General features: G+C 39.5%; 1 protein-coding gene across 2 annotated transcripts; it reads right to left on the bottom strand.

Moving 5' to 3' along the window:
* Nucleotides 1–21,644: 21,644 nt before the first annotated feature.
* Nucleotides 21,645–81,773, bottom strand: SYNE3 (spectrin repeat containing nuclear envelope family member 3). Of its 2 annotated transcripts, none has more exons than XM_060756016.2 (19): nucleotides 81,755–81,773; nucleotides 80,626–80,694; nucleotides 75,844–76,001; nucleotides 70,225–70,397; nucleotides 67,404–67,713; nucleotides 63,212–63,373; nucleotides 61,648–61,992; nucleotides 60,470–60,606; nucleotides 55,620–55,794; nucleotides 54,794–54,976; nucleotides 53,710–53,853; nucleotides 51,237–51,371; nucleotides 50,057–50,218; nucleotides 49,291–49,454; nucleotides 45,978–46,101; nucleotides 42,309–42,458; nucleotides 40,259–40,399; nucleotides 39,255–39,293; nucleotides 21,645–24,232 (listed from the first exon to the last, which is right to left on the bottom strand). In XM_060756016.2, exons 3-19 carry the CDS (start codon nucleotides 75,985–75,987, stop codon nucleotides 24,035–24,037), a joined length of 2,886 nt encoding a protein of 961 aa, XP_060611999.2. In that variant the 5' UTR covers nucleotides 75,988–76,001; nucleotides 80,626–80,694; nucleotides 81,755–81,773; the 3' UTR covers nucleotides 21,645–24,034. The 2 variants fall into 2 exon arrangements, with proteins under 2 accessions (XP_060611999.2, XP_060611983.2); XM_060756000.2 differs by having other exon boundaries at nucleotides 42,309–42,461.
* Between the last annotated feature and the right edge of the window lie 62,406 nt (nucleotides 81,774–144,179).

A 144,179-nucleotide genomic window follows, 5' to 3' on the forward strand; every position in this document is an offset into this window, starting at 1 on the left:
CTGACGATATCAGCAACTTATCAAGTTGAGCATCACCACTATTGCACTTCTTTGTATTTGCATGCTGGCATAGAAATGAATTGGCTTCACCGCATGAGATAAGTGACTAGACATTGGCATGACTTGGGGTTATCAACTGGTTTCCCCATCAATAACAGGGATCAGATTTATTACAGGGGAAGCAGCAAAGTGGGAATGGGTCATGCACAACATTGTGTGATAGGAATCATTACCGGCTTCAATGCCAGTTTGCATGTTCGTGCAATGAGACCTTTTAAAAACACAACAGCAATGATCCAAACCTTTCTTTTTGTCTTACTTCTTTTTCACAAGGTCATAAACTTTCATGCTTATTTTCAGTTTAAAGACTGAAGCCAAGAGTCTGGTGTTTACTTGGCCAGAAGTTCCGTCTAGTCTAATGCAAATCAGGTCCTCACTGGTTCTGGCACTGCAGGGAACTATTGAGGAAGAAAAGTAATCATGACCCATCACCAGAAGTGCTTTTTTGGGTATGAAGAGGAACTTCCTCTTACTTATCCAAGTTATCTCCAGGAACATTTCCTCCAACAATTTCAGAGAAACTGGAACGCCTGCTTAATTTCACTCATAGACAGTTCCCCAACATCCACCCCCCCCCCTTGCAGCTCATTCCCATGTATCAAAGTTAAATGTTTCAAAATGTATTTATCTAGTTGCTATGGCTTTCTCTCTTACCCATCAGACACATGATCCATCAAAAAGAACAGTTGGATAATATATAGATTTTTAATTTTTAGACATGGGGTCACAAATTCTTCTCATCATAGTATTTCATTCTTTCCCCTTCCCCAATTTCCCTTCATCTCTGAATGTGTTACGGGGGGGGGGGGGGGGATCTACTCTGTAAAACAGCAGCGAAGTGAACTACTGTTACAGATGGCCTCCAGAGATTTCATACATGCTGCAGTTCATTTGTACAGTAATAACAATAAAAATAATAAAAATTTATAGGGCGGATAGCTCATAACACTCCTCTTGTGTAGATGTATCAGTGACAGTGGATCAGTCAGTATTGGGTTCCCTTTCATTCTACCCTCTGCTGCTTTATATTACTTACCATTTTACATTCTTGAACTTTCCAAAGTAGCACATTAAGCATTTAAGCTAAGAATTTGACTTTATGCTACGATCCCCTTCTCATATCCATGCTGTGAACTGATTGCATTTTGAGAAAGATTCCTAATTTTGTCAACTCTTTGTTTCGGTGTCAAAACATCTTTGGCTTTATGTCACTGTTAAGAGCACAGAAGCAGAATATAGAAAAGACGGCAGCCCTGAAACCCCTATCCTGCTTTGGTCAGATCTCACCTGGAATATTGGAGACCACAATTCAACAAGGATGTTGACAAGCTAGAACATGTCCAGAGAAGACCAAACTGGTCAAAGGTCTAGAAGCCAAGCCCTATGAGAGCAACTAGGCAGCTGAGTATTTTAAGCTGAAGAAGAGGTTGAGAGCCATGTTTACATATTTGAAAGCAAAGTACAACGTGTTGATTTTGACTTTAAAGCCCTACATGGTTTGGGTCCAGGTTACCTACAGGATTGTCCTCTCCCGTACAATCCACCTTGGACACTCAGGTCTTCTGGGGGCATTTACTCATCCAGATGGAATCTGGTTGGCAATCATTTCCCAGAGGACCTTTTCATCGACTGCCCCAAGACTATGGAGTGACTTGCCAGAAGAGATCTGACTGCTAAATGTAAAACACAACTGAAGACATATCTTCTGGCAGGCCTACTTAGGACTTCATCACACTAGAGAATGAATCCACTTTAAATCCTGTTGCTGCCTCCTGCAAAATTCTAGGGTTTATAGTTTAGGGAGGAGCCTTTAACAGTTTCACTAAATTACAAACCCCAGAATTCTGCAGGAGGCAGAGATTGGATTTAAAGTGGATTATTCTCTAGGGTGATTAAACCTTGGCCAGTCAGTTTTAGCAATGAATTTTAAAATCACATTCTATGTTTATTGTGTTTTAACTTTTGTTTCATGTATTTTAATATGCATGTTTTAATATGTGCTTTTATGGATGTATTTTAACTGTGTTGCGCCCTGCCTTTAGCCATAAGGAGAGGTGGGTAATAAATTAAAAATATATTATTATATATTGAAGATGGAGCAGGCTTGTTTTCTGCTGCTCCAGAGACTAAGACATGGTGAAACAGATTCAAACTACAGGAAAAGTGATTCTGTTGACACATTACGAAAAACTTTCTGATGGTCATTGCTGTTTGATAGTGGAATATGCTGTCTTGGAGTGTGGTGGAGTTTCCTTCTGTGGAGGTTTTTCAATAGAGCCTGGATGGCTATCGGTTGGGAGTGCCTTAATCATGAATCTTACATGGCAAGCAATTGGACTGCATGGCCCTTGTGGTCACTTCCAACTTGAAGAGCCTAAGAATTTGTAGCACCGGATGTTATTAATTAGGCAGTTACTCTTGGCATTTCTCACCACTGGCTAACATATAAAAGACCACATTCTCCTCAGTTTTATGTCATGGTGATTTTAGGATGGAATGGAAAACTTTTTGTCTTCCAAATGTTAAATGGCAATGCTCATTTTCCTCTCATCACTTTCAAGGCTGGCTCTTATACTCTTTCAGATTTGAGATGTTGTGAAAAGGCAATGGTCTTACATAAGTATTCCTCCAGAGCCTCTTGGTTATTTGTTTTTATTGCAAGATAGAGTTGTCTTGCACCCTCTAAACTAGCCTGCTGTCCCAGGAGTGCTCAAGGACATTGTTCCATTGCCAGTGGTGACATAAAAGCCAACTGCTTGTCTCTTTTGCTTTTGTTCATAGAATTTTGTCTCAGGCAGCCAAATATGTTGTCCAGTCCTGGGCTTATGGAAGTTGCTGTACAACAATATCTGGAGGGTCATGAATTCCTCATACCTGCCACAATCCTTCACATCAAATATGACAGCAGAGAGAGAGAAAAAAAGATTCTACTTTTACTTCTAAAACACCTCTCTAGTACATGGTGAGTTAATGTGAGTCAAGAGTATGCACATATATTTTAATGCAATGCTGAAAGATGCATGATTCTGATTGCATATGCACTATGTGCACTCTTTGGTCATATCAAGTGGAATAATTGTATGTATACTTCTTGAACCTAAATGGAACTGTGAAAAAGCATAATGTTGTGAAACCTTTTGGGACATGTAGAGCAGACAATTATGTAGGTGGGTTGTACAGCACACACTCTGAAGTCTGGCATTGGGACAGGGAAGGCTTCAGACATGTACTTTCACATTCATTCTATAAGTCCCATCAGTCCATCATCCACAAAAGACCTTCTTTGCTTAATCAGAGGTCCATACAGTCACTCATGTGTTATGGAGGATTATCAATATATCATCATAAATAAGTCATAGTAGCTTCTTCCATTGTAGAACACCTCTTAATGTCATGAAGTTCTTTCTAATGTTTAGGTGGAATTATTTTTCCTGTAGTTTAAATCCAGCTCCCTCCTCAATGTGAACCCAAAATCTGGTAGAAAACAAAGATGTCCACTCTTTGAAGAGAAATACAGAAGTCTCAGATAGGAGTGGGAAATGGCATCAGCAAATGTCAGAGTATTTGGGGAATAGATTACATCAAGAATAGATTAATGCAATGTGCTCTATGTGGGGTTGCCTTTGAAGACAGTTCGAAAGCTTCAAATGGTCCAAAAGGTGGCAGCCAGGTTTCTCACCAGAGTGGCATATAGGGGGAAGCACACAACTTCTCTGTTACGCCAGCTCCACTGGCTGCCAGTCTGCTACCAAGCACAATTCAGAGTGCTGGCTTTAGACTATAGAGCCCTATATGGTTCCGGTCCAGCTTACCTGTCTGAACATATCTCCCTCTACAAACCATCAAGGAGGTTAAGATCTTCTGGGGAGGCCCTGCTCCTGGTCCCACCTGCTTTGCAAGTGTGGTTGGTGGGAATGAGAGACAGGGCCTTCTCAGTGGTGGCTCCTTGGCTCTGGAACTGTTTCCCCAGTGAGATTAGATCAGTGTCCTCCCTCCTGGCCTTTAGAAAGAGAACAAAGACTTGGTTATGGAACCAAGCTTTTGACTAGTAAAGTAACGCATTACAAGAAGCAAATACTGAATACGTGTAATCGACATTTGGAATGGCCCAGTCTACGTGCTTGGATCATGGGATTTTAATGTTTTTATTAGGTGTTTTAATTCTTATATTTCATGTTTTAAATGTCCTTTTATCTTATCTTATGGCGAATTGTCCTAATGATTTTATGCTTAGTTATATGGTGTTGATTTGTGATTTGGTTTACGTATGTAAGACATTGAATTCTGCCTTTATTTATATGTAACCCATTTTAAGTACACCAGGGTGAGAAAAATGATATATAAATACTGAAAATAAATAAATAAATAAATAAATAGGTCTAGAACAGTGGTTCTCAACTGTGGGTCCCCATGTGTTTTGGCTTACAACTCCCAGAAATCCCAGCAAGTTTACCACATGTTAGGATTTCTGGGAGTTGAAGGCCAAAACATCTGGGGACCCACAGGTTGAGAACCACTGGTCTAGACTTTGCAGAGAAGGTCAGCACTGGTTACAGCAGGTAAAAGACAGTCTAGGAAACCTGAGAAAAGAGAGTAACAATAAAGTACATCGTCTTCCTCTTCTTCATCCTCCTCTTCAATCACAATGGGCTGCTAATTTGGAAGAAATAACACCATTAGTTAGCTCCCAGGTCCTCTGAATGGTTCCCGGCAGGCAGCCAGTCATGTTCTGCTCCCTGTCTCCATTTTCACTTCATTGCGTTATCTCTTTGGAAGTCAGGGAGCCCCAGAGATTGAACAGACCATCCATCATTCCCAGTTCCTTAGTATGATTTTGATTTTGATTATTCTTATCATCCACAGTTGAAGAGGGGAAAGGGGCACGTCACATTAAAAGTTCATGGAGGCTTTCTATGGTTCAGCTGACAGCCTTAAGGGGAAATTCACAGAAACAAAAAAGACAGGCAGCAGCTAAACGGTTTTTGAAAAATATTATTTATACAGTCAAACGATCAATCAGGAAACATTCAGGGAAAAGATTATCTCTCCGTTTACTTGCTTGTACATTAAAAAAGGGGGGAAAATGAGGCATGAAATCCTCAGAGTATTCATAATGTACAGCAGATGGGAATAATACATATTTATGGACACTGTTAACCACATCTCTCCCACATTACTCTGATGGAGTGCATGCGTACATTTGGAGAAAAAAAATTAAACAGCCCATTAGGACAATTTATGAACAAGGCTGCCACTGAGGGAGCTGTAACAAGAGGTCTGAAGCCTGTATAGTGCAGTCCTTCTGATACCATCTGTTTGGTGTATTCATTGAAGAAGATTATATTACAATCCTTGGTAATGCCACAAACGCTACAGCAAAACTGGATGAGACTTCAGTTTCATTCTGCTTCAGCAATACAGGTTTACTGTGAGTGCTTTTCCACAGCTAGAAATGGAGAATTGCATTTCCGAAATCATCTATGACAATAAAAGAGAGTCACTGGCCATAATAATAGTCTCTGTAACAGTAGCCATAACATATTGGCATAGCATGGTAGATATGGAGTGTTTTTGGTTGTCACCCACATGGCAGTGCCATGTTTCAACTCCAAACAGGGTAGTTGCTAGAAGCAAAAAGGTGGTAAATAAAGGTAAAGGTTTCTCCTTGTCATTAAGTCTAGTCGTGTCCAACTCTGGGGGTTGGTGCTCATCTCCTTTTCTAAGCTGAAGAGCTGGTGTTGTCCATAGACACCTCCAAGATCATGTGGCCAGCATGAGTGCATGGAGTGCCATTACCTTCCCACAGAAGCGGTACCTATTGATCTACTCACATTTGCATGTTTTTGAATGCTAGGTTGGCAGAAGCTGGGGCTGACAGTGAGACCTTATTCTGCTCCCCAGATTCAAACCGCTGACCTTTTGGTCAGCAAGTTCAGCAGATTAGTGGTTTAACCCGCTGCACCACAATTTAATATAGTTGCAGTAGATGGAAGCACATTCTCTGAGGTTCCTCAAGTCAGAAGTGGTGATGGGGTATAGTCAGTCCCATGTCTCAAATTTCTGATGCAGAGAGGAAAATAAATCAGGAGAGAAGACGTTTATGGCATTACTACTAAGATGTCTGTGGTTTAAAAAGTCAGGGGAAGAATAAGAGAGAGTGCTTGGAGGTACACTGTAACTCCAATATCCATGGAACTGATATCTGCAGTTTCATTTATCTAGGCATTATCTATTTTCTCGAGCATGACACAATGGTTTTCTTGCACCAGAAGCTCTTCGTTTCCATAGGGTTCACTATTATCTGTGGCATTGTGTATCCAGGAATGGATCCTTTGCAGGTGAAGGAATTGTAGTGTAAATAACTTTCCTGAGGTTAGAAAAGGGCAAAAGACTTATTCCAACACTCGAGTAGAGTGGAAAACATTAATGGAAACCCTGCAAAAGAAAGAGAAGAAAAGTTTCACTGCTCAGAAAAGAAGAGCAGTGAGGGTTTCTAAAAGCAAGGTTACATTTGCTAAGGGCCATGAATAGAATGGTACCAGCGAGATATTCACTGTCGACCAAGTCATCCAAAAAGGAGATAGACTTTAATAAAATTAATTTAAAATATGGTAAATAAATAAAAGCAGATAGACCTGTTGTTCTGCTGAGGGCAAAGCCCTTTTAGCACCTATTATCCTGAAGAATTAGAGAAGATTAATATCAACAAGGACCGGATGTACAGGAATGAATAACATCTACCCACACAAGGGCTGGGTAGGAGGATGTATTTCCCAGTGAAATGGCTATGCTAACTTAGCAAGTTCAACAGTTGGGTTCTTGCTTCTGAAGTTGGTGAACCTGTATAGTAATATGGGAAAATAAGCAAAAATGAGTGATGCTGATTTTTATGTTACACACCTAAGCAACGCCTGTGAAGCAGTTTTTCCAGAGAACATAACCTCAAGCTTTATTATCTCTTTAGCAAGGTATCTCAACCTTTCTGGGGCATGGTAAGTTGAAAAATTTGAGATACAGTTGCACAAGTGAACTGCTGATGCACAGTGTGAAACTGAAAAAGGGAAATGACATTGCCCTACCTTCTGCAATGCAGCTATTATTCAAGTATCCTCAAATTTCTGGAACACATTAATGTCCTTAGAACAGCATGCAGTAACCCCCTTGAAGTGGTTTAGTTGTATGACCAGAAAGATATGGAAGATATTGATATAATCCACATCATTCATTGCAATGAAAAATCTATTGATGCAGATTCTGTAAGAGCAGTTAACTAGGCTGCCTCAATATACCAGCCTGTTGATATTGGTTTGAGTAAATCCAATAAGTTTTACTGCACTCTTCAAATGCTTAAGGGGATAAAAGCAATGATGTTGGTTGAAACGATATCACACTTATCAGAGTGCCTCTTTCTTACAACTCTCAGCTGAATTTTCTTTGATTTAAGACTTTTTTTTCAAGGAGGCAGGGTAGGACGGGGACGGACCTCACCTGTGCTACTTTACTTTTTGAATCCTTCCTCCCTTTAATCTACACCAGACCTGATCCTTCTTTGTTATTTGTAGGGTTTACTCTGTTGACTGACATGCCTAGCTATGTCTTTGGCAATATTACAAATGTCTGTTTCTATTTCATGATGCCCATGCTTCTTCTCAAAAGCAAAAGGAGTTTTTGGGGAAGGCTTCAAAAAATCCAACTGACTGTATGTTTGGGAAACACCCTGATACCAAGAAAGGCCATTTCCATCTTGGGATCTATAATAATTCCTATAAAGGGTTAGATCCTCCTATGGTTTCAAGGTCCCACAGTATTTTTGCATGTTCATTTTCCACGATGTTTGCGGGTTTATGATCCCAACAATTCTTTACTGCTGGCAGGTGGTACTTGTGACTGGGCTATTATTATTATTATTATTATTATTATTATTATTGACATTTTTGGTATTGTGCCCTTCCACAGCCACATAGTGTAACAAAGACATGTAGAAGTCTTGATTATCTAATGCTGAACAATATCATAGACTCATAGAGTTGGAAGAGACCACATGGGCCATCCAGTCCAACCCCCTGCCAAGAAGCAGGAAAATTGCATTCAAAGCACCCTATATAAACATACAAGGTGTTGATGTCCGCTGTGCAAGGCAGAACTTTGTCATGGTGGCTGGGTAACAGTTCTAATATATAGGTTAATTCTTCACCACTAGCAGTGTATATAGGCCATCTGCTTCAAACCTGTTCTTTCTGGCACTTGCCTCATAGCAAAAAACCACTTCAGGGAGAACATTGCAGGTTGTTACAAGGCCATTCATGTATTACAATAGTTCAGCAATATTTGATTAATAGCCAGGTTGAAAAAGGCCATGTCTTTTTTCCATTTGCAGTTTCAAGTTGCACACCAGCATTTGCAATGTGCCTGCTGTATCTCAACGGCCTACCACCAGTGGTCTAGGAAGTCTGAGAGGCCTTGCTAAAGAGAGAGTAAAGCTTATGGTTGTGGAAAAACTGCTGTACATGCATTATTGGGAGATGTAACATACAAACCACCATCATACATTTTTTTCTTCTTTTTCTACAATACTATACAGGTCCACCAACTCAGAAGAAGGAACCCAACAGTTGAACTTTCTAGGCCACCTTAGTCATTTCATTAAGTAATTTTTCCTTTCTACTACCCTGTCCTTTTGTGGCTAGATTTTGCTTCAATCTGGTTAACCCAGTCTGTTATTAATTTTTTGTAATTCTTGTTGATAAAAGGTGCCAACAACAGCTTTACCCTCAACAGAAGTATTGGCATATCTTCTCTCCTAAAGTCATGTAGAAGTCCTTTTCATAGGTCTACTATAAAAAGACCACTGGTCAAAATTCTTTTCAAAGCCCTGAGCAAACATATTCTTGAGTTTAGAAACCTCACGCGATCTCCTTTCCTGAGTAGCAGAACCTCTTATGATCTTTCGACAGGGGTCCCACAAACTGCTTCAACACTGCTAGAGCATTGAAATCATAGAATCATAGGGTTGGAAAGACCACAAGGGCCATCCAGTCCAATGCTCTGCCAATTAATATTAGTGGACCTTGTGCTGATAGTATGATGAAAAATATTATCATGACATTTTCGGAATCATGATAGTAAATCAAGGTAGGTAGTTGTTTTTAGTTGTGAAATACCTCCAACCCTGGCTTTAACTTCATTATTGATGACAAAGTGATGCACTTCATGTTGTTTTAGCAAGCTACTTGGAGACTTCTTTAGGAACATATGTCCACCATCTGTATTTTTTTCAGGCTTTATTCTACCTTGCCTAGAAACAGTATTAAAAGTTTTGGACACTTCCCTACCTGATTTAGGGCATTTCTACACTGTTCATATAATGTGGTTTGAAGCTAACTCGAGACTGTAGTGGCCACAGAATGCTGGAATGTGCATCAAAGTGCTCTTAAAAAGTCCCAGGAAAGTCTGAGTTCAGTCAAATAAATTCACTGCGGCAGGTGATAGTGCATCTCAGATCCAGGGCAAAACTGTCTCTGCAAAACGTATTGCGCATTGTAGACACCCACCTTGCTTGCAGTGAAGTAACGAATCTTGAAAAATGAAATTACTGAGTATACTTGAGTATAATCCAACCCAAATATAAGCCAAAGTATCTAATTTTACCACAAAAAAATTGGAAGATGTATTGACTCGAGTATAAGCCGAGGGTGGGAAATGCAGCAGCTACTGGTAAATTTCAAAATAAAAATAAATACCAATAAAATTACATAAATTGAGGCATCAATAGGTTAAATATTTTTGAATTACATAAAATTGTAATTTAGGATAAGACTGTCCAACTCTGATTAAAGCATTATTCTAATCTTTCTTCAATGTAAATGTGCTTATGTATCCTTCCAATCATCATCATAGTGTATTTTAACTATACATTTTGGGAAAAATGCTGTGTGTATATGAATAAGAAAAAGTGGGAAAGACTGGTGCTGAGAGAGGAGAAAAGAAAGGTGCATGCTGCACTGAGAGAGGAGGAGAGAAAGGTGAGCACTGCACAAGAGAAGAGGAGAGGAAGGAGAGCTGGGGTGCTGTGTAGAGAGGTGAGGGTCCTGGCAGGAAGGCATGGCGCTGAAAGAAGCCTGTATAAGCTGAGGGAGGCTTGTTCAGCCTAAAAACAGGCTGGAAAACTAGGCTTATACTCAAGTATATACAGTACTCTATGAGTGATTGAAACACCTATCAACTGTTATTTTAAGGAAACTATTACCAATATTTCAATAGTCCATATTATGGACTTGTATGTTGCATTTTTCTATTCTCATAATAATATTTTATCATTGTAATACAATTAACATTTTCCTCAATGTTTGCACACAAAACAACCTTTTCTCCAATGTTAGAATTGATTCCAGATTCCAGGGGTTTGTGTCTTAAATTACAAGGTGGTATTAGCAACAAGAACAACAACAAGAATTTACAAATTGCCAAACATTTATTAGAATAAAAATATATATGCATTTTTTTAAAAAAATCTCAACATGAAGCAAGTAGTCATTTACAAAATAACTCACACAGGTACATTAAGGGTAAGCACAGAAAGATCTTCTTTATTTTTTTATTATTATTTTAAGTGCAACACTTAAAAGACCAGAGTTAGGATGGTCGACATTTCTCTCTATCAAGCTGGAAAGGTGAAAGAAAGGTCTGCTACACCAAATCTGTTTCAGAGCAGATATAAACTGTGATAGCTTACACATGTATAGAGAGACAGTTCTTTGGCTACACTACTGTTTACCTTAAATGAGCCTAATTCACTACAAATGCTTTTTCAAAATTACATGCCATGTGACAGAGAAAAGGAAATGGTCCCTGAAGTATGAGTATTTGTGTATAGGTACATCGAGGGCTAATACCCGAAGTAGAGGGGGTTTGCTGAGTTTTTGTTCTGGTAGCCTATGGTTACGGAGACCAGGATTGCTATAGGAAAGCGAAAGAATATGCACAATTGCTTCAGCCATCTGGATTGTTTTACTAAGCTGTTCCTTGAACCACGCAAGTTCCCCTAAGCTCCAGCAGCTTGTTTTCTCCAGCTGTCTGCTTGCATTGTGCAAAAGGGTTTGTCTATACTCCAGACCAAAACCAGATTAAAGTGACAGAGGTTGCTCCAATCAAGGGCTCTTCGGAACAGTTATTCCATTTGAATGGACTTATGGAATCCCTTTGTGCAGAGTTTGCAGCTTTCTCTCCCAACAAGTGACACAAGACCCAGAACTGTTGGGAGAAAGCTGGAACAGTTAAAGCAGTTTCACAGTGGCTTATACTGGTCATGAATATTTATGTGTCCTTTAAAGTGAGATGATGTAGAATTACAGGGGAACTTGGAAAGTAGGATTTTAGCTCTTGTGTGTGTGCATAATGTCCCTGCTCCAATCTACAGCATCTCCAATTCGAGAGCGCATCCGATTGAAAAAGACATCCACCTGAGGATAACACATCTTATTCCTTATAGGAGTTGTAATGCAGGAAATGTGTTTTCATATGTGGAAGATACACAAAAAATAGTCTGATAGCAAGTTAGACTTTTGGTCTACCCATTATAACACGGGGTCAAAGGGAGAAATGTGCCAAGAGGAAGGCACATCAAGCCAACCCTTGTCAGGGCTGCTTTCTATTTGGAAATTGATGTCCTCCTCCTTGTGCTAGACCATGCAGATCCAGAATAGGTCTCTACTTCTGGAAGACAATCATACTCAGCCATGAGGGATCATATATGATGAAAACACTGGAGTTGGGAACCTATGGATCTCCTGACCTTGTTGGACTACATTTTCCATTACTCCCAGCAGAGCCCTCAGAGGTGAGTGATAATGACTGCAGTGGTTCCTGAGCATCTGTTACAAGGTCCATCCCTAATGTATGCTAACTGCTGCTCTCCAGGATTTCAGAACTTTGCATCCCAATCCCCCACCAATGCCAAGGACTGAAGAAGAAACAGCAAAATTAGCACATTCACATGGCTTGCAGTTGACACTACAAGACAGAGCATATTATTTCTTGTCTGCTTGCAATAATTGCAGTTCTGAAAATGATTTTAAGTTGTACTACAGCACCATCATGTTACTTTGCAATGAGTTGTGCTCACATTCAATACCATATTTTCTATAGAATTTATTACAATAACATTGGTTGCAATCTCACAAAAGATGTGGGTTTGACAGTTTGTTGGATTCATACCACACTGTACATTATAAACTTCCAGCTTTTGGTAACCACAATCCAGTTCTCAAGAGAGATTTGTGCAGTTCATGGGATCTACATTTTTAAGTACCAAAACAAACAGTGCTTTTGAATGGATGGCTTTTATTATTATCATCACTATTTCATATTTCCTTTTTGCTTTATTTTTAATGGTAGGAAAAGAGACAACAAAAATGGTGGAGAAACAAAGGAGGATTACTAATGGAAAACAGTGGGGTAAAATTAATAACTTAAAGTATAATTAAATATATGTATGGAATGAACTTCAATGGCCCAGAGCTAATTCTTTTGGGAAATCATCAGCATCATCTCAGAATACAATTTACTTGCTAATCTTTAAAGCACTATAGGATTCTAGCTTCTTTTGATTTCAGAATACTATTTCAAGGGACCATCACAGTTTATGTAGTTAACTGTACACAGGACCAGGGTTAACACAAAATAAATGAATTGATAAAAGGTGGTTTACATATTTGGATACTGAGATATTTCTGTTGGGATGTTTTTGGCTAATATATGATAGAATACAAATGCTGAGTGAAATAAGATGTAACAAGAATGCCAAAGCAAAAACATTGGAAACTTCTGTCCATAATATTTTTTCTATGGTTTTTTTTGTAATGAGCAGTGCTAACACACTCAATGTTTAGAATAATAGATTCTTAGAGTTGGAAGGGATCATAAAAGCCATCTAATCAAGCCCACTGTCATTTAATAAGATATAATTAAAGAATTCCTGAAAGATGCCTCGTATATTTAAAGACCTCCAGAGACAAAGAGCAAACATCCTCCAAGACAATCTATTTCACTGTTAAACAGTTTATTGTCGAAGGCTTTCATGGCCAGAATCACTGGGCTGTTGTAGGTTTTTCGAACTGTATGACCATGTTCTAGAAGCATTCTCTCCTGACGTTTCACCTGAATCTATGGCAGGCATCCTCAGAGGTTGTGAGGTCTGACCTCACAACCTCTGGGGATGACCTCACAACCTCTGAGGATGCCTGCCATAGATGCAGGTGAAACATTGGGAGCGAACGCTTCTAGAACATGGCCATATAGCCTGAAAAACCTACAACAACCCTGTTAAAAGAGTTCTTACAGTACAGAGGTTATTTCTATATATTTTGGAGGAAATCATTTTCTTGTAATTTGAATCTATCTCAGTCGAGTCTCTAGAGCAGTGGTTCTCTACCCTTTTTTGACCTGGGACCACTTGACCAGGGACCACTTTGAAAAGGGACCACTCTCCAACATTAGTATCAAAAGGCTTACAAATCGGTTTTTGGCCAACTTTAGATTTGGTTTGGTTATTTAGGGTGCTAATTCAGAAAATTGCATTGAATAGACCACATCAACTCTAGTTTCTGATACAGAACATATGCCATTCAATAGTCACCATCTGCTCGCCCACAGAAAACCATATTTACGAAGCCTCGGCACTATAAGAGCGTTTCACAAGCCCAGTTGCTCTTGTTGCAACAGTATAGTAACGGTGAGGCCATGGACCATATTTTAGTTCTTGCAGACTACTGGTGGTTTACAGACCACAGGCTCGAAACCACTGCTCTGGAGAAACAGAAAACAAGTGGCTTCATCTTCTGCATAAGGGCTAGAATTCTAAGTACCATTTTTGAAGTACTGTTCTGAAAATTAATTCTGGGGGGAGGGGGTGCAATAGTTAAACTGGTATGAAAAAAGGAACTGGCCATAGCAATCTGCCTCCACATTAGATACAGAGAAATACTTTAGATTAATGCACATCAATAACTATATTAAAATGACTATCATATCACCTTTCTAGTCTTCCCTTCTCCAAGTTATAGACTTCTGCTTTCTATTTATACATCAAAGTTGAAGACCCTGATGATTTTTCTGTTGTCTGACTCCAATCTTAGAATTGGATTTTCGAAAAGTACTTTTTGGAGTATGACTACTCTAGCCATGCTTGATGGAGGATTCTGGGAGTACAACCCCAAGCTTTGACATACTTAGAATTCCATTTCCCTTCCTTGTTTTTTTCTTCTCTAAAATGTTTTACAGGGGTTGCTGCTGTCTGCCTTCAAATTGTTTCTGACTTCCAGCAACTGGAGACAAACCTATCATGGTGTTTTCTTGGCAAGATTTGCCCAGAAAAAGGTTTCCCATTGTCTCCCTCTAAAGATGAGAGATTCAAAGATTGAAAACTTGTTCTCCCAAGTCCTAGACATCTTTTAACTCACTACACCATGTTGACTCTCTTATTTAAAGGAGGTAGTGGTTGGTTAGTATTTACAGTTACCAAAGCGAAGAGAATAACAATGGGCTGCTTGTGAATCCCATGTGCAATTACGATGGTGCCATTTAGACTGCAGGCCAGGTTCTGCATTTCTAAAGATAAGCCTTTTCCTTTAGGGACTACTGATAATGCCTTAGTAAACACAAGCTCAGATGTTAAATTAAACAGAACTAAAGCTGATTTATTTTATTTTATTATTTTTTAAAAACGTCTGAATACTATGCCTCATCCTGCATAAAGACTGATGGTAATTTTTTTGCATACACCAATGGAGAAAAGGAGTGGGTCTGTATATGCCTGTCTGCATTAAAATGTTTGACTATATTGACCTTAAAAGCACAATTATTTAATTCCACATAGTCAATCTCTCTCTGTATAGCTAGATGTAATATAAGATGGCTAGTGGAATATTTGAAAACCACCACATCCGTGGAGAGGATTAAAGGCTAGAACAGCTGCTAAAATGATCACCATCTCAGCAAACAAACCATCCTTTGGTTCTGGGAGACAAAATGAGAGAGAAGCTGAGCAGCAGTAGCAACAGCTGCTGGATTAATGCAATGAAGTGAAATATCTCAGAGCCAGCTGATATATGGAACACTAAGCTGGACTTGTCTGTTGGCCTCAGGTGACCCTCCCCTCATAGTTCACTGGGCTAATAGGTCTATTTTTCAGTCTCAGATTGTTGGCTGGAGTAACCCACAAGCCGGCTTCCAATGTACACTCATTCTAATCAACAGCAAAAGCACACTGACTTTAAACTGCAATTTTGTCTGCACTTTAGCATCATCTTTTTTCGCAGAGGGAAAAGATCCCCAAAAGCAGTTATGTTAGAAGAAGTGTTTTGCTGCAGCAATTAAATATGGAAGAGAAAATAGTTCATAGGGGAGTTGATACTTCTCTCAGAGGAAAAACACTGGGATATGGGGTTTGCGAAAATCAAATCCACTGTGACACATCTGTCAGGTGTGCTTAGATTGTGTGTTTCTGCATGACAGGGGGTTGGACTGGATGCCCCTTGTGGTTTCTTCCAACTCTGTGATTCTATATAGATATTTTAAAAATGCATTTAAAAAAACAAAAGGAAAATATTTTCACATCCTTAAAAAAATAAAACAGTGGATTTGAGTGCTTGATTCTGAAACACCTATTCTGAAAACATGTATTTTTTTAACCATGTTTGTGGCCCCTTGTTTTTAACAGCTAACAGTAAGTACAGACAGTACAATTTTGGAAAGCATAATAAATCTGTAGTTTTTGAAATAGGGCCATGTAGATTGCTAATGAGAATTTTTTTGGTTCATTTTTATATGAATTTACCAAAATCAGATTAAAAAAAATAGATGGGATGTTGACCAATTTTGTTTACTGCTAGTTGCCTGGGGGCAATGGACATTGTAGTCCAACATGCCAAGAGGAATCCAAGTTGGAGAAAGTTCCAAATTCTTCCAACATGTGGGCTCTACTGTCATGTAAGGAGAGGTCATGGGTTTCAGAGTTTTTTTCACACAAGTAAATGCATTTTATCCACTGCAAATCCTGTTTTCAATAGACTTTAATTTAATCAACATGCTGGCTAGAACTATAGTAATTCCTATAAATGGCTATGGAGGACAATAATGATTTTCTACTTCATTGTGCCATGGTCAGTTACAACTCATGTATTAGATCAAGGTCTTTCAAAGACTGGGGCTGCTTTTTCCTTGGACTGCTCACAAAATATGTTCATTTCACCTAGCAGGCTTCTCAGTGGAGAACTTAGGCCCCTTCCACACAGCAGAATAAAATCCCACATTATCTGCTTTGAACTGGAATATATGGCAGTGTAGACTCAAGGGAACCCAGTCCAATGCAGATATTGTGGGATTTTCTGCCGTGATGTTCTGGGACATAGGGCTTTGTGGAAGGGCCCTTACTCATCCAAGATGAGATTTTTTTTTTTAAAAAAAGTGCAGAACGAAAAAAAAATCCACAAAAGTTGCCTTTCAAATTTCACTTTTTTTGTATTCTTAAGTGCCCTGAGCAGTGCAATTTACATGCATAATCATTCTGAATTGCAGAGAGAAGACATATTTGCATAAAAATGACAGAGAAAATCCATCTTCTCTGAATGCTTTGTCCATTGAGGTCTATCCCATTTGTGCACAGGTGACAGCAACCCAGCAAGAAAATAGATTCTAGATAAAGTGTGCAGTGAAGAGTAGCTGCAAACATCAATATGTGGCTTCTGTCTATTTCCATGCACTTGACATGCATAATCAAACCTGCCCTTCTTTTGTGCTTCAGTGTTCAATCTGTATTTGAAGTGAAAGCTTAAACTGCTGGAGGGATCTTGTGACAGTAGACCAACTTTTAGACTGTGAACTATTTGGATAGAAGTCTCTTTTGAAGTACTGTGTTCCATTAAATATTATAAATGCTTAGCTAGTTAACCGCTACCACAACAAATAATAACAGGAGATACCGTGGATTTCCCTGCAAGCATGCCTGTAGCAAAGTGGAAGTGGGCAACCATAAAAGTTGTATCTCTCCTTGAATTTTTGCAGCAGTTCGACTAACTTCCACCAATATAAAATATTGGTTTTGTTAGGTAAAACATGGGATATCACACTCCTAGGAGCAATTCTTCTGTAAAATGAGGTGCAGGTACTCATTCTTTTGAAGAAATACTATTTTCAAGCCCCTCTCCCAAACCTGTGGATTCTTTCATGTCATGCAATTATAGCATTATTTATAACTGCAATAGCAACATTTTATGAAATCCTGGGATTTGTAGTTTAGGGAGGAGTATATGGAATGCTTAGCCAGTAGGCTCTATTGCTTTACCAGACTATAAACACCAGGAATCCACAGCATTTGGTAGCTGGAATAGAATCATAGTGCTGTTAGTGTGTGGTGTGAAAGAACCCTAAATGCCAACTTTTTCACTCTTTTGGTTTGAAACACACACATTTTGAGGGGACATGTGGTACACAGTAGGTCAGGAGGGATTATTATCAAAGTTGTCTATCCCTAAGATAAAGAGGTCTATACAAAATTTTCCTTATCCTTTAGTAGCTCTTAAAGCATTACTTATAGATCACATCCATTACTTTTAGCAGGAATCTCATGTCAGTAGGGTTGTCCGAATGAAAACTGTCATTTTAATGGCTGTGTAGAAGAAGACGTTTCTTGTCATGAAGCCAAATAACAAGCAACATCTGCTGAAATTCCCTCTTCTATACAGTCATGAAAGAGACAGGAGATGTCTCGAGGTTTCACTCTGACATCCCTACATGGCAGCCTCTGTCCTTGCCAGACTTTCTCTTTTTCAGACTTCGACAAAAGAGATATACATACTCTGTGTTTATGGTAGTCTTCTAACTGGCCCTTGACCAATCTCGCCATGCTGCAGGGTGATGCTGGGGGTGGAGGAAATTATTTAGGACTATCCTAGCCCTAACCTAATTTATCCCACCATGGGGTCTGTGTCTTAGGACTGGATGAGGCTTGGATCTGCCATAACTCAACTCCTTCCTTGTTCTACCTTTTTCCTGCCCTCTTTTTGGCTGTTCAACTGGATGATTTCATCCAGCATGGAGGAGGCAGTTGGCTGTTCAGAGTAAAGAATATGGAGGTAGTTTGTGGAAGGGAATAGATAGGCTAAGGAGTATGAATGGGTGCTTTGAATGAGATTTTGTTTGGTTCAACCAATAATTAGAAGTGTGAATGAATACTTCATCCTTGTTGTGGGGTTGGAAGTTGAGTTGGGTGGCAGGACAGAATAACTTCCCTTTCCCTCATTTTCATTCTTTTCCCTGGCTGAGGTGGCTCCATTCAATCTTCTTATTTATTACAACTAATGAAGGTTCACATTCTCCATTTCTTGATTTCAGTGGGCTTCTAGGATAACACTGGATACTCTAGGTTCACCATAACATCCAGGAGAATAATTTCCATTGGAACCAGAGAAGGGGAAATGTGTTTCAAATTTAGCTTCTCTTCCTTTTTTATTTTCCTTTTTGAAGAAATTATTAGCACAACACTGAAATGTTCACATGATGTTGCATTTATTTTGTTCTGACCTCTGTGCGTGGAAAGAATGTCTGTTATGCCTCCTGCCATCGACCTACAACCCAACTGTCTCCTTTAGACACATTTCTCATACAGGATTCTGTACAAACATTTGCTGCTTGTAAGAAGTGAAGCAGTCAAGAGACACTTGAAAGTCACCATTTGAAAAAGGGGGATGAAAATTTGGGAGAAGGGCTAGCCCTACCATTAGGTAAAGTGGGGTAAGTGCCTCAGTTAACAGATGGTGCCCAAGTAGCAGATGAAATAACGCTGCTTCCATTGTATTGTCGAAGGTTTTCATGGCTGGAATCACTGAGTTGTTGTAGGTTTGTATTGTCGAATGCTTCTAGAACATGTCCATACAGCCCAAAAAACCGACAACAACCCACTGCTTCCATTTTCATTCTGCTTGAGCCTTTGGGGGCTTCAATTTTGAGAGAATTTCCTATCTTTCTCAATCTCTGAAAGAAGTTTCAGTTTATTGGACTGGAAAAGTGGGTAGCAAAACCATCTTGTCCTGTTCTTCAAGGAGGAAAATGTCAGTCCCAAAATATAGACAGCAAGATTCAGAAGCTTGACATTTGATATTTTCACATTAAATAGCAAAAGGACTGAGTATTCTAGAAGCTTTAGTCATTGTTTGCAAACCACAAATTATATAGGCAGGTGCTTCTATGTCCATAAACAACATTTTTGTGGCACCTTATAACAAGATTTATTTGGTTTTGTCAACTGCATTCCACTAATAGGTTACTAAGTTGCTAGACTCTTTAATGTCTTTGCTATAATAGACAAATATGGGTAATGTTTGAGAGAATAATGATAATCTCTTCCTACCCTTTATTTAAAATGGATTTAAACCTGGCCCACTCCTTTGTCTTGGGTGGTTAGAAACCAGCAGATGAAGCTTTTCAGTACATGGAGATACAAAATTAACATCTGCAGAAATCCGTGTCATACATTCAGCTGTTCTTGATGCCAAAGCTAACTTGATCTATGGAAAAAATAGCAACTCTATTGTCACTGAAGTAGTTTTTATAGCCACAAACAAATAATAGCTTTCTGTCTTTCTGTGTGTTTTTCTGTATTTTCTTTCCTTTTATCTCCATTCCCCCTCAATTGTCTTTTATTATCCTTTTTTATATATTGTAGTTATATTAGAATGTACTTCATGTATTCAAAATTTGTTTGGGATGTATGAAGAAAAGTCTAATATGTTGCAATGTTGAAATCTTCTGCAGGAGGTCATCAATTGTGCTGTACAGCAGCTGAAAGAAGAGGTAGACCACATGGCTACAGAAAGAGGAGCTGGACTGAATTTGGGGCCCTTTCATGCTACACAATTATAGACCCTCCAAAATTTCACATTTGAAAATATATGGCCAAGCAACAACAGAGTGTAGAAAAGATGGTAAAATTAATGATTAACTTGTTTTCTATGCTCTAAAGACACCAGACTCTATCTGATCTTATGAGGTAAGCAGCCCTGGTTAGTACTTAGATGGGAGATCAATCACCAGGATCAGGTGCAGAGGGAGGAATTCATGGGGGTGGCATAAATCAATGACTTGATGACTTGAAAGCACACGTTACTGATTTAGGTTTACATTGTTTTGCTTCTAATTTTTGATCTCACTGTGAATTCCATCTGATTTTTTTGAGAGGAAGATATAAATCTATATAGATCATATTTAATACTATATTATTGGCTGCACTTTTGAGACCAATAAAGTAGCTCTAGCCCTTCTTTCTTCCTTGCTTTTTTATGTTTAAATTGTTAGATTCAACCAAGGAAGCCATGGCCCCAAGTCTGCAAGACCTGGACAGGGACATTAATGATAGGGTGATTTGGAGGTCTCTCATTTTGAGGGTTGCTGTAAGTCAAAGTTGATTTGACAACAATTAACAACAGCCACTACAAACCCCTCACAAGAGTTGGAAAAATCAACATAGAGGTAATACCAATCAACAAAACTCAGAAAAACCCAAGAAACTCTATTGTGAAAAATCACAACGTTAGACCAATTTGGAAAAGCCCAAGATTTATTCTGAGATAAAGTGCCTGGCTTGAAATCACTCCCTGAGTTTCCTGGCTTAGTGGGGAGCTGAGTCTGAGTCATCCACAACCCATCTTAACTATCTAGATATCTGTCTTTTCCCCTCCTATCTCAACTACATTAAAACCAATAATCAGTGTCTAAAGTAACATTTAAAATTCTTTAAATTGCATCTTTGTGCTTAATAAAGGACCCTATTCTCAGTTATGGTTTTTCATACAAATGCACCTGCATAACCTGGCAGGACTCCCCTTTCCTTTTGTGTAATTAAATGGCATTCTATATTTCATTCCCCAAATAATGGCAGTAGCATGGTAGTTTCCCATTGAGAGTACTACACGCATTCCAGGTTGACAACTGCTCTGAATCACTCTATAAAAGAGAGTGGTGAAGCAAGAAAAATGATGAGGTGTTCTAGGTCATGAAGTTCTAAGTTAGTTCAAAAGTGGAATAGTTGTAGGATACAGCAACCAAAATGATCAAAGAGGTGAAGTAACTCAACCATAAGGAAAGGGACCTTTTTAGGATTAGGACAGCAGTATATGTAAAATGAGGTAAGATATAAAGCAAGGGTTGGCAACTCAAAGTCTCATTAGCCCTAGCCAACATAGCTAATGATGCTGGATCATAGGAGTTTGGGGTGAAGAGACATTTTTATCCTCTCAATAGAATCTATAGATTCAGAGTAGATGAAATGGAAATGTTTCTTCAAAGAACATGCAATTAAACAGTGGAATTTATGCACTGAAGGTTAAGTGATAGTCACTTACTCTATTGGATTTGAAAGAAATGCCATTTGGCATACAGCTTGAGTAACCCCTATCCAAAATCCTGAAATCGAAAATATTCCATAATTATTCACATGGGTGGCTGAGATTGTAGCATCCTTGTTTTCTGATTATTCAGTGTACACCAACTTTGTTTCATGCACAAAACTTTTAAAAATATTTTACAAAATTAACTTGAGAGTAAGTGTACGAGGTTTATATAAAAATACACAAATTTTGTGTTTATTGTATTATGCAAGTACAAATATTCCAAAATCTGAGATCTAAAATACTTCTGGTCCCAGCTCTTTCTGGATATTGGATACTCAACTTATATTAATAGGAAAGCTATGGGGTAGATGCTAGTTCCAGTATGAATACCAGTTGCTGAGGAACCCGAGGGAGAAGGCACTATTGTGCTGATGGGGTTTCCATGGGCAACTGACTGGTCACTGTGCGACAGAATGCTGGGTCAGGTAGGTCTGTGGTCTGGTCCCATAAGATCATCTTTATGTTCCCATAAGGTGAAAATAACAAATGGCTACACATTTCTGCAGATTTAGTCCCTTCTCCATAATGAACTGAGAGGCTAGACAAGTCTGTTTTTTATGTTCTATTCAAACTTGTGCTGAAGGATATATGATCAAGAAACAGTTACATGATACTATGTGCCTGCTTAGAAACTGAGATGAGACAAATGAAGATGTAGCTGCCAACACAATTTTTACAGCTCTGCATAAAAAAGTATACTTTCCCATACATAGGTGTATTTCTGGAGGCTTTGGATCTCTGCTCTTTACCAGGCTCCAAATTCTGCATATACACTTCTCTTTGAAGCACCTACTGAGAATTTTGTTGGTTTCCTAATTGGACCACACAAAGGAAATAAAATAATGAGAAACACCCACACTTTTAAAAGTAGCTCTTGCCTTAAATATATGAGTAACCTTTCCTCACGGCATTCTGTAAGGCATTCCCTGGATAATCTCTTATCATACTTTGGTGGAACAAGGTGCAATGAGAACCTTATGGGTGTTACCCAAAATAGCAACCTTTCTTTATTCATAATATGTAAACATGCAAACATTAAAAGATGTGATTTTGTGGGTTCATAGTAGCCAATAAAATAAAGAATGTTTTCTTTACAGTTACAATGTTTAAATAATTAATTGCTTAGATGAATTGATCAAAATTGAAAAAAAAAATCCTCTGGAAAATATGTGAGATTTAAAAATGCACATACTGCTTTAATACTTATAGATAGTGTCTGTAATGAATGCAGAGTATGTCCCATAAAATGTATAATACCTTTAAATGCTATGGCAGCTATTGGGATTATTTGAAGATTACATAAATACATTTATATTGAAGAATAAATGTTATAACACCTGAAATCACAGTCTTATGGAAGATGTTCAAATTGTTGTCCCTGCATAGCAATGCACTGCAGCAAACCTCACTTAAATGTATTGTCGAAGGCTTTCATGTCCGGAATCACTGGGTTGTTGTGAGTTTTCCAGGCTGTATGGCTATGATCCAGAAGCATTCCCTCCTGATGTTTCACCTGCATCTATGGCAGGCATCCTCAGAGGTTGTGAGGTCTGTTGGAAACTAGGAAAATGGGGTTTATGTATCTGTGGTATGTTCAGGGTGGGAGAAAGAACTCTTGTCTGTTTGAGGTAGGTGTGGATGTTTCAATTGGGCAACTTGATTAGCATTTAATGGCTCAGCAGTTTCAAGGTCTGGTTTCTTACTGCCTGGGGGAATCCTTTGTTGGGAGGTAATTAAAATTTACCATGGAATTTTCTGACACCTCTACTACTGTGGTTTTTAATCTTGTAGAAGTTGTATTAATTTTGGGAGGAGAGGGAATTTTCACTCCCTCCTCCTCGCTCTTATAAACTTTTAAGTATTTATACATTTTGGGAGGGGAACACACACTCTGTATAGTATTTTTTTTTTGCAAGATTTGTTCAGAAGGCATTTGTCACTGCTCTCCTTCAAAATTTAGAGAATGTGACTTTCCCAATAACAGTCAGTGAGTTTGGGGGGAGTTTATGCAGATTCCAGAGATTAATTAATCAACAAAGATGTTTTCAATCAGTCGAACTGAAAGAGAAGGAATTTAATGCAAGGCTGCCATTTTGGGAAACCAAGTTCAACATTTGTCATCACACCTTGTGACATCCTTTTTTAACTTTTGTGCTCAGCAAGACTTAGTTAAAACTATGTATTGCTACTCAGCAAAAACAGAGGCAATAAAAAAACTGGCAGGAGTAGACTGAAAATACTGATTTCGGGACATCTTTCATTGAGATATACATATGTATAAAATCATATATACAGTATAAATATAGCCATATATTTTAAAAATATTTCAGCTCTAAATATGATTACTTCTTTTCTATAGCCTGAGCATACAATGGGTAATATAGGTATTTCTAGCAAGTTTCCAGTTAGCATAAGTCTCTTACTAGTTGTCTTGGACCCTAAGGGTACCCGAAGAAGAAGACACTCTTGAGGAGAAAGTAACTTGGCTAGTCCAAGCTGTCTTCTCAAAGGCACCTGAGGAGGGTGTGGAGAACTTAAGTTGGTGGTGGCCCCTCATATCTAAGCATCAGGTTGAAGGAACGTGCAAAGTTGTTGGCCAGTTTGCAACTGTGTGTTTCCTCTGCTAGAGGGAGCAGGAAGGCAAGGAGAAGCAGAAACAATAAGAGCAGCTGAAGAGGCAAAGCTGCACAGCAGACGCGACGTAGAAAAGAGCATGCTCCAGTTGGTTTTCCCTGAAAGACACAAGCCAGAGATGAATTAATAAAGGCCAACCATATGGAAATCTAGATTCAGCAGGGTCTACAAGAACTGTGGAAAACATGGAGCCAAGCTGTTGAAGGCTAATCTGAAGCTGTGCTGCTGAACAACAGTTGGTCCTCCATATTAGTACATTTGACTTTTGTGGATCAAATTATTCACAGGTTTGATTGAAATTTTATTTATTTATTTTATTTGTGGTATTTGTATATCACCCTTCTCAACCCCGAAAGGGACTCGGGGTGGTTCACAGTGTCAGCAACAATTAAATGCCATTGATAAAAAACAGTATAAAACATCAAAATTGACCTTCCTCTAATAAAACATTACACATTATTAAACACATCACATATCACAGAAAGATGTTGTCCATAATCAGTCTTGGGTCATTGCACTTTCAACTTTAACTTTAAATATTTCTATGATGGGCTGAAAACTTGGTTCCACAGCCAGGTCTTTCTATGTTCTCTCTAAAAATCTCTATGTTTTATGTTCTCTCTAGGAATCTCTGTGTCCTCCATTGTAAAACTATGGTCTTTTTTTCTGGAAGTTGACCATTGAGTTGTGTCAGAGGAGCAAGAGATTCTGCTGTCCTGGGAACAGACATGTTTCCTGGGGCCAAATAGCATGGGTAGTTCTAGGATAACACAGTCAGCCATGGAGATGTACATTACAATTTGGAAAACCCTGATTTGGGGAGTGGGAATAAAGAATCCTTGTACATGCTGGGAGTTCCCTGAGAATACAATAAGACTCTCATATTCGTGGGAGATACGTCCTGGCCCAACTGTGGTTTTGTGAAACTGTAGATATGATTGAACACCATTACATTCCCTCATTTCCAGTGTCAGAGTATAACAGAGTTGAGTTGGAGGAGAGATTCCTAAATAGGTATTTCTCTAGGAATTTTCTATATCCTCCAGAACAGTGTTTCTCAATACTGTGACCCCTTAATACAGTTCCTCATGTTGTGATAACCCCCAACCATAAAAGTATTTGAGTTGCTACTGCTATTAATCATAATGTAAATATCTGATATGTAGGATGTATTTTCATCCACTGGACCAAATTTGGCACAAATACCCAATATGACCAAATATGAATGCTAGTGGGGTTGGGGGAAGGATTGATTTTGTCATTTGGGAGTTGTTGTTGCTGGGATTGATAGTTAACCTATAATCAAAGAGCATTCTGAACTCCACCAACGATGGAATTGGACCAAATTTGGCACACAAAACTCCCATGGCCAACAGAAAATAGTGGAAAGTTTTGGTGGGCTTTGACCTTGAGTTTTGGAGTTGTAGTTCATCTACCTACAGAGAGCACTGGACTCAAACAATGACCTTTTGGAGTTGTAGTTCTCCTAACTCCAGAGAGCACTGAATTCAAACACTGTTGGAGTTTGGGGGAAATAGACCTTAACATTTGAGAGTTATATTTGCTGGGATTTATAGTTAATCTACAATCAAAGAGCACTTTGAACCTATTCCACCACCAAACTTGGCACACTACCTACATGACCAACATTAAATACTGGTGGGGTTGGGGTTGTTTTTGAATTCTGGTAGTTGTAGGTCACCAACACTAAGAAGAAAGTGAAGGACAGGTGGAGAGATCTTCCATCTTCTCCACCAAAGGGATTCCTAAGACCATTTGAAATATGTGTTTTCTGATAGTCTTTGGCGACCCCTTTGAACCCCCCCCCCCTTGCGACCCCCCATGAATCTCAACCCCCCAGGTGGAGAAACATTGCTCCAGAGCAACTATAGCAACTTTTGGGGCAGGTACACAAAAAATCACCAAAGGACCCAGAAAAATGGTTACAGAGATTAATTTCACCCATGTTCAAGGAGGTAAAATTGCAGGCTTGGGTTCTGCAATTACAAGGGGTCTTACTTCAGGATGAGGAAAATGTCATGAAGATCTCCCTTGTTCTCATGTTTAAGTGGGGAATAAGGTTGATATGAATAGGATCTGGGAAACAGTGTACATATATGTGATTTGAGCTTTTCTTTCTAAAAATTCTTTTTGGAGACAATTACTCTACTGACATCAATGGAAGATTTACTCCCAATTTAAATTCCAGCTTTTCGCACATTGTGTGTAACTTTTTTCTGAGCAATCATTACTTAGAGGTGATTTGGTTATTAGCATCTTTCCAATATAATATAACTTTTTACATTTTATAAGGCAAGTGCCCTTTTTATGATCAAAAAGTACTTCCTTGGAGGCTTGGTCCACACTCTTAGAGGAAAGAGGTTATGACCCAAACGTGTTGACATTTCTGGGTATCATAAAAGAAGGCTTCCAAGAGCCATGAGACGGGAATCAATTTAGGTGTGAAAATTTACCAGACATTAAATCTTTTAGAAAGCACCCTGGGTTGTAAAGGATTTTTTCAGACAATTTCTCAGCCTCAATCGACTCAAGGGAGAATGCAATTGCTTTTAGTCTTAATTTAGTGATTTTCAAGTTCTGGTTACATTTCCCTGCAAATTGCTCTAATGCCAGACAGGAACTTAGTGGTTGTTTGGCAGAAATCGATTACTGCTTTTGATGGGTATTCCCTTACAGAAAAGTGTGAGTTTCCTCACTCTTCCTTCATGATAGAAGCCTCAAATTCTCCTAGTTTGCAATATATTTGCTAAATACACCTACTGTTTTGGTTTCCTCAACTTCCGAAGCAAGCCCTGAGCTTTCTCTATTCAATTGCCGAGGGACAGGAGGGTAGCCGAATGTTTCCCAATTCCATTCAAGCTGGCTTCTTTTCATTATTTCCTGTAGAAGTCTCACATTTTACAAGATGCCAGAGAATAAAAGGGAAGTGGAACAGATGGTGAAATTTGAGTTCACCACACAGTACCCTTTACAACTATGTCTGCTGCTCAGCAATGGCTTGTTATAATAAGAGCAAGGGAAGAACTATAATGGCCTTACAGAAAGGCATGGTCTCTCTCTGAGAACACCAGTACAACAAAGAACAAGACCAGTTAGGTGTCACAGAACAGCAACCCTTTCTGTCCTCATTCCCATGTTAACTGGGGATGATGGGTATTACATTGTGACTCATTGAAAGAGCATGGGGTTGGATAAAACCGCACCATAATTTTCCCACTGGACACAAGAGGAGCTTGGGTGAACCAGATGAGATACAGAGTGGTTGGATTCTTTCTCTCAGTCCTTGTAAAGAATGTTTTAAAATCCAGACACTGCCTTCAGGAGAAAGATCTGGCAACCTGTCATGAATGTTGGTTCATGACAGGTGGTTCATGACAGGTTGCCAGATCTTTCTCCTGAAGGCAGTGTCTGGATTTTAAAACATTCTTTACAAGGACTGAGAGAAAGAATCCAACCACTCTGTATCTCATCTGGTTCACCCAAGCTCCTCTTGTGTCCAGTGGGAAAATTATGGTGCGGTTTTATCCAACCCCATGCTCTTTCAATGAGTCACAATGTAATACCCATCATCCCCAGTTAACATGGGAATTGTAATTCAATGGCACATGGATTTCCACTCCAGGAAAAGGAAGGCTGTTCTGGAGTTTGGCTTGTACCATCAGGTGGGAGGATGAAGTGGCCAGCAAGAGACAATGGACAACACATTTATGCTTAGTAAGTCAAGATATGTCCAACTCTATGCTAGGCAGCCCCTCTGTGTGTTCAAATAAGCCATTATGTTTCCCCATTTCAACTGAACCAGGAAACTACAGTTACTGGCTTTAGAACCAGGTGGGACATTAAGTCAACCTCAACCCATAGCTTTATATCCTGACCTGTTCTGAAGCCATTAACCAGAGCAGATCTCAGAAGCCATGTGTTAGTTGCACTTAGTGGGCGAACCACAGAGCAGTGGAACAAGTTCCTTTTCTGTAGCAAGACTTTCAGCTCTGCAAAATAGTTCCCCAATTCAAATGAAACAGGACACTCTACTGTAGTTAATAAAAAAACTTATTGGATTGCTCATTCACTTGTGCAAAGGGAGTAGCAAAAGGGGAGGGTGGAATTGCATGCAGCACATGGGAGAAAGGCTAATTCCAATTTTGATACATAAATGTGACCTACCATTGAGTTATGGTCCCTTCTGTCCCCTCTTTTAAAGAAGAGATGGAATCAGTGTTCACACAGATCTAGCTTTTGTTGCTGCACGCTTTGAAGTCTTTTCCGACTTACGGTGAACCAAGGTGAACTTATCAGAGTTTTCTAGGAGTCAGAATGTATGACTCATCCACAGTTGAGATTCTATGATCTAAACAGTGATTCTAAGGGTATGAAATGCTTCTCATATGAGGAACTCTCTGCTTGATCTCTGTTATAGGGATATCGGTGTTGCCTTGTCCTTTAATCCAGGCAGCAAAATGCTTTGTTCTGGCACTCGGTGTTTTGCTAACAAGCGACACAATGCAGCTCTCATTTCCCACTTCAGCTGATCTCCAGCACCCTTGGAGGCTAACAGCTACAGAAGTTGGACAAATTTAGCATCCCTGCCACAGTCTGCCTCCCACCCTCTCCCCTTGGCATTGCCTGATTGTGCAGCAGAGGCTGCTCTCCTGTGTTAGTGATTCAGCTGGTTGCCATGGAAATGCCCAGGCTGTCACAATCCCGGTATTGTGATGTCGCTGCAGGATCAAGGAGTGGGAAGCACAAAGTCATATGACCGGGGATACAATGGAAACGTTATGCTCTTAAGGTCTAGCGAGCAGTGGTTTTCAACCTTTGGCCTTTGAGATGCCTTGACTACAACCCCCAGAATCCCTAACCTTGGGCTAGGGAGATATAAGAGTTAAAATTCAAATTATTACTATTACTATTATTTGTATATTTCTTTGTGTTCCATTTTTATCTCTGTGATTGAGATATATCTCAGAGACCAAAGGTTGGGATATCGATTTGCTTTCACTTGAGCCAAGAAAATCACCATTGCCAACAATGAAGACCGAAGATTGTAGCTCTGAGGGAGGCAGAGGGATGATGAGGGCAAAAAACGTAACTGCCCCCTAAAAAAATACCACCCCCAATTATATTTTCTTTATTTCCCCAATTTCCTTTAGTTCCCCAATTTCCTTTAGTTCCCCAATTTCTAACATTGCAGAAAATGAAATACTGGGCATCACTCATATCTATTTGCATTGGCTTGCCTGCCCCCTTTCTATGGATAAATAAACTATATTTCTTTATGCTCAATTGAAGTTTTAAGTTATTACACTGCTAGAAATTTGGGTACTGAAGGAAAATTAAAAGTGTGGGGGGCTTTATTTAGGGAAGGAATGGCATCATTTTGTGCCTTTCCCCATATCTTAATCCCTGGGCAACCACTGATATTGAGCACCATGAAGAGGTATAATGTGAGGCACAAGAAGGAATTACAGTTTAGAAAAGTTATTTTTGGACTACAAATCCCACTAACCCTCAGATAGCAGGGATAGTAACTTCTGGAAACTGGCAGGAATATAAAAGAATATCAAGTTAGGCCACTGATCCATGAGCCAGGCTGGGCTGTAGCACAGCTGGTTAATCGCCAGCAGCAATAGATCACTGCTGACCAGAAGGTGGAAATTTCAAAGCCTGAGTCGGATTGAGCACCGAACTGTTAAGCCTAGCTTACTGTTCACCTAAGCAATTCGAAAACAGCTGAGCTGTGAGTAGAGAAATTAGGGACTGCTTAAAGCGGGGAGGTATTTTACGACACTATAAAAATGCTGGCAATCAAAGAACAAGGAGGAAATATGATCAAAATGACTTGGTGTCTTAGTGGATGAAGCGACAGCACCCTCCTGTGGCCAGAATCAAACATAACTTCCAGATGCCGAAGTTGGAAATGCCAACATAGCTCTATCTATCTGCCTGCCTTGTATGTCTAAAAACGGCCTCAGGATATTGTGTCCCTTGTAAACTTATGGCAATTTTAACCCATGAATTTCATAAGATTTTCTTAGGCATAGAATACTCTGAGGTGGTTTTGCAGGTTCTCTCCTCTAAAACCAAACCTATAGCACCTGGCATCCATTGATGGGCTCCCATCCTAGTACTAACCAGAACTAACTTTGCTTAACATCCAAGATCAGACAGGATCTGGTGCCTTTAAGGTATTTAGGCCAAGTGCTCCTTACTGAAGATTTTAAAGCAGAAGTTGGATGGCTAATTATCAATAGTGCATTGCTACACTGCCAAACAGTTGGGCTAAATGACCCTTGGGATGCCTTCAGATATGAGTTCACAGGATTGTTAAAGTCATTTAAACATCCAGCCAAGCCTAGCATGCTTATGGGTAGAAAATTACCATTTCTTTGAAAAGTTGCCATTAGGATCAAACACAATCCAGACTGGCAGCCTAACTTTGCCCATTCATGTTTGCTCTATGTTCATTTTCCTTGCCCGTGGCATTTTGACTAAGTGGGTAAGTGTGGTGCCCTTTACACATACTACATCTGGTGGTCATTAATAACTCTTTCCAAAATGTATCATAAAAAATGGCTCTGTGAGCAGGCAGGAGGGGGAAAATGACAACAGGCTGGAATACAGTGTGCCTGTGAGTGCTGCCAACATATTTCTCTGCAGTTACTGATTTCCCAGCCATACCTCCACTGGGAATATTAAAGTTTATGTTGAACGGGGAGAAAGAAACCACGGCACCTCTATAAGGCAGTGGCAATTTTAAGGCCCATTCACACTATACAAATATAGCACTATGATTCTGTTTTTACTGTGATGGCTATATCTTATGAAATCTTGAAGTCTGTAGTTCCATGAAACACCACAGCTGGTTGGCAAGGAATTATAAGTATTTTCTTCCGAAATCACAGAATAGAACCATGGCAATTCAAAGGAATCATAGTGTTATAATTGTGTAGCGCAAAACGGATCCTGGTTGGAAAAAAAACCCCAATGCTTTTTCATGGGCCTGAAATAATTCAAGGCCCCAGAAAATATAGGGAGGGCTTTTTAGTGGCTGCCATGCAAAGAATAAAAAACCTAAGGGTTGTGCCCCTTCTCTTCCTATAATGAGCCAATATAAACCACTCCCAGTAGTTGACAATATCCAATACTGATATATACTGCTGCCCAGTATATATGAGACCCATATATACGGATACCCAGAATATATGACAAGGCAAGCTACTCTTGTACATTTGGTGTGAATTAATTACAATCTACTGGCAGATTTCTGGGTGGTTTGTAATATATCATGTCAATATTTTGTTATTCCTAAAAGGTCAAAAATATCTCTGCATCATTAGGTTGCTGAATTGAAGAAAGCTGTGGGGGAATGGGAAGTTGATTTTTGAATATAGTGTGATTTTATTTCTGGCTAAAATAGGAAAAATCATAAAAAGGCAATCCTCGATTTACAAGCATCCAACTTACAAATGATTTATAGTTAAGACCAGAGGTGAGACAACAGGAAGTGAGAGAAATAATAAACTTTATTTGTATCCCGACCACTGTCCCTGAAATAATTATCATGGGGAAAATTTGTCTCCACTGAACCTTTCTCGCCAATTTTTTCAAAATCCAATTATTGCAGGGTCAGAAAATAAGATGAAGTCTTCTGAAGAGGGGCACAGACAGCCAAAACTTAAAAAAGAACATACACAACCTATTTTGTTTGTAATTTGGGGACTGCCTGTATAAACATGTATAAGTTGACCTCACATATTAGTTGGAGGCTAGATTGTGGCCTGATATTATGGATTTCGATGTGACCAGTGGATAAGTCACTCTGTGGAAAAGGAAGGGAAAAAGGCCAGTGCCACCATAGCTGGCCGGTTACACCTGTCCAAAGTCATCATTTTATTATCCGGGGTTTCAGAAAGATATAGAGGACTGGTGCTTCTTTTAGGTTCTTCAGGGTGGATTAAGCCATCATCTTTCTCCACTCTATGGCCTTGCAGTTTCAAGGTTTGGCTTCTTACTGCCTGAGGGAATCTTTTGTTGGTAGGTGATTAGCTGGACCTGATTGTCTTTTGCCAGACCTTGAAACTGCAAGGCCTGACGTTTCGCCTGCATCTATGGCAGACCTCACAATCTCTGAGGAGAGAATATTTCTAGAACATGGCTAAACAATCCGAAAAACTTACAACAACCCAGACAAGAGTTCTTTCTCCCACCCTGGACGTTACACAGATATATAACCCCATTTTTCTAGCTTCCAACTGACATAACAACTTCTGATGATGCCTGCCATAGAGGCAGGTGAAACATCAGGAGAGAATGCTTCTGGAACATGGCCATACAGCACGGAAAACTCACAGCAACCCAATGTCTGCCACTCTTTCAAACTATTGTAATGCACTCGGCATTTTTTCCCTTTTTTATTTTTAAATTTACATCTTTATCAAAAACAGCAACAATAAAAATCTAAACCTGTGTATATGTACATGAACCAATGTAATATTTCCTAACATTCATACAGTGATTGTACTTGACTGTGCCATTCCCTCCTCATAACGTTCCTGTTGTAGTGACTTCCCGTTCTTAAATTAGAGTTCTGTTCTTCCTTCCTATGACAATAGTTTTCCATTCTTCCTTTTAACATGATAATTATTATGTACCGATTTCATGCAAAGATTCTGGCAGATTGCAGATTAAATTATGAAGCCTTTTATGAAAAACTTTTCCCTCTTTCTTTTTTCTACAAAATTTAGACATGCTTCTCATTTTTAATAAAAATATTTTTTTGCATTTTTCTTTGTTCATGTTGTGCAGTACTTTGTAGTTTAGTGATTTTGTTTGGGTTTTTTTTTTGGCATTCCCAACAAAAATAATTCAGGTTCTAACTGTATCTTTGATTGAACAATATTGAATAGTTACCTATATGGAAGCCACCTTGAGTCCCCTTCGGGTTAAAGAAAAGCGAGGTATATAAATAGTAAATTTATTAATTTATTTCCTGCAATGTTTTTTGTAGGACTGGGCTTTAGCACGGCAGGTTAGTCACCAAGCTTTAATAAATCTTGCTAAGTGGAAGGTTAACTGTTCGAAGCCCCTGTCAGGGTGAGCGCCTGACCTTTAGCCCAGCTTCTGCCTACCTAGCAGTTCAAAAAAAATGTGGGTAGATAAATACGACCTGCACTAAAGCAGGGAGATATTTTAGGCACGATGTTTCAATCAGAAAAAGAAGGACGTTTATGAACAAAGGAAACTCTTGGTAAGGAAACTAAGCACAGGCACACCCCCCCCCCCCCCATGGTGAGAACCAAGCACAGCCTCCAAAGATGATGAAAGGTGGGAAAGCCTATATATACCTTTATCTGTTGTCTGCCTTGTCATTTGTATAATCGACATTGAATGCTTGCCATATATGTGTTTTGTGATCCACCCTGAGAGTCCTCTTCGGGGTGAGAAGGGTGAAATATAAATAGTGCAAATAAATAAATAAATAAATACCTTGCCCCATTGCACTTGATTTCTTTTACATTCTAAAAAAAAAATACCACCGGCAGTACAAAATAGATCCTACAAACCTGGATTATACCCAGCCCCGTCCTAAAATCACATGGGATGGGAAATGGGTGCCTTCCAAAATAAATCAGAGACAGGAATCTTTGGCCTTACAAATGTTTTGTACTATATATTCCATAACCACCCCTCCCCCCCCCCCCACATGCTATGCTGGTAAAAACCAAAACATTTGTAGGGCCAAGCATTTTCTTCCTTAGCTTTGAATGACTAGCATTGCTCTCGTGTGGCTATTTGTTCTATAGATGAATGGTGACTTCTAAATAAGATGAAATTGCATATCCTTTCTGTCCATCTGGTCTACAAGATTACATCCTGCTGCATTTCAAAGGGAACCAATTACAGCCCTTGTGAATTTAATAAATCCTAATTATTTTGTTTGTACAAACAATGGGACCTGAATCATTTGGCGCAGCTCAGAGCTTTAATTAGGTTTGAGCCCTGCAGAAAATAAATCAAACACAGCTACTGAACCTCATAAACAACCTTTCATTTGACACTAAGTATACTCCTGGAATACTTTCAACAACTTGGAAGTCAACCTTTGAAGAAACATTTATCATCATTATTTTTTAATATTTGTTTTTACAATGCTCTGAAGTATTTAAGAAGCCAGTAGGATATTTTATCACTGTCAACCTATTTTGGGGAGGGGAAGGGGGGTCACTAGGCCCTGTGCATTAATTTTCTCATTTCAATATTCTTGTCTCCCATTTATGGCTAAAATCATAGCAGTGGATATTCCTAATACATTTTCAGTTTGATTCCCCCAGCCTTCAATTTGATCTAGTCAAATGACATTTTAATGGCCAGGGTGAGCAGCTGACTTTTCCCCCAAGTGTTACAACTGATACAAATATGCCTGTGAATAAATCCTACTTTTAAATCAGTATTTCTCAAACTGGGGGTTGCGACCCCTGGGGGATTTGCAAGGGGGTGTCAGATGGGTTGCCAAAGACCATCAGAAACACAGTATTTTCTGTTGGTCATGGGGGTCCTGTGTGGGAAGTTTGGCACAATTCTATTGTTGGTGGGGTTCAGAATGCTCTTTGATTGTAAGTGAACTATAAATCCCAGCAACTACAACTCCCAAATATCACATCTATTTTCCCCAAACTCCACCAGTTGTTCACATTTGGGCATATTGAGGATTTGTGCCAAGTTTTGTCCAGATCCATGATTGTTTGAATCCACAGTGCTCTCTGGATGTAGGTGAACTACAACTCCAAAACTCAAGGTCAACGCTCACCAAACCCTTCCAGTACTTTTTGTTGGTTGTGGGAGTTCTGTGTGCCAAGTTTGGTTCAATTCCATTGTTGGTGGAGTTCAGAAGGCTCTTTGATTGTAGGTGAACTATAAATCCCAGCAACTACAACTCCCAAATGACAAAATCAATCCCTCCCAACCCCACCAGTATTCAAATTTGGGCGTATTGGGTATTTGTGCCAAATTTGATCCAGTGAATGAAAATATATCCTGCATATCAGATATTTACATTACGATTCATAACAAAATTACAGTTATGAAGTAGCAATGAAAATAATTTTGTGATTGGGGGTCACCACAACCTGAGGAACTGTATTAATGGGTCGTGGCATTAGGAAGGTTGAGAACCAGCAGTTGAGAAACAGGCATTTGATTACTCTGCATATAGTCAATATTTTTTAAAAATATTTTGATTATTTTTAGTAGCCATTTCCTTTGAGCCAGGAGGGACAGAGTGCACTAAAAATCCCAAAATAAAGCATAGAAGTATGAAAACATTTTCTTATTTTTTTAAAAGATAACTTGTAACCATTCTCTAGAGGCAAACAGTATTTTAAATCCATGCGTGCAGTTTCTACTCAAAGATTAAATAAAGCATATCCTTTTCCTAGGGGTATAACAGACGTGCAAGGAAACGTTTCTATCATGTGAGCAACTTATTCTGGCTGGGTTGGAGGAGATCCATCCATTTTCATAGGGCACTGACCATAACAACGGTTTTATCATTTCATCTTATACATGACCAAAGTCCAAAGTACTAAGTGGCCAGTATACAGGAAACTATGAGGGATAGATTTAATGATATGTGAAAAATTAATTCTCCTTTTCATAGGATCATTCTAGAATGGAAATACTATTTGAAAATATTTTAATAATATTTTGTTTTTATAAAACAGGCTTCTGAGCCTGTCAAGCAAAGTCTTAGGGTGTATCAGTATCTACATTGTAGAATGAACACAGTTTGACACCATGTTAATTGCCATGTCTCCATGCTATGGAATTCTGGGATTTGTAACTTGGAGAGGCACCAGCACTCTTTGGCAGAGAAGCCTACAGGCTCTTTTGTTTCCCCCGGTGGCGCAATGGGTTAAACCTTTGTGCCGGTAGGACTGAGGACCAACAGAACAGAGGTTTGAATCTGGAGAAAATGTAGAGGAGCTCCCTCTGTCAGCTCCAGCTCCCCAAGAGAGGACATGCGAGAAGCCTCCCACAAGGATGGTAAAACGTCAAAACATCCGGGCATCCTCTGGGCAACGTTCTTGCAGATGGCCAATCCTTTCACACCAGAAGCGACTTGTAGTTTCTCAAGTCGCTCATGACATGAAAAGAAAGAAAAAAAGCATTGAGCCATGGCAGTTACAGTAGTGTCAAACTGTATTCATTCTGCAGTGGAGATGTACTCAGGTGAGAATCTTTGAAGTTCTTGATATATAATGCACAAGAAAAAATGCCTATGGCTTATCATTACAGAAAATGGAATTCTCTGTACAGAAAATAATATGTCTGTACAAAAAAATGCTGCTTTTTGTGCAGAATTGTTATTTTATGTGCAAAGTGGAATTTTTTTAATAGTTCCCAAGCACTGTACAAACTAAATGGAAACCGTCCAGTTTGAAAGACTTTTTCTGAGCAAAGAGACAAATGATAAAAGTTGTGTTGTCAAAGGTTTTCATGGCTGGAAACATGGGTTGTTGTGCGTTTTCCGGGCTGTGTGACCATGTTCCAGAAGCATTCTCTCCTGATGTTTCACCCACAAAATCTGGCTACCAGTATTAAAAAACTCTAGAATCAGGACAGTAAATAAAGAGCAACACTCGGAAAACAGGGGAATTTCAAACAGGAAACAATCAGGGCCAGCTAGCACCTCCCAAAAAAGGATTCCCCCAGGCAGGAAGCAGCTAGACTTTGAAGCTGCAAGGCTATTCAATGGTAATCAAGGTATCCAATTGCGACATTCACACTTGCCTCAAACAGACATGAGTTCTTTCTCCCATCCTGGACATTCCACAGATATATAAACCCTACTTGCCTAGTTTCTATGAGACCTCACAACCTCTGAGAATGCCTGCCATAGATGTGGGTGAAATATCAGGAAAGAATGCTTCTGATCACATATGTCCTGGTTTTCATCTGTGAAATTTTGGAAGGCATAAATTTCATTGAGTACTTGCGGGATATTCCACTGAGTGTTTTAGGAAGCACAGTGAAGCTGGAAAGCTGCACACAAATAGCCTTGTGCTGTCGTGTCTAAGCAATAAAACCCTTTTTGGTGCACCTTATAAAGTTATGTAAGGTAAGCATATAGTCCTACCTCCTCTAAATGTTCCCACAGTTCACAAGAAAACTGGAGAGGGTTCCTGTACCTTTAAATGTTATGTAGAAGAGGGACTTTGAGTTGTTTAAGGGGAGGGAATTGAAAATTAATTAAATTTATCTATTTTAGGATCTTAGGATAGTCGGGAAGTGTATCCCTGTAGACTTGAACTTCATTTTTGAAAGTTTTATTAGCAAGCAGGCAGAAACAACAAGTTATATAAAGTGTGTTTGTATGCATATACTCTCTCACACACATATACACATACATACATATGGGAGAGAGAGAATGCAGATTCCTTCTTTATTAAATAAATGCTTTAAAATGGCAGCCTTTCCTCCATTACGATAGAATTTATTTATTCAAGATGTGTATTTCTGAGAACAGTTACAGGATGGGCTGATTCCATTTCTCAGAACAAGACTACGGTTTGAGAATTTCATGGTTGAATTACATCAGCTATTTTAACCCATGACACTAGTTCCCAAGACAGTTCTCCGGAAGTAGAAGGAACTAAAATAACTTGATAAAATGGTTTTAGAAGACCATTATCCAGCATAAGGAAAGAATAACCCAAGTGGCAAATGAAGGTAGGAAATTTGAAGACATGAACAAAGTGTGAAAAGAATTGAACTCAAAATAATTTGGTTGTATTCCAGGAGCATCCCAAGCCATAGACCAAATAATGATGGCACCAGAGGAGCACAATGTGCTTATTTGCAAAATGTCTTGGGATGAGTCAGTAAATATCAGGAGTCCCAGTAGAATATGTTAAATAGTTAAAATAGGTTTAGATGGCCACCTGGTCTTTCTCTGTCATAAACCGACATTATACCTCCTGTAATTATAGTGTTTGGTGCTCACCAAGTTTCCAATCAGGCAGTTATGAGCAGTATAGTCACCCTTTCATATTAAGCTGAATGGCTGGAAACTAAAGACAAAACAAATCTCTGCCCAACTTATGAGAGGAGGTATTCAGATTAAACATCAATGGGTTAGGTGGATTCAACATAAGAATATTCCATAGTTTCAAGCCATCTCCTTATGGGTTACTGATGTTAGGATGGAAATTCCTCAGATGACCAGGAATTAATCTGATATTTATCATAAAAGTGGAAAGGGCATGCCCCTCAGCCTTGTATCTAAATTCAAACTCCACTATCACAATTAAAAAGTACAAACTGCAGCCTTCCAGATGTTACTGTATCACAACTCTCATCAGTTCTAGTCATGATGTCTAATGAGGAGGAAAGCAGTAGTTACAGGCCAGCATCTGGAGGGCCACATATAATGATATGGTGGGCAGGATTTGGCCCGTGGGCCTTGAGTTTCACATATGTGACTGTTCTTGCACTATGGAGTCCCTTCCCTTGGTATACTTTATTCCCTGCCAGAATCCTATTTACTTGTTTTGATCTTAGCTCTCTTGCCCAAGCACTGTGGATAGTCCTTATCTATTTTGCCTTTCTTTGATTTGGGATGAGATAACCTCCTAACTAAGACAGGCATATTCAAAGCAGACCCAGAAATGAGCAAGGCTCCTTGCTCTACAGAAAATAGAGCAGAAAAAACAAGGCAATGGTCACATACTTGCCCTGGTTTGATAAAATAGTAGACATGGCTTCCTTATTAAAGTTTTCTTCAGGGTAGGGCATCAATGTCTCTATTTTAGAATCCCAAGAATATCTCTGTCTATGGAGTATGTGTGTGTCAGTGAGGTGCAGTGATTTCAGCATTTGACTATGGCTTTGGGGTCAATTCCTCACTTGGCCATGGAAATCTATGGGTGACCTTCGGTGACTCATCACGCTCTGCCCAAGGAAACCTCATGTCAGGATTGCCTTAGGATCCCCAGAACTCAGAAGCAAACTGAAGACATATAATAATTATTATGTTATGGATGTGTTTGCACACACACATAGTTACACACCTGTTTTGAAGGAATAAAAATACGCTCTTACCTTTCTGAATGTTATTGGCTCTTCTAAGGAACTTGTCATCTGTTGATATAGAAAAAAAAGTCTTTTAGAAAACATGTACCATGGAATCCCAGTGGAACCTCTAAGGCAATATTTATTTCACAGGAGAATTGTTACTTTAAAGTTTCTTGTCATCTGGGCAGGCTAAAGCAGCAGGTGAATGTTACTTAATGACCTTTATGGCACACACATCCACTGTAAATGCCAAACAGACCCCCCCCCCCCCCACACACACACACACACAATTTCAGGAAAATTCAACCATGCTGATAACAGAAATAACTATGATTTTACTGACACCTACTGATGAAATGTAGTTTTGCAGGAGGTACCTGCCTAAAGTTATATCACAAATAACATATATGTATATGTATGAATATATACATACACACATACACACACACACACATTTTCTATTAGAGCCTGGTTATAGGTGAGTGAACTCCATTTTTCCTCTGTAAGTTTTATTTATTTATTTATTTTATTTACTTACTTTATTTGTAAACCGCTCTTCTCAGCCCTTAGGCGACTCAGAACGGTTTACAACAGTTTCGGTATACACAATACAAAATCATTAGGCATTTAAAAGAAAGCAATTTCTTTCTTTCTTTTCCTCTAAGAAAACCTCAGTGGGGACTGGATATACTGGATATGTGACTAGCCCCCTTTCCCCAAAGACAGAAGTGGGCTGCAGACAAGGAAACATTTTGGCTTTTGGAAGATTTCAGATAAGGGAGACTTAACCTGTATCATTTTATAACTATGGGTGGGTCTATATTTTTGAAATGTTTGAAACTGGCTCCTGACTGATACTTGGTGACTCCGTTTTCTTACCCAAAATAGCCCTGCATTTTATTATTTATAGTCCTCCTTAATATGTTTCTGCTGGGTGGTATGCAAACAACATCCACGTGCAGCCAGAGAGATTCCACTGAAAAGTTCAGGAATCCCTTTGTTACTAGCCTTTTTCAGATCACGAGACCTACCAATGAGTCATGCAGTTTAGACTTGTAGAGCATCCATCGGTATCGCAAGTCTTCCAGTTCCTCAGAGCTCCGGACAATGGGCTGAAGACGCAAGAGATCTTCAAAGTGATGCTGTCCCTCAGGAACTCGAGACTGAAGTTCCTGCACAAAATGGTAGAAACTAATTACTCTTCTGTCATAGAAAGACGGGATGTGGAAGGCAGAACATATTCTCTTTATGAACTACTTCCAACATTAATATTTGATCAATACATATTACAGAGACATGTAGAGCATCCATCACTACCACAGTAAGAATAACAGTTTATTAAGTCCTCCAGTTCCCCAGAGCTCTGGATTGCTGCCTCTGTTTAGCAGCAAACTGTCAACTGCACAATAGTCAATAATCAATTACACTCTGAGCAAAGCAATGGTTAATAAAATAATCAATTCAATTACATTTAGTAAACTATCAGTGGTTTCTGTTATCAGGCACATCACATTAATTACAGTCAATTTATATATAGATTCATTTGTATGCAATATTAAATTAATAATAGTCAAAAGTGTTTGAGGATATTATTGATGAATGGGGGGATTTAATTTAATTTAATGCAATTGTTCAGTTATTTTAAAACCCATCTTATTTATTTATTATTTATCAACTGTATGTATACACCACTTTTCTCACCCCTGGGGGGACTCAAAGTAGTTTCCAAACATTGAATACCCAACATACATGTGAAAAACCAAAACTATGAATTATACTATAAAAACTATATTATACCATAAGCAACATTTAGACATTAAAACATAGAATTAAACATTAAAATCACATAATCCAAAAACCATAATCCGAGGCCATTCCAAATGTCAATTTCACATAATCCCTGTTTATTTCTTGCATTGCTAACTAACCAAAGGCTTAGTCCCACAGCCATGTCTTTATTTTTTTTCCTGAATGCCAAGAGGGAGGGGCACTGATCTAATTTCACTAGGGAGGGAGTTTCACAGCTGAGGGGACACTACTGAGAAGGCCCTGTCTCTTGTGTCCACCAAGCGCACCTGCGAAGGAGTAGGGATCGAGAGCAGGGTCTCCCCAGAAGATCTTAATCCCCTAGATGGTTCATAGAAGGAGATGTCTTCGGACCGGTAAGCTGGGCCAGAAGCGCTTAGGGCTTTATAGGCTAAAGCTAGCACTTTGAATTGTGCTCAATAGCAAATTGGCAGCTAGTAGAACTGACATAACAGGACGGGTTGCATGTTCCCTGTATGCCGCTCCAGTAAGGAATCTGGCTGCTGCCCAATGGACCACTTGAAGCTTCCAAACAGTTTTCAAAGGCTATCCCACGTACAGTGCATTGCCGTAGTCTACTTGGGATGTAACAAGAGTGTGGACCACCATTTACATATAGGTACTTAATCTTTACGACTTTTAAAAAAATCAGAGAGGAATATTGTATAAAAGTAAGTATGCTGCAGTTAGAGAAGAGCAGGAAGACAATTTTAAAGGATGGGAAGGATTTACTCTGTCTTTTCTATATTTTTCTTCAAATGTATTATTTGTCCATTGTTTCTTGTAATTTAAATATTAAGTGTGATATTAAAATGAATCTATGTCTATATCTACATACAGATGATATTTTAGAAAAAACAAAATAACACAAAAAATCCCAACCAAAAACCAGTGCAACCTTAAACATTTGGCATTCCAAAAAGTCCTGATACATTAGCTTCTTGCATTTCTGTTTTATAATAAATAATAATATAATGAAACTTTATTTATACCCTGCCACCATCTCCCCAAAGGGATGCGGGGCGGTTGACATGAGGCCATGCCCAAATGAATTACAGTGGAGGAAATACATATAAAGAAGACAATAACATCAAATAAAATACTTAGTAATAACATAGTAAAATAAAAATAACAAAATCATAATAAAACAAATGATAAAATGGTAATAGAATTAGAATTTTATCACAACAGAATGGGACAGGACAGAACAGAGTGTCTTGAGCAGATCCCTTCATTACACAGTAGTTAATTAATTAATGGTGGAATGGAACAAACCTTTAGGTTGCCATGCCTTGCTTTCAGTTCTTCACTGCTGGATGGTTTCGTAGCAAGAATTTTGGACAATCTGGCATTTTCCCCTTGCAACCACTGTTCAAAATTTTTAATGAGTTGGAGGCCGTTAGACTCTTCATCTTGGGCTGAGTCCTTCTGGATTAAGGAGAATAAAAAAAGGGGACAAAATTACATAAATGAGGAAGAAAATATGAACATGTACTTTCCCCGCTCCACTTAACATTCAACTTACTCTGCATGTACCAGAGTAACTTACTCTGTGCCAACTTATTCTGCATGTGCCATATTTTATTTTCAGATATTTTATTTTTGGATGCAGAGGAGAAAGGTTTCAGAGATTTAAAGGACCATGATCAAATATTATTTTTGCTATTTTATTTTATTTGTTACCTGCCTCTTCAAACAGCTTGAGGTAGGGTACAAGATAATGAAAATATACAGAAAAAACACAATACTATTACAATAATACACTGAATAAATAGGACAAAGATTCCAATACTAATGAAATATAGAGTTAAAATTCATTCTTTCAAATCAACTGGGTAGGCCTGTCAGAGCTAAGTTTTAAACTGTGTCTTAGATCATGACCGCTCATTATACACAAGATGATATTTTTCAAATACCATATCACACAAAATGTTAGTTTTACTTTTAGGGCTTCACAGGTTAATTGGTTAGATCAATCAGTTAAAAAGATTGAGAGACTAACATCTTAATTAATTTCGTAGTAGAATTTTTTCAAAAAATCCCTGGGTAGCTCTGATAGAATATTAGGAAATTAAACATTCAGCATGATAAAATGTTCAGTGATGGCATTCCACGTAGCTTTATAATTGTAGCCACCACACTGTTGTCTCCAAAATGTCTATCCCCCCCCCCCCCCCCACACACACACACACTTTTTTAGCTTCACAACCATAAAAAAGATCATCTGGTAACCTTTGAGTCTGAGAAAAAAATTCAGCACTATTCACTGACTACTACTAGAAATATTAAAAGTAACGAGACTTCTAGAAAAAGGGGTTGTCAATGTTAATTTAACCCCAACAAGAAAGTGATTTTTCAAAAGAACTATGATGCCAGGATAGATGAATCTGCCAAGTTTTGTTTCTGTCACATTCCTATTTTGTTACTTTCAAATTTTCTGTGAGCTAAATATGAAGAATTTTGCAATGTTTGGACAAATTCTTACCAAAAATGAACTGAAACTTTTTTTTTCACTTATCTCTTGTTGTTGGAGGAACTTAAGTTATGGGCTTAAGTGATAAATGGATGCCAAAAGGGTATCGAAATCAGAATCCAATAGTGTCTTTGTGATTATTCATGAATTTGTTTCAAAATATATGAAAATTGTACTAAGTGAGTTCATTTGGTAAAATTCTTATTTGTCCTGAAAAGAATGACTCGCTAACCCAGTTCTTTTTAGGAGAGATGCTAGGAAGTGCTTGAAGAATCTTGAATGGACAGAATGTTCAGAGTTTAAAAAAAATTCAGAGCTGAAAGCAGGCTTTACTTCCAAGACATTTGCTGTTTGGTCAAATTTCAGCATTACAACCCACACTTGCTGTGAATATGGCCCTGTGTTTCCTATTAAAATTTTTGATAGTCAAATGAAGAGTTGTAAACCGCGGAAAACGCACTCGGAATTAAAAAGGGGCCCCGGCACAAGCAGTGTGGCCTTTATGAAGAAAGAAGGGGGGAAAGATCTGCTACAAAATCAGGATTTAATTTATGTCAGGGCGCACCAAGGTTGAAACCCAGCATCTCAATGTCAAGGGTCAATTCTACAACTTGCATAGTAATAGTAATAAAATGGAATGTGTCTATTACTGTCTGCAGAGTATAACCTCACTCCTATTGAGCAGACGTTGCTTTTCCCAGTATGTCTGGGAAAGGAGGGCAAAACTTCCTATCAGACAAAGTTGTTTCAAAATAGGTGTCAGCTCCTACACTTGCTTTTTGTAGAACGACTTCGCTGTATACAAGTAAAGTAGGGATAAAATTTTCAACTACAATGCCCAGAATCTTTTAATCAGCATGGCCACAACAACTCTCCAAAATTCATTGCTGGGGGAGGGATTCTGGGATCTATAGTGCAAAAGGAGTTAGCAACTTCAAGTTCTGGAGGAGATTGCCTCCAATGAGGAAAAGTAAAAGACAGCCTAGATAATAAAGTTACAGTCAGAGTTACAGGCCTTGGAGCCAGAGGAGACTGGTCATCCTGACTTGAAAATAGACCCTGGATTCTGAATGACAGAGTCTAATCCAATAGCAACAAAACAGCAGAACTTGCCTTGATGTGCTTTACAAAGAAAATGCCAAAAAAGCTAGGCTGTGTTGATATCCAGCTAGCTAAAAAAGCACATCTAAAGTTGTCTCTTTGCTACAAGACAACAGGTCCACTATCACTATTAGGCATTGTGTTGCATTTCCTGACCTTTGGCTTGCTACCTGGGCTGTCTCCTTTTGGATTTTTTTGCTTGGATTTGCATTTTTCTTTTGTTACTTCTCATGGTCAGACCCTGAACTGCACTGCCCACTTTTTTTTGGCTTCTCTGTGCAGTCCCTCCCCCATCGGCAGATTTAACTTTTGCAGATTTGATAAATATATTATCTCTAAGGATCTTTACGTCCTCCAGTACCACTCTATGATTTACTTCTGTTGGATGCTGACCATAGAGTTTTGCCGGAGGGGTTAGAGAAAATGCATTACACATAGCCAGCTCCCCACATCTGCAGGTTTAAAATGACCTTTTTAGGATTCCCTAGCTTCTCTGGTGGAACTCTATGGTTAACTTCCAGCAGAAGTCCCTGAAAGAGCTAAAGATTGTAACGTAAGGACCCCCCTCCCCTAAAAATGAGTTCTGGGATCACTTCCTGTTGTAAAAAAAATACCAACAACTCCTAGGGGAGGCTCAAAGCATGTTTAAAATATCCTACATGCTCCAGAGAATTTGGTTGGGTTGGTACAAAAATGATTTTTTTTCTCTACATGAAAGGTCCAGCCTAACAAGGTCTTTGGTGGGCAGGGGAATAATGCAGTAGCATAGTCCCCAACAGCAACCGACTCAGTCATAGAAGAAGGGTGAGAAAATAGTGGTGATCCAAATGGAACTATAAATCTCATCGCCCTAAGCCAAGTGGGAAAGTGCACTGCAAAATCTAGAGAGCTTCAAGTTGTTTCCCTATCCCATTGAACAAATATTGCTTTTTTTCCTTTATGACGGATGATACATTCTAGAAGGAATAAAAATATTTTCTGTTCCCATATACCTTTCAGGGATGCTTCTTGGCAGTGGATTGGACTGGATGGCCCACAAGGTCTCTTCCACTCTATGATTCTATGATGCCAGAGTGATGTGGTGGTTTGAGCACTGGACTATGACTCTGCAGACTAGGGTTCCAATCCCCACTTGTCTATGAAAAACACTGGGCAAATCACAGCCTTTCAGCCTCAGATGAAGGCAATGGCAAACCTCTTTTAAATATATCATGCCAATTAAACACTGTGATAGGATCACCTTAGGTTGGAAACGACTTGAAGGCATGCCTCCATAACCATCACAACATCTTTTAGATCTCAAGTTCTTCACTAGGAGTAAGTTACAAGTGTAAGTTACAGCAAAAGCATGACTCAAATGCTTTTCTCACCCAGTACTGGTTGGGACCATCTGTAGAGTGAATGAAAAAGCCTTGAGCTGGTGTGTTGTTGGAGAATGTTGTCTTCTTATGCACATCTGTTGCTGTCCTGTTTGGATGGATTTTCTGTGTTAACCTAAGATGACCAAAATTAGAGGATAAGATAAATTTTAGGTTGGTTAAGTTAGAGTGTACAACATTTGTAAATACTGCACATTGGTGCTATCTTTTTATTCTTTGGTAAGAACAGATATTAACAAAACAAAACAAAAACCTACAGTAAGGATAGAACCAAAACGAATGGAAGAAAAACATTTCCAATGAAGGAACCCACTTAAGATCGATGGAAACACATCCTGATAACCAAAATGATGACTATATCATTTTGAATTCAATATTCTAGAAGCTGGTATTATTTCTCCTTATGATCCTCCTCAACTCCTATTATTACAGATGGTACACACCTAACAAGCACTGTACAAACCAATTTAGGATCCTGTTGCCACTTTGGAGTTTCAAACATAAGTGAAACCAGGAGAGACAAATTCTATTGCTCTTCCAGGATTACTAACTAAGCTGTGTTGTACCCAACGAGCCTCCTTTGCAAGCCACTGAAGTACCATATTTTAAGTCATACTCTGTAATGCCAGTTCAGCAGTATCAGGGGACAGATATGGCTGTAAAAGATACTGTGACAAGTTCCTGCCAGTAGATTTTCCCTGGGGATGGTCTCGCCATTTAAGAACCTTTTTAATAGATTGTTACTTTCAGTGGGATTGTTCTAACAGAGAGTTTGTAGCAGTGATTAGGAAATGGCTGCAACTCACAGCTGGTTTTTCCACTGATGAGGAAACCTGACAAGCTCAGAAAGTGGGGATCTCTCTCGCACTTCACCCTTTCACTTGTGAAAAAACTAGTTAGTTCAGAAAAGGAAAAGTCTGGGCAAGAAGCACATTTCCAGGAAAGTTACAAACAGAGGAAAGAAGGCAAACTGTCTAATTTTCAGAGCCCTACAGGGATTAGATATTATTCAACTTCTTTTGCCCCAGTGGCAGATGCAGCAAAAAAGGATCAGAAAATACCATATGGAAAAAAAACTTGAAGGTGAAGTGGGGAAAAACAAGGAAGGGTTGTCCCTGGTCTGTGAGGATGAAAATCAATCTCTGATCAGGAAAAAATGAAGGACAAAGACAGTTTGCCACACTGAAAATGCAAAATGTCTAATTGTATAGTTCACTTGGAGCAATTATTTTTAATAGGAACTTGCAATTGCTGCTCTTTATACTCAAGATATATCACCAAGTGAAAGTACACAGTAGGAGTGTCAAGCCATACATTGGAAAAACTACCATATACCTTCCAAGATTTTGGGGGAATAAGAAGAAAGGGAGCATGGGAAGTTCCTTTTTGGAGAATAATTTGTTTCTATCATTCATTATGATGTTTTGTCTTTATATCACAAAATAAAAATGTATATGTAAATATTAGTAGGATTATTAAGCAATTCTAATTATTTAAAAACGGATTTTATTTCTTTCTGTCCGGTTGGTGGGCAGAAGAGTTGATTGATCTTGATAGTTCATGATGTATCCAATTTTGCCTCAAAGATTGGGAACCTCTGTTTTAGATGGCATAATTTTTTTTAAAAACCTGTTTAAAATAACCTGAAAAAGCAACTTTTAATATAAAATAGAAAACAATCACTTATTACACCAATAAAGCCATGTTGTTTCCATTTATGAGGTTATTTTGAAAGTGCCTGTCATAGTCTTATTGCAAAAAGTATTCATACCTGTTATTTGTAACTCACTTTATTACTTGTTACTATAATATCTCCTACATGGTTTGTTATTTGCAATTTATCATATTTATATCTGCTTATTTCTCAATTCAGCAAGCACTACTAAAAATAGCAACATACAAAAGTGTAATAATGTAATTAAATTGTCAAGGAATTAAAATCTGTTGAAAACGTAAATCATTAAGAATAAAACAAAACATAGAAAATTCAGACCTATTCTTCTTGAGAAATCCATCTTGCAAGGCATCCCAGAAAGCTTTCACATAAAGAGAGGTTGAATGGTGGTCTGGTATGTTTTTCTTTATTTTTAAGACTTTTTTTGAGGGGAGGGGGTGATCTGATGCCATCCCAATTTTTTCAGGATGGCATGAGGACATACCTGGGAAAGCTCAGCTTTTGGGCAGTCACCAAGTTATGAAATAGATAGTTAGATAGATAGACAGATAAGATAGAGCTTTAGATAACATAGGGAAGGGTTAACACCCCTCTGGTGTTTGTTTTGCTGCCTGTGCTCCTGTTCAGAAGATTTCACCACACTTTCTGTCCATGTGAGAACTGGATTTTGAAAAATTTGATTTGTGGAAACAAGGACCGGTAATAAAGTTTTAGTGGACACACCCTTTCCTCATGATAATTTTCCCAGGAGTGAAATTTCCTTCCAAGGAGTAGATTTCCCTCACTTCCTGATGTCTCACCCCCATTCTTAACTATAAGTCATTTGTAAGTTAGATGTTTGTAACTCGAGGACTGCCTGAATATGATGGAATGATATTAAATTACCTGACTTTTGGTCCCAGAATATCATAGAGTTACTTTGAAGGACCTCTAGATTTCTAGGGAAGTATCCTATCTTGGAATTAGCTACATCCTCCAGCATGATTCAATGGTACCTTTCAAGTAAGCATGCCATAGAATTGCCTGGAGAACATAGCAAATTCCTAAAGAGACCATGTCCTAAAGAGACCATGGCTAAATGAAACCATGAATATGTATCTTGTAGTTGTGGGATACTTACAGTATGTTACTAGTAATTATACTGCTTATTATTTTGTAAACTCATTCCGAATAGAATAGGCTGCTGGCTCCAGTGTCGGTTCAACAATGGATGTGCTCCAGGTTTCAAATCTAAACTTTAAATAAACGACCCAAGGCTACATCTACACTGCCATATAATGCAGTTTGGAACGGCATTTTATCATCAGTACAGACTCATATAATGCAGTTCAATGCAGTTAACCTGAATTATGTAAGTCTATACTATTATATGCCAGTGTAGATGGGGCCTCTGATAGTGAATGCAAAAGAGTGATTTGGGTACACATCTTGGATAGTTCCTTTAAAGTTAAGGCTAAAATTTGGAAATAAATCAAGAACCAATTGATATAGCTATCTCCAGCTGTTGCTGTTTCCAAATCCTTGGTGACAGCAATGCAGAAAGTTATTCTGAACAAGTTTCTCCTCTTCTCCTTAATCTGCCTTCTGATGCAGATTAAAAATGGGATATGAGGCTATGTGACCTCTTACCTTGTCATCATGTCTTCAAGAGACTCAAAGGATTCCAATAGTTTCTTCAATTCTTTTTCGACATTTTCAGCCCCCTCTGAAGAAGAGTTTGCTGCAACCAGTTCTCCTTTGGCCTCAATAAATTGCAGTTGGTTCTCTCTATCTGGAAACTCCATTTGAAGTCTCTTTAAAGGAGAGGATGAACAAATATGAGGCCGTTACGATTTCTGCAAATTGTGCACAGATTCATGACTGTTTCCATTCAGAATCACTATCTGAAGTGGGTGATCTACAGAAACCAGTAGTGGATCTATGCTGTAGAATTAATGCAGTTTGACACTATTTTAATTGCTATGGCTCAACACAATGGGAACCTGGGATTTATAGTTTGGTAAGGTACAAGCACTCTTCAGCAGAGAAGGCTAATTACTTTGTAAAAATACAAGGCCCATGCTGTCACCACTGAATCTACAAGAAGAATTGAGTGACTTGAAAGCTTCTGACTTTACAAAGTCCAAAGCCAATGGGAAATGCTTTTTCAGGCTATTTCCTTTGTATGTGTATTTGTAATGTGTGTTCAGTCTATTTCTCTGTGATTCAAGGAGAGTTTTACAACCACTGAAATATATTAACCTTACAATAGTTGTCACACAATAATTTTGGAGCTTCTCTGCATCTGTTCTCATTCTCTCTCTGTGTGTGTATGTGTGTCAACTTAAGGCAAGCTAATGACTTTCAAGGATCTATTCATTGTCATTGACATCCCAAGAGAAGCAATCTTCCTCACCTCCAAATCCCAAACTCGGCTATTAGTTTTCCACCCATCATTAGCACCCCAAAAAGACTCCAGTTTTTGTTTGGTTACTGTGAGCCACTGCCAGAGATCAGTCGATTTATTATTGAAGGTCCAGTGGTCTTGGACATGCTGCTTACTCTGTGCTGTGATGGTCTGAAAATAGAATCAGGGAAAGATGTACATCATTGACAGAAGTAAACAATAAAGGAAACTTCCTGAGGGCTAAAAGATCCATAAATAGAGCATCTGCAACTTCCTTTGGAAGATGTCCAGAAAAAGAGATCCCACAACCTCTCAAGGGCAGCTGGTTTCATTGCCAAACCACTCTCTCTGTCAATAACTTCTAACATTCAATTGAAATCAACTTTCCTGTAACTTCAAACCATTAGACCTAGGGTGCATCTACACTGCAGAATTAATGCCCTTTGACATTTTAATTGCTATGGCTCAGTACTATAGAACCATGGAAACTGTTGTTTCATAAGGCAGTAGCACTTTTTGGCAGAGAAGGCCAAATACCTTGTAATAATACAACTCCCATGGTTGCTTGTATTGAGTCATTGCATTTAAAGTGGTGTCAAACTGTATTGATTCTATAGTGTGGATGCACTCTTAGTTTTACCCTCTGAGGCAGCATAGAACACGCCTACATCCTCCTCTTTTTGGCATCCCTTGAGCTATTTACAGAGTTCACATGTCCCTTCTCAATCTTCTCTTTAAAGTACTTCTCTTCTTGAAAAAAACTGTATTTGAAAAATAGCCCAAACTAACATTTTAATGAATAAACATTTAACAGTAACCCAGAATCTTCTTAAAGAGTTTAGTAACACAAAATTTCTCAAAAGCTTGTGTACCAAAGTCTGTCCACATGGTGGTGCTCTATAAATGGAACTACTCTATGCAAGTGTGAGGTTCTCTTTTCTAGTGAAACTGGATGCAGCCCAGAAAAGACAAAAAGAAAACATTGTTGTGATGAATAATAATTCCTTCTGTTTTATTCCTGTAAACAGATCCATTACTGTCCAAGTACTAACCAGAGCTGACTCTGCTCAGCTTCCAAAATCAGATGTAATCTGGTACCCTTAGGACATTTAGGTCCAAAATAAGTGCTTAAACAAATAAATAGGAAAACATCATGCCTTTCAGACATCTTAAACTAAATCTGAGTTACCTCCAGAGATCTCTTCAGAAGGTGATGTTCAGAAGAAAGAAGCTTAATTTTATGCTTCTGTGTTGGGTCTAGCTGAACAAGTTTCTCCAGTTCATCCATTTGAGCACCACACTCTGCCACATCTCCATGGAGAATCTGAAGAAGGAAGTCCATTTATTTTCCTTATATATTTATTTTACTTAATGTATATATTATCATATTAATAAAAAAATACTGCAATACCATAACAGATGTTATGTTCTCCCTTTCTATTAAAGAATGGTATCCAAACCAGCCTAAACAAAATCAAGATAAATATATAAAATTTAAGCAAACATTTATTTTATTTATTGTGTCAGAAGCAAATTGAGGGTACAGTTATAATGTATTCTTCTGCTCCCCCCCCCCAAAAAAAATGTATACACTGTTATATAACAGGATTAAAGATTCTAATAATATAAAAGCCTCCCAAAATTCTAAGAGAAACTTTAAGTGAGCTTTGCAACTAAGCTTCAATAATGTGATCAGTGCTTGATAACAAGTTGTTCCCAAGTTATACTGACCTTAAGAAGTGCCTACTGTTGTATTACTTAGGATATTGATTTATTTATCATGTCAGAAGTGAACTGAGGATACAGTTGTAATGTAGTTAAAGACACAAAGTTAAAAGACTTGGCATTATACTAAATGCCCTTTGTTCAGTAGCTGGCCACTTAGAGTGCCTCGGGTGTTGGAAGTCCTCCATTGTGCATGTGGCAGGGTTCAGACTGCATTGTAATAGGTGGTCTGTGGTTTGCTTTTTTCCACACTCGCATGTCATGGACTCCACTTTGTGGCCCCATTTCTTAAGGTTGACTCTGCATCTCATGGTGCCAGAATGCAGTTTGTTCAGCACCTTCCAATTCACCCAGTTTTCTGTGTGCCCAGGGGGGAATCTCTCATTTGGTATTAGCCATGGATTGAGGTGTTGGATTTTAGCCTGTCACTTGTGGACTCTGACTTGCTGAGGTGTTCCTGTGAGTATCTCTGTAGATCTTAAAAAACTATTTCTTTATTTAAGGCACTGGCATGCTGGCTGATATCCGAACAGAGAATGGGCCGCAGATGTCACTTCCTTTGTCCTTTCATTATTGGCTGCTACTTCCCGATGGATGTCAGGTGGGGCAATACCGGCTAAACGGTATAATTTTCTCCAGTGGTGTGGGGAGTAGATATCCTGTGATAATGTGGCATGTCTCACTGTTTTAAGATGGTGAAATGTGTTCCACATTGGGCATGTGTACTCAGCAGCAGAATAGCAAAGCAGAAGGGGGGATGCCTTCACTGTGCCTGGCTATGATCCCCAGGTTGTGCCAGTCAGCTTTCGTGTGATATTATTTCTAGCACTCACTTTTAAGCAAATAGAACCTAATTAATACATAGGATGCAATTAAAACTAACATGTATAAGAATGAATTCCAGTCAAATGCCTCATAAGTCCCCCTTCCACATTTATTTAGTGGAAAATTCTAAGTAGTTCATGAAACTACAAATCCCAAGATCCAATAGGATGGAGACAAGGAAGTTAGAGTGGTATCAAAGTGGTATAGTTAAAGAGAGCTGATACACCACAGGTCAGACTATTTGTCTATGTAGTCTAGCACTGTCTACTCCTAATAACAGTAGTTCTCCCATAGAAGTCTTTGCAGTTCTCTACTAGCTGATCCTTAGATGAAGTCTGTATTCTTTCATATCGAGATAGAGAATAGTACACCCAATCTCACTCCTCTAGGTCCCACACAGAGTTCGAAAAATTATTTGTTTTATTATAGCACTGATAATCTCTTGGCAACAGTCATGTTGTCTGGAAAATTCTGGGGATCACAGTAAATCAACTAAGTTTTCAGTCATTACACTGCCATGGGTTTCTCAGCCATGTCACTCTCAAAACCACCAAACACTGCAATGAATGGCATCAGTGACACATGAATAACAGTAACCCTTTGTATAGGTATGATTATCATTTATCTTGTGTAGACTAGGGTGTAAATCTTTACTTATTCCTCTCTTGTATGCCAGAACAAATAATTTCAAAGATTTTCACTTGCTTAATGTGGTAAGAGCTTTGTGTATTTTAAAATATTTTCCACATTGTAGAATTATTATCCTGAAAAATGTGTTTTGTATAAAAACCTGTATTAGGTTCTTGTGGGTTTTTTCGGGCTATATAGCCATGTTCTAGAGGCATTTCTCCAATGCCTCTAGAACATGGCCATATAGCCCGAAAAAACCAACAAGAACCTAGTGATTCCAGCCATGAAAGCCTTCAACAATACATAAAACCTGTATTGTTTGCACAATTTTTAAAATTTTGAATTATTTAAAAAGAACCTCTGTGTTTGGCCAATTTCAAAGCACACATCCTATATCTTTGAAGGTAAGAAAATTTGCAAGTCTTTTTACTGAAGATACAGCTGAAATGGAATTCTGCTACATGTGGATGGCAGCCACTTACCTGTAGCCTTTGTAGTCGAGCTTCTTTGGCTGTCAGATCAGTCAAAGGTTCCTTCTCTGCATCTAATTTGGCTCTGAGAGCTGACAACCTCTTTTGCAACTGCTCAAAGATTGCCCCAAAGTCTTTATGCTGAGATACTAAAGCCTACCAAAAAGAAAAAGGGAGACATTGCATGCAAAAGAGAAGTACTACAAAGAGAAACTACATTCCATGACAATCCCATTTATATCATTTTGTTTCTCTGCTAAACTCGCAACCTAGCACTCTACGTCCTTTCAAAATTTTAGGCACAATTAAAGACCTATATTTTCTGATAGGCCTATCCAATCAATTTTAAACTACAATTTTTAAATTTAAATTTTATTAGTATTGACATTGTCCTCTTTATTCTGTGGATTTCAATGGTTTTGTGTTTTATCTATGCATTTTAACTATGTTGTATCCCACCTAAGGAGGTGAGAAGAAGCAGATAACAAATAAAAATTATTAGTAATAATGGTAATAACAAAAACAATAAGTTAGTATCCAAGGAGGAAAACACAGAAAGGTCATGTCTACATGACTAAACAATGTGGCTTCACTACTCAGTTGTAGTAGTGAATCCATATGGTACACAGGCTGGATTTGTATCAGCCTAATGCATCCAGCCATTACTCCATGCTTTAGAGTTTTCTGAAATCTTCAGAGTGAAGGCGTAGAGATCCGGATAGGGCTGAATCTGGCCTGATGTTACATTCCCACCATTAATGGACCCACTGCTGCCTCACCACCAGCAAGCAACTCTCTCCAAGATCTTTGTGAGTGACGTTACATTTCTGATGATGTCATGTTGGGCACCAAGCCATGAGACCAGAAATGTGATGTCACTAGTCAACTTTCTAAGAGAGAACTGCTTGCTGGTGGTGAAGCAGCCCATTGACAAGGCCGCAGTAGTGGTTCCAATATCCCCTTAGTCTGGCTTCCCATGTGAATGGCCAAAGGCCTCCAACGGATGCATCAGAACAGCTCCCTTACAACAGTTTTTTTTGTAAGTATAAACTTACCAGCCTAAGACTCTTAATGGTTAGTTTAAGAAACTACACACCTGCAATCTGCTTTTTCTCTGAAGGAGCTCTTTGTGCAGGTGTTCTGCTTCCTTCATGGCATTAGTTGCCTCCACCAAGAGTGACTTTGCTCTCTCCTCCTCAAAAATGCTGCTCAGGAAATCTTTTTTCAACTGCAACATCAGGAGTTTCTCCTTAAAGTGGGAACATTCAGCCAGATATTGCTACAGGGGCAAACACACATTTTTTAGTTTAGTAATTTTTAATTACAACTTAATAATAACAACAACAACAACAACAACAACAACAAAAATCTATTTATATCCTGCCACCATTTCCCCAAAGGGACTCGGGAAGCTTACAAAGCACTCCAGGCTGCACATACAACAGGTAAAAATGGTACAAAAGTACAAAACAAGTCACATAAAGTCATAACAACAACCCCCATCAACACATGTAGCATGAAATCAAAACAATACACTTTTAAAACAACAGTAGATAAAACTAACTTATTCAACTATTTCTGCCCATTCTCCATGGCTCACAAACCAAGAATAGCCACTGTTAACAGTTAATCATATCTGAAAATCCACAATAGAATGGTATGTGCAATGAAATATAGAACCAGCATAGAAGAAAGAAAAACCCTATACTCAGATAATGGGATTGTTCCTTTTTTAAAGAAGAGCTAAGGTTTGGTACTTACAATGACCAATGCATGGATCATCACAGATTTCTGGGTTTACTTTTGACTAAAATTTCTCGATGGGTATTATACAGTGCTTCTAAATTGAATCTGGTTGAGGTATGCTCCTACATATATGTAACTTTTAGGCTTCCCAGCATTTCCATAGAATCCATTATCACCTCAATCTGATGCAAGAATGGCTCTGTCATGGAAGGATCTGAAATATTTGCAGTGGTGTCCAGTAGTCTTTGTACTGATGGTTTCCATAGCTGGAACTCCCTCAGGGGATTTTGGAAGCGTTGCCTCAACTCTGTTTCAATCTCAGAACTCATTTTGTATGTTTTCCCCTTCAGGCTGCAAAAGCAAAAACAGGAAAAAATCACAACTACATTTGAATTCTATGAAGTGGGGTAAGTCTTGCTTCTCCACTTCACTCAAAGGACAAATGGTCTGCTTGTGTTTTAACACAAATACAGTTCTGAATCACATATATTCTCATTTTCATTCTTCCTGCAACTGCTGTCTCTGTCAGTCAAAGGACTGACTAAACCTTTAAAAAAGAACCACATTCCTTTCCATTGCACCTGCTGTGGAGACTTACCAAAATCTGCCCTTATCACTAAAAATATAATAAAATAATATACTTTATTTATATTCTGCTCTATCTCCCCGAGGGGACTCAGGGCAGATTACAGAACACATTTCTGGCAAACATTCAGTGCCGTTATATGATTGACAAGTACTGACAATACATAAACAATACTTAAACAGAGGTATAGGCTTTTCTCATCTTTTTTCCATCTCCAGCAGGTGGAGGCGGTGTTTGACTCCAGCTATGGGGAGGTGCTGTTGCTCCATCTTCCATGCTGAGGAGCTTCTGTTGTCTGTACACAACCGCCTGATCAAATCATCACTCACTTAAAGTGGTACCTACTTATCTACTCACATTACCATTTTCAATATGCTAGGTGAGCAGAAGCTGGGCTGATGGCCGGGAGCTCACCCCAACCCAGACTTGAACTGTCAAACTTTCTGCAGCTGGCGGTTAACCCACTGTGCTAAAAACCAGCATATACACTGCAGAATTGATGCAGATTGATACTACTTTAAATTTCATGCCACAATGCTATGGAATCCTGGAAGTTATAGTTTCATGAGACACCAGCACTCTTTGGCAAGAAAAGCTAAAGATCTTGTGAAACTTCTACTCCCATGATTCCATAGCATCAAGCCATGGCAGTTAAAGTGGTGTCAAACTGCATGAACTCTACAGTGTAGATGCACCCTGAGATTCCCAACAACTTCATATACTATAAGCATCAGCTATAAGATCAATAGACAGAGGAAGTTGGCCCCATGGCAAAATTTTATGATAGTTAAGTTGCATGGAATGGGAAGGTGTTTCCTAGTCATGTGAACCTTTACTTGCACCAACAGAAATTCCCCATCCCAAGTTTAAACATAATGCTTTTTATGAACTCTAAAACAGGCATGGAAATCAAGTTTCTAGAAACTTCAATCCCAAATCTGCTTATATGTAGTTATAATATATGACTTTCCAGGTAACATAAGAATCAGGCTTCCTTTCCTTTTAACAGTTATATAGGAGAGAGATCAATGTCTAGTGTGTGTCTCTTTGAGTGAAACTAAGCCAGCTTACCAGCTGAGAGCTGAAGTCCAAAACACATGGAGGGCCAAAGTTTGTCCAGGCCTGGGTTACAAGAAGCTGCCAAAATTAATGAACTTTTGAAGAAATAGCTTCCTGGGTTTTTTTTTGTTGTTTTTGTCAAACACAGAATACTTATTCATTTATTGTATACTATACTGCTTGCCATATTCCATATGCTCAAACTATAAGTATTTAACAGGGACAGTTAATCCAATTAATACTCTGTCAACCCATTTTTTCAACTGCTTTTAAAATGTCCCGGTTTCAGTTATCCTGTCTATTCTCATCTTACATCAATTGGTGCCAATTTCATTCAAAACACAAAATAGCTTGCACTGGTAGGACAGAATCTTGCATTTCCCAGTAAATTGAAAAGCAAAAGGAAACTGCTGCAGCTTCTCCTAAATGGTGCATTTTTCCTCATATATTACTTATGCTATCTTGATCACACTCTGATGCTACCCAGCCACATATGTCCTCATTTTAAACTGCAAATTAATGGAAAGTATGGTATCTAGTCATTTCTAGATAGACAGAAAAGATACTAGAGAAAATATATTCTTACTCAACAAGACTCATAGAATCATAGAATTGGAAGAGACCTCATGGGCCACCCAGTCCAACCCCCTGCCAAGAAACAGGAAAATTGCATTCAAAGCACCCCTGACAGATTGCCATCCAGCCTCTGCTTAAAAGCCTCCAAAGAAAGAGCCTTCACCACATTCTTGGGCAGAGAGTTCCACTGCTGAATGGCTCTCACCGTTAGGAAGTTCTTCCTAATGTTTAGATGGACTCTCCTTTCCTGCAATTTGAAGCCATTGTCCGTGTCCTAGTCTCCATGGCAGCAGAAAACAAGCCTGCTCCCTACGCCCTATGACATCCTCTCACATATTTATACAGGGCTATCATGTCTCCTTTCAGCCTTCTCTGACAGAAATGATAGAATTCTCATTTTGACAGTTATAAAATCAGGAAAATTTGTGATAAAAGCATTTTGGGTAGAATGAAGGCCCCAAGTTTCCTATTTTTGCTGTTTCTTCTGTTGCCATGAAGTGCCACATGCTTATCACCCTTTCCTATAAACAAACAAGGCTTCTGGGGAAAACAATTTGGCAACAATTTGTCACATTTACTCCAGCACATGTTCAATATTTCCATTAGTTGCTACTCTGCATTGGAAAGGATCCCAGACTTGCTTCTGAAAATCTGAACAGCTGGTCCTGCTATAAATGATACATTTTAGCAACACAAACCTCTTTCAGCTTGCCACCGGGTTCTGCGCTTGACACAAGAAAACCAACTTTTCGGATGAAGTCAACATGTGACAAGCCTTTCCCTAAGTCTGGAAATGTTCTTTCTTTGTTCTCCTCACTTCCTGATTCCAGTTAGCCTGGAAGTGGAATTCTTTTGCCAAACCTCACCAGGGGAAGGGAGGGGAGAAAGATTGGTAGGCTGCAACTCCTGTCTATCTTGGCTGCATATAAGCAGGAAACAGGAGGAAGGGAGGGCAGACCTAACAGGAAAACTGTGAAGGGAATGTAACTAGCCAAAACAACTCAAAAACAAATCATGTACAGGCAAGTAGTAATTCATTATTATATGCCTAAGACATTGCTCTATGGGTAAAAATAAAACCTAGCAACAAGTAACAGAATGTTTTTAGAAAGGCAAACATAAAAGGTCAGCGCTGTCCAAGAAAAGCACAGCAACTGGCACGAGATGGCACAGCACAAATGTAGTACGGCAAACTGCAGCCAAATGGGTGCTGGGAAATCTTCCAGGAGTCTCTGTCTGGCTTCCTGAGATTTCTCCAAAGTGTCATGCCAATTCCCCAGGACATCATCATTGGGAGCTTTCCCATCTTTTTGTACAGGATGCTTCCCTTCTTAAAAAGCTGAAAGTCCCATCCCTCAAATCTTAATGATGGGCATTAACAACTTTAAGATAAAATATTTGGTGATCCAACCCAGTTGGTGCTTGACAAGATTCCTTATTGATGGGTCAGTTATTCTGCTCTGGAATGCAATCTGAATGCTAAAGGAGCTATCCAAAGTACTGAAGCCTATTGTCCATTAGGTGCTACTCAGACTAAAACCAAAAGCAGATTCTCCACCATATTAGCATGGGGGGGGGGGGAGTGGGGTGTCACCAAATGCCACTGTTCCTATCTTTTATCTTTGGCCCTGCCCATCTCTGTAATTGAATACCTTGAGCTCTTTAAGGTGCTGCACCATTGGATCAGAACACTAATTTAGAACTGTGGAGATCCTAATGGCCATTCAGCCATGAATCGCATTGACTCGATCAGTATCTTTTGGCCACTAATTTTTGTGAGCATGTGTGTAACATTTGAGTAAGTGAAAATTTGGGAGGGGAGAAAGGAAACCATACTAAATTATTTTGAACTCTATGTGGAAAAGGCAGGGTATGAATACAATTAATCAGTATATAAAGAATTACTATATCCCAGCTCTTCTATTATGTCACTTAAGGCAGAGTGGGAAATCTTTGCTCTTCCAAATACATTATTCAATTGGTCCTCCATATCTGTGAGTTGAAATTTTGTGAATTTGATTATTTTTCTCTCTCTAGGAATCTCTAGGGACCCTTTGACACAGCCATATAACCCAGAATATCAAGGCAGAAAATCCCACAATATCTGCTTTGAACTGGGATGTCTGAATCCACACTGCCATATATTCCACTTCAAAGCAGAAAATGTAGGATTTTATTCAGCTGTGTGGAAAGGGCCTAGGTTGCTGCAGAATCACACTAAATGACCTAGGGCCCTTCCAAACAGGCTCTACATCCCAGGATTATCCCAGATTACTCAGCAGTGCTGACTCATATAATCCAGTTTAAAGCAGAAAACCTGGGATCAGATCTGGAAAGGCTCCTAGAGATTCCTAGAGAAGCTTGCTCTCGTAACTGCCAAGTCCTCCAGGAAGATTTTATGACCAGTTTTTGGCAGCTGACATAGGCTTGTGCTTGAGAATCTAGGTATTTTTCAAGAATTATGTTTTTTTCTACTTTTGCAAGGGCCTACTCCCCTAAAGTGGAGGTTCTACTGTGTTTCATCTCCCAGAAGCACAAATATGGAAAGCAACAAGGAATGGCGGGAGCTGTAGTCAAAGCATTTGAAGGGCCAAACATCCCCTGTCCTTGTTTTAAGGGACCCTTTACAGCTGCAAGATGTTAATCATCTTAAAACATTTATTTCTACTTCATGGACCTGTTGTTTTTCAGGCTAGCAGCTTGGTCTCAATCAGTCTGCTCAGTGCATTGTTTCCATATTACCAGAGCCATCTAATCCCCTGACAGTTTATTTTGAACTGCTGCCCCTCCCTAACAGTGAAATACCTTTGATATTCACATATTGCACGAATCACACTGTCAGAAAGAGGTTGCAGGTCTTGTGAAAACTTGAACAACTCCTTAAGCTGTGTCTTCAGTCTTTCTGCCTTTGCTTCCTCTGCTGTAAGGGCTCCCCTTGTTGCCTTAAACATAAAAAGAGTATCATTAAATATATATGCATATATTTATTTAAACAGTTATCCTGTTATGTCTGCATATATGTCTGCCTATACCTCTGTTTGCTCACCTATTTTTCTCTCTGGATTTCATGCTACAATTGAGAAAGGCAATTTACTTCTTGCAAATTACTGTACAATAGGACCTGCTAATTCAAATTATATGACCAGTATATGATATGAACTTTATTCAATCAAATGTATGTGTTTTTGCATAGTACTATTATGAGCTCTCCCAATTCCTTGAGCAGTGAGGAATTCTAGTTTTAAATTTTGACATTTTTTATCATAGCTAGTCAGTTATAGCCCATTCTTCTATGATAAAAGTCAAATTAAAGGTGGCTTATAAATAAAAGTACAAAAAGCAACAAACATAAAAACACATCAAAAAGGAGAAAAAACTGTACTAAAAATGTAAGGGCAACAGAAAACTAAAAACATATCAAAGACTCATTTAAAACACAGACACATAGATAATATAGCAGAAAGAATCAACTGAAAAGCAAGCCAATAAATGATCTGATCGAGCTCAAATATCTAAGAAAAAACCCAAAGGAACTGAAAAAGCACAAGCCCAGCCTATTGAGAAAAGCACAAAACCAGTCAATTTTAAGTGGCCACAAAATGACATGTGTGTGTGTGTGTGTGTGTGTGTGAAGGTACGGCAGTAGTTCTCAACCCATGGGTCCCCAGGTGTTTTGGCCTACAACTCCCAGAAATCCCAGCCAGTTTACCAGCTGTTAGGATTTCGGGGAGTTGAAGGCCAAAACATCAGGGGACCCACAGGTTGAGAATCACTGAGGTTAAAGGGATGGAGCAGCATAGGAAAGGGCAAATCGGACTGGGATCTTGATTTCAATAACTTCACCCTGTTATATTTTGATACCTATAAAACATCAGAGGACCAGATGATTTAAATGTCTAGTAATCACAGCAAATCATTACTGATTGTCCGCATCTAACCACCTTTCTTTGCTCTCCATCTGTTACTGTCCCAGAAACACTTACCATATATTTTCTCCAGAGAGCAATTAAGTCATCTTCACTTCTTGTGCCATCATTTGGCTCAAAGGTGTTTCCCAGCCTCTGCAGGCTTTTACGAAACTCCTGAACTTCAGCTTCCAGTAACCTGGCTTGTGCGTGATAGGCATTTTCCGACTTAAGGCTTTTCAGCAACCTCTCCTCTTCTTCAGCACCCACCACTTTCAGCTTTTCGAGGGCTTTTTTCAGATCTTCCAGCTCAATCTTCATCTTCTCTGCTCCCAGTGGGGAGGTGTTTTGCATCACACCAACAGACTGAGCTTCAAGACACCTCAGTTTCTTTTCCCCACTCTTCACATCTTTGGCGATATCCTACAAGAGGAAGAGATCCACCGTGAATGGTTTCTAGTCCTGCAGAATCTCCTAGAACCTTTTCTTAGGGATGTAACTCTTTGTTCGTTATTGTTTTCAAGGTAAGCAATGACTAACATTTTTACTGCTGCTAGAAAATATTCACGACTAATACAATTTTCAAGACCACTTCTTTTGGTGTGTCAGAAGTGACTTGAGAAACTGCAAGTCGTTTCCGGTGTGAGAGAATTGGCTGTCTGAAAGGATTTTGCCCAGGGGATGCCCAGATGTTTTACCATCCTGTGGGAGGCTTCTCTCATGTCCCCACAGAAGAAGCTGGAGCTGACAGTTGGGAGCTTGTCCCATCTCATGGATTCAAACTGCTGACCTTCAGTTTGAATCCACAAGAACTGCCACTACAACTCCTTAAAAAAAAAAGACCACAATGTGAGCATCCACAGACTTAGTATCCATAGGGGAACTTGGTGCATTGAACTCATAATTTGGAACTTATTCCATGCAAATTTGCATGCTGTATTTATTAACAGAAATGTGCATTTTTTCTGCACAGGTAACAGCATTTTCTACAGAAAATAATATTTCTGTGCAGTGCTGGACATAGCGGGATAAGAAAAAAGATGTTTCTGAAGGCAAACAGAGAAACCATGTGCCTTCTTCTACCCAACTTTCTCTCTGACAGTGGAGCACATCTATGTTCAAATAGAATATATATCAGGCATGGGCAAACTTTTGGTCATTCAAGTGTTTTGCACTTCAACTTCCATAATAACAACTGGTAGGCTGTTAGTAATTATGGGAGTTGGAGTCCAAAATACCCGGAGGGCCGAAGTTTGTCCATACCTGGTATATTTGGATGAAACTCAATGCACAATGCACACTTCCTTTTAGAAAATTCCAGGAACCACTTATGTAAGATATGCATGCATGGCACATGAACTGAGCATTTTGCATTACAGACAGGGAAAATCTGGCGCATGCATGATAGGAGAGGAAGGTCATCTTTGTATGGAGGCAGGAATCATCCTATCTGTCCAATGGTCTATTCGCAAATGTCCCAACTCTTGGATATTCATGTACAGCACACAGCTTGTGGCTTTCATATTATACCTATTTGCTCTTTTAGAGCATACACAGATGTGCCTTTGTGTGGAATGCGAAAGATAAGCAAAGCTTTTTCAACAAAGTCTCCTGCTCTCAGTAACAAATAACAAGCAAGTACCTGCAAAGCCTTAATTCTATTTTCTGCTGGCAATTTTGCTTCTTGGCCAAGGCAGCCGTTTAATCTTTCTGTCACCTGGGTCAGCCACAAATGAAACTGGTCGATGTTGCTCTTATATCGCTCGTGTTCTTTTGTTATCTTTTCCAGCAGTCCCACTCTTCTCTGTGACAAAAGAGACATCAGAAACAGAGAGAGGAAGAGTTATCTTTTGGCTCATAATTCACTTTAAAAAACACTCAGAATCTGTTCTATTCTTTTTCCTACTGCCTCCTCAGTTACTCGGCTCTTTTCAAGAATTCAAAACAATTTTTCTTCAGTTGGAGAAAAAGAAATACATCCCAGCCATGCTTGTGCTGTAATTATTTAGGTTTTTTATTAAACAAATATACTATTTCAAGGGTGTATATAGTCACAGCCTTTTGATTTTTTAAAAAGAGAGAGAAAAAATAATGATATACCCACATCTTTGCAAATTATTGATACTAAAATTATAATTGTATGCCAAAGAAACCAAAATATATGTGTGTTTTTGTTGTCACTGTGTGCCTTCAAATTGTTTCTGGTGTATGGCAACCATAAGGTGAACCTATCACTGGGTTTTCTTGACAGTATTTGTTCAGAGTGGGTTTGCCTTTGTTTTCTTCTGAGGGTGACCATGGCTGAAGCCCCATCTACACTGTCATATAATGCTGTGGTTTCAACCCAGCTCACATCACTCAGCCATGGTGATAGTATAGAAAACAGGATGTTCTTAAATATTCTGCAGTTTGCCTCTGCAGGGTCATACTTTCATCAGGGGGCCTGTATTGGCCTTCCATGTTTCTACCACACTACACAGTTATAAGAGGTAAGAACACTTTGTCTGCCAGTCTGCTGTGGAGTAATAATGGATAAATACATACATAGTTCCAGTGGCAGTTAACTCTACAACTAACCACAGCTAGAGATGATGGAATCACAGGGAAGGGAGGCAGACTGGCAGTGGGATGCACATAGCATTGCCCAATATGGACACTCACCAAACATTGTAGTCTAGCTCCAAGGCTTGTTTGCCTATCTTCATGACTGCATCTCTTTCTATAAACCAGTGCGGGTTCTGAGATTCACAGGGGAGGCTCTTCTCTCGTCCCAAGCACAGTTAGTGAGGACAAGTGAGAGGGCCTTCTCTGTGATGGCCCCCTGGCTCTGGAATAGCCTCCAAAAAGAGATTATATTAGTCCCTTCCCTTCAATCCTTGCGTTCCAACCCGAAAACATGGATGTTTAGACAGGTCTTTGGCCCTGAGTAGGCAAAATGGACCCATATGAAGCTGATACTTGGCACCTTGTGAATTGACGATAATTCGTTTTATCTACTGTTGTTTTAAAATTATATTATTTTGATTTTATGCTATCTGTGTTGACAGGGGTTGTTATTATAATTTTATGTGACTTTTTTATTCTTTTGTACAATTTTTATGTGTTGGTCAGTGTTTTTTTTTTTTTTTTTGGGAAGCACAATGTTTGTGCAACTAGATCGTCTTTCAAGGCAGAGGTTGATGTATCCCAAATTGGCCAATTGCATATCCAGAAGCTTCCAGAGACACTCCTTGCCATTTTGAATTGAAAAGAGAAAAGGAGGTTGTAAAGTTTGGAGGATATGAATGCTTCAAAAGCAGCCTTGTTGAGTGTAATTTAATTGCTCTTGTCAAACACCCAAATTCCTTAACACTGCATGATCAGGCACAGCTTTTACCCATTCACATTTTGTTCTTTGTTGATTATTCATTTGGCCTCAGTTAAGGTTATATGAACTAAAATCATTTTGACACAATCAACAGCAAACAGCAGTCATTCTCTCCCTCTAATCAAAACTGAACAAGTATTAAACTGCCACAGCTCTTCCTGCTCAAGCCAAAAAGACAGGATGTCCCTGGTGATTATTTATATTACTTGAAGGGTTGCTTGCCAATAAACCTTTTAGACTGGGTTCGGCTCAAGACAGAGAATGGAAAATAAATGGAAAGCAAATCAGTGACAAAAATGTTTTGTAGATCTATTCTGAAAAAAAGGTTAGAGAAAGAAGTTATATATGTATGGGTTCCTGTCTTTACCTCCGTGGTGACATCGTGGCTAAGTAAAAACCAAGGCACTTACTTAAGAAGACAGAGATAGAGAAACTGGTGGTCATGAAGTGTATGTGACTCCATACTCTCCAATTGACTGTTGGCAACTCTAAGAATTTCATTGGGTTTCCTCAGGAAGGAATATCAGAGGTTTGGCTGTTTCCTTCTCCTGCAGCACAAGACAGGCCTTAGCCATCTCCCAGCCAAGTACCAACCAGGGATGACCCAGCTTAGCTTTCAATATCAGACAGGATCTGGCTTCTTTAGCACAGGGTTGTCAAGCTCATTTTCATTAAGGGCCACATCAGCCTTATGGTTGCCTTCAAATAATTGTTTGTAATTTAAAGACAAATTACTAATTAAAGACAAGCACTAGCTACATTTTCTGTCTGCTGCATTTGAAATGCAAAGTGTTGGAGATGAGTGAAATGGCAACGCAGCAGCACTGCTACTCTGGAGACTAGGTCACAGATTCAAATTGCAAGAAAAAATATTCCACCTGAACATTAGGAACAACTTTCTGACAGTGGAATACACTGCCTCAGATTCTGCTGGAGCCTTCCCTCTCAAGTGAAATCAGATCCTCTCCTTCCCTCATGACCTTCAAGAAAAAGGTGAAATCCTGGCTGTGGGATCAGGTCTTTGTGGACTAGACTGACATGATGGTAGAGCTATGGTTTAATTGGACTCTGATGGACTTGAATGGACTGTGTGTAGGATGACGATTTAATTCTGGTGATTGTTCTAATGTTTTACTGTTTTTATGATGTTTTTATAATGTTTTATACTATTTTTACCTAAGATGTATATTTATGCTTTTGTTGTCAGCTGCCCTGAGTCTCTGCAAAGGTCAAGATAGGATAGGATATAAACGTCTGAAATAAATAAATAAATTCTCTGGAGGCCTTTAAGCAGAGAATAGATGGCCATCTGTTAGGAGAGATTGGATTGTGCCTTCCTGCCTGGCAGAAGGTGGTTGGACTGGGTAGCCCTTGGGGTCTCATCCACCTCTAGGATTCTATATGTCTCTGAAGGTGGGAAAAGGCTAAAGGGCATTTTAAGTCAGCCATCAAATCCACAACCCTTGTATCTAAATCCAAACCTCCTGACTAAATAGAACAAATGGCTGCCTCCCAAATGCAAATGTATCACAAATCCCATCAGCTCTATTTGTGGTTCAATGATGTAGTAGTAGTCCAGCATCTTGAGGGTTAATCTTTACCTACTGTTAGAATAAAGCTAATTCATGAGCAGTTAACCTCTTTGGACATTTTGTGATTCCAGCTCCTATTGACATGAACAATAGGAGGTGATAGGACCATAGAGAGAGGGATGCAATTTGCCCAAATCTGCAAATTACCCCAACTAGGAGAGATCACTGTGGAGCACACAGTCCCTGTGTGCTGTACCGCATCCAGCCACTAGAGAGGGTGACAAGCACATATTCTAGTATGCATGTGTACCTTTTCCTGTTTTTAACTTGGCAGTTTGTTTACATGTGCCTGGACTTCATGGCCAAATAAATGAAAGTGGCGGGTTAGATTAGGCCCATTAGGTCTTGCATTTGACACACATGCTTTAGGGTAAGGTGTAGCAGACTGGTAGAGGCAGAGTGTACATACAGTACAAATGTAAGGGCTTATCTACATTAACCAAGAAATCTGGACTCATTTTGAATTCATTGTTGCCAGTCTCCATCATGCACAGGAGCATCTGGTGAGTATCCCAGGTTTTCTGTCTTCAACTCAACTTTAGATACAATTGAGGATACTCTAGACTTTGCAGGAAACTCCAAAGTTTTTGGGGGCTTTGTGGTAGTCTGGACAGCTGGATCGAACCTGTATTGGCTAAATTCGGTTTTAGACCAGTACAGCAGTCACTACCCTTCTCCTAGACCAGTGGTGGTGAACCTATGGCACACATGCCAGAAGCATGCAGCGCCCCCTCTCCTGACACATGCAATGTCACCTGCTCTGCCCCATGCTCCCCACTTAATCACTTGCTCATCCCCCTTGCTCGCACCCTCAAGTGCCCAGCCCCTGGTTTGTCCTTTTACCATTTTCTAGCTAAATCGTTAGTTCCTCTCACCTGTGCTTCATTCTTGACCTCTTCATATTCTTCTTTCATTTTCTTCTGGATCTCTTCATCCACACTTGGATCTCCAATCCGGTTATACAGGGAACTGGCTTCTTCCAGTAGCCGTTCTAGCAGAATTGCCTGATTTACCACGTCGTTCAGAAGGACTTGAGCATGGCTGAGCTGCCACTGCTTCTCCTTGAAACCAAGCTGTAGTTCTATGTCTGGCTCCAAGGTCACCTTCATGTTGTGAATCCACACATAGAATTCATCCTGGGCCTTCAAGTATTCACTCCAGTGCAGCCAAACCCATTCAATACGACTATCATGGGGAAAAAAGACAGCTTAATGTGTTAAGTGACACTTCCCAAAGGAGTCCTAATGCTTGGAAAATCAATTATGGAAACACAGAATCTCTTCCAAACCAATTTCAAGGCCCTGAAGTAACTTGCAAACATATCCTCCTTCTGTGCTAGAGAGGTTGTTATGGATGGTTTACGTGGGGCTGCCCTTGAAGACGGCCCGGAAGCTCCAGCTAGTCCAGCGTGCGGCAGCCATGTTGTTAACCGGAGCGGGACACAGGGAGCACACAACGCCCTTGCTGTCCCAGCTCCACTGGCTGCCAATTAGCTACCGGGCCCAATTTAAGGTGCTGGTGTTATCCTACAAAGCCCTAAACGGTTCCGGCCCAAAATACCTTGAGAACCGCATCTCGGCCTACGAGCCCACGAGGACCTTAAGATCATCCGGGGAGGCCCTTCTCTCGGTCCCGCCTGCCTCACAGGCACGCCTGGCAGGGACAAGAGAGCGGGCCTTCTCGGTGGTGGCCCCCCGGCTGTGGAACTCCCTCCCTGCTGAAATCAGACAGGCGCCTTCCCTCATGGCCTTCCGCAAGGGCCTGAAAACCTGGCTCTTTGAGAAGGCCTTCAACTAAGTGCTATGTTTTTGGAATGACCACCGGAATGGACCGTGACTACGAGATTGATTATGACCCTAAACAAGATGAAGCGGATTTTTAGTTAAGTAGCTGTGTATTAGTAAGATGTGTGTTGTGGTCCTGATTTATTGTAACCTGTTGTCCTTTGTGTTCTATGTTCTGTACACCGCCACGAGTCGCCTTCGGGCTTGAGAGTGGCGGTTAACAAGTGCAAATAATAAATAAATAAATAAATAAATAAATATCTACATGCATGTATTTTGAAAGACTTCTGGCCACATTTCTTCTTTTTGTTGCTTTTACACATGACAATTATCTCAATTTTCTTAGCTGGTGGCAACTCTTTGTTTGTAATTTTGTATGAAATTGTAAACTACGGTTTATGTTTGATTAGCAAACCAGGATAAAAACCATTAGTATTATTCCTGGCATATATTCCTCTACAAAACCAATACAGATTTACTTCACTACTTCCATTAGAGAAAATGCACAAGAAAGGATCGAAGAAACCTGAGCAAATATGTCCTTTTGCTGTACAAAATCCAGACATATGCTATTTTGTTAAACAGCTAACCTAGAATCATAGTTTAAGTATCTAATTATATATGTTTCAGCCAAAAGAGATACAGGAAATAATGCTGATAACATCTGTTTTGGTATTATGTCTGGGTTATCCTGAATCAACAAGTTTGGAGACAATGTACTTGGTTCATCAGAGAAGGCTCATGAATTGACTGTGAAGAAGCTGAAAATGGCTCCTTTTATCTGGTGAGGGTGGGCTAGTTGCACCAGTCTCAGCAAGACTATGTCATTCCCTCTTCTTGGGCTCTTCCTATTTGTTAACAAAGCATAGAGATTGTCTTGTATTTGTTATCTGAAACACATTATCCTATCTAGAAGTCATACATTTAGTTTTCCCATTGTAAGCTGGGACATTGTGGTCATGCTACAATAACAGATTCTCTGATGGACAACTTATAAATTGAGGACGCAATGCTGAGGTCTAGAAGTTACATTCTGATTTTAATGCAACTCTTGATATAGTTATATTTCCTGTATGGTATGCTACACAGGTTCTGTAAAATGGTATTTGTAGAATCTGTGGTGTATCCACGCTGCATAGGTACTACTCTTTGATAGCACTTCAACTGCTATCCCTCCACCCTATGGAATACTAAGAGCCATACTCCAGTCAGTAAAGTATTTAAGTATGACCTGCTAAAAAACACCATTGATATAAATTAGGGGACTGGACCAGAGAAAATTGCAAGTACCCCACCAAAATGCAATGGGTTAAACTCTTGTGCTGGTAGGACTGCTGACTGAAAGGTTGGCAGTTTGAATATGGGGAGTGGGGTGAGCTCCCCTCTGTCAGCTCCAGCTTCTCATGTGGGGACATGAGAGAAACCTTCCACAGGATGTTAAAACATCCGGGTGTTCCCTGAGCAATGTCCTTGCAGACAGCCATTTCTCTCACACCAGAAGTGACTTGCAATTTCTCAAGTCACTCATGACACACACAAAAAAAAAACCCAAAACAAAACATAAATCCAAGGATTCCTTGGGACAAACACATGGCAGTTAAAGTAGTAGTAAATTACTGTAATTGAGCATTGTGGATACATGCCAGATCTTGTTGTAGTTAGTTATCCTGGCCTCTGTGCAATAAAATACAAGACTGCCAGGATTCATTTTCTTTGAAATACAGACACTGTCACCATTGCCCTTCCACATCTGCCAGCACAAGATACTGGAGGCAACTGCTTCCCTTTTCCTAGCAATAGGGCTGGGCATGGGAAGTTTTGGAACAAGTGTCAGAGAAATAGGCATAAAAATCATCTGCCAGTTTTAGGTTTACCAGAACTCCACTGGCTAGACAGCACATGGCAATTGTACCTGTGACAATGTGTAATGTATATGGCTGTTTCTTCCCACATAGCTTTAATATCCTTCAGTTTGAATAATATTTCATGCTTTTTCTCTTCACTGGTGCACTGCAGGAGAGCATTAGCCTTCATTAGAACCAAATCCATTTTCAATTGGCCTTCTGGTTTCAACGCACGGATTTTCTGTTAGGAAGAATATACCGTAAAATTAATCTATGAAATTATTTCTAAATGGAAGCTTAAAACAAAAAAACCCCTATACTTCTAGAAATAAGGTACTGAAAATGGGCAATATGATGTGGGTGGTCTGAGTATTTTACTAGGAATTCAGAACACCAGAGTTTCAATCTTATTTCCATCAAGGAAACTCATTGGCACGTCCAACTCTCTCAGCTTCAGAAAGAGGCAATAGCACTTGGGGCTGCCTTAAAGATGGTCTAGAAATTGCAACTGGTGTACCATGAAGTGAACAGAAAAACAAGAACAAGAGTCATACCCATTCTGCATAGGCAACACTTTCTTTCTTGATTCTGTGTTAACTTCAAAAGACCACAATTACTTTAGGACAAACTGTCTGAAAGACAACCAGGATATGAAGAATCTGCTTTATTCCTGGTCCTGCCTTCTGGTTCACAAGAAACATTTCTAAGATTTATGAGTATAAGGAACAATGCATTTTCTATCATGGCACAATATATTTAAAATGCCATCTCCCAGGAAGTACATAGAAGAAATTTAAAGGTTCCCTTCTTCCAGTATGTACTTGCCCCATTTCTAAGGTTTTATCTGTTTCTGCTATTTTGATTATGAAATAAATCAAAATTTTTGTTGCACTCCAAGGCAGGGAACTACCTCTGTACTTAACACACACTCTCTCACACACAAGTCCAAGATAAAATAGCAAAGCAGTTTACTTTGAAGAATATATATGAAGGGCAATTCAGCAAAACAGTATAAAAAACCAAAGCCCAATTATCAAGAATAATCCACAGAAATCAAAGTACAGGAGTAGCATCAAAAACCAGGAACACAAAAGTAGAATAAATCCAAAATACAAGATTCAGGAACAGTCCTCAAAACTTGGAATCATGAGACATGAACAAAAGGAAACATTGAACATGGAAGTAGAAATCCCTTGACTTGACAATATATCTATACTCAAACATCAATGTTGCCTGGACTGATGGACCTATCTACCCTCTCTCCTGGGAAACTGATAAGGACTTCTTGGCTAATAGGCACCTTGACCTTTGTAAACTCTCCTGTGAAGCTCCATGTTGACATAACGTAGATCTCCTATCTAAATGCTCATTAGAATTTTCCTTCTCTGAGCTCAGATCTGTTCCTGGCCTTGATTCTCTAGGGATCTGCCTTTCAGGAAGGTGGCCTTCAGACACAGAATACTCATTTTTGGAGTTAAAATCCCTTGCTGGCTCTCCTGCTGACTTGCAGACCCAGAATCCCCACTATCAGGCCCAGAATCCCCATAAAAATCAGGTGCAGGCACAATTAAAGGCTGAACTGCAACAATTTTGTGATTTTTCATCACTTCTGTAATTGAATATTGTTTCCTTGGTTCAGTTATGTATTTTTAACTTTTTTATTAATGGCAACTGCTTTGCAGGCTATAAATATAAAAACAACAAAGAGGAATTCAATTTAAAATAAATACATACATATTCAAGGTGAGTAAAAACTATAATACAACCAAGCACCACACAACTCCAGGCCTAAAGAGCCAATTGCAATTGCCTTGACCTAGTGATTATTACGACTCTGGAGACCAGCTTTCGATTCCCCATTCAGCCAGCTGGTGACCCAGAAAACCCTATGATAGATTTGCTTCTAGTTCACCATAAGTTGGAAATAGAGTAAAGGCCCACAATAATAAAGCGACTGTGATCTTATTTCGAAACAAGATTTGCATATGCCAGTCTATAAATCCAGGTGTACAAAAAGTGAAATGATCTGGGGGCAAAACCATAGGTTATTTCCTCCAGTGCAGTAGAACTTGTGAAGTAGATTCTTATCCAGAACTATGTGACATAGAGAGATATGAATAGTTTAAAAGGAATTGCTACTACATAGCCAAAGAAACTAAGCAGTCTTGAGCTTGATCAGCCACCAGGACAGAGAGTTGATCTAACTATATCTTATAAATGTGGCAATGGCCACTTAACTGGACAGCTTTAGGATGGGATCAAACTAATTCAGAGAAATCAGGTTCATTGTGTCTCCTATTCCAGATGATCTTTTTTTTCCAGGACACCAAAGTGAACACTATTTGCTGAAATGAGTTGCATAGATATCCTATCTGTGGCCCATGAGAAGCTTCTGTTTGGTCACTCTAATAAAACAATGTTGGATTAGATAAGCCTCCAAACTGATACTGCAGCACTGAGTTAACATGTTAGCTTATAGCTCTCACTTTATGCCATGATCATCCATCCTCACTCTCTCCTCACCTTCCTTTTTAACAATGAGACATTTCAAACATATTTTCAAAGTACTCTGGGACTGAATGAAGAAGGCTGTCTTTACAATGCCAAAGTTTACTTAATGCATGCAGAGAATGGAAATTAATTTGTGCTTAAGTCAGAACAGGTACATTTAAGTGCAACTCCGCCACACACACACACACACTTTGGATATCATGGGGAAGAGTCAACACCCCTGGGTGTTTGTTTTACTGTCTGTTCAGAAGATTTCCCCTCACTTTCTGTCCGGTTGATAATTGGATTTTGAAAACATTGGCTTGTTGTGGAAACAAAGTATGGAGATAAAGCTTCAGTGGAGAACCCTTTCCCCCATGATAACTCTTTCAGGAGTGAATTTCCCTTCCGAGGGATAGATTTCTCTCACTTCCTGTTGTCTCACCCTTGTTTATAACTATGAGTTGTTTGTAAGTTGGATATTTGTAACTCAGGGACTGCCTGTAATGGCAATGTGAAATTTATTTTCCATCATTTGACTTTTTAAAAATCCTCCCCCCTCTATATATACACACACATGCACATAAACCGCTTTGAGTCCCCCTCGGGGTGAGAAAAGCAGTATATAAATGCTGTAAATAATAATATAATGAACTATTGAAATGGCCTTTAAAATAGCCATATGTCTTTCTTGCACTAGGATAAACAATGTCTCTTTTTGTGAATTATGCAGTAATTCCTGAATTAATCACAATTTGAAAGTATTACAGGATAGATAAATAAATAAATACATCTTAAAATGATCTACGTCAATCAGTGTGTCTTTGTACATGTATGTGCACAAATGCAGGATCCAACCCAGAGTCAGTTTTTCCTGAACAGGGATACTAAATGGCTGCAAGCCATGAAGAGTACTTCTGTTTGCCTGCAACATGGTTATTACAACAGACAATTTTAAATCCCAGTGCAACCCTAAAATAAATTATCAAGGCCCAGCTTGCACTATGATGTATAACTACTAAAAATTCCTTTGTCAGTACTAAATCAAACCTTTATACCCTCGCCTTTGAATCAGTTAATACCCAGTGTTGCTTTACAATAATTAAAATCCTTAACAAGCACATGAACCAACAATAATACTAAGATCCAAAATCACTGCAGTAAGGGAAAAAATCACCAGAAACGAAAACCAACAGACACAGCATTCTAACTAAATGAGACAAAACACCACATATGCATGAATGGCTGAAACAAACAAAAAACAGATGCAAGGCCTCTAGTATAAACAAGGACCTTTGTGTGGAAACAGGGTTTTTTGTTAACCCTTTGTCTTCTGCTGTTGTCCTGATCTGGACCAGATGTGGAGTTACCTGTTTGCACTGAGATGAAATTCCCATGTAAATCAACGGGAAGCTTTCTTCCAATTCAAAAAGCATGTGTGAGTTTTTTAATCTGGAGTAGAATTGGATTTGGAGGGAGGGGAAGGCTAAATACCTTCTTCCTTCCTCACTAGCATTAAGATTTTGCTATGTTTTGCTAGTCTCACAATGAAAGCGCTCTCAGCCCTACAAAACACCTGTCCTTTTTCAACAGAGATGGAGCATGAGAAAAAAATCCAGAATTTTGGTGATCTTGTGTACCACACTACTGATGACAGAGGCAATACTATTAGTAGTAGGATTGACTAGAACAGAAGACTAGTAGTAGAAGATTAGTAGTAGGATTGACTAGAACAGAAGAACAGAAGAGGTTGAGAAGAGGTTGAGAAGAATACTGTAATCTGTATAGGAATTTACTATGGCAATAAAAGAAGTTGTGGCTGGAATCCTTGGTAGACCAGAGCAAGTGGTTGAGATTCAGGACAGGACCTTTAGGGTTTGATCCCAACATACACTAATGAATAAACTGTGACTGGTTTGTTGACAGGGAAAAAAAAAACATGAGACTTTGCAAGGTCATGCCAAAAATCCAATTGAAGTAGGAAATACCAGGATTGCAATATTAAGAAAACTTCTACCTCAGACAATAAAGAAAAGGAGAGATTATTTTTTCCTGACAGATAAAGTTAAGAAAAAAGGCTACAGATTCAGATGGGAAAACCCAGAATAACTGATAGTATCTTCCAAAGGACAAAGATATTGGTTAACATCAGTCATGAAGATTCAGGATTTTTATGAGAAATTTTTTTTAAAAAGACTTAGATTCAGAAGAAAGCTCAGAAGATCAAGGAGAAAGAGAACATCCAAGAAGGCAAGAAGAGATGGCAACTTCAATAGATCCTGGATAAGGAAGATTTTCAAAAACAACAGGCTACTCCGCATGATGAAGAAGAACTGAATGATCATCAACTATCTCAATAACAAGGACTCTTAAGATATTTTCCTTAAATATAAATGGACTAAATTCTCCAAATAAGATGAGAAGAACTTTTCATTATTTGTGATTACTGAAGGAATTTGCGATTACTGAAGAAATTCCCACTCAAGATTTATAGATTACAAAAAATGATGAATCTGGTAGAAATGGACAAATTGATCACATTTATACAATCTCTAGACCCCCTCAAATTTGAAGAAAAAAATCTAATTATTGTCTATTTAAAAGAAGAAAAGAAAATGAAAATATTGCATTTTCTATTGCATCAAGGGAAAATTAGTACAGGGATGTAGAAATAACAATAAAAGAAAAAAAAAACAGAGAAGTTAGTGACAAGAATAACAGGATCCCCAATGATATCCAAGGAATCTGGAGAAGCATTTTAATGACAAAAATAATAGGTTTCTTTATTATGAAGAAGACAGCAGAGACAGGGCAGGAAGCTTTAATTGGGGCTATTTTCCATTTCTCAACTTTTCTATCTCTTTGTTTCAAAACACTGTGCATCCTCTTTTCTATCCTACTGTTTTAGATTAGAAAAGAAGTGTTTTTTTCCCCTCTTTTCTTTTTTAACATCATGGAAACCATTTTTGTTTTATATAACAATGGAAGAAGACGAAGATGTAAGACGTTAAAAATGCCCGTTCTATATCGTTCTTGTGCCCTTCCTCATTATCATATATTTACAATAAAATGTATATGAAAAAAAAAGGATTTTGTGAAAAGTAGTATAGTGGTCAGAGGCTTTATAACCTGAGGCATTTCTGTACAAAAAACAGACATCTCAAAACACAGCGGATCAGAAGTATCTTTATTCTTACCTCTGTGTCCCTCAGCCTAGCCTCCAAGGCAGATCGAGGCCCCTTGGTATTGTCATTGATCTTTAGTCTCTCGTGGATAGTCTTCATCCAGTCTAATGCCTGCTCCACACTGCTGTCAAATTCATCTTGGGGTTGCTGGGTCATTGCATTAGATGAAACTAGGGAAAGAAAATGACAGTACAAAGAGAAATTCAAAATGAAGCGAATTCCCTGAGGTATCTCGCCAGCTCTGAGCAGGTTTGGACATTCGAAGAATTAAGAGTATGCTGGGAAGCAAAAGACCCTGTATACTTCTTGTTCTTTTCTGTATCCCCTCAAATGGAACTTTGCCAGTTTACCCAACTCAAAGAGAAACATAGACATTTTTACCGTGGGTCCAGCTTGCATATCTTCATGACAAAAAGGGTAAAAATTCTATTAAGGAGAGGCACAAGCAGCTTGCTCATAGCATTGCACTGAAGTGTCATCAAATTGAAATGTGAAATATATACCGTATCTATTCCAATGTAAATTCCACTGACTTCATAGCAGTTGGAGCTCACTGTAGTCTTAGAACTGCTCTGTATATTCATGTAGAAGTCTACAAATTTTAGTCAAAAAATCAACTCAAAAAACTGGGACTCCTTATCCATGGGTCAATGAAACTACTGTACCTTGATTTTAATCAAAAAAGAACCATATCTTTATGAGCAGAGTAGCAAAAGGAAAAAAATGTAATCCATCCCAGGATAACCTAAAACAAGCACAAACCTTTCTATTATTTTCTCCATGGCATTGTTTCTGGTCCTTTTGAATGCTTGGGAGGCACTTCAAACTCCTGGCATGGTTTCACAAGTTTGTTTGTGAAATAGCCCTTACTCTGCTTTGTTGCCACTCCTGTTCTAGGCTTCATAGCAAAAATGACTGCAGGCACCAAAAGCTTCAAAACCTGGCTCAAGGTGAAACTACTCTAAAAACCAGGTGGAGTTCATCTAAGAACTGGGTGTGTTCTGCATGTGAAAAATAAAATAAAGCACCTGTATGCTGAGAAGCTAATAAACCTGTGTAAAAAAAAATCCTGTGAAAGATAGCAAGGAATATGGAAGACCCTGGGTTACACAATGCTTGCCATGATAACTGAGAATGTAAGATTTTTGCCTAAATTGGGGCTCTCAGATGTATTGGTCTGCAGCTCTCAGTATTCTTTGCCCTTGATGTTAGCCCAAACCTAGTTTTAGCACACTAGGTTTGAGCTGTTTAGTATGCAGAAATAATTCCTAATTTTCTGGTAATAATATAACAAATAATAAAACTTTATTTATATACCGCTCTATCTCCCCGAGGGGACTCAGAGCGGTTTCCAAGTAACATCATGAATACTAGGCCTGGGTAACAACGGAAAAAATTGTTTCTAAAATCGATTTGTATTTTTTTGTTTCGATATTTAAAATAATTACAAAATTTTCCCTTTAAAAAGTTCGATATTTACAAAATTTCGTAAATGGTAAAAAATTAACGAATCGATTTCCGAAACAATAACGAATCGATTCGTTAATGGCGGGCGCGACCGCGAAATACGCTAAAAAACCTCCAAAAACTTCTGAAGCTTCCCTCTCCCTCTGTTGTTGACTGTTGGTGTGATATTATTTTTTTTTCACTAATTAAACCATAAAACTGGCCCAGACATGCGGAAATAATAACGAAACGACCTCAAAACAATAACGAAACGAACACAATAACGAAATACGATGCATTTACAAAACGTATTTAAAAATTCGTTTTTTAAAATAATTGCTCCAGAATGGTTTGTTATCGTTTTGTAATTGAAAAAATTAACGAATTATTAACGAATTACGAATTAACGAAACGAAACCGCCCAGGCCTAATGAATACATACAGAGTAAACAACATAACCATAAGATTAACAAAACAATATAAGCATAAGAATTGTCATCATAACACATATATATTAAAAGTAATCCTGCATTGTTCAGGACAATTTAAGAGGCTGGGCTGAGATTTTTGCGAGCTCAAAAACCCTAGGGGGCCGGGAATTAAATGCAGTGCTATAACAGGCAACAACAATAATAGGTACAGGTCTATGGAAGTTCATTTCCGGGGCTATTAGAGGAAGTGACCTGGGTAATTGGTAGGAAGAATAAGGCCATATTCAACAATGTCTAGGGTTGAGCTAGAACTCAGGCTCTCTTTTTAAAATAACATTTTAAGCATTATCCACTTCTTCAAAAGCTGATGGAAAGCAACACTATTCCGTTTCCTGAATTGGTTTCCTGCAAAGAATGCTCACTAGCAGAGTTACTGCAATTGTGTTATCTTTGAGAGGCAGCAGTTTCATCACATACACTTTCTGATTAATTGAAGTAGTGATTGCTTTCTCAGAGCTTATCTTCAAACATAATTACTTACAGCTCTATAACTGACACAATTCAAGGTGCTGCTTATCTATCCACCTATCATTATAAAAGCTGAATATGTATATATGCGGGCCACATGACCTTGGAGGTGCCGACAGACAACACTGACTCTTTGGCTTAGAAATTGAGATGAGAACCACCTTCCAGAATCAGACATAACTAGACTTAATGTCAAGGGGTCTGAAAGTTCTGTATTGTTCTAAACTGATCTGTTTTAATTGCTTTTGTTATCTTTTAATAGTATTTTATCTTATAAGGTGTAGCTTTACATAATTTTGTTGTTAGTGTAATCCTATTTTAATAGTCATTTCCAGTATGTTTTTAGATCTATTGGTTTTTTTTTTAAGTATAGGTTATAGTGTTTGGTATTTACCGGTGGTCTCCCATCCATGTATCAAGCAGGATTGAGCATGCTTAGCTTCCAAAATCAGATAGAATCAGATGCCTTTAAGGTATTTAGGCCCTTTGGTATTGAATGGATAATGCTTAATGACATCAACAGGAACTGTCTCCTCCTCTCAAAGTTGGGCCTGGAACAATCCTAAATTGGAACCCTTTCTCTGACATCATTCTTGTATTACACACATAAAAGCTTAAAGGAATTATTTTTGTTTGTTTCCTTTTTCTGTAGCTCTACACCCAATCCTTTTATTGTTATTTTTTAAAAATCCATTGGTTGTCAGCTTGGTTTTTTTTTCCAACCACATTCTTTCCCCCCCTTCTTTATCTTTTCCTGGCTCAGCGTGACCTATTTTTAGCTGCATGAAAATACCATTCAGACAGACCCACAATTTTAGATACAGTCTATGTAGAGCTGGTTTTTCCTTTTTGAAAAATGCAGCTGCAGTCAAAGCTATCTGCCTTCTCCCATCACACTCTGCTATCACAAGGCAGCATGGATTTTCAACTGCACTCCTGCCATCTATTATTGTTTCATGTTTAATGCACACCACTGCTACAATAATATCATTAGTATCTCAAACATAACTGGCACAGCTTAAAAGCTAAAAAGAAACATATCCAGGCAAACATATTTCAATTAATTACTAACTTAATTAAAATATTTAATCTGAGCAATCTGCCTTAGTGCTACTGAAACTGGCTAGGTGACAAGCCACTGAACCAACTCAATGAAGGTTGGAAGCACAAAGCTGAAGGAAGGAAAAGCAAAGAGAAGACAAGGAGTGGCTGGTTATTTTCCCCAGATCATATGTAGCTGTGTGTACTACAGGTGCATTTCCAAAATCAAAGAATTTGTAGTCCATAAAAAGCAAAAAAGTGGGGAAACAATTTTTTTTCGTGACAGGAGTGATTTCAGAAACTTCAAGTCACTTCTGATATGGGAGAATTGGCTGTCTGCAAGGATGTTGCCCAAGGGACACCCGGATGTTTTGATTTTTTTACCATCTTTGTGGGAGGCTTCTCTCATGTCCCCACATGGGATGCTGGAGCTGACAAAGGGAGCTCATTCATGCTCTTCCCAGATTAGAACCTTCGACCTGTCTTCAGTCTTGCCAGCACCAGGGGTAAATACAAATAATGCTAGGGTTTTTTTAACCTGCAAGAGCACCTCTCTAGAAATCTCTAGGTCAGTGGTTCTCAACCTGTGGGTCCCCAGGTGTTTTGGCCTACAATCCTAGAAATCCTAGCCAGTTTGCCAGCTGTTAGGATTTCTGGGAGTTGAAGGCCAGAACATCTGGGGACTCACTGCTCTAGGTCTTCCAATGCAACTTTATAGTCAACCTTCACCAGAAGTTGACCACAGACACACACTGGAGGACCTACAAATGGGTGTGTACTGATTTGTTGGAAACCGCCTTGAGTCACCGATTGGCTGAGAAAGGCAGTATACAAATACAGTAAATAAATAAATAAATAAATAAATAAATAAATACATTTTATTCAGGACTATCTATAGCTTTCCATCAAAGTGAGGCTTCCAGAATGCAAGCCAATCCCAGAAATGTAGTCTAAGCAAACCTGTTGAAACACAAACTTAAACTGGATTCCTCACACACTCCTACCTTGGATTAATGTCCCTTCCGCAAATGTTGGGAGCAAGCATTTAATGATATTGACATTGCTTCAGCTGGTCCATGTCAAAGTGTTCTCATGCTTTCATTGTCAATATTTGCAAAGCAAGCCTGAGAACCTCCTGAAAGATCTGTATATTTGGGTAAGTATTCTTACATAACTGGACCATTTTTGTCCAATTGTGTAAATATACAGGCAAGCTTCCTAAGATTTCTTCCCTGGTTAGGCACAAGGCGAATTGAATTGCCCAACAATTGTTGTATGTACTTTAAATGGGAGGCATGACTATCCATAGGGTTTAAAACTGATTTAGCCAGTCTGATGCTATACTTACCAACTTAAACTGCTTTGAAGTTTGAGTAGGTATTTTTCATTGCCACAGCTTCACCATCATCAAGCTGTCCTGTTAAAGGAATAAGAGTTTTGTGAGTTGGCAGTTATCTTTTTCTTATCTTTCCATATCAAATCCTTTGTCTTCAAACAATCCGTCCTGAAGTAGTAACATACCCAAGGAGCTCACAACTACCGAAATGTAATCATTTTCCCAAATTAATGAATAATTTATTAATTACTGGCATGTTTCTATGTTCTCCTGTTACTTATGCTGAAACCAACTCAAAGAAAGAGAGAGAGGAGGGGTAGATCAGAATTAAAATACAGAAAAGGCTTGGTAGCATAGAAATATCTTACTCTGATTAAATTGCATTAATGAACTATACAATTTAACCTGCCTTTATGGAGATTAACCTGCAGACTGCCAACATCAGAAAAGATCTATTCTTAGAAACCATATTCCTAAAGATCACTTAATTCAACAAAGAACCACAGATTCCAAGTTACAGTCTACATTTCATAACTATGGAATTCAACCATGCAGAGCCCTCAGTGACACAATGGGTTGAAACCCTTGTGCTGTCAGGACTGCTGACCAACAAGTCAGCAGTTCAAATCCGGGGAGAATAGGTTGAGCTTCCTGTGTCAGCTCCAGCTCCCCATGCAAGAAGCCTCCCACAAGGATGGTAAAACATCAAAACATCTGGGCATTCCTTAGGCAACATCCTTACAGACAGCCAATTGTCTCACACCAGAAGCGACTTTAAATTTCTCAAGTCCCTCCTGACATGAAAAAAACCATGCAGAGCATGAAAATATTCAACAAAAATCCAAAATCTAAAATTTATTTTTTTCACTTTTATATAAGAGACACCATTGTACTATGCCATTGTATGTAATGGGACTTGAGCATCACAAATTTGGTATCCACAAGGGATCCTGGAACCAAACACCAATGGATATCAGGATCCCACTATATTTTGCTTGAGGGCTATTGGAAACTGACTGGCTGAACAAAGAGAGGTGTTTCTTTGTCTCATCAGCATTCTGCTCATGTGTATTGGCTCATTTGTGAAAATAAGAGAATTCTGTTAAATACTGAAAGTGTCAGAATGAAATTTGCTACATACATTGAGGGCACAACTCCAACTTCAGTGTTGGAGCAATGTTCCATTATTTAAGCATGTGTTCCAAGTTTGGCTATGTGCCCTGCCACAACAATTTTTTGAAGAGGAAGAACAAGAAATAATGTTAAAGACAACAGAATATAATATCTATTGAAAAGTTCAAATTACTCCTTACATTTCATATTCATTTATAACGCAGAAGGAAAAATGTGAAAAAGTATGATATAGTATCTCCCTTTAAGACTGCAGGTGAATTCAGAAAACTCAACAAAGCATTAGGGAAACATTCCCTATGCCTTATAGCATAATGGCTGAGCCAACAAATTGTATCCTTAAGCTTAAAAGCCCCAATCAGAAAGCACAGTTTGAAGTTAATGTGCAAACCAAGGCGATGCCTGAAATGAAAATGAAATGCAAAGATACAGAATGGGGGATACCTTCCTCGATAGCAGTACATGTGAAAAAGGTCTTGGAGCCCGCATGGACCACAAGTCAAACATGAGCCAATAATATCATGTGGCAGCTAAAAATGTCAAAGGAATTTTGACCTGCATAAATAGGAGTTTAGTGTCTAGATCCAGGGAAGTCATGCTACCCCTCTATTCTGCCTTCGTCAGAATACACCTGGAATACTGTGTCCAGTCCTGGGCACCACAATTGAAGGGAGATGTTGACAAGCTGGAAGGTGTCCAGAGGAGGGTTACTAAAATGATCAAGGTTCTGGAGGACAAGCCTATGAGGAGCGGCTCAAAGAGCTGGGCATGTTTAGCCTGCAGAAGAGAAGGCTGAGATGAGACAAGATGAAGGCCATGCATAAATATGTGAGCGGAAGTTATTGGGAGGAGGGAGATAGCTTGTTTTCTGCTATCCTGGAGACTAGGCTGTGGAATAATGGCTTCAAACTATAGGAAAGGAGATGCCACCTGAATATTAGGAAGACTATCCTAACTGTGAGAGCTGTTCAGCAGCAGAACTCTCTTCCCCGGAGTGTGCTGGAGGCTCCTTCTTTGGAGGCTTTTAAACAGAGGCTGGATGGCCATCTGTTGGGGGTGATTTGAATGCAATTTTCCTGCTTCTTGGTAGGGGTTTGGAATGGATGGTCCATGAGGTCTCTTCCAACTCTATGATTGTATGATTCTATGAAATGACAAGTTACAGCTGCCAGGCAATATTATTTTTACCACTTTTTCTCCTTCTTTGAAGCCTGAAGATCTATTTTGAAAACTGTAAACAACATTGGTGATGTGGTATGGAGGGCTAGAAGAAATATTTCCCATTTTCCACCAAGGATGTTTCTGTTGAATCGTAGTCACTTTTGTAAATTGAAAGACTGCTTCCGTTTATGAAAGGGTAGCTCAGAGTTTTATTCATTTTTTAAAAAGCCAATATATCTATGAAGGACAAGATAGAAAATGAAAAAAGATGAGTAGCTGCAAAACCTGTTTTTTTGAGCAAGTGGAAGATGAAAGCAAAATTGCACCTCTTAACCACAATTTGTCTGTTAGATATGCTCTGTTAATTCTTATATTCTTATATTTAAGTACATGTTTTTTCTAAGCCTTCCCCTGCTTAGTTCAGCCTATAGCACATTTAATGAATAATTTAGATGTTCTGTATTGAAGTTATGCATTATTTTTCATTCTGCATTCTATTTCTGTTGTACATTACTTTACAATCTTGGGAAGGAAGCATTTTACAAATATTCATAAATAAATGTTTGGTGGCTCAATCTAGTCTCTCTTTCTTTCTTTCTTTTTTAATCTGACATCTGAGAACATTTACCACACCTTTCCTTAGATATACAATGAAACCAAACATTTATACTGTACAGGCTCCTAAATAGCTTCAACATGTTTCAGATTATCCCATTTCACACACTTGACTGCCATCTAAAAATTCAATTCTTATGCAAATATAAAAACACGAAGATTAAAAAAAACACTAGAGGAAACTGAAATTGCATCCCATCTGAGACAGGGATTTCCACATTACCAAATGTTACAAATTTTCCATGTGGAAATTGTTTTGGTTCCAGATTTACTTGCAGCTGAGAAATGTAATCAAAATATGCCACTGCGCATTAAATCTTATGTATTGTGCATTTCATGGAAGCAAGTGTAATCTAAGGGATTGTCCAGATCAGGCTGTCAGGGGTCATTCTTCTCATTGTTACACATTGCATTGGATAAAAACACTTAAAATCAATGCCTAAATATGTGTGTTTCCTGAAACTGCTGGTTGAAGGAAACACGAATGCCACTTCTTTCCCATTAGAAACAAAATTAGGAGAAATACAAGTGTAGTTTTCACAGAACTAGAAATTTACCCATGAATGATTTATGTAACATATTGCATGTTAAACTGAGTAATCAAACAAATATACATAACAGTTTTTGCTCACTGACAGGTTTCACCAGATATTTATTTATTTACCATATTTATATCCCACCCTTCTCACTCAGAGCGGAAACCCCATGAATAAGAGACGTGCAAGTAACCCTTCCTAAACAGGTCTTGAAAACTCAAAGCTGTTGCTTCTCTGGTTGAATCTACCCAACTGAAATGTGGTCTCCCTCTTTTCTTAGTACCTTACACTTTTCTAGTGAGTCTCAGATATGGCTAAAATATTTGTTGTAGGATACATTTATTTTTCTTTTTGGCAGCCCATGGTATCCATAGACCTCTTCTTTAGCACCACATCTCAAATGAGTTGATTTACTTTCTATCAGCGTTCTTCCCTGTGCAACTTTTATAGCCACACATAGAAATGGGGGAATACGAGGGCATGAACCATCTTTATTATTCAGTGATATATCTTTACACTTCAAGATGTTGTCTACTACCATCATAAACCAGTCCTAGTACATTGACATATTGATGTTTGTAAGAAGAAGGAGGAAGAGGAGGAAGAGGAGGAGGAGGAGGAGAGAAGAGAAGAAGAAAAGAAAGAAAACACATTGTTTCAATGGGGAAATGAATCCATTCTGGATTTTAGAACAAATGTTTAAAAGGAGCTATCCAAAGTACTGAAGCATAAATAGGTTCAGTAAGTTGGATAACTCAGTTAAAGTTTAGACTAAAGCTTGGAGTTGCTTTTTACTCAGAAAATGGGAAATAAAGGTAATTCATCAAAAGATGTATTGAATACCTACAAATACAGAAAGCGCAAAAGAAAAGTGTCTGTGCATTTCCAACACTGCCCCTGGTGCACTTATTAATGTATTAAAAGAATGTTTATCTCACCCTTCATCCACAAAAGATTCACACAGTGGCTTACACAAATCAGAATTCAAACAGTCTTCAACCTCAGAATTATAAAGTAAAAAAGGAGACAAAATGAATGGGGTTGTGAGGAAAGAAGGGGAAAACACACAGAACTAGTGTGGATACTAGATTAAGGCAAGACAGGCCTAGGTTCAATCCATGCTCCGCCAAGAAGGTTATCAGATCACTTGTCATGTCTTTGCATCTTAAAAAACCCATTTAAACCATAGTTAAGTAAGTATGCAATCACATTCCTATTATTGTTTCCCTACCAGGTGTGTGTGTCTGTGTTTGTTTGTATGTGTCTACAAGTTACATGTCAATTTATAGTGACCCCATACATTTCATAGGGTTTTCTTTGGCAAGAAATAGTCCACAGTGGTTTTTCCAGTTCCTCCCTCTGAAATATAGCCTAGAGCACCTGGCATCAGGTTCCTAAAATCTGCCAGCAAACACATTTTTTACTTTACTCTGTGATCCCCATAGCTAGAGAACCAAGATACACAATTTCACTTATTCACTTAAGAGTCTCATCTCCAAGCTACAACCTATTCTCATCACGGCATTGGCTTCATTGAAAATAATAGGGTTCAATACTATCTGCAGTTTCACATATCCACATGAAACCCACAGACATATCCCCCAAGGTTATGGAGCTTGTAGTGTACTATACACTGTGGAAACTAAACTGTATTTGTTGCTAACAGTTTTAAGACTGGATAACAATGCAATTCAAGTATACATAGAGTGTGTTTGGACATTTTTATCTTCACAACAATACTTCAGTATGAGGCCAGGCCATCATCATCATCATCATCATCATCATCATCATCATCATCATCATGTCTTTACCAGCCCAGAAAATCAGGAGGCAGAGTTCTGCAAGTGAAACAAACGGTAGAAGAAGAGAAACATGCAGTCAAGAACCAACATTGAAGTCAATAGTAGTAAACTGCTTAAAGTGCAAAAGACAAAGAGTGAATATCGTAAAAACACAATCAAGAGCAGAAGAGAAAACTGGCAAAAGAAGGTACTCCATGGACAGTTCCTGGGAAAAATTGAGAGCCAAATTGACATAGAAAAAACATGGCTGTGGCTCACAAATGGAACTTTGAAAAAGGAGACGGAGGGCTTGATTCTGGCAGCCCAAGAACAAGCCATTAGAACCAATGCTATCAAAGCCAGAATTGAAAAGTCAATGACAGATCCCAAATGTAGACTCTGCAAGGAAGCAGATGAAACAATAGATCACAGCCTCAGCTGCTGCAAGAAGATCATGCAGACACACTACAAGCAGAAGTATAACACCATTGCTCAGATGATTCATTGGAGCCTGTGCCACAAATGCCATTTGCCTGTGACAAAGAACTGGTGGGATTACAAGCCTGAAAAAGTTACAGAAAATGAACATGTCAAACTCCTCTGGGACTTCCAAATTAAGACAGACAGAGTTCTGGAGCACAATACTCCTGACCTCACGATCATGTTAAAAAAACAAAGTATGGATTGTCGATATTGCAATCCCAGGTGACAGCAGGATTGAAGAAGAACAAATGGAAAAGATGACACGACATGAGGATTTAAAGATCGAACTGCAAAGACTCTGGCACAAACCAGTAACGGTGGTCCCAGTGGTGATCAGCACACTGGGTGCAGTGCCTAAAGACTTTGGCCTGCACTTAAACACAATCGGCGCTGACAAAATTACCATCTGCCAGCTGCAGAAGGCCACCTTACTGGGATCTGCACACATTATTTGCTGATACATCACATAGTCCTAGACACTTGGGAAGTGTCCAATGTGTGATCCAATACAACAACCAGCACAGTGTCTGCTGTGGACTCATCTTGTTGTGTTAATAATAATAAGAAGAAGAAGAAGAAGAAGAAGAAGAAGAAGAAATAATGTTTACTGTTCTTGTATCAGTAAACTAATAGTAATAATAGTAATAATAATAAAGAATAACTGGCCTGGAAACATGCAGTCAGTCTCATGGTTCAAGGAAAATGAGAGTCTAGATATGGTAAGTCAATGTCTAGTACTCTAGCCACTTCTCCATTCTGCCTCTCTGCCTAAAGATGCATACTCTCATTTATCTTTTTCATGCAACTCTCTTCAGGATCATGTCGAAAAACTCTACAGCTGATTTCAGCCATCTCCTTCTCCTCAGATTTCATTTGGCTGTTCATTCAAAGTTAAATATGACCACTGTTTTCATATTCTTTTTGCAAACATTTAGAACAAATACCTTGGGGAAAAACAGAAACTTAAGATGTGCACAGCTTAATTATTTCTGAAGTACAAAATTAAGAAGAAGCCTTATTGGATGGAGATGTATGATTATAAAGGAAACTGGCAAGCATGATAGAGAGCCGCAGCAAATGTATAGTGATAACTATTTTAATGCATTCCTGGTTTTGTCACAAGGGCACTTATCTGATCAAGATCTGCTGCAGGCATTAACATTTTGGAAGGATCTCAAAGCTATGTGCACCAAGATAATTAAAGTTTTGCGCCCACACAATCCAGCCTTTCAAACCCTTTTTATAAGTGTATCCACCCAAGTATTACAAAAGAACACTAATAAAAAAAACAACCAAACACCAGTTGTGCCAAGGCTTGCCTGATCAGAGGAGATCACACACACTTTAGGATCAAGCGGAAGCTGCTTCATGTCCATGCGGCTTCTTCAGAAACAAAACTGAGAGTTACAAACTTCAGATTGTGCAGATTACTTTAGAGCTATAACATGCGTTTGGGAAGAATTCAGGAGAATGGGTGGTTTTTGTCTGACTCATTTTTGCCTGGACTTTGCATTTTTCCACAAATTAGTCACCCATCCTCTCGCTATGCATTTATATATGCCAGGCTTTGTGGGTCAGAGTCACAGTAAACATCTGGTTTCAATCTCAAAGGCTGGGTCTTTCTCAATCAGTTGGTACATTCAGTTCTGTAAAGAGGCTGGAATCCCAGAGTTTCTGAGTTCTGTCCCAGTACAACCCACATACTTGGGCTGCTGGTAGTATTCATGCCAAAGGAAGTAGCACTCCTGTTCCGCATTCTTGCATGGGCTGGTTAACCAGCAATTGATACATACATATTTTTCTCCTGCAGCATTTTTTTCTTCAAACTTCAACTTTATAGCATTATATTGACTTCAAACTTCAACTGAACATTTAGAAATATAGTCAGCACTCCTGGGGTTAGTTAGGGGCACAGAACCTTCGTGAAAGCAAAAACCCACAAATGAAGACATTACTAATTTTCCTAGAGATTCCTAGACTGAACATTTCAATCAAATCCATTAATAGCCAAATCTACCAGAGACAGAACTGCAAATGTGGATGGATGACTGTATGATTTATGTATCGAAACAAAAGGAGCATCCAAAAGATGTGAACATAGGAAATATAAGACATCTAACTTTAAACTGTTTTCATTGTCTCATCTGCTTTGCTTCAAGTTTAGGAAAGGAAGGTACATTCCAATGGATGTTATAATTCTCATGGGGATAATGCCATAATACATTCCCCCATATATCTGATTATAATATGGTAATGGTTTAATAGCTGGGGTCCTTGAACAACTATAGAACCCAGTGGAGGCCCATGGGCAAGCCATACTATTTGCCTGTGGCCAAGCCAGCCTCATAGAAAGGCAATGGAAATCCTCCTCTGAATAAAGCTTGCTATGAAAATCCTGTTGCTGGGGAAATTCAAAAAGTATTCACTTTTAAAAATGAACTTTTTAATGCTATGGTGAAAAAGAAAATAAGTGGAAGCCATTGAGGACACATGTCACATCTTCTGAAAGCTTGGGCTTTCAAGCTAATATTGACATCTGCTACAATGTAGTTACGATTGTCTCTTCAAATCCAGTCCTGTTGAGAAAGCATTAGAGTCAAGCACCTCTGATCCAATACAACATTCAAGATTAGATCTACCATTTCCAGTTGGACCACCAGTTTGGGCTCGTTCAAGACATCCTCAGAAACAGATGCTATCTGGGCATCCAAAAGGAAGGGATATAGTGATAAAAAACTCATGAGCCTCCAGATGTTGTCAGAGTATAACTTCCATGATCCTTCACATTCATTACGCTGGCCAGGGCTGGTAACAATTCCCTGGTCTAAAACAATAAGTTACCAACCTAATTCTATAAGGGAAGAGCAACTCTGTTTAATATTTTTCCACTGCTGATATGGGGATATTTCTTTCTTTTATCCCAAGACTTCCAAAAATAATGGACACAATATCAAATTAAAAATAAACTCTTGATTAACCAGCACTCATTGGGATTGGTAGATGCCAGAAAATGTAGTTTCTGGTTGCTTGATAGATGTTACTAAAATTGGCCTAACTAATAATATACCCTGCATTATACCATACCGAAAACTTTGCATTGACTTGATATTAATATTGAAACACAGTAATTAAAAACAAATAAAGACAAACTTAACAAAATGTTTCAGTGCATTATAAAACTGATTTTATTTTATTTTTTATTTAAAGGGGTTTTTTTTTACTGGTTACTTGAGAGTTTCAGATGCTTGAGTTATAGTTAATTTATGATTACCAGAGACTCTACTGGAATGGTTTTATTATTTTTATTTAGTGTCAAAAGCATGGCATAAATAAGTATAAAACTGATAAAAACAGAGGGAGCACAAGTGACTAAAAATTTTTAGCCCAAAAACAGGCAACAGCAACCACATTGTTTGTAGCTTTAAACAATTCTTCCTCTGTGAATGAGGCAGGGCATTGTGGGCAATCATACAGATTCAAAGTTATTTTTTATGCTCCACAGTCACACAAGGTGTGGGATTCTTTTACGTAGTGCCATTTTGCCAGGTTGTCTTTTGATCTGCCCATTCTGCTTCTGAGTCTGTTCAGGGACTTCCAAGTTGCCCATTCTTGGTTTGCCCCTGGAGGAAGACCCTTGTGGGGGGCCATCCAGTTGGGATTTCCTGGTTTAGCTGTCCAGAGAGATACTCTTGCTGTTGCTGGAGGAACATTAAGAGGAGTGGTGGCTCTCATGAAGCTTTCCCTTGATTTGAGTCTACTGGGAGGAGGCTGACAGGCATGAAGTGGATGGCTTTCACAGTGTTCAACCTTATTTCTCTCCCAGTTAGCAGCAACTTTCCGTCACACATTGGGGGGGCGGGGGCGGGGGCGGGATGCCAGCTAGCTTGTAGAGTTTATCAACAGGTGTAGGTTTCAGACATTCTGTGATTATTCTGCATGTTTCGTTCATCTCTTCACGTGGATAGACTTCTGCCAAAAGGATGGCATATTCAGCAGTTGAGTAAGACAAGGCCAGGGCTGTCTTATTAATTAATTTTGGGCAGACCCAGACCCAAAATGATTTTCTAAATCTTCAGGAACTGTTGTCTGAATAAGAGAAATGCAAATGTGTAAGATTTAAAAAATGTCCACACCGTAGAATTATGTCAGTTTGACACCACTTTGACTGCCAGGACTCCTTCCTTTAGAAATATGAGGTTTATGGTTTGTTATGGCACCAAAGTATCTGATAGAGAAGGGTAAATATTGGACAAAACTACTCTTTCTTTAAAGGCATCCAGGTTGGCAGTCATCATCACATCTTATTTAGTCATGTGCAGCTATGACTGCAACACCAAATGACTCCTTCTCTAGGGATTAACTTTAAAACACTTGGAAACCTATTATTTAACTCCCTGTGTTTCTAACACTGTCAACTAGTTCTTGTTCCACCAGCATCTGTCACTAGTAATAATTTCAGACAGTAATCCTCTGTACAAATCAACCAGTTTGTTAGATGGTGACCTGAACTCCACAGAGAGTTTCTTGGGGATTATTGCTATTTAAATCTGATCTACCTTTTCTACAGAAGTATCCTGCTGTGCACTGGCTTTTTGTTTCTGAAAAATTCCAGTCTTCAAGTCATGCAATGGCGTGTTCTTTCCCCCTGCCACCAGCAGAGTCCTGTCAGATTAGCAAGAGGGAAATGCAACAAAACCGTCCTCTTCCTCTAATGTGTGAAACTGACAGCTCATAGTTTCGATCTTAGTTGATCTTCCTGAGGTAAAACTGTAAAAGTCTGGACTAGCATGGCATACAGGCCAACATTTTGCAGAGGAAAATTGGGCCATTTGTGGCCAAGCAAGATCAGAGAGTGATCAACATGGCAAAGTTTGTTTAAAGAGGAAGAACTCACAAGTCAGGAGAGGCTGCAGCATTTTGCTTTGGCTGAAGCCTACATCGATGGGAAAGATTCTGCTTTGATCTCATTCTAATGTGCCAACCACCAACCTTTCAGTCAGCAAGTTCAGCAGCTCAGTGGTTTAACCTGCACCACCAGGGGGTCTAGTGAATAATTAGTAACTAATTAGATCTTAACTGATGATGCCTTGAACAGTCTTGAATGGATGATGGCAACCTGAAACTCTTCACATGAGACTCTTTGAGACAAGAAACGGGATCTGGTATTAAGCAAAAAGAAGAGTGTGTAAAAGCAGCCCAGGTATGTCTGAATGGAATTACAGAATAGCATTCACTTAGAGACTGCTGAGTAAGGGCACATCTATGTGCATTCTTAACATTGTGTACTATTTCAGATTTGTATTAGCCTCTGAGACAGGTAAACAGGCTGTACATTGCTGTCCATAGGACAAAAATAGCATTGGGTATCTGCCCCTTGTATTGAGTCAGACTACTTTGTCTATCAACTAGTGCAGTTGACACTAAATAACAGCAATATCCAAGGTTTCATACAAAAAGGAATTTTCCTCAGTCATGCCTGGAGAAGTGCTTCAGCTTCAGCTTTTCTTCTTGCTGCTGCTGCTGGAAACCTTCAGAGATCCTTGACATGTGTTCTTGAGCAAAGCATAACTCCTCTGTCTTGTGCTAATTTTGTCCTCCAGCTAATGGTAAAATGTAACTGGATGAATAGAAGTTTGGTTGTGCTTTTGGGGTTTAACTCCTGAAAATGGCCCTTCTCAAATTGTTTTGCAGTGCAATCCTGTTAATGTTTATTGGGAATTTTATTCCCATGGAATATAGTGGGCTTTTCTCCTAAGTAAGGGAGACAGCCTCAATTTGGTTGCAATGCAGCTGTTTTGTTTTCTTTTTTAAAAAACTGGAATCTATGTGGATGGTTAGTGTTTTAACTTATTAATGTTGCTCTTAAAAGCTAACCTCCTTTGGAAGTCTTTGGAACGAAGTGCATTGTGCAAATCTTAGAAAAATACTACAAGGAGTATACAGGTCTTAACGGGAAGACTAAGATTATAAGTTACATATTTAGAGCTAAAACCTAAAAGTCCATGGTTTACAAGAAGAGAGATGAGCCGTCTTTAATCTTGCCTGGCCTACTTTTATTTTAACAGAGGCTTCATGACTTATCAATGCGTTTTATAGTAACAAAAAGGGAATACGCAAGGGTTCATACATTAAGGAACAGCAAATCTGTATTAAAGAATTCTGAAAATGCATTCTTCCATGTAATCCAACTGTTGTGGGATCAGTCCTGATGAATCCCCCATCAAACCACTTTTTCAACTACTTTCAAAATGTCTCAGATTTTCTCTCTGTCTTCCACTTCCCTCCTTTGTGCTCAGCTCAAAAAGTAGTTTTTCACTAAGTTAAGATAGCAGCTGGAAGAGGCAAGGAGGAGTTAATCTGGTCTTCTTGGCACACTCAGAAAACTGCTACAGCCTCCCAAATTGTGTATTCTTCCTAAAATACAATTCTTGATAGATTTACCATATATTCTGGTCCTGCTTGGACACATATGCCCACATGTTTCAACTCTAAAGAGTGGGAGGGTATATTCTTCTATATCAGTGGTTTTCAATCTGCAGGTCCCCAGATGTTTTGGCCTTCAACTCCCAGAAATCCTAACAGATGGTAAAATGCATGAGATTTCTGGGAGTTGTAGGCCCAAACACCTGGAGACCCACAGGTTGAGAACCACTGTATATCAATGGTTCTCAACCTATGGGTCCCAGATGCTTTGGTTTACAAATGAGTGATTTAGATAGTGACACCTTTGCTTTCTGATAGTTCAATGTAGTCAAAATTTGTTTCAGGTACACAATAATTAAAAATATTATATCAAATTATTTTTATGCTACACACACACACATGTGCACACATACACACAGTTGTCAAGTTTAGACTTGGGTCCCATTTACAAGGTATCTCATTATGCATGTATATATTCATGCATAAGTTGACCACATATCTTGAGGAAGATTTGGAAACCAAAATCATGGATTTGATATGACTCATGGATAAGTCAAGGGTCATTATGCAGAGAGGGGAAAGCACCAATACCACCTGAGGGGGCCAGTCTCTCTTGTTTGCTGCCACTATTTCCACAACCAGGCATTAAAAGAGGCCCGAGAGTAGAGGGAGTGGGTGCTTCTTTTAGGTTCTCCTAGGAAAGACTAGATCTGCATGCAGAGAAGGGAATAGTTCCTTTTTCGATAAGGGTTAAAGTACAGCACTCACCCATAGACACCCATTTACCACTTATATAAAAACCTTGATCTGTGACTTAAGCACCATGCAGATCTAGTGGGATTAAAGAAAGGATCCATGGATAGCAATGGTGCTGAGACATTTCAGAGTCACGAAAACCACCCAGCTGCCCAACCATAAGAATTTTCTCTTACGCCGCTCTTTGAATCAGATTTATCCCTGCTGCTCATCTCTAAGATTAAATTGGGATTTAGCACTCTGTGAAAAATAGGATTCCTTGACAGTGTTTTGGTACCAGTTATAGGATATTGCCTGGGGATGGTGAGATATTCAGAACTGATATACTTTTGCAGTTATTTTGTTAGCTCCAGGTGGTTGTCAATATGTCCAGGATCTGATACACAGTGATTGGTATATACAAAAAACAAAGGCAGATTTAAAGAGGGATTTGTGTAAAAGAAGCTTCTGTGGTTCTGAAGAATGTAATGAAGGGATTTACATTTTTCTAAAGCACTGTACAAGAAAACATGGTGACTCTGGAGAATTGTGGATTTTGTAGGATTTGCAGCTCTTTAATATTTTCATCCCCCCTCCCCCTACTAGAAGGGATTCCCTCTTCTACTGAATTCGGCCTCCATCCCTAGGAAGATGTGTTCTGGAGTCATTTTTAGCATCATTGACAAATATTAATAGCTGCCCAGTGCTATAAAGAGGGACGGTGTGTCTCTAGTAACTTTGCTATATACTTTATTGCTTGGCCTGGACAGTTTGGGGCTAGGAAAAAATATCAAGGCTGAACATGGACTGGGAGGGGGTGAGCTTTTACTTTTAGTAACCTGCTTATACAGTTCACCTGGATACAAGGGTTTCTTTGCTTCTACACTGTATAATCCTGGAGAAATAGCTTTCAGTTGGCTTCCCTCTAAGACAGGGATGTCAAACTCCTTTTCATCAAGGACCACATCAACTTTAAGGTTGCCTTCAAAGGGCCACTGAATTCATGCATGGACAATCCATGGATACAGAGGGCCAACTATCTATCTATACACATACACGTTTACATAATAGTCAGTGCTCTTTAGGTTTTATCCTGTTTGGGCCCCCAGATGTTATTAAATGATGTCTCCCATCACTTTTGATTATTTGCCTTGCAGACTGGGGATAACAGGAATTGAAATCCAACAGCATTAGTGGCTCTAAGGTTGAGGAAAGGTTAAAGGATATTTTAAAGTCAGACATGATATCCACAAGCCTTATATCTAAATTCAAACCCCACTATCCTGACTAAACAGATCTAACTGCAGGCTTCCAGATGGATGTTAATGTATCAGAACTCCCATCAGCTCTAGTCATGATGTCTAATGATGAGGAATACAAGAGTTGTTGTCCAGCATTTAGAGGGCCAAATAAAATGACATTACAGGCTGGATTCAGTCCACAGGCCTTGAGTGTCCAAGGGATGCACCCAGCACAAGGGCTGCTCACAGACAATCCCGAGGAATTATACTGCTGGCCAGGGATAGTCTGGGTAGAAATACAATTGGCCACCCACATTTGCAGGTTTAACTTTTGCAGGTCTGATTATCCACATATTTGATTAATATATTAACCCCTCCAACATGACTCAACTATGCTTGAGGACCTAGAAATTTCTATAGATAACATATAGGCATTTGTATATCCTCCACCATGGTTGTATGGTCAACTTCACAAGGTGATACTATCCATGAATGGGAAGGAAATGCAAATTGGATAGAGCAAAACTGAGACATTTTCAGTAACATTGCATAACTTTTGTATGTCATATTTGATTTTCCTTTGGACTGAAGAACATGCCAAGCTCCCCCTCTCAAAATTCCCAGTTTTGTTACCAACTTGTACAACCTGTCATCCACACCTCTCTACCACATTCTATAGGAGATGCACCCTAAGCTGAATCATGCATCCTAAGGACCACATCATATTAGCCAGGTGAGGCATCCCGCTTCGTCTAGTTTCACCTAGCTTTGCTGCTGAAATGAGGGGCAGCTGGGGTGAATCTGTCACCCTGTGTGCCTCTCCCTCACAGCAATGCTTTCCCCTTCACATGAGGAAAGCATTGCCCGGGTGGCACAGGAGTGTGCTGGCTCCATTGGATCCAAGATAACACGAGAAGCCTCCCGTGTTGAGAGGGAAATATCAGATGGCACTTCCACTCCAGTTAGAGAAGGGGCCTCCACAGGAAGTTCCTCTATGTCATGTGATGGGTGGTGTGTCCATCCATCCTCCAGCTGGATTAGATGCATTGTGCGACATTTCCAGAGATAAGTATGATGAGGTCGATACTTGGCTCCAGGAGAAGCACTGTTTGGCAAGGCATATAGACAGCATAAGCACCTATTTTCACATTAATGTGTCAATTGATTCAACTAAGAAGACAGAGTGTGATTTATTTTTTTAAGGGCCATGTTCTTGCTACCAGTAAGATAGCTAAGCTGCCTGTTAAAATCTGGAAGAAAGCCTAGCTCCTCTTTATTTCAACCACCAGATGCTGATCGGATAGTAATGATTTCCAGTCAACACTGATCTGATCTGTAGTGAAGCCAGCCATCCGGAGGTCTCAAATCTCTTTAGGAAAGCTCCTTCGGATTACATAGTACACAGACATCCTTGATTGCTTAGTAAATAGAGATATCCTTTTTGCTTAAGGGTACTACTGTACAAAATAGCTCTTGGAAGTACTGCTTCTTCGTTCATTTTAGGGGAGGCACAATATAATTGCTATTGCCAATTAATTAACCAGCCTAAGTATTAGCTCATATACATGACCACCTTAGGTTGCTGTATGTTCATAACCTAATTTAAGATTTGTCAGACTTTTTCAACTTTTTCCTATTGTAAATAAATTAAATCATATTTCAATTTTCCAAATAATTAAATATCTTTTTTTCTTTTCTGAGCCAAGTGTATACTTTGGACATTCCATGTTTAAAATTGTCATCCATTATGAAGCTGTATTACAGCATTTGTTGATTAATCAGTAGTTACTTTGGTCAAATGGTAAGAGCAAATGTAATCACCAGGTCTGAACATTAATTATGTTCTTGGATTTATTTTTCTTTCTCCTGTAGAGTTAGTCACTCTGAACATTTCAAAACCAAGAAAAGGAGGATGAAACTATTTTGAAATATCTATATATCTTCTCTTTACAGGCATGAAAAAAGGTTAAACAAGGTGGGAAACTTAAACCCTTAGATCCCAAACATATTGACTTCAAGTCTATTGTAAACTTATGGCAATCCCATGAACTCATAAAATTTTCTTAGGTAAGGAATACTAAGAACTGGTTTTGTCACTTCCTCCATGTGAAATATAGCCTACAATCCCTGGTATTCATTGATGGTCTCCCATCCAGTACGAACCTGAGCTTACCTTGCTTAGCTTCCAAAACCCAATGAGACCTGGAAACTTTCAGCATTTTGGTGGCTACACAATTGTGTGTGTATGTACTTCCAAGTTGCCTGTTAATTTATGGCAACCCCATGAATTTAATGAGGTTTTCTTACGTAAGGAATATTCAAAGGTGGTTTTGCCAGTTCCTTCTTCTGAAATATAGCTTACAGCACCTGGTATTCATTGGCAGTCTCCTATCCTAGTACCAGCCAGCACTTAGCTTCTTAGCTTTCAAGATCAAATAGGATCTGATACCTTTAGGCTATACAATTACTTACAAATAAAGCCCAGTGAATTCAAATTCCTTTCACTTTATAAGGATTACCTTCAGGGATAGGTTGTGCTACACAGAGATTATAGTACTGCATATGTTAAAAATAAAATAAAAGTCAGGCAAAACCAAAATATAGCTGGTAATTTGTTGGTATCACATACATCTGCTAAGGTCACTTATACATGGGGGTATAGCTTTTCAACAGTTGTAATGTGGATGTTCAGGTACCCTTCCACATTTCTGGGTTTAGGTTTTGCAGTAATGAATTCGACTAATATTGTCTCTTTATGACTCTCTCAGACCCCTAGTGTGACTTTATGGTCAATGTATCCTAGCAGTTGACCACAGAATCACAATGGAGGTCCCAGAGTTTCCTTGGGAAAGTGTTCTCTCCCCAAATAAATGTTGGCACAACTGGGGAGGGGGGGATTGTAGAAAAATTCAGAACTATTATAGTAAAATAAGAAATGTAATGGAAGAAATAAGAGGGAAAGAATTAATGTGGGATAAAACCAGATTCATGTCTCTCACAATAAAGGCAAAGGAAGATAACAATAACTGGACAGAAATCCTAAGATATATGACAGCTGCAATACAAGCCACAATAGCCCAGGGATGGAGAGACGATTCAAAATGGAATTTAGAAACTTAAGAGTTTGTTCACATTCTTACTCTTTCATGAGGTAGGCCCTAAACTCCTAACCCCAGCGAATGCAGAAGACTGTATTCAATTTGTGCTTGCATTAGCTGAGTTTTCCAAGTTTTAACCTGACCAAAGTAGAGCCAATGAATGAATGATTTATCTATGTGATTTCACGATTCAAGAACTGATTAAATAACCAAACATTCAAGAACTTATTTTACTTCACTGTAGCATAACCAAGAGAATTCTGTCTATGCAGTTGGACATTCTTGGATGGTAGACAACATTTGTCAATGCCTTCAAAGTATTATTTTCATTACTGAGATTGCAGAACAATCCATTATGCTTTCACCATTTCACAAGATGACAATAAACAGCCACACTGACAGAAACTCAGTCAGTTGCACAATGTTGTCATTCAGCAGGAGAGAGGTGTAATATAGCCACTGTGCAGCTATGCAAATTACAGAAAATATGCACACAATGTAAGACCACAGCATATGAATATTACTTAGTAAATGTTAGTCATGTAAATTCTCAGGTATTTCAACCTCAGATGCAAGGACAATGTTTACTTTATTATTCTCTACACTACAGGCGAAAACAAATATTTTTCTATAGTATTATCCTCAAATTGGAGCACCCCGAAGGGTTCTGAAGTATTTTTCTGCACAGAAAAATACATTTTTGAGCAGTCCTTCAAACACATTTATTTACAGAAAGAACACTGTTTCTATTCAGAAAACATTCTGTCCTGCATAGAAAGCGCAGTTTGTGCACAAAAAGGTTTAAATGATTCAATTTCAGGATATATGAATACTGGAAGAAATTTCTGCAAAACTCTTCCTGTTCTATTATTCTTCTTATTGGGTTTTGGGACTCTTAATGAAATGAAGGATTTCTGGACAAAGAATACCACAGAGTCACGCTGGAGGACTTAGAAAATGCCTGGTGGACCTAGAAAATTCTATCAGTGGTGGATAAATTAAACTGCAGATAACAGTTCCATGGAAGTCTTTGAAGACTTCTCAGAAACTTCAGTTAGTCCAACGGTCGGCAGCCAGGTTGTTAACTGGAGCGATGTACATGGAGCATACTACTCCTTTGTTGCGCCAGCTCCACTGGCTGCCGATTAGCTTCCGGCACAATTCAAAGTGCTGATTTTAACCTTTAAAGCCCTGAACAGTTCTGGCCCAGATTACTTGTCTGAACGTATTTCCTGCTATGAACCATCACAAAGCTTGGCCCTGCTCTCGATCTCACCACTCTCGCAAATGCAGTTGGTGGGGACAAGAGACGGGGCCTTCTCGGCAGTGGCCCCATCTGTGGAACTCCCTCCCTAAGGACATCAAGTTGGCCACCTCCCTCTTGTCCTTTAGAAGACAAGTGAAGACCTGGCTCTGAAGCCAGGTGTTTGACTAGATGATAGTGACAATAGAAAAAGGAACTTGCGATATTGGATTTCCAAGCTTGATTTTTGGTTTTACTGGCATGCTAATATTATTGTTAAATGAATTTATTGGTGATTTGTACAATGTTTTAAAATGTTTTTACTGTTTTAACTGTTATTCTTATGATGTATATGTTGTAAGCATCATTGATGCCTATGTGAGGCTGCCCTGAGTCCCTTTATGGGGAGAAGGGTGGGATAGAAGCGTATGAAATAAATAAATAAAATAATAAATATGGTGTTGTACTATACATTCTGATGGAAAACAAACATATCATATACATGGTGATGTTTTTCCTGCCCCAGTCTGTGAAGACTGATTATGATGCAAAACTCATTTCTACACTAGAAAGTCAAAACCGACACATCAAAGACTGTTAATAACTCACAAGCTATACCATCAGTACTGCTAGATCCATGCAAAAAAATTAAAAGGTTGTCATTCTTCCATTGTGTAGTAGAATCTTCTATCACAAAATGGGCTAGGGATGCTTAAATATAGCAGAAGTGAAAAACCGAAGCCCTTGTGACTCATTGCCTCTTCATTGTAAAGTGCCTGATGGCTTCCTGGGAGGAAGTCAATTCAATTTGCTGCTCTCAGGATGGGTTTCAGTGAAGGAGGAAGACGTCAAGTCTCCAGAGCAATGTTTCACTAGGCTAAAACTGAGTCATATCTGCACAATACAGTCCTTAACTAATTGCATCTGTTTGTTTTTCTCGTTGGCTTTGCAGGAACGAAAGTCATCAATATCTAGTAGCAGCATTCCCCTTGCAAAGCTGGCTTGCTCACAACTGCCTCTTCTCTCGATTGTGTGGTCTAATGTCTAAGGTTTTAGAGAATCACAGTTACCCCATCACATTCACTGGGTTTAAGGGTGCAGGACAACCCCATGAAAGTAGGAAAACAAATTTTAAAAAACATTAATTTGTTACTCAAGTAAAAACCTCCCCAGAAATCTCTACACCCTCTGCCTGAAGCTGACAATAGGATAGTTCAGGAGGACCAAAAATGCTCTCTAGGTCCTCCAGTTCAACTCTATTGTCAATTTGTGCCAGAGTTTGGCCATAGTCACACAGGAAAACCTAGAGATTAACCAGATGAATGAAAAATCAAATTTGCAAAACTGAAACTTGCAAATGTGGAGGACTGACTACAATTTCTTTACCCAACACTGGAAACAAGAAAGGCCTAAGCTGCAGCAAGTCTAGCTAAAAAAAAACCAGCCCAGTGCATTATTTGGTGATATGTTTTGGGCCAAAAGTTATTATTGAATGTAAACCCTGCATTTTCCTTGAGGAGGGACCCAAGGTGGTTAAAGAAATTTAAACAGAACTAAGTTCAAAGTTTGTTTTTCATGAAGTTTAAAGGTGGGATATCACATTTCAATACATGTTTGTTTCATATTTTTCAACAATTCATAGATGGAAAATTGAACACCTGTGGCCAAGCAACATCACAGCATGGTACAGATTGCAAAAGTTTTGAATGAGAAAAAACAAATAAGCTAGGAGAGGCTTTTGAAGTACTTCCTTTTTACTGAAATGATATCTTGAGCCTGTTTCATTTCCTGAATCAAGTTCTTTCTTATGTATAGTGTTGCAAAGAGTTTAGAAAGAGAAATTGGTATGTGATATTTTTCATTATCATGCTTTTTAAACCTCCAGCATTCAGAAATGATCCTCAAACCAGTGTAACACAATACTGAAGTGTTTAATACTTCAAAAGCTGCCAATGGAGTGCATGAAAGGTTAGGAAAATCTACCTCTATATTACTAAATAGACAAACGATGGTCACATCTACTCTCCAAGGAGAGTAACATGAATCCTAGATGTATGCACTCACATCTTCACATAGCTAGGCTTAATGCTCTTCTGATCGTTGTTGCTGTTCTTGTTTATTTATACCCTACTTTACCTCTCCCAAAGGAGACTCAAAGTGGCTTGTTTTAAGATGTGGTTTAAATTGTAGTGCTGTTTTCATGAGGCTTAAGGTTTTGCAAAAAACAAAACAAAACCCAAAACCTACAGTAACAGAACATGGGGAGCTATGAGTTTTCCAGGCTGTATGCCATGTTCCAGAAGCATTCTCTCAGTGGCAGGCAGATTAAAGTATTTCCCTTTTTGCTACTTCAATTAAGGGAGAACTTTGGATTTTTTATGGGAGGGGGAATTCACTTGCTTTGACAAATTTATTCCAATGTACAAGTTAAACAAAGCTTTCTAATGAGTTACTGGAGGGGGAGAAGGCTTCCTGTTGAGATGCAAGTCATGGAGGAAATTGATATGGGTTAGTTTCATTGGAAAATTTGCATTGTACTCCAAGGATTATCTACTGTGTAGAATGAACAGAGTTTGACAGCATATACCATGGCTCAGTATATGGGAATGCTGGGAGTTTTATAAGGTTTCTTTTACCTTCTTTGCAAAAGATTTCTAGTGACTTTCCAAACTACAAAGTCCAGGATTTCATAGTATTGAGCCATGGGAGTTAAGGTGGTTGCATTAATTCCACATCTCCAGAACAATGAATAATGGTAAGCATCAAGGGTTGGTATTGCTGGGTATCTTTTTGTTTCCAAGGGTCCTGAGGCTTCATCCCACAAGCACTGGTTCCACTTCACCACTGCCTCTTATGTTGACAAGCTAGAATGTGTCCACAGAAGGGAGACCAAAATGATCAGGAGTCTGGAGAACAAGCCCTATGAGGAGTGGCTTAAATAGCTGGGCATGTTTAGCCTGAAGAAGAGAAGGCTGAGAGGAGACAAGATGAGAGCCATATATAACTATGTGAGGGAAAGACATAGGGAGGAGGGAGAAAGCTTGTTTTCTGCTGTCCTGGAGACTAGGATACGGAACAATGGCTTCAAACTACAGGAAAGAAGATTCCACCTGAACATTAGGAAGAACTTCCTAACTGTGAGAGCTGTTCAGCAGTGGAACTCTCTGCCCCAGAGTGAGGTGGAGGCGCCTTCCTTGGAGGCTTTTAATCAGAAGCTGGATGGCCATCTGTTGGGGGTGCTTTGAATGTGATTTTCCTGCTTCTTGGCAGAGGGTTGGACTGGATGGCCCACGAGGTCTCTTTCAACTCTATAATTCTATGATTCTGGAAAATGGAACTAATTGGACCCAAAGCCAGAGGCAAGCAAACAGTTTGCTGGATTCTTGTTGTTTTCTTCTGCCTTCAGGTTGTTTCTTAAGGCCAATCTATCATGGGGTTTTCTCTGCTTTGACCAGTTTATTCCAATGCAGAAGTTCTTTGGGAGAATAAATCTTCCATTGTCTGTCTCTGAAAGAGAATGATTAGCCCCAAGGTCTCTCAGCTTGTTTCAGTGAGGGAGCTGCAATTGGAATCATGGTCTACCAGAGTTCTAAGTCGAAACTCAAATCACATTGGATCTCTCTGAGCTGGAAGATGTCACTAACCTGGCGCTGTTCTGATACTGGAGCCCAAAGGAGGGAAATTACCACAAAGTTACAGAAGTGACAAAAGGAGGAGAAGGCAAGTGAATGTTTCTCCTTGCTCTCTTGTGTTGTCTTCTTGGTGACCAGGAAGACACCTTCATATAATTTTTTTCAAGGCATCTTTCCTAAATACAGTACCATCCTCATATCCGTGGGATGGAAAATTGCAGTTTCATGTATCCATGTCAGACTGAAAAAGTCTTCTATGGACATTTTTTAGGTTCTCTAGCACAAATCCATGGTAAAATTGCACTGGAAATCCTTCATTTCAATATGGTTCAATATTATCTGTGCTTTTGCATACCCACACAAAATCTCCTGCAGATAACTGGGATGCATGGGATACATTTTCTGGTGTAATTTTTTGCAGGAAATAGTACCCTATATACTCGAGTATAAGCTGAGTTTTTCAGCCCTTTTTTAGGCTGAAAAGGCCCCCTTTGGCTTATCCTCAAGTAAAAGTAATTTATTATTTTACTCTATTTATTATTACTATTACATTTATTATTTTACTCCATTTATTATTATTACATTTATTATTTTACTTTATTATTACTGTTATTATTACAGTTCTGTTATTTTACTCTATTACTATTATTTTACTTTCTTTATTATTGGAAGGATACATTGAAGAAGGTTAGAATAATGGTTTAATCAGAGTTGGACATTTTTATCATAAATTAGTTTTATGTAAAATTTAAAACACATTTAACGTACTGAGGTCTATGGGTATTCAAAAATATAATTTCATGTTTGCCCAATGCATTTTGTCCCATATATGAAATGGCCTTCTTGTGTGGCTGATAAATTCTTACTTCTCTCTACAGTTAATGGCAGTTTATTTAACTGAAAGTAGGGGCAGACCTGGATCACAGGTGCCTGAGCACAGCAATAAAACCAAACTCTTTGAAACCAGGGGAAAAACCCCTGGACAAAGTTCACCATATTGTTATATAAATACAGGTTTTGCCCTTCTCTCTTGGCAGCAGCTAAAAGAACAGATGGCATCAAAGAGGATGCAGTACAAAGTGGCAGAAACAAAAGCTGGGAAGAGATGCTGTTAATTCCCAGGGAAATCTCCTACTAAGGTTTTTTAGAAACAAGAAGAGAGACTTCAAGAAAATGGTTGCAGGTGGAACTGTATTTGGAAACATTGTTTCCAAAGGGGAAAAGGAGAGGGTGATCTAGAAAGTACAAACCTTCAGTGCATACTAGCATTTCCTTTGATTTATAGCTTCAAAAAGAAATGAGAACAAAACAGGTGGGTCAAGGTATTAAGGGTGTGCCAGTGAGAAAACTCATTCTGCTGCTTGTGTTTTGGCTTTGGAGAGTAGGAATGCGAGAAGTTCTCTTTCTAAAACAAGGAGGAGAAACAGACACTTTCATGGGAAGGGTCCCTCAATCACACAGATAACCACTGTTGTGACAAACAAGGCCACAATCCTGAATAGATTACTACAATGTACTCTACGTGGGGTTGTGACTGGTGGGGACAAGAGACAGGGCCTTCTCAGTGTGGTCCCTTGTCTGTGGAATTCCCTTCTCAGTGACATCAGATCAGCCCCCTCTCTCCTATCCTTTAGAAAATATCTTAAAACATGGTTGTGGGGCCAAACATTCAAATAGATGCAGCAATCAAAATTGATACTGACCCCATGTTACTAACAATTGGTTTGACCTGGACTATTATTTGAATTTGCGTGATTTTAAATGAATGTTTTAATAATTCAATGTTTTAATTACTGTTTTAAATGCAATTGTCATTTATGAATCTGTTTGATGTTGTAAACTATCCTAAGTCACCCCTCAGGGGTGAGAAGGACAGGATACAAATATGCAAACTAAATAAATAATAAATGGATTTGGGCTGCGAAGGTCTGGCCATAATAGGATCCATTTCCAATTACCAACCTGCTGATCAACAGAACGCTCCCCTACCCTCTAGTCTCCTCTTCTAGGTATACTTTGAATGAGAAGAATGGGAGTGGGGTGATGGAACCTGCCCCCAAGGTGGACACCTGGGCCCCAGGTTTCTTTATGGAAACCCCTATAGCCAATGACAGGACTTCCATTACCTTCCTTGACTGGATCGAAGCGCGTAGTAAAACTGCCTAAAGTTGTAGGCATAATACATTAGCCTTCTTCAGCATGAACCAAATGTGAAGGAAGAACAGGTATGGGCAAACCTAAGCCCCCCCCCCCCAGGTATTTTGGATTTCAATTCCCACAATTCCTAACAGCTGGTAAGCTGGCTGGGATTTCTGGGAGTTGAAGTACAAAATACCCGGAGGGCCAAAGTTTGCCCATGCCTGGGATAGATGGAAGTCCAATTATGACCTGGCTTACAGAGTTGAGAGTGGCTGGATTTTTACCTAGGGGGAGGATTACTAAAAATCATTAAAATACTATAGGAACCATAAAACAGAACTTCCCATCACTAAAAGACCTCCACAGTTTATTTTTAAAGACCTGAGGGCATAAGAATATCTTGTCAGGGGAATGGGAACAAGGAAGGAATGGTTACTACATTATAGCCCATATAATTTATGCATGTGAAATACCTTCTCAAATGTTGTATCCATATGCATTAGCAAATACAATTGAAATCAAAGACTTCAGGCCCAAGAATACCAGAGTTGAGGTGTAAGACCTAGAAAATATCTAGAAAGGTCATATTTTGCTGGATGTAGATAAGTGAAACTGCAAATACTGGTCACATGGTATGGGGCATGTGTATCAAGATCACTACTATTTTTACCACGATTAGCACAATCACTATTTATTGAATATACTCTGTCATATATCAAGAGATCATCACCGCTGCCACCACACAATTAATTAATTAATTAATTTGTTTTAATTAATTAATTACATACCCAATTTTTCTCAAAACTGGGCCCCCAAGGCAACTTACAGAAATGAAAAAAAATAATTTAAATTAAAACAAAATAATAATACACTTTATTTATAGTTCACTTTATCTCTGTGGAAGGACTCAGAGCGGATTACAATACATATATGAGGCAAACATTCAATGCCTATTTACACACACAGTGAACAACGACATACAACACAGGCAAAGGTAAAGGGTTTCTCCGTTTTCCATCTCCAGCATCTGGAGGCAATGCTCAACTGTGGCCATGGGGAGGTGCTCTTGTTCCAAAAGCTTTTACTAAACTCTTAGTAAAAACAGAGAAAAGTATTTTCAAGTACCATAGAATTAAAACTACCGTATTTGAAACAAATCTATGAGAAAGCAAAGATGAAAATCGGTATTACCAGCACATCCTTAAAACTCATAGTTTGTAATATACTGTGGGAATGGAAATGTTTATGCTTCCCAACAAAAGGCTAGCAAAGAGGAAGCCATCCTAGCCTCCCTGGGAATAGAATTCCAAACTCAGGGAGCAAGCACTAGAAAGGCACTCCCTTCCTATTAAAACTGTGCTGCCAAAATTTGTCACTGGGAACCAGTTTTCCCATCCTCTACCCCAGTTTCCTTATTCTCTTCTAAAAGGGAATGGAAAGCTCTCCCCTGCCAGTCTACAGAGTATTATGGTGCAGAGTATTGGCTACTGGTAGCTTCAATATCAAAGAAGTGGTGACAGCACTTTGGGCTTTACCCTGAATTCACTGAGGTTTGGGCCAGGTTATCGAGTCTCATTTCGGGCTGTAGAGATATTGGACAGCAATGCACTGGCAAGTGATTACAGTCTACTCTAAATTTTAATCTGAACTTTAAATGTGCCATCCTAGGTGTGGTATCATAAAATGCAAAATATGTTCAGCACCTTGGAAAGCTTCTTCAAGGTTCAAAATACTGCACAGTTCTCCCTCCACATTTGTGATTTTGACTTTTAAAATATTCTCTCTTTAGGAATCTATAGATTCTCCATTGTGATTCTATGATTAACTTCCTTTAGTCATTCTGGAGGACTGAGATTTCTAGAGGGAACACCTCTCTGGCAATTTCTATGTCCTCCAATGAGATTCTATAAGCCACTTCCAGGTGAAATTAGTCAGAGACATCCCAAAAAACCAAGAAATTTCTAGAGGTGTCCTCTCCATTTTTTAAAAAGCAATTTCATTATTCAAATGTTCTTACTCTCATAGAGGTGCTGTGCCCCTAACCCCAGTAAATGTGGGGCAGCTGACTGAAAAACCCGTTTTCACCTTTCTGACATTGAAGCCTTCTCAGTGATGGAACCTACCATTTGGAATACTTTCCCTTTTATGCCTCAAGAGATAGAAACTGTGCTCCATTCTAAACACCTGCTGAGATCTATTTCTTTATCTTAGCTTTACCAAGCCAGTAATTATTATGATTTTCCTATTTTTATATTGGTTTACTGTTTGGAATGCTTACTGTTTTAAAATCTTTTAAATTTGCTGTATATGGGTTGCAATGTTATCTTATACAGTACACTGTAAAATAATATGTTTTAATACAAACTGCTTAGAAGAATGATAGGGGCTGCGGTGACACAACAGGTGAATTCATTGAGCTGTTGAACTTGCTGACTGGAAGGTTAACAGTTTGAATCTGCGGATGGGGTGAGCCTCCACTGTTAGCCCCAGTTTCTGCCAACCTAGCAGTTTGAAAACATACAAATGTGATATGAATAGGTACTGCTTTGGTGGGAAGGTAAGCAGTGCTCAATGCAATCATGCCGGCCACATGACCTAGGAAGTGTCTACAGGCAATGCAGGGTCTTTGGCTTATATATGGAGATGAGCACCTCTCCCAGAGTCAGAGATGTCTATGTCTGTATATGCTGGAATCTGCTGTGTCCCCTTGGAGAAATAAGGTGGATTACAAATAAATTATTATTATTATTATTATTATTATTATTATTATTATTATTATTAAGCCAAGGGTTTATTTTAAGAGAAAAGTGTATAAATAAGAACAACAGCAATATGAAAGTATTTGTTGTTGCATTGTTGCTGCTGCTTTGTGACTTCAAGTCATTTCTGACTCATGACCAGGCATGTAGCCGGGGGGGGGGGGGGGGGGGGCTTGAGGGGCTTCACCCCCCCTCCCCCCGAAATTCTCATGGTGGTTCGCGAAAAGGCCTTACTGGTGCATTATTTAAACTGTTATGTTTATTCATATCATGATCTGATCACCATACTCAATATATCCCATATGCATGGGGGTATTGGGGTAATGATACAAAAGGGTTTGCTAGGGTAGACCCTCTTTCACTCAGACTCAGCCCCCCTCGAAATTATACTGCCACATAATCCAGTTTGAACTGAACTGTAAGTGTATATTCATATAATGCAGATTGAACTGGATTAAATTAGTCTACACTGCCATATAATCCAGTTCAATGAAGTTAATCTGCAGGCTGCAACTGGATGAGGCCTTAAAGTTAGTGATTTGTCCAAGGTCAACCAATGGTTTTCTGTGACCAAAGCTGGGATTCAAACCCTGGTTTCTTGGGAGTCCTAGCCCAGTACTCAAGCTATGCCAACATTAAATAAATAAGTTAAATAACTTAAAGAAATAACTTCTAGTCAGCAAAAACTATCATATCGATTTCCCCCGGCTGTGCCTTTTCCAGTCAATTCAATGTCAACTCATTTATTCCACCCTTCTCATGTTTCTCCAGTCAATCAGCCTGGTCTTCCATTCCCAGCCGCTTGAAATGAAGCTTCTCCTCTGCTGGAAAGAACGATTGTTTATCTGTCTCAAACACAGGCCCACACAACAGCCAGTTAAAATATGTGGGCAGGATTCCCTGCAGGGAGCTGTGCCAATGGCACATGTCTACAATGCAAAAGGCATCACGTGCCAGTTGGTAATTATACCCCAGGGAAGCGCTCTTTTGCAAATTAACTCTTTGGCACCACAAGTCAGGACTGATCCTCAGCATTGATCTGTTAATAATGAATCCCTTGCATGCTGGGCATCAGCCAAGGACTTAACTCTGACTCAAGTATTGTAATACAACATGTTCTTTCTAAGATCCCATCTAGTGTTGTGTTCATTAACACATTTCCAAAATGAATTAGTGAAACACAGAGCTTCTGTTTGATTGTCTTGTTATAAACTGTTGTACTTCTGTTACTCACTAATAATAAAATGCTTAGCACTTCTCTAGAAACTTGAGGAGTCTAAGGCTGCATCAGTCAGTGAAATACTCTGCAACAGCCCACTCCAGAACTGCCCTTTGACTCAGCATGGGAAGTATTTTTAATATATGCATTGTATTGAATGTATCTAATGATGACGCATTTAACTGTGTTGTGCTCCACGTCAAGCTGTGAAGAGAGGTGGATAACCAAAAATACATGATAATGATGATGATGATGATGTCCTGGATTATTTACCTGAGCTGTTTAAGGCTTATGATAGTTGTTTGTTTCTCCTCTCCTCTGTTAGTGATACTGAAAACTTCTGACATATTTATTTATTTATTTGAAAAATTTATATTGCGCCCTTCTCACCCCAAAGGGGACTCAGGGTGGAGAACATATACAGGGCAAGCATTCCATGCTAGAACATAAAATAACTAATAACATACACAAACACTAAAATCAGATTATATCTACTTTAAAATCAATTGTGTTAAATCATCTCACACCATGCCGGCTGCGGAGTGGGTTTCCTATTATTGCTTTATTGCACTGTACCAAACGCTTGGTCCCACAGCCAGGTTTTTCCCATCTTTCTGCAGGACAGGAGGGAGGGGGTGATATAATCTCACCAGGAAGGGAGTTCCATAGCTGAGGGGCAATCACTGAGAAGGCCTTGTCTCTTGTTCCTGCCAAATGAGCCTGTGATGGTGGCGGGACCGAGAGCAGGGCCTCCCCAGAAGATTTTAGTCTTTATGGTGGTTCATAAAGGGAAATGCGTTCAGCCAGGTAAACTGGGCTGGGCCTGCTTAGGATTTTATAGGCCAAAGCCAGGAGCCCCCGGTGGAGCAGTGGGTTAAACCCCTGTGCTGGTAGGACTGTAGACCGACAGGTCGCAGATTCGAATCCGGGGAGAGGCGGGTGAGCTCCCTCTATTAGCTCCAGCTCCTCATGCGGGGACATGAGAGAAGCCTCCCACAAGGATGATAAAAACATCAAATCATCCAGGAGTCCCCTGGGCAACGTCCTTGCAGACGGCCAATTCTCTCACACCAGGAGTCACTCCTGACATGACAAAAAAAGTACTTTGAATTGTACCTGACAGTAAACAGGCAACCAGTGGAACTGATGTAACATGGGAGTTGTGTGCTCTCTGTATGCCACCCTGGTTATTAGCTTAGCTGCCTCTCATTGGACTACTTGAAGCTTCCAAACAGTCTTCAAAGGCAACCCCACGGAGAGTGCATTGCAGTAGTCTATCCTGGATGTAACAAGAGCATGGACTATCATGGCCAAGTCTTCCCAAGATACATGACAGGACACAGATATTTAAATACAAGGCATATTTAAACTTTCAGATTTTCTGGTTTCATGATACTAAAACCAACTACCTCCACACACATAGCAACATAAATTAAATGAAAAGAAATGGGAGAGAAGAATAGGGACTCCTACAATTTTTGGAGTGCATGGGAATTCTCATGGTCATATAGTCAACTCAGTCTCCAACCCAAAGAAGGATTCAACTACTGTGTTGATGGACATCCAGCTTGTGCTGAAATATCTACACTAGTATTGCAATTTTTAGGGTTCAAGTCCTGTTTGCTAAAAAAAAATGCTGCCTGTTACCAAGAACAAGATGGCAAATATTCCACCCTCTACAGCATGCACTGAAGCCAACACGGATCAAAGTTAAGTCATGTTTCAACACTGGCAACAAATGAACATCCTGTACCACACCCAAGAGAAGCAGACTAATTTAGAGGGGTTTAGTACCCAAGATGACTTAATAAAAGGCAATATTCCTATGTGTCCTTTCTGCCTGATCAGAATTTGCTCTAACCATCATCATGTACCTAAATTTCTCCACGATATCAACATATGAAACCATTACACTATCCTATAGTCCATCATGCAGATGAAGATAATCCCCAAGTCTCTTTCAACCATGTTAGCGTGCTGACCTCCACCTGGGTTGAACCTAGGTTCACATCTCCCATACGGCCACAACATTTGCCCAATTGCTTGGGTCATTTTCACTGAATTATAGAATCAGAGAGTTGGACGAGACCATGTGGAACATCTAGCCCAACCCCCTGCCATCCAATCAAAATATTCCTGACAGATGACCATGCAGCCTCTATTTAAAAGCCTCCAAAGAAGGCACTTCACCACACTCTGACGCAGAGAGTTCTACTGTTGAACAGTTCTGAAGGTCAGAAGATTCTTCCTAATGTTCAAGTGGAATCTCCTGTCCTGTAATTTGTACCCATGGCTCTGAGTCCTTAAATTTCTTTCCATCTGACCTACCATTCCGGTTTGTTGGGGAAGTAAAAATAGGATAACCCTGTACATCATTCCTCAAACTCCTTAGAGAAAAATTAGATTAGTAATACAATGAAGTACTGAATTTCACCAATTCTAAGATACATTTCCCCCTGTTTTAGGGGCTTCAAAACAGGGTGTGTCTTACAACTGATGACATCTTAGATTCAGTGAAATACGGTAATACATAAATACAGTATATCCACCATATCCATGGAGGATTTGTTCCAAGACTCACAGTGGACACCTTAAACTTTGATAATAGCAAAGTGTATATTTTCACAACTCCTCCTCCTACTAACAACAACAACATTATTGTTATTTATAACACGCTTTCTTCTTTTAAATGAGATTCAAGTCAGCTTACAATACTAAAAACAGTATAAGTTGTCATTTAAAACTTACATTTAAACCTATAAACATATCTGGGCTGGAAGCATGACATAGAATCACAATGGAGGACCTAAAGAAGCCCACAAACACTTCCAAGAGGAATATTTTTTAGATTGTGGGGAAATAAAACTCTGAACATTGAACTTGTGAATAATGGGGTAGTATTGTATATAAGCTGCATATTAACATTAAAGCCTCACTCTTCTGTCTGATTTTTTCCACATGGGTTTTTTGAGTGGGGAAAGGCATTTTTCTATACGCCCTCCCCAGACCCCCCCTGGTGGCACAGTGGGCTGAACCACTGAGCTGATGAACTTGCTGACCAAAAGGTCGGTGGTTCGAATCCAGGGAGCGGGGTAAGCTCCCGCTGTTAGGCTCAGCTTCTGCCAACCTAGCAGTTCAAAAACATGCAAATGTGTGTAGATCAATAGGTATCACTCTGGAGGGATGGTAATGATGCTCCATGCAGTCATGCAAACCACATAACCCAGGCCACATAGCCTTGGAGGCATCTAAGAACAATGCTGGCTCTTTGGCTTAGAAAAGGAGATGAGCACCATCCCCCAGATTAGACTTAATGCCTTTACCTTTACCTTATACGCCCTCCCTCCTTTTTGGGGAGAATGAGGCTGTTAAAAATTCTGCAACACTTCAGTAACACCTTTTCAAACATATCCATACACCAGCCAGCCAGCAATGTCTTAACTGAGGAAAGTGTCAACTCTAAAAGACATATTCCAAAACCTGCTATATATAGTATATGCTATACGCTGAGCCCAGCTCCTTCCTTGTTACACTATAAATAAACTGCTCCCATATGTTCACAAGAAGCATGCAATGACATAAGTTGCTCTCCCTTCGGCTTCACCTCTTTTATTTCTGTTTTACATTGACCCATTTTAAAAGGCCCTGTCGGCCAGACAGCACAAGTCAGCTTTGGATCCCAAATGTCTCTCTGTGGATGCATCTACACAGTGGAATGAATGCAGCTGGACACCACATAAACTGCTAGGGCCCAGTCCTATAGAATCAGACAGTTGTACATTTATAAAGTCTTTAGCCTTCTCTGCCAAACTACAACTCTCATGATCACATGGCATTAAGCCATGGGAATAAAAGCGGTTTCAAACTGAATTAATTCTACAGTGTACCTGGTGTGCTGTTAGGCTGTTAGGAATTGTGGGAGTTGGAGTCCAAAACACCTGGAGGGCCCAAGTTTATCAATGCCTGGCATAGATGAACCCACTGAAACACAAAAAGAACTCAAACTGGTGAAAATAGCAAACATCCCCCCTAACCTTCTGTAAACTACAACTCCCAGGATCTCATATCATTGAGTCATGGCAGTTCAAGCAGCACCAAACTACATTACTTCTGCAGTGGAGATGCAGCCAAGGCACTGGGCCGTCCAAGGGCCCCATCCATCTGGCACCCAAAGTGTGATCCTGTTTCAAGGTCCGCTTCTTGTACGCTTTTATTGGCCTTCTCCTTTGTGGTAGAGACTCCATCTTTGGAGGCTTGTAAACTGAGGCTGGGTGGCCATATGTCGGGGGTCCTTTGAAGGCGATTTTCCTGCTTCTTGGCAGGGGGTTGGTTGGACTGGATGGCCCATGAGGCCTCTTCCAACTCTATGATTCTATGATTCCACCTGAACATTAGGAAGAACTTGCTGACTGAGAGCTGTTCAGCAGTGGAACTCTCTGCTCCAGGGTGTGGTGGAGGCTCCTCCTTTGGAGGTTTTTAAACAGAAGCTGGGTGGCCATCTGTTGGGGGTGCTTTGAAGGTGATTTTCCTGCTTCTAGGAAGGGGGTTGGACTGGATGGTCCGTGAGGTCTCTTCCAACTCTATGACTCCACCTGAGCATTTGGAATAACTTCCTAACTGTGATTGCTGTTCAGCAGTGGAACTCTCTGCCCCAGGATGTGGTGAAGGCTCTTTCTTTGGAGGCTTTTAAACAGAGGCTGGGTGGCCATCTGTTGGGGGTGCTTTGAAGACGATTTTCCTGCTTCTTGGCAGGAGGTTGGTTTGACCGGATAGCCCATGAGGTCTCTTCCAACTCTATGGTTCTATGATTTTTATTGATTTTATGGTTATAATGCATGAATTGTTATTAACTGTGAATTGATGTAATTTTGTGTATGATTGTTTTATGATTCAGGCATCGAACTGTGCCTTTGCCTTTGTCAGCCGCCCTGAGTCCCCTTCGGGGTAAGAAGGGCGGGGTAAAAGAACCCCAAATACATAAATAAATAAACATTACAAAGAACTTCCTAACTGTGAGAGCTGTTCAGCAGTGGAACTCTCTGCCCCAGGATGTGGTGGAGGCTCTTTCTTTGGAGGCTTTTAAACAGAGGCTGGATGGCCATCTGTCAGGGGTGCTTTGAAGGTGATTTCCCTGCTTCTTGGCAAGGGGTTGGACTGGATGGCCCACGAGGTCTCTTCCAACTCTAGGATTCTATGCTCGAGCCTCTCTGAATGCCAATTTTGGAGGCAAAGCGGCATACAAACAAACCAGGATGATAGTAAGAGAGCAAAGTCCCTCTCCAAGGCTGGAAATAGACTGCTATATAATCTACACTCCTGAACTGCATTATATGGGTCTACGCTGAACCTGTAATGCGGTACCAAACCGCAATGTAGATCCAGCCCAGGACGAGTGGCGCCGCCGCTTAATCGAAAGTGACACTTATTCCAGCCGCGGTGGGGGCACCCAAACACCGCCCACTGGGTACCAGATACTACTGAGCCCATCATAATTTTTCTCCCAGCGTCGATGGCTATTAACCAGCGCCTTAACCTGCCACCTACCTGAGACAAGCGCGGGAGAAACCTCCGGGGAAAAGTCCCGTTGGGCAAGACGCGCGGCGCCCTGGCCTTTTCTGTCTTGGAGATGGAGGGCGTTAGGACCCGGGGAGGCGCTTGCCGCATCAGCATTTGATGGCAAAGGCGGGCAGGCTCCGCCCACTCCGCCAATGCCTCCTCGTCCCGCGTCCTGCAGCCTCTGTTGCTGCTGCTGCTGCTGATGGGCTCGTGACTCATCGTTCTAGCTCTGCTGCTGTTACTGTTGATCCTGCCAATTGCGGGAGGGGAAACTTCGCTTGTGTCTGTGTATTTATGTTTGTGTAAGCCTCCATCCCCAAAATGGGAGGCAAAGGCTGCCTCTACACTGCAGAACTAATGCAGTTTGGCACCTTTTGAACTCAAGAACGCGGCTGTGGCGCAGCTAGTGAGTAGCCAGCTGCATTAAATCACTACTGACCCAGAGTTCATCGAGTTAGAAGCCAGCCCGGGTCGGAGTGAGCTCCCGACCATTAATAGTCTAGCTTGCTGTCCACCTATGCCTGGCTTGAGAGCAGTACCTGTGAAAAAGATCTCGTGGACAACAAGTTAAACATGAGCCAACAATGTGATGTAACGGCAAAAAAAGCCAATGGGATTTTGGCCTGCATCAATAGGAGCATAGTGTCTAGATCTAGGGAAGTCATGCTACCCCTCTATTCCACTTTGGTTAGACCACACCTGGAGTATTGTGTCCAATTCTGGGCACCACAATTCAAGAAAGATATTGACAAGCTGGAATGTGTCCAGACAGGCATGTAGCCGGGGGGGGGGGGGGGCTTGGGGGGGGGGGGCTTGGGGGGCTTCAGCCCCCCTGAAATTCTCATGGTGGTTCGCGAAAAGGCCTTATTGGTGCATTATTTAAACTGTTATGTTTATTCATATCATGATCTTATCACCATACTCAATATATCCCATATGCATGGGGGTATTGGGGTAATGATACAAAAGGTTTGCTAGGCTAGACCCTCTATCACTCAGACTCAGCCCCCCCCAAAACTCAGCCCCCCCCTGATCCCCCCCTGAAAAAAATTCAGCCCCTCCCGAAACGAAATCCTGGCTACGGGCCTGTGTCCAGAGAAGGGCGACTAAAATGATAAAGGGTCTGGAGAACAAGCCCTATGAGGAGTGGCTTAAAGAGCTGGGCATGTTTAGCCTGGAGAAGAGAAGGCTGAGAGGAGATATGATAGCCATGTATAAATATGTGAGAGGCAGCCACAGGGAGGAGGGAGCAAGCTTGTTTTCTGCTTCCCTGGAAACTAGGACGCGGAACAATGGCTTCAAACTACAAGAAAGGGGATTCCATCTGAACATGAGGAAGAACTTCCTGACTGTGAAAGCCGTTCAGCAGTGGAACTCTCTGCCCCGGAGTGTGGTGGAGGCTCCTTCTTTGGAAGCTTTTAAACAGAGGCTGGATGGCCATCTGTCGGGGGGTGATTTGAATGCAATATTCCTGCTTCTTGGCAGAATGGGGTTGGACTGGATGGCCCAGGAGGTCTCTTCCAACTCTTTGATTCTATGATTCTATGCAGTCCAAAAGACAGTTGCTTCTGTCAAGTAGGAAATTTAGGTACCGCTTTATGTGAGGAGGCTAATTTCACTAATTTACGACGCCATAAAACCTTCCAGCAGCATACAGAAGAATGAGGAAGTACTCCATCAAAGGACTCAGTGTCACAAGTGGACGGTGAAGTAGCAGCTCCTTCCATACAGACTGGCCTGGTTAAATCTAGATTGAATTACTGTAACACATTCTACGTGGGGTTGCCTTTGAAGACAGTCCGGAAACTGCAATTGGTCCAAAGGTTGGCAGCCAGGTTGCTAACGAACTAATTATAGGAAGTGGACGGCACTCCTACTAAAGCAGTTCCACTGGCTGCCAATAAGTTTCTGGTCCCAAGTGCAAGTCATCACCTATAAAGCCCTGAATGGTTCGGGTGCTGCCTATCTTCGTGACTCTAAGATCTGTCAGGGAGGCCCTCCACTTGCTCCCACCACTGTCACAAGCACGGTTGGTGGGGATGAGAGAGAGAGCCTTCTCAGCGGTGGCCCCCATCTCTGGAACTCTATTTCCAAGGAGATTAGACCAGCCCCCACTCTGTCCATCTTCCACAGGGATTTGAAAACTATATGTTCCAATATGCATTTGATGATTATTAGTCCCTGTTCATGAATGTCTAGTCCTAATTCACTGATAAGGTTGTGTTCAGCACTTTACCCCCAGCCTGGTCCTATAATTTGCATTTTGCACAAGCCTTTGCCCTGCTCTGTCTAAACTGATTATGCCCACCATATTCCTGGTTACTGGTTGTTGATGTTGGTTTGATACACTTTTACAGTGTTTTTACATCTTGCCATTTTCAAATGTTATAATTAGATTGTTTATGTTATATGTTATTATGTTTTAACTGTGTTATTATGTTTCTAACTGTGTTTTAGCTGGTAAACTTTGCTGTATGTTGGCCTTGGTCCCCATGTAAGCGGCCCCGAGTCTCTTCGGGAAGATGGTTGCAGGGGTATAAAAATAAAGTTGTTGTTGTTGTTGTTGTTGTTGTTGTTCTTCTTCTTCTTCTTCTTCTTCTTCTTCTTCCTCCTCCTCCTCCTCCTCCTCCCCTTCCTCCTCCTCAATCTGGGAAAGCCCTGTTCTCTATCCAACCACAGATACATTTGGTGTGAACACTCATGAAGGCTTTCTCTGTGGCTGCCCCAGTGTCTAGAACTTCTCAAAGTATTTTTGTACTAGCAACAAGCAGGCAAAACTCTTTTTTATTCAAGCAGACTTTTAAAAATGCATCTTAAACATAAAATGCATTGTATAATATGCTAGACTTTTGTTATTGTACTATAATGCTTTATGTTTTTAAATGTGTTAAATTTTATGCTGGTTTAATTGCTTTCTAACTTTTATATGCTGTAAATTTTACTTTTGCAAGCCCACATTGGTCTCCAAACTGAAAAACACATGATAAAAATAAATGCAATAACAACAGGGCATCAGGTTAGAGCAAAAGTCTATATGGCAAAATGAAAATTGCAATAACATTGCAAAATATTGGGCAACATGAAAGAAGTGAGGAAACAGTTGTTACTGCATGATTAAAGAGAAAAAGTCAGGAAGAAACCCTTACAATTCATAGGAGAATTTGCTATAACTGAAAAGAGCTTGTCGTGGATAATCCCCAGTGTAATTTCTCCATCAGACAGAACATATAACAATCTATATATATAAATTTGTTAGGGGCATCCAACGAGGAAACAAAACTCAAAAACCCCCCAACGAAACTTAACCAAAATTCCCATGCCCATAACACAACCCACAAGATACAAACATATCTACTCAAAATGAAAAACAACACAACAACACACTCACAAAACGGCAAAACAACAAAACTCAAAAATCCCCCAACGAAACTTAACCAAAATCCCTGTGCCCATAACACAACCCACAAGGTACAAACATATCTACTCAAAATGAAAAACAACACAACAACTCACTCACAAAACGGCAAAACAACAAAACTCAAAAATCCCCCAACGAAACTTAACCAAAATCCCCGTGCCCATAACACAACCCACAAGGTACAAACATCCCTACTCAAAATGAAAAACAACACAACAACACACTCACAAAACGGCAAAACAACAAAACTCAAAAATCCCCCAACGAAACTTAACTAAAATCCCCGTGCCCATAACATAACCCACAAGAAACAAACATACCTACTCAAAATGAAAAACAACACAGCAACACACTCACAAAACGGCAAAACAACAAAACTCAAAAATCCCCCAACGAAACTTAACCAAAATCCCCGTACCCATAACACAACCCACAAGGTACAAACATATCTACTCAAAATGAAAAACAACACAACAACACACTCACAAAACGGCAAAACAACAAAACTCAAAAATCCCCCAACGAAACTTAACCAAAATCCCCGTGCCCATAACACAACCCACAAGGTACAAACATACCTACTCAAAATGAAAAACAACACAACACACTCACAAAACGGCAAAACAACAAAACTCAAAAATCCCCCAACGAAACTTAACTAAAATCCCCGTGCCCATAACACAACCCACAAGGTACAAACATATCTACTCAAAATGAAAAACAACACAACAACACACTCACAAAATGGCAAAACAACAAAACTCAAAAATCCCCCAACGAAACTTAACTAAAATCCCCGTGCCGATAACACAACCCACAAGGTACAAACATATCTACTCAAAATGAAAAACAACACAGCAACACACTCACAAAATGGCAAAAGAACAAAACTCAAAAAAACCCCAACGAAACTTAACCAAAATTCTCATGCCCATAACACAACCCACAAGGTACAAACATATCTACTCAAAATGAAAAACAACACAACACACTCACAAAACGGCAAAACAACTGAGCATGCGCATTGGCGCCCAGCCGCAAGTTCCATCGCGCGCGCACATGGCCTTCCGGCCAACGTTCCCTCTGCGGAAACCATGCCCACTCCAAGCCCCGCCGCGCCGCTTCCCGCACACACACACGCAACCCCACGCTCCATCACTCCCCCTGCCGCCGCACACACACACGCAACCCCACGCTCCATCACTCCCCCCACCGCCGCACACACACGCAACCCCACTCCCCCTGCCGCCGCACACACACACGCAACCCCACTCCCCCCCCGCCGCACACACACACGCAACCCCACGCTCCATCACTCCCCTGCCCCAATCTTACCTCCTTTTACTTCAGGCCACCTCCAAACCCCACCCCGCCCCTTCCCGCCCTGTCAAAATCTAGGAAAGACAGGAAGGAAGGAAAGAAGGAAGAAAGAGAAAGGGAGGTAAAGAAAAAGGGAGAAGGAAGGAAAGTTAGAGGAAGAAGAAAAGGAAAGAAAAGGAAAGATGGAAGGAAAGAAAAGAGAGACAGCAGAAGAGAAAGAAAAAGGGGGAAGGAAGGAAAGAGATAGAGAAAGAAGAGGAGAAAGAAAGATGGGAAGGAAGGAAGGAAGGAAGGAAGGAAGGAAGGAAGGAAGGAGGGAGGGAGGGAGGGAGGGAGGGAGGGAGGGAGGGAAAGAAGGAGAGAAAGAGGGAAGATTGGCCACAGCAACACGTGGCGGGTAAAGGTTGTTATTTCTATTATTATTATTATGATGCTATTGTTCCTCTGAGACCCTTTTAGGAGGAATGGGAGAGGTGTCAGGTCCCAGAGGCAATGCATTGCATTATTGTTATTGTTATGATGGTGGTGAAATAAAAGGAAATAAAAAGTGAAAGAAGGAAGCAAACAGGGAGGGAAGAAAGGCAAAGGAAGAAAGGGGGAGGGAATGAAGGAAAGAGAGAAGGATGAAACCAAGTAGTGAAAGAAGGAAAGAAAGAAAGAGGTAGAGAAGGAAGAAAGGAGAGAAAGGGGGAGGAAAAGGGGGAAGGAATAGGTAGGTACCTCTCTTTCATAATAGTCCAGAAATCTACCTCAACTTTGATAAGTTTTACTATAGGCCACAGCAACGCATGGCAGGGCACAGCTAGTATGGTATATATGGCAGGTGGTCATAGTATTTTGAAATATGGTATATAGTTTATTTATTTATTTATCGTGTCAGGAGCAAGCCAAACAGTTGTATTGCATTTTTAATAAACAAACAAAACACAAAGTTTGCAAGCTTGGTAGTTGATTAAATGTCCTTTGACCAGTAGCTGGCTACTTGGAGTGCCTCTGGTGTTACTATAAGGAGGTCCTCCATTGTGCATGTTGCAGGGCTCAGGTTGCATCGCAGCAGGTGGTCTGTAGTTTGCTCTTCTCCACACTTGCATGTCGTGGATTCCACTTTGTAGCCCCATTTCTTAAGGTTGGTTCTGCATCTTGTGGTACCAGAGCGCAGTCTGGTATATAGTAATAAGAGCAAAATGGAAAATGGGTGGGGGGAGTACTGAGATACATATATATCAGACCAGAAGAAATTGTGTGTTTTGAATATTGTGCTGTTAATCAAAGATTAAAAATAGGGGCTTCAGAGAAGTTACTTGCCGAGACTCACTCTGACTTCCCATCAGAAAGATGCTCATCAGGATGTTGGTGTTACTTTCAGAATTAGTAGTTCATGGTGATTAGCTACTCCTTTTATATAAAACTTTAGGGAGTTTTGTTTCAATAAGTACAATTTAAAATATTATAACAGTGAAATTGAGAAAAAAACACAGTACTTAATAAATAAATCAGAGTAAACTAGTAGCCTATATCTCATTCAAATAACTAGTTAATATTTATTTCCATGAAAAGGACAATTATGCAGTACAAACTCTGCTATGAATTCTATTAGCTTGTCCCAAGTAGAGCCTATTAATTAAATTATTTATAACATTTATATTCCACTCTTCTCACCCCGAAGAGGACTCAGGGCAGATCACAGAACACATACACAGCAAACATTCAATGCCGTCAAACAGACAGGACAGACAACAGTGGTATGTCAGCATTTTTCCCCCAACTTCGGCATTCTGGAGGTTGTGCTTGATTCCGGCCACAGAGAGGAGGGTGCTGTCACTCCATCCTCTATGACAAAGAGCCTTGATCACAGACTTCCTCCTTCTTTTGATCACCAGCATTGTTTTCTGGTATTTCTTTTATGATGCTGTAAAATACCTCCCTGGTTAAGCGGTGCCTAATTTTTCTACTCACAGCTGTTTTTTAACTGCTTAGGTGGACAGTAAGCTGGGCTGAAGGTCAGATGCTCACCTCACCCCAGGCTTCAAACAGACAAGCTTTTGATTGGTAAGATGTATTGCTGCTGGTGATTAACCAGCTCTACTAAAGCCCGGCCCTTTCTGAGTGGTGAGTCAACATTACAGATAGGACTAAACTTTGTCTGGGACCAAGAATAGATTAAGGTTCTGCACAAGTCAGAGACTGTTTCAGATAACTTTGTCTATAGAAACAGCATCATAGAAGAACAGGTCATATGTTTGGCAAAGGACTGGCCCAATACACCTTGCTACCACATCAGCAAATGACATACCCTCTCCGGAAGGCACAAACGTTATTTTTGAACTACAATTCCCAGAATCTAGTTGCCATCTGAGCTGGAGGATCCTGATATTTGTAGTCCAAGCAAGTAGTTTTTCAAAAACCTGGCTCTCTTCCCAAAGTCATGGTACATAGTAACTAAATCTATAGAATCAATTGGAGATATGTTTCAGGAAGCTCAAAACAAGTTGTCCTATTGGTTTAAAATTCCAGAGTGTTTACTCCAAAGGCACCAGATCCTATCTGATCTTAGATGCTCAGTAGGGTCAGTCTTGGTTAATACTTGGATGGTTAATACTTGGATGCTGTAGGCTATATTTCAGAGGAAGGAACTGGTACAAGCACCTCTGAGTATTCATTCCTTGAACACAAAACCCAATGAAATTAATGAGGTCACCATAAGACAACAAACAACTTAAGGATGCACACACATCTACAGTTAATGCATTCTACAGTGTTAACTGTGGTTATACATAAATATGTGATGTTACAATACTACATAATATTACATGAAATAATTAATACATTAATACTATATCTGCAGCTGCCGTGTGTCTTTTGAATCTAACTTGTTGCAATCAGGAATTCTAAAATCATTTACAAGACTAGCAAAAACATATGAACAAAGACTTCTTGATGTCTTTTTATGTTTTGTAAGCACAAGGCTGGAAGGAGAAGAAGATAACATTCAAGGACATAGAGCTGTATCTGGGGTAAAGGGAGAAGGAACTCTGAAATAATTCTCTAGAGTGGGAGGCAATCACAATCCTCCTTCAGGCCTATAGAGACCAAATATCTTAAATTTAAAGACAACTCTTGGGAGTTTTTGTTGATTATGGCACTGAATGTTTGCCTTTTTGTATGTAAACTGCTCTGAGTCCCCTTGGGGAAAAGAGAGTGGTTTAAAAAATGTATTTTTATTTGACTCTGCCTCTTTTTATAAGAGAATAATCTCATCAGTAGTTTATGCTTTTTCTACAACTAAAATCTTTCTCACTCTGTTTTCAGAATAATGTTATAAGAAATTGAACCCATGGTGGCACAGTGGGTTAAACCGCTGAGCTGCTAAACTTGCTGACCAACAGGTCAGTGGTTTGAATCCAGGGAACAGGGTGAGCTCCCGCTATTAGCCCCAGCTTCTGCCAACCTAGCAGTTCAAAAACACATACATGTGAGTCGATCAATAGGTACCACTGTGGTGGGAAGGTAATTTCTATCCTGTTCATCTCACCTCTGAAGAGGGACTCAGAACGGCTACCAACAGGCACCATTCGGTGCCAAACAATAAAACTCCATGCAGTCATGCCAGCCACATGACCTCGGAGGTGTCTATGGGCGACGTCAGCTCTTTGGCTTAGAAATGGAGATGAGCACCACCTGCCAGAGTTGGACATGGCTTGATTTAATATTGGGGAAAACCTTTACCTTTCCCTAAAATATGGCTCTCTAAAGGGGTAGAAATTTTTGTTGTTTCTTATATTACAAGGGGATTCCACTATGCATTTCTTGAATCTTCCTTGTAGTGCTATTATTAGCTGCTCCCAGGTTTCATAGAAACTGGGATGCACTAGAACTTCCTGGCTGAGGGTTCTAATTACTGTACCCTTTATTAAACTACAAATGAGAACCAGCATGCTATAGTGTTTTGAGCATTGGGTTCAAATCCCCACTTTGTCAATAAAACCCCAGTAGGTCACCTTAGGTCCCATCTGGCTAGTCACTTCTTACTTGAAGGTTTCATTCATGACCTAATTAGTTTAATTCATAAATATTTTTACCAGGCTTGTGACAACAGCTCAGGGAAGGCAGCAATAGATTGAAAAAATAGTACTAAAATATCCCACAGCAATCAGATTAAGGCAGATAAATTATTTGTGCAGAAACACCATCTGCCCATTGGCTTAACCCCTGCTGTTGAACAAATCCCAGCCCACATAAAAAGAGCTTTCTAAAGATGCCAGGACTCTTTCAAACATCATGCAAGGCTGCCCTGACTGTGCCTAACCCATGTTTGAAGAACTTTCAGCATTCTGCTTGATATGAAAATTGAGCATCCACATATGTAACAACTATCCTCAACCAAAAGCCAGAATGTTGGAATAAATGCCGAGGTTGATCAAAGTGTCAAGTTGACTTTTCTTGTCTTATCAAGGTCTCTTTCCTCCTCTTCCTCCTTTAACTATGACAGTAGCTATGTTCTGTGGTATTATTTATCCATTTCTTTTATTTATTAGGAGCATTTCTATCCTGTTCATCTCACCTCCGAAGAGGGCCTCAGGACGGCTACCAACAGGCACCATTCGGTGCCAAACAATAAAACAAAGCATAATATACATTTAGCATACAATAAAACAATTATAAATACATTAAAACAGTTCACCATTTCACATCATCTTTTTCCCCTTTCCCTCTCTCTCTTCATGAAGCCAAACATACCAGGAATAAAAGCACACTAAATCAACTAACCCATAGTTCCTCAAAGTGGACAGCAATCTCTCAAAGTGGACAGCAGCATGAGACATGGAGGCTGCTCTCTTGAAGCTCTAAAATGCTATATTCTTGTGCTAGTGCACTGTTGAAGCATAACCTAGGTCAAGTGACAGCTCTTAACTCAAAACTTTTAACTCTTAAATTGGGGATGCTCTTAAGTAGATGTTCCACTGTATATTGATACAGCACATGGAAGCTGGGTTGACAAAAATGATTTTGTGGATAAAGCTAAGTACAGGGACATTTTTATTTTAAAATGCATTTCCACTGAAACAGTGTTGTATAGAAAGTCATGATGGCGTCAGCCCCCCCCCCCCATGTTGTCATCCAATGTGGTTTGCACCCCCAACACTCCTCTAATATCACTGAAGCCACAGGCTGTCCAGACCTGGCCTAATATATGCTTAACCAGAAATTCCCACTATCGATTGTAATGCTCATTATCCTCACGTTTGACTGTAGCTGAACTTCCAGATAATGTTAAATCAGGGGTGAAAAATGTATGGCCTTCCAAATGTTCAACAGCAATTGGTGAGGGCTAATGGGAGTTGTAATCCAACAGTATCTGAAAAGTCACATGTTCCCTTTAAGAGCTTTAAAATATGGATACTATTCAGCTAAAGCATGGTGTCTTTATGACAAGAGCTCCAAATTCTCCCATAATAATGAATGAAATTTATGTCATATCTGAAGTTTAGTTCAGTCAAAGCTAGGCTTGTAAGATACAGATGGTAAGGAGCATGTTGGAAGCAGTGAGTGACAACCAACACCTGACTTCCTCCAAGACCCTCTCCTTCCTTCTCCCCTTCTACTATCAGCCAGTTTTAATCCTATACAGCAGCTGTCTGGTCTTTAAATAGTCCGATTGTCACAAATAGAATGGTGCACATAGATAAATTCTGGACTACAGCTAGCATGTCACCCCCCTCCCCCCAATATCTTTAAGGAAGCAAGTGGTAGCAATGCTAAAAGTCTCACGTTTTATCCAACTGTTTGTCTTGTATAAATGAAAAATTGCAGATCTGGTGTTAAAAACTCAAGAAAGCTTCCACTCTCTGCCAAAAAATAAGAAGAAAAGAAACCTCTCATATTCACATGTCAGCTATTGTTCACTCATTCTAATTCATGGTCTAGAGATTCTTAGTGTAAGAAAAGCACGAAAGTGGAACACCCATCCAAACGCTGCTTTTAATTTTCAAGATTCATAAGCTGCCTTTTATTTATTTGTTTGTTTATTTGTTTCCTCTATTTTTATCCTGCCTTTCTCTACCCCGAAGGGGACTCAAGGCAGCTTTACACATGGCAACTATTCAATGCCTTTGGACAACAAAAAGTTAGAATACACTTTACAATTAAAATTAAAATTAAATGCACACTAAAACATGAAACAGTGCATTCACTATTAAAATCACACCATCCTGTCGTAATCCGGGGCCATTCCAAAGATCAATTGCATGTATTTTGAGGCTATTGCACTATAGATTAATCTCTGAAGGCTTGACTCCAGAGCCAAGTTTTCATTTTCCTTCTGAAGGTCAGAAGGGAGCTGCTCAAATATCACTGGGGAGGGAGTTCCACAGCTGAAGGGCCACCACTGAGAAGGCCTTGTCTTTCGTTCCCACCAAACTCTCACATGCTGCTTAAGGTAACACCACAAATAGGATAAAATGATGAAAGCAATGTGGAAAGAAAAGCTAAAAACAAAGTTAACAATTACTCTTAGGGTTGATAATAGTACGTAATGCAATTGTCAACTATTTCAGAATCCAGAGCTGAGATAAAGGGAGCATATCCTTGTGACATCACAGGATAAGTACTTTGTGATGTCATAAAAAATAAGTTATTGTAATGTCACCGAGATGAGGCATGGAAGAGCTGGATAGGTGAACTGGAACTGCTTTTGGATATTGATTGCAGAAATAGTACTGAGAGCAGTAAACAGGCCCAAAATGTGGAAAAAGCCCCATTAACTGAGTAATAGGACAACTCAAAGCTGGGAAAGAGAACTTAAAATAATTTTTAGCAGCTAAGCAGGGCACAAAAAGCAGCCAACAGCTATCAGTTTCAGCCTTTCTATTCTATTCGTATCTGCCAATAGTTCAAAGATGCAAACCAGAACACGTAGCCATGCAGCATCAGAGTGTGGTCAAGATGACAAAAGTTATTAATGGCAGAGAATACAGAAGCTAGAAGAGGCTGGATCAGTTTACTTTTGCCTGAGTCGATTGGAAAGGGCAAGATTTGACCTCTCTTTTCCTCCAAAGCTAATTGAGTACAAATACTTCTACACCTTGAAGTCAGTTTACCCCAATTGAAGTAAGCTAAGGAGTTTAAATGGGAGGAGGAAAAAACTGGAACATATTAAAAGCAGCAGAGAAAGTGGGACTGCTGAGCATTAACTGGGGCTGTCTGTGCTAAATCAGGACAGTTGGAGGATATTATGGGTCTGACATCCTGAGCTCAAAATGTGGGACGTTTCCCCAAGTTTTTTTTTTTTTTTTTTGCCAATGCTGAAGCTTCTGGAGGCTTCATCAAGAGTCCTCTCAGGATGTTTTGTTGCCCCTTGGGAAGACGGCTGCCAATGCTTGTACCATATGACAGATCATTAATGATAATACTGGCATTCTGTTATCCACAGTGCTCCAAATGAAATTGCAGTTGATGATCTCATTTAGGGAATGCTGCTATATCTCATTAAGTAAAAAAGACAATATGAATAATAATTGGAGTTTTAGTTCTTATTGCCTTTTTTATAGAAAGGAGGTATGATGTGAAGTCCGAGCTGGTACTGAAACCTGACATATATGTTAATATTGAACATTGAACCTGGTAACAAAATTTCATTCCAATATATCACCGTCTAACAGAGTTACTAAGTTACTGACAAACTAATGACTGGAATGATGAATAAGCCAATTGTTTTCATGAATCTTTAGTTTGCTCTAGGGAGCAACACAAAAATCAAATCAACTAGTTTCACATCATTATGTATAATCAAAGGTGGAAACAAAATGTGGATATGTTACTTTTTGACCATTGTGCTCATGAGATTCTAGGACTTGTAGATCAAAAGAGCAACATTTCCAAGTCCTAGGAGGAACAAAATGATTTAGGGTGGCAATGAAAGCAGAAGTTTCCATTAACAGATACTTTCTTTTTCTTTTTCTAAAAAAATCGACACAAGTCAATGTTGCCGAATGTATTATCTTCTCCTGCTGGCAGGCGTCTTTTGGATGGGTGTGCCACTTTTGTGCTTTTCCTATGATAAGAATGGATGGGAATGACTAAACAATAGCTGGCATGGAAATATGAAAGATGTTTTTGGCACAGGACAGTCTTTGCTCAAGGTGGCAGCTTTAAAATAATGCCACATCACTTCTTTGTTTTTTTTTACACCTGCCATTTGTCCTTACATCTTTATTTGGACAAGGTGAACTGCATATGCCAAGCTGTTTCTCTTAGTACAGTATTAATAAAATCAGAAATCTACAACAAGTAGTTTGAAACCAGCTCTTTTTCTTGCCTAATTCTGTAAGTAAAAAAAAAAAAAGAAACTTAAAATGAAGTGGTAGGGGGAAGGAAATGCTAAAAGTAATATTATATAGACGGAAATCCAATGTTTCCTCTTTGTAGAATACAATTGGCCCTCCATATCCATGGTTTATACATCCATGAATTCAACCATTTACATTTTCAAAATATTCACCAAAGAAGGGAAAATAAAAAGAAATACTGCCCCCAAATCCTGATTTTGCCATTTTATGTAAGGGAAATGATTTTATTATGGCACTTTATTTAATAGTAGCCATGGAACCAAACCCCAATGGATACCAGCATTGGGCCAATACAGCTCAATGACTAGATACTATTGTTAAATGTGTTAGAAACCATAGTCAATGCACAACCACATTGCATATTATAGGATGTGCAATTGCAACGCAGAATGCACAGCTTACAAAGGAAAGCGAACTCATTAAGAATTTTCTTTCACATGACTTCATGGGAGTTTCTTGTCTGGCCACTGCAGTTTGAAGCAAATTTTGAATTTAATTGCAAGCCATACCTGTTTGCTTTGGCAAGCCATACAGGGCTTTATAGGTCAAAACCAGCACTTTGAATCATGCCTGGAAATAGGTTGACTGCTGGGAGAACTGTTGCAATAGGGGAGTTGTTTGCTCTCTGTATCCAGCCCCAGTTAATAACTTGGCTGCCGCTCTTTGGACCAACTGAAGTTTCGGAACACTTTTCAAAGTCAGCCCCACATAGAGCATATAATAGGAGTTCAACAAGGGTGTAACCAAAGCATGTACCACCGAGGCCAGATCCGATTTCTCCAGGAATGGGTGCACTTGGCACACTAGCTTTAACTGTGCAAAAGCACTGCTGATACCTGAGTTTCCAGGTTCTTAGCCAAATCCAGGAGTCCCTCCAAACTGCGAACCTGTGTTTTCAGGAGTGTGACCTCTATCTAACACAGGCTGGATCTCTATTCCTAGATCTGTCTTTTGACTGACCAGGAGCACCTCTATCTTGTCTGGTTTAAGCTTCAATTTGTTTTCTCTAATCCAGTCCATTACAGTGACCAGACATTGGTTTAGTGCAGGAACAGCTTCCCTGGAATTAGCTGGAAAAGAGGAATAGAGTTGGGTGTCAGCTGCATATAGATGGCACTGCACTCCGAAACTCAGTGGTTTCATGTATACATTGAACAGAATGGGGGATAACACAGAGCTCTGAGGACCCCACAGGCCAGTGGCCAAGGAGTCAAACAGGAGTCCCCCCCCCCCCATCACCACCTTCTGAGACGGTTCCTCCAAGAAATGGAGCTACTGAAGAACAGTGTCTCCATGCCCCATCCCAGAAAGGCAACTCAGTAGGATACGATGGTCAATCATATCTAAAGCCACTGAAAGGTCGAGCAGAACAGGCAGGGACTTATTTGCCCTGTCTAGGTCATTCACCAATTCAACCGAATTTGTCTCTGTCTCATAACAAGGCCTGAAACCAGACTGCAATAGATCACTCTAGATAATCCATGTCATCCAGGAACTCTTGGTGATCCTCATATGGAAGCCTGTTTATTCAAATACTCCTCACTCAACTATAGCATCTATTCATATTAATACATTAGGTTCATAAGCAAGAATAAGGATCAACAGCATATGCACAGGAGGGGTAGATGAAAGGCTGGTAATTTCACAAAGTTTGTTTGCCTGTTTAACAATGACAGTGTAAGCTGCCCAGCAATGTGATCCATCAAGATGTGTGACTAATACTGTATAATGAAACAAACAAAAACATTTAAAAATGGTTTTGGAGCTTTATATGCCTTCATTATAGACGGGTACAGAATATTTCCATGGGGAGGAAACAGGTGTGAGCCAAATACCATTTGCCAGATCACATTTCAGGCTCCTGTCTGAAAGAAACATTTATTTCCATTTCCGACTTGGCACATGTACCTTAACCCTTTCAGTTCCATTGTACTCTCAAACAGAAGAGTTTCCTTGGAGAGCTGGAGTGATGGTAATAAAAGTTGGGGGCAGACAAAAGTTTGTTCTGTTGTTGTCTTTTTATAAATGTAAGAAAGCAGGCCTGAGTTCTGAATTCTTTTCTTTTAGATCTTAATTAGCCTTCAGTATTAATGAATTAAGACGTCTCGCAGTCGAGTATTGTAAATGAGTACCACTTTTTCCATTTTTTCTGCCCTCAAGAAAGCCCTTTCACATGAATTTGTCTTCCAAGGAATTATACATTTCAGACTTCAAAATGACTATGCTGATTAAGGATGATGGGGATTGCAGTTCAAAATATTTGTTGGGCAGAAGTTGAGAAAGGTCACTACAAAACAGTAGTTTTTAACGCCTTTGAGAATTTGATGAAACCTATGGTGCCACCTTAGTAGAAAAAAATAAAACACAATTTCAAAATAATTGATGTTTAATTGACAGACATCATAAAATTCATCCTGGACCACAAGCTGAAACACCATCCTAGAAGGTAGACATGACAATTCTTCCCCTAATTGGCTTCTCAAAACCATTGTTAAGTTCTCCTTTGAAAATAACTAAAACATCTTACCTTGATCAAATAAGTTTTTTATTAATTGTTACATGGCTTTAAAATGCAACATTGTGCTACACTTGTTCCTTCCAAAGTAACTACTTACAGGTTATAATGTAATGCCTTATTACTATTCTAGTTTGGCACGGTCAGTACTGATTAATCTTCTAGAAGTCAATTTTATTGCTGTTTTTTAATTGTCCCAGTTTTTCTTCCCTCCTTTGATCTCCCCTCTAAATTTGTCCTTGGCTTATTTAAGTTCAAAGTGCAAAAGTAGTTTGCATTCAATTAGGAAGGAGGGAAGGGAGATGTAGAATCTTGACAGTGCCATTAAGGCTTGGGCAAACCTACTACATCTTCTCTCAGTGTACATACTCTTCTTCAGTATAACTCCTGCCATGCTGGGATGCATCGACACTGTAGAGCTATAGTTTGGTGAGGCAGCAACACTCCATGGCAGAGAAGGCTAAAGACCTTGTAAAACCACAACTCCCATGTTTCTATTGCATTGAGTCATGACAGTTATAGTTTTTGGAAATTGGAAATCTCTATAACCTTTTGGAAAATGGCTATTCATAATCTTTTGGGAAAATCAGGAATCTTTTGGAACAGCATGACCTTGTTAGAAATCATAACCTTTTGTAAAGTATGATCTTTCTGAGGAGAGTTAAAACTCATTTGAATCAATCTTCTCCTTAGTGGTAAATATTCACTAGTATTCATGCAAGGCAATTAGGTTTCTCAGTTGTTAGACTGATATACCTAGATATCTCTTTGAAATGTTAGGGACAAAGATATGCCAATGCACAAATATATATATAACAGAGTTTAAGAGTTGTTATTTCAATTGCCCAAAAACATCTACTCACCCTTAAAATATCTTGGTTTAAATAATGCACTCAAAAGACCAAAAATAAATTAGTCTTCATTAAAATAACATAGTTGATTTGCTCACAAACTTCATGCATTCAGCACACAGGTATATTGCTTATTAATCCAGTTATAGATAAGATTTGAAGTAGTTTCTCTGTGCAGGTAATACAGGGCATCAATAGTCCAAAGTCTAAAACATCTCTCTGTTCTCTAATTTTTTTTGTTTTGACAGATTTCTGTAAGGCATACTGTTTCTAAAATAGAGTCTGAGTCCTGAACAGTCCCAGTTCTGATCCCATGGTCTGCAGCCCCTCCCACAACATAGTTAAGGAAAACTGCATACCAATGCACACATATACAATACAGTAAGCAATCTGAATTATACACAAACAAATAACTTGTGGGGGCTTGAAGAAGGTTGCTATTTCCAACAATAGTAGTGTTGAATTGCATTAATTCTATGGTGTAGATGTACTCCTAACGATACTCTGATGTTGCTTGGCCGCATGCATCTTCATTTGTAAAATGCCAGAAGGTGTGCAATGTTTCTTATATCTCACTATCTCCCAGCTCTTTGGGCTACTAAGGGCTGACAAAATTTGTGCCATTCTTACTTCTCCCATGTAAAAATGAAACAGGAGTGAGTTAAGGGTAATAGACTCATGCTAAACAAAAATATTACCCTGAAACGTCTACGTGCACAGGCATGGCTACAGCAAGGCAGGTAAGTTAAAACTAAGACCTCAACCCAAAGGGTTTGAAGGTATTCTAACTACTAATTACAGTAGCATTTACATTAAATCCAATCTAAATTGTTAGGTTGGGAAACCACACATGTTCCAACCAGCTCCAATTCATGGTGAGATTAACTGGGCTCTGTGCAAGTATACACAAGAATTAACTGGAAAGCCCAGTTACAGAACACCTTGAAAAAATGTTTGATACCTGATTCCAGAACAGTATGTATTCCAGGCTTTTCTGCCGGTTCTTTCATGCCAAGCACTGACACATGTTACTGCTGCAGCAGAAACTTTATTGATAGTGAATGGCACAGTAGAAGGTAAACAGATCATTCCAGCCTTTTTGTTTGTGGGGTTTAGCATCCTCTCCCAGACAATAGTAGAACTGGGGCTCCAAATATATTAATACAATTTCAAGTTTTAGTAATCTCAGCCTCTGGTCATAAGGGTTGAGTCGTCACCAAAGATTATTGGGCGTTGTTCTGAGTTTTAAATTATTGTTTATATGCTATATGTTTTACTGTATTGTATTTTACTGTTTGTTTATTTTATGTTCTGTTTTAGGCACTTTGTGGCATATGTGAGCCACCCCGAGTCCCTTTCGGAGAGATGGGGAGGGGGGGGGGAGGTCCCTTCAGGGAGATGGAGAAGGAGGGAGCAAGCTTGTTTTCTGTTGCCCTGGAGACTAGGATGTGGAACAATGGCATCAAACTACTGGAAAGGAGATTCCTCCTGAATATTAGGAAGAACTTCCTGACTGTGAGAGCTGTTCAGCAATGAAACTCTCAGCTCTGGAGTGTGGTGGAGGCTCATTCTTTGGAGACTTTTAAGCAGAGGTTGGATGGCAATCTGTTGGGGGTGCTTTGAGAGCAATTTCCCTGTTTTTTGGGAGGGAGTTGGACTGGATGGTCCAGGAGGTCTCTTCCAACTCTAATTCTACAAGAATAAAGTTATTGTTAATAATAATAGTAATAGTAATAATAATAATAATAATAATAATAATAATAATAATAATTTTTCCTGCAGCTGTGGGCAATGCAAATGAGCCTCCAAGGATTATATAGTGTAGAAACAAGTAAAGAATGCAACAGTTAAAGAAGAATGCCCCACTTTCCCCAAATAGGTGTGAGAATTGTATAAGGATATTAGCAATAGACAGTAAATTCACTCCACAGTTGGTTCTCAGTCTTCTTACAGTTTCCCAGTCGCTAACTGCCAAATGCATGCAAACAAATGTTTAAACATAGTTGCTGTGTCACCTCTTCTGATTGAACATGCCCAGATCCCTATGCATCTCCTCAAAGGTTTCCAGACCTTTTTTATTGCCTTCCTCTGGACATGTCCCATCTTGCCAGTATTCTTGAAATCTGGTGCCCAGAACTGGACACAGTGTTCTATTTATTTATTTATTTATTTATTTATTTGCAGTATTTATATTCCACCCTTCTCACCCCACAGGGGACTCAGGGTGGATTACAACGCACATATACATGCTAACATTCAATGCCATTTAGACATACAACATATATAGACAGACACAGAGGCAATTTAACATTCAGGTTTTTCCGACTTCATGAGGGTATGCTCAATTGTGGCCACAGGGGGAGCTGCTGCTTTACCATCCACTTGTGACACTGAGTCCTTTGATGGAGTACTTCCTTATTCTTCTGCACACTGCTGGAATGTTTTATGGCATTGTACATTAGTTAAATTAGCCTCCCCACATAAAGCAGTACCTAAATTTCCTACTTGACAGATGCAGCTGTCTTTTGGGACTGCATAGGTCAACAGCAAGCTAGAGTATTAATGGTTGGAGGCTTACTCTGACCAGGGCTGGCTTCGAACTCATGACATCTCTGTCAGTAGTGATTTAATGCAGCTGGCTACTAAGCTATGTCAAGCTATGTCAGATCTGACCAAAACAGATGACCATGTTTAAATATTTGAAGCAAGGTAGACCAAGATGCTCCAGAGATCAGGAGAGCAGTCTTAAAACAATTTAGATCATACTACTAGAAATAATGAAAAGTAGTTTTAAAACAGAATAGTTAAGCCTGCACGGAAACCTCCGAAACATTTTCTTTTAAAAATTTAGTTCTAAAAGCCTCTACTTAAGACTCTTGAGAGAATGAAAATATCCTGCCAAAATACCTGTTAATATGCCTGTTGAGCAATATTTGAAAAATGAATGAAACTATCACTTGCTACACCAATAAGCAAGAGTTCCCAGAATCGTCCATGCACCATGCCCCGTGGCTTTGCTGGTAAGAGGATTCTGGGGATTGTAGTTCAACAAAGTAACTCTTCCAGGCTTTGCTCTTTTGAAGCATCTGATAGTCAAAACAATTCACCTCCATTCTACTGTTCTTAACAGGATCAAGTGTCCAGTATCTTATACTGTACTAGCCCCTAGTGGCCATAGGAAGGAACTACAGAAGGCTGTTTAAAAAAAAACAAAAAAGGATTACAGTCATCCCTTCCATTTGTCGATTTCCTTTTAGGAAATACTTCCTGATGGCAAGGACTGCTAAGATAGTGGAATACACTGCCTTGGAGGGTGATGAAGTCTTCTCTGTAGAGTTTTAAGCAGAGGCTGTATGGTCATCTGTCAAGAATGCTTTGATTCTATCTTCCATTTTCCAGCTGGGCCTTAAACATCACCATCTTTTTGGGGTATGCTGAAAGGAATTAAAGTTCAAAGGCATTTAACCTTCTAATTTAGGCAAAAGCATTCCGCGAAAAGGCCTTACTGGTACATTATTTAAACTGTTATGTGTATTCATGTCATGATCTGATCACCATGTTCAATATATCTGGGGTAACGATACAAAAGGTTTGCTAGGGTAAACCCTCTTTCACTCAGACTCAGCCTCCCCCTCCCCAAATCAAACTCAGCTCCCCCCAAAACAAAATCCTGGCTACGGGCCTGACAGCAGCCATCTAAAATTTTCTGAGAGTGCATCTAGAATTAATGCAGTTTTGCATGACTTTAACTGTCATGGCTCAATCCTAGGTGTTGCTCTTTTACAAAGTCTTTAGCCTTCTCTGCCAAAGTGTGCTGGTACCTCACCAAACTACAACTCCCAGGATTCCACAGCACTGAACTATGGCAGGTCAAGTGGGGTGAAACTGCATTAATTCTACCATGTAAATGCACCCTGAGCATCTTGAAAACTACGCTAGAACAAATCAGACTTAGAAATGGGTTGTTGTAGGTTTTTTTGGGCTATATGGCCATGGTCTAGAGGCATTCTCTCCTGATGTTTTGCCTGCATCTATGGCAAGCATCCTCAGAGGTAGTGAGGTCACTACCTCTTAGGATGCTTGCCATAGATGCAGACGAAACGTCAGGAGAGAATGCCTCTAGACCAGTGTTTCTCAACCTGGGGGTCAGGACCCCTGGGGGAGTCATGAGGGGGTGTCAGAGGGGTCACCAAAGACCACCAGAAAACACAGTATTTTCTGTCGGTCACGGGGTTTCTGTGTGAGAAGTTTGGCCCTTATTCTATCGTTGGTGGGGTTCAGAATGCTTTGATTGTAGGTGAACTATAAATCCCAGCAATTACAGCTCCCAAATGTCAAGGTTTATTTTCCCCAAACTCTACCAGTGTTCACATTTGGGCATATCAAGCATTTGTGCCAAGTTTGGCCCAGATCCATCATTGTTTGAGTCCACAGTGCTCGCTGGATGTAGGTGCACTACAACTCCCAAACTTAAGGTCAATGCCAACCAAGTCCTCTCGGGATTTTCTGTTGGTCATGGGAGTTCTGTGTGTAAAATTTTGCAAGACAATTTCTTCCCTGTGTTATTGAGAAAACAAACCCCCTAAAATAATAAATTATAAATATTTATGAATGAATTTATATTAAATAGCTTTTCCAGACAATCTCGCAATGCCAGTAGATGGTATCCCTATGTTTTGCCAATTTTATAAAGCCAAGTGGACTGTGTCTCCTTCCTCCCCATGACTGTGTTAAATCACCTTTGGAAAACTACCTAGTCCCTGGACATGGGTACTCAGCCTAACTAATCGTTTCATAATGGATTAGGAAAAGCCACTTAATGTATGCAATGCATATATTCCAAGTGCACTCCAATTCCATTGATATAGTCTCTTCTGTACTCTAGGACTGAAACCTCTTTCTACTGATAAACCCTTATTCCATTGAGAAACTTCCTGCAGTAATCGTGGAGGGTTTTCGGGCTCCCATTGATAAGATCAGGATTTAGTCACTGCTAGGCAGCAGTACATGAGTCCTCATGGTGGTGGGAAATTCAAAGAACTGTCATTTGATTGGTCCCCCTGGTAGTTGGTCCTCTGGTGATGGAAAATTCAAGGAACTGTCATTTGATTGGTCCTCCTGCTGGTTGGTCCTCCTGGTGGTTGGAAATGCAAGGAACTGCCATGTGATTGGTCCTCCTGGTGGCTGGTCCTCCTGGTGGTGGGAAATTCAAGGAACTGTCATTTGCTGGTTCAAAGCATGGGTCCACTCAATTGTCTGCCTCCATGAGGGATGCAAGCCTAGCCCATTGAACTGCTGATTACCCCCAATCATGCTTTGTGTTCTCAGGGCTATGTCTGTGTTCACCTGGATTAGTCATTAAGTCAATCATGAACTTATTTTCATTTGACATCAACATATTTCTGATGTTCATACCCCTCATGGAGGTGGACATTTAAATGGACCCATGCTTTGAATCAGCAAATGACAGTCCCTTGAATTTCCCACCACCAGGAGGACCAATCACAGAAGCTTGGAGCTCCCGGCCAACGGGAACCTGGATCATAGCCAGGCCTGTTTTCAGCCAATCAGAGGCTGGCACGGGTATTCTGAATAGCTGTCAATGTAAATAAATATGCTATGTCTTTTACATCAATACTTTCAGCACTAGCACTGCTGATATCCTCTTTGGCCACTGAGATTAACAGACCTCTGTTCTTGCCTTCACACCCATCTGTGTCTCATTCAAGCTTCTGGCTGCATGCCATGCAGGGCTTACAAAACCACAGCTTAGCAGTAGATGAAATCACTCAACACCTGGGCTGGAAAAATGAATTCTTGATATTCTGTGCATTCGGGGTGGGGGATAATCCTGCACAAGGAATGAGTGCTAGGAACAAGCTGGCAAAAGAATTGGGAAGGTTGTGCAGAAAAGTACTTTAAAAATATTTTCTGAACAGGACTTGTTAGAGAATCAGAATTGGTTCTATAGGTTCTATTCGTAATTGTTCACAAAGTATTTGCAAGGGAGTATGGGAGTATAATATAGGAAGTATGCAATGAGCCAGTGGAAATACCCATCTGGGCTGCTCTGGTCTGGGAATAACACAGCATGATAATGTGATGGCACTTTTAGAATAATGAGAGAAAAGCATTTCACATTTTGCTTTTAACTTAACATAGTCATTAATTTTTGGCATATGGCACAGTGAGTTTTCACTTGTTATTTCATTATTCTTCTTGCTAATCAGTGATGGGAGATAAGGAGCTATTTTAGAGCCTGGAACAATTGCATTCAAATGAGCTCTGGTTTTCCATCCCAGAAAGTTTTGCATGAAAAAGGAGTGCTGGGGTAAGATTCCTAAATCTTGGTCCTCTTCTACAAAAGTCCTCAAAAAAGGAGAGAGGAATTTCAGGGAAAGAGCATTTCAGGGAAAGAGCCCAACACACACTGCTTTCTTTTCAAAGCCAAACCTCAAACATTTTCTTAGGCTACACTACATCTTTCTTGTGTTCTTCAAAACAATGCTTCAAAACTGTTCAAACCAGAAATGGGAAAAATATACCTCTTTTTTTTTTGTCCAATCAGAGTATTGTTTCTCTTTCTCGGTCTTTTAGATTGAGGTTAATTATTTGGAAGACATGGGGTGCATCTATACAGTAGGATTAATGCAGTTTGACCCCACTTTTAATTGCCATGGGTCAATGCTATAGAGTTCTGGGATTTGTAGTTTGATGAGGAATCACGAATCTTTGCCAGATAATGTTATAGATCTTTGAAAATGACAACTCCCATAATTCCATAGCACTGAGTCGTGGCAGTTGAAGTGATGTCAAACCACTTTAACTCTATAACATAGCTGCACCCATAGTAGGGCTTCTTAAATATTTTCCACTCACAACTCCTTTCTGTCTGAGCAAATATTTATGTGACCCCAGGTATGTAGGAATAAATAAAAATAAAAATCAAACACTCTATGAGTGGTTGGATCATTTGAAGCTCCAAATGGTCCAACGGTCAACAGCCAGATTGTTCACTGGAGTGGCATACAGGGAGCATACAACCTCCCTGTTACGGCAGCTCCACTGGCTGCCAGTCTGCTACCGAGCACAATTCAAAGTGCTGGCTTTAGCCTACAAAGCCCTAAACAGTTCCAGCCCAGCTTACTTGTCCAAATGTATCTTCCCCTATGAACCATCTTGGAGATTAAGATTGTCCCGGGAGGCCCTGCTCTCAGTCCTGCCTACTTTGCAGGTGCAACTGGTGGGAATGAGAGACAGGGCCTTCTTAGTGGTGGCCACTTGGCTATGGAACTCCCTCCCCAGTGACATAAGATTGGATCCTTCCTCCTAGCCTTCAGAAGAAAAGTAAACACTTGGCTGTGGGATTAGGCCCTGCCAAATCCTAAGCTACTGACCAATATAAGATCTACCACCATACAGAGCTATTTTACTTCAGCCCTCATCCCAACTCTCCCTTCTCCTAAAGGAGATGTAGTCATGTTGGCCAATACAATCTTGGTTCCAGTATGCAAACTGGCAGCTTTTTCCCTTTTTTTAAAAAAGTTTTCTTTTAAAGGCTGCCTAACAACTCAGGAAATGAAAAAGAAATTGAAACGAGCACGGTGCTGTTTTTCTTCCCAACAAAAGTTAGGGAGCCTTTTAAAGGTTTCTTTACAACACTCACTACCAATTAAGAAAATGTATTGGTTTTTAAGCTAGCCTCAAAGTTTTAGCTTTAAAGCCAATATTTTCTGTGTGCTTATGCATGCACACATAGAGGGAAATGTGTGAGAGAAAGAAGAAAGAAAGAAAGAAAGAAAGAAAGGGCAGACAATAAAAGCTTTATCAGGAAAAAAAGCCAAAATAAATCAGAAATACCAGTATTGGAGTCATTACTCTCTCTCTCTCTCTCTCTCTCTCTCTCTCTCTCTCTCTCTCTCTCTCTCCCCCCCCCCCCCACCTCTCTCTATATATATCGTCCTCCTCAATATAAGTATCATTATACCATTTGTACAGGCAGTAATTTTCCAATAAATGACTTATACTACCTACAAACCAGCTTATCTGTCCAAACATATCTCTCTCTATGAACCATCACAGAGGTTAAGATCTGGGGAGGCCCTGCTCTCGGTCCCACCTGCTTCACAGTATATAGCAAAATAATGTATCTTAAATAAAAATGCAAAATCAAGGTTTGCTTTCTGGATTTTTAAAAAGTCAAACCATGGATGGCTGAATCCATGGATACATAATCCATGGATATGAAGGGATGCCTGTGTTCCCTTTTGTATCTTGGCTGCATTTCAAGACCACAGTGTTCCAAATGAGCTTTACAATGCAGGTCTATTCATAAAATTAAAAAGCAATACAAACCTATTCATAAAACCATATTAACTGGGTGTGCATGTGTGTAAAAAAGGAAACTAGTTTCAATAAAATGCAATTTCAGAATGCCTATCAGCAATGAATAACATGGAATTTTCAATTAAATACCAGAATGAATGAGCATTCAGAAATGGGTCTTAGAAGTTTAGTTATGGGACTTCAGAACATGGCTGATCCACTCCTTGAAGTGGCAAAGTCTGTTAGGGAAAGATAAAAAAATTGGACAGAGGTACATTTGCTAGGCAGAAGAAAGAAGTGCTGAAAAACAATAAGCTATAGAAACAACATTTCTTTAAACAGCAATATTAAAAAGCATAGTTCCAACAAGTGCAAGGTTTTCTTCAAAAAAAAAAAGAGCCATTTGTTTCACGTATACATAATTTTATACAGTATTTATGCATCCCCTAGACCTAGAAAGTTTTTTATGCAAGAACTGTAATCTACATATAAACGGTTTGAGTCCTGCTTATCTTTGCGACTGTATCTCCCCCTACAAACTGGCATGAACTCTAAGATCTGCCAGGAAAGCTCTTCTCTTGCTCCCACCATTATCACAAGCACAGTTGGTGAGGATGAGATAAAGGGCCTTCTCGGTGGTAGCCCTTTGACTCCGCAAAGACTTGAAAACCTAAATGTTCCAGTGTGCCTTTAAATGATGGTTTAGTCCTTGACTAGGTCTGTCCATCCCTAACTTATTGATTTGGCTTTTTCCAGCAGTTTATCCTCAGGAAGGGTTAGGGTTAGGGTTAGGGTTAGGGTATAGGGTATAGTCTGTATTTTGCACAAGTCCTTGCCCTGCCTGCGAATCTGATGATGCCCACCATTTTCATTACTGGTTGTTGATGTCTGTTGAGATATTTTATGATGTTTTTAGTATTCTTGTTTTAATTGTTTTAATTATATTATTTATATATATATTAAGCTTGTAATCCTTGTTTATGCTGGGCTTGGTCCCCATGTAAGCTGCCCCAAGTCCCTTCAGGAAGATGGTGGTGGGGTATATAAATAAAGTTATTATGTGATACAAAACAAGATTAGTACACAGCAAATAAGACCACTATGCTGGCTGTTGTATTGGTTCACATGGCGGAGACTTCCCAAGTGTCTAGGACTGTGTGATGTATCAGCGAATAATGTATGCAGATCTGAATGGGGTGGCCTTTTGCAGATGAAAGATGGTGATTTTATCAGTGCTGATTGTTTTTAAGTACAGGCCAAGGTCTTTAGGGACTGCACCCAGTGTACGGATCACCATTGGGACCACCTTTATTGGCTTGTGCCAGAGTCTTTGCAGTTCGATCTTTAAATCCTCATATCATGTCAGCTTTTCCAGTTGTTTCTCTTCAATCCTACTGTCACCTGGGATTGCAACATCAACGATCCATACTTTGTTTTTTAACACAATTGTGAGGTTAGGAGTATTGTGCTCCAAAACTCTGTCAGTCTGGATTCAGAAGTCCTAGAGTAGTTTCACGTGTTCATTTTCTGTAACTTTTTCAGGCTTGTGAAATAATAATAATAATAATAATAATAATAATAATAATTACACCTATGTGCACTTTGAATACCTGTTATAAATTTCAAAGTAAAGCCAAGAGTGAATTCACTACCCCACTGAAACTGGAATCAGCAACCTCCATTCAGTTTATTAATAGTAATAAAGAGGACAGTGGAAATCTTTGACCTGCAAGCAGTGGCTATCTCACTGGATCACAGCCTTAAAGGTGAGAGATTCTTGAAGTTGGAAATGAAAAAATAAAAAAATAAAAAAATGATAGATGATGTGCTAAAATTGTGACTTTCATGATGTCATCATATAATTATTTCATTATGTCATCATATAATTATTTGTTGCTTGCTATGAATTGTTTTTGGAGCAATGTGAAGTGGTGGAGAGTAGCAACCAAATAACAAATCCATTGCCATGCCCAAAGCCTTCCAAAGCAAAGCAGAAAGGCATCACTTTCCTCTTATCCTTCAGCTATCACCACTGGCTATGAATTTAATATGAATCAGCATCATAGATAGCTCCTTTTAAGTTCAGAATGAAACCCAGAGTAGATTCACAAGTTCACTTGTGTTCGAGCCACTGGCTACCATTGTTTGGAAGGGGAAAATAAAATACTAACTTGGCCCCAAAATTGCACAATAAAATCTGAACATCCTCAGTAACCATAAAATGTGAAACCTGATGGGACACAAGAAGGAAAATAGATAGGTAATTCATTTCTGATGCATTAATTGAAGATTAGATAAAAAGATACAGATAGACACCTTAAAAAAAACTATGGAGACAACCAAACAAATCAAATCAGAGCCCAATTGGATGAAAAGCAATGAAAAGTTCTGCAATTAAAAATGTAGCATCTATTCATTCTTAGCAAGCTTTACTTACTTATTTACTTAGGCGATCCCTTGTAGTTCAAGGACATTTCCCATTCTTGAGTTGGGAGTATAGTAACTGCTTTGGGTGACAGTTATCAAGCATTTGGACAATATGTACAGCCCAGCAGAGTTGATGGCGTAGGAGCATCACTTCAATACTGGTGGTCTTTGCTTCTTCCAGCATGCTGACATTTGTCCATCTGTCTTCCCAAGAGATTTGCAGGATTTTTCAGAGGCAATGATTTTATATGGATTTTTATTATGTGATATTAAATGTTTTAATTGATATTTATGTATGTATGTTGTGGCATCTAATTGTTGCCAATCTGTACGCTACCCTGAGTCACCTTTGGGCTGAACAGAATGGGATAAAAATGCTGTAAATAAATAAATAAAATAATAAAAATAATAAATAGTCCATGTTTTGCAGGCATATAGCAGGATTTTATAAACAAGCACCTTGCTCTCGCTACGGATGTCCCGATCCTCAAACACTCTCTACTTCAATCAGAAAAATGCTGCACTTGCAGAGCTCAAGCGGTAATTGAAGAGTAGATAAAACGATACAGATAGATACCCTAAAAAAACTATGGTGACACAACCAAACAAATCAGATCAGAGCCCAACTGGATGAAAAGCAGTGAAAAGAAATGCAATTAAAAATACAGCATCTATTCATTCTTAGCACGCATCCAGTTATCAAAAACCTGTTTAAACATAAAAGCTATTTTCTTTTCAATGTAAGGACAGCAGGTGGTAGGGAATCCCAGTGCTCCTTACTGAGGTGTCTCAAGTCTAAGAGCAGCCTGATACAAATTGAAAAAAAATATTTTACTAATGATAATGGTTGCAAATTAAGGGAATTTGTCTTGTGGAAATGTAGCTGTTAACAATCATAATTCTGAATAATAGTTGGAAGCAGCCAGTAGATGGTGCTCCTTGACTGAAAAAAATGAATTGTCTGCCATATTTACCTAGGAAAGGAAAAGAATTGAGTAGTTTCTCCCTGAAATTACTTATTTCACACAGAGCTTACTTCATCTCATAATCTTCCAGATGTATAGACTTAATGTTTATTTCAAACCCCCAAAGTCAATGGATAAAAATTCATACACTTGCAAAGTACACATGAACATTGTTTAGTAAATGAGAGAAATGAATCTAAAAATAGGGGGTTGGGGTCCAGGTTACAATGTGTGACTTTATTTTGATACAACAATAATGTTGACGCAATATGAAACCATGAGATAGAATTGTGGTGATGTGCCATTGAGGAACCGCATAGCAACTTTTTATTGTAATTGACTAAAATCTACATAGAATCATAGAAAAAAAACCCACACAGTACACTACTTATATACATCACATACTCTCTACCACTACTACCTTACACTGCAAACTATATGATCCTACACTATTATCTATAAACTACAAACTACACAGTGCTAATACAACCACAAAAAAGAAAAGATACAGACAGATTACAAAGGATTAAGAAACGTACATGAGTTAAAAGTTGACTTCTAGTTGTATTGTTACCCATTGTGTTGTTGTTGTTGTTGTTGTTGTTGTTGTATGCCTTCAGTCATTTCCAGTTTATGGCAATCCTAATGCAATCCTATAACACATCTGTTTGCAACTAAGAATGTGTGACTTGTCCGGGGTCACCCAGTGGATTTTCATGGCCAAGAGAGGATTTGAAACCTAGCCTCCAACACTCAAATCCCTTGTTGTTGTTCATTCGTTCAGTCGTCTCCGACTCTTCGTGACCTCATGGACCAACCCACGCCAGAGCTCCGTCGGCCGTCACCACCCCCAGCTCCTTCAAGGTCAGTCCAGTCACTTCAAGGATGCCATCCATCCATCTTGCCCTTGGTCGGCCCCTCTTCCTTTTGCCTTCCACTTTCCCCAGCATAATTGTCTTCTCTAAGCTTTGCTGTCTCCTCATGATGTGGCCAAAGTACTTCAGCTTTGTCTCTAGTATCCTTCCCTCCAGTGAGCAGCCGGGCTTTATTTCCTGGAGGATGGACTGGACTCAAATCCCTACACCTATGATAATAAACCCTAATTGCCATACATTCATAATATTTCACATTTCGATTGCGTAATCTACCAATTCCCAAATTCCATAGTTAATCCATCTTTTCCCCTAGTGCTTTTTTAATTATTGTGTGTCTGGTGGGAAGGTAACCAGAAACTTCTCTGCTCCTGCCTGCTCACTGCAAAGCATGGGATGGCCATATGGGGTAAACATGAATGGATGCACTTTGGGTACCATGGAAGGCAATACGAATTCTACAGCACTTTAAAAAACCAAACATTCACACATACAAGAGACGTTTACTCATATATACATTTCCAATAGAATTCCATCCAAGATGCCCTGTTTTGCACCACGTGCCACCATTGTACAATAGAACACTGCAAAAGCTGGGGATTCTTTTTTAGCTGTTTCAGGACACCCTTCAGTGTCCCTTTTCTTGTATTAGCAGTGTCTCATGGCTCTGTAGAGGTTCATGGTCTCCCCCACACTCTTAACACTGTTATTGTGCAAGGGCAGCCTGCTCCACAAAGTGCTATACTATTTTATACCGCAACTATTGTGTAATGTTC

The sequence above is a fragment of the Anolis sagrei genome, chromosome 1, assembly GCF_037176765.1.
Source record: "Anolis sagrei isolate rAnoSag1 chromosome 1, rAnoSag1.mat, whole genome shotgun sequence".
Classification (NCBI taxonomy): domain Eukaryota; kingdom Metazoa; phylum Chordata; class Lepidosauria; order Squamata; family Dactyloidae; genus Anolis; species Anolis sagrei.

Coding starts and splice junctions, on each gene's coding strand:
- SYNE3 (XM_060756000.2), bottom strand. CDS start 75,987: ATGACCCAGCAACCCCAAGATGAATTTGACAGCAGTGTGGAGCAGGCA. Junction 40,400..42,308: donor CAAGGCATGGCAACCTAAAG/GTTTGTTCCATT, acceptor CATTTTGTGCAG/GAACTTCAGTCTCGAGTTCC. Junction 39,294..40,258: donor CTAAACTGCATGACTCATTG/GTAGGTCTCGTG, acceptor CTATATCAACAG/ATGACAAGTTCCTTAGAAGA.